At 44.0% G+C, this 144,179-nt stretch overlaps 1 protein-coding gene across 2 annotated transcripts; it reads left to right on the forward strand.

Annotated features, from left to right (window-relative positions):
• Nucleotides 1–8,654: 8,654 nt before the first annotated feature.
• On the forward strand, nt 8,655–96,235 carry LOC124615543 (UDP-glucosyltransferase 2-like). 2 transcript variants are annotated; one of them, XM_047143514.1, is made up of 7 exons: nt 8,655–8,789; nt 59,846–60,265; nt 60,656–60,915; nt 64,126–64,291; nt 79,383–79,626; nt 90,412–90,634; nt 95,763–96,235. In XM_047143514.1, the coding sequence occupies exons 2-7, from the start codon at nt 59,846–59,848 to the stop codon at nt 96,049–96,051; spliced, it is 1,602 nt and encodes a 533-aa protein (XP_046999470.1). In that variant the 5' UTR covers nt 8,655–8,789; the 3' UTR covers nt 96,052–96,235. The 2 variants fall into 2 exon arrangements, with proteins under 2 accessions (XP_046999470.1, XP_046999471.1); XM_047143515.1 differs by lacking the exon at nt 8,655–8,789 and adding an exon at nt 8,896–8,914.
• The last annotated feature ends 47,944 nt before the right edge of the window (nt 96,236–144,179 follow it).

A 144,179-nucleotide genomic window follows, 5' to 3' on the forward strand; every position in this document is an offset into this window, starting at 1 on the left:
ATTATTTTCAGTGCTATGTTAATGTGTTTTCTTATTTTGCTCTTCAAATTGTGCTTTTCTGTGTTATCGTGTGAAATATTCTGTCAATAATGGCGTGTGAAAAACGTAACACTAGGCTCCAAAGAAAACTGAGAAATAATAGTGCCGACGAGCGTAGCTTATCAGCACCACTGTGTAATGAATTAACAGACATTCAAAGTGGTAATTTGGTAATTGTGCATAGGGAAATGCAGCGGGCGGCAAATAATGGCGTAAACAGTGAAACAATTAGTGAACAGGGAAGCATTATCAATCTATAGGTCGGCAACCGCTCGCCTGAGGAATCCGAAATGACAGGAGACAATCTCGCAAATACTGTAGTTTCAGGTTTTGGGTCCTCACCATTTTATCAAATAAGTCAAGACACATTTTCTGCTTGTCAAAATGTGAATGTTGCCGGTTCAAATTCACTGCCGAAAAGCACTGAGGAACATGTTTCAGACACCAGTGCACTGTTATTACAATTAATACAACAAATGGGACAAATACAGCAAAAGCTTCAAAAGTTAGACACAATGGAACAAAATCTTCGAACGTTAGACACAATGGAACAAAATCTTCAAAAGTTAGACATAATGGAACAAAATCTTCAAAAGTTTGACACCACGCTTGAACAAACACGGGAAGATTTAACTACTGAGTTACATAAAATCTAATCGAAATGTCAAAAAGTCTGTAATGACGTAAAAACACAAATTTGTGAGCATTTCCAACCTATTTTTTCGCGGCATGAAAATACATTACAGAATCACGAAGCAGCCATAAAAGAACTGTAAACTATTGTTCATGAAAATTATGAGACCTTGCAAGCTAAGATTGACTCAGTTGCATCTACCGATTTGGTTACGCAACTTGCAAGAACTCAGGAAAACTTAAAGGACACAGTAGATACGATTTCAACACAAATGGACACTCTGGAGCTTGGTTGAGAAAAACACACTGAGGAAATAAGTTCACTATCGGAGAAAGTAGCCGAACTTTCGGATCAGTTCACTAATTTATCTACAAAGGTAGATGATGATCTGAATGACACAAGATCTGTATCCTTCACTGACACAGAAGAGTACGAACAAATTAGGAAATTCAAACAAAATCAGAATCAAATTAATACGCAACACCAAAGAGAAATCCGGGAAGTACAAGGTCAGTTGACACAGGTAATACAAGAATTGCATATTTCAGAGGACACTCGCGCTCCAGTACGGGAAGAGGGACATAGAAATACGGAACAGCCACAAAATAATAACGCAGGGCACTTCGGAAATTATGTAGGAAATTGGCAAGGTACGCCGAATTTTGAGATGGAACCGCCGAAACGACGTAACAATGACCGACATGCGACTCGCCGACATGATGATTTTGACTATAAGCTGTTTATTACTACACGTAAATTCAAAACATTTAAGAATTCCAGCAACAACATTCATCCACAAGCGTGGCTTCATCAATTCTCTCATTGTTTTCCTCCCAACTGGTCATTAGAGCACAGATTAGAATTTATGTGTGGCTATTTAGAGAATGAACCAGCTGTAAGAATGCGATCGATCATTCACGATTGTCACAGTGAAGGAGAATTTTTTCATGCCTTCCTCTCAGGATATTGGTCAAAAGCTACACAAGACCGAGTAAAACATAGCATCATAATGATGAAACATTTCGAACAATCGGAATTTTCTAGTCTTGTCAAATATTTCGATGACATGTTACATAAGAATCAGTATCTTTCAAGCCCATACAGCCCCTCAGAACTCATCTGCATTTGCTTAATCAAATTACCTGAACATTTACGACACATTATTTTGGCAGGACGTTGCAAGGACATTGAAGCTTTTCAGGGTCTGTTACATGAATTGGAAATTGACATTGACAATCGCGGGACGCGAAAACAGGAACACAACAATTACAGGTCACAACCGTCACAATTCCGCGATGAAAGAAATAATAACTGGACACGACAAGGCTATTCTCACAACACAAATCTTGACCAAAACAGACACCACCCATACGACAACCGTTGGCAGAATAATAGTTACAGAGAAAGATCGCATTTCTGTAGTAATGACTATCACAGAGACAATCAGAGAAACAGACAATACGAGAACCAAAATAATTATTATCAAGGGAGACAGAATAACTTCAGACGCAACGGTCCACCGCGCAGTTACGATTCAGGGACAAATTCTCCACCACATGACAGACAAACAAGAAACTATGGAATCTACAGACATGACGACAGACGATATAATCGTAGCGACAGACCTGAATTTCATCAGAACTGGCGGGATTCAAACAAGGCAGGGCCTTCTCGTCAAGGTGTATTTGTAGAAGTTAGATCTCCAAATCCTAATAACGACGCGCGCCAACAAAGAGACAGACAATGACTCGCACTGCAGGCAGCCACGTGCGCCGGCTGGCTCCGAGAAAGATAACATAGACGCTAACCTTGAGAAAAATTTTAGCATTCGTTACCGACTTACACAACATGATAATTGCTTTGAAGTTGAAACTCTGTGCACTAGGAGGGGTAAAAGGATTGCACGACATTTCACTTGTAAAACCATTTATTGAAAGATAATCTGTTTTTTTAACTTAGTCTTTGCTATAAAATTTTTCACTTTACAATACTAGTATGCTTTGTCAGACTTAGAATCTGTTAACATGCAAGAATGTTTGAAGTTAAATATCCAGTCAAAAACCAAAAGAACTTATTTAAACAGAATTTACGAATGCATTGTTATAGTGAACAGATGATACAGTGTTATTGTGTGTGTACATTCTTGCTTGTTAGTTGTATGATTACTTAACGACTATAAGGCTCACATACTTAGAGCATATACCAGTACTGCTGACGAGATATTAATGCAACATTTTGGTTTACTTGAAAATACATTCTGGACTTAAAGTACTTTCTGAGAGATACCAGATGACACAGTGGATAGTTTATTTGACAGCTACACGATTATATCACGACGCTGCTAATGAGTGACACAATTTATATTATTGCTTTTGCGCTGTATCTGTTTTATAACTGCACAGTTTTTCTGAATTCTTCTGGGAAGTAAAACATGTTTTAGTAGTAACTTTTGTGATATAGCTACAATGAGACAGTCTTTTCCGTAGCACAACAATACGTTACAGCACAGTACTTTCTTCATCACGGCAATAAGCGTAATAACTAGGATATCTATACGCAAAGCATTTCACTTTTGTTTATGATGAGGTGAGTACATTGACTTCAGCAGAACTTTTCTTACAGAGGACGATAACTACGACACATCCACAGAATTATCTTACAGCAAGACGCACATTTAGCACTACAGGACACGCATTTGAGTGATTAATTTTGTACTTAAAACATTTATAAGATTTTTGAATTACAAAGAAAGTTTTCTGTGATACATTTCATTCCATTGCTGTAATCTGTAACGCCTGAGGGTATAATTACATTAATCCTCAGGGGGGTACATGCTTACTTTGTGTACCATGTGTGTGGCAAGCACACGGAGCCTTAGCTAATATGGTATTTCCTTATACAACTTTACACATCGGTACCATATTTCTCCAACACAGAATTACACAGCTACCTGATTATTTAACAGAGAAACAAACATTTTTTTACTACGTCAGTGACAGATGTTTACGAAATTACACAGTTGGATAACTTCACACTTATGAAACTGTATTTTGTATGTACTTTATGAACTCTTCATATTTTTTCAGAACCATTGTGATACTATGAGAGCTTTGAATGATGTATTTGGTATGAGATCATGATTTTTAAAGTATGTTTGAGGTAGATGACACTATTGAAATGAGCAGAGAATTTTTTTAGGTTTTGAAATTATTGCAGAAAGCTACTACGTTTTTGAGATTTGGCTGAGTTTTTTTTGATGTTGTTATTATGATGACAATGTGTATTGTGCTGTTGAGGTATGTTTATGATCAATAAACTGATGCTATATGAGGAATTTGATTATGCTATGTATTTATTATGATGAAATATTGAAGTGTCGACGAATATGTATATAGATAATAAGGTAAGGAATAATGAGTAGTGGTTGGGCACTCTGATTTGAGAAAAAGGATGTTGCAAACCAAGAATCATACTTTAAGTGTTATGAAATGTGTGAATGTATCACAATGCCAGCGAAAATTTTTTGGACACTGTTATATTTATAAGATTTTGTTTCTACAGATTTGTAACGCAAATATTTTGACCTGTGAAATCGTATTTATATCAAACTGTCACTGTAGCGGAAACTGATGTAAATATTTCGGTAAGGAAGGTAGGTCACCTTGACATAATGCATTGTAAGCACCCAGCAGTACGACAGTCGCCTGGAAAAAAGCCATTAGTATGTGCCTTTCAGAGGCACAGGTAGAGAAAAAAAAGAGGCCATTATCCTCGCTATTGATATTCCTTTGTAGAAAGCATCACAAATACGACACACTCATTACTTGGAAACATATTGTACTTTGTACTACTTACTGAAATGCTTATGAACTGATGAGAAATATTCTTACATCTGCACACTTGATTATGACAAGTGTCTTTCTACGAGAGTTGAGAGAATTTCTACTAACTTATGAAATGCCACATGACTATTGTATGATATTTTTATGCTTCGCTTTAGATAGTTGCTTATTGCATTTGATATCTGGTTTCCAGCTGTGTTGCAGCATTGGTTATATAAAATAAAATTAAATGTATTTGATAATGTGAAAACTTTCTGTCAACAGATGTATTAAATAATAATTTTATGATCCACATTCTTCGAAAAAGGAGCACTTGGAAAGGAAAGAACAACAAGAAAGAACTAATAACAGTAACTGCATTTTTTGTAGAATAAGCTTTTGTGGTGCATCACTTTAATTACATAGACATTAAGATGTGAATATATATTTCCCTTATCTGCATTGTTGTCTTTAGTGTAATATTTTTTCAGCTTGAGCTTTGTCATGTTTAGGTATAAGTTATAGCATTTGCTGCTGCTGTTTGCCAGGCATAGTGTTACTGAATTTGACTTTGTATTACTCTGTTAAGCCAGTTTTACTATGGATTTATTTTTCTTGTTTGCTGCACATTGCCTTATATTACTTGTAATATTGCAATTGCTTTGCTAATTTATATATACTGCTGCTTGCTTTGCCAATTTCCATTTTTTTGTCATTGCTGTTTGTGCTGCTGCATTGCCTCGTCCCTTGGAATATATATCTGAGATTAGTAGATTTAAGTTAGCTTAAGATGGGGTAGGCTATATAAGAGAACAAATTGTGATGAATAGGAAGAAATGCATTGAGAAGTTATAAGAAAATGGTTTGGCCAAAAAAGTATTTTGAAAGAGGATATGAACAAAAATGTAGGGTTTATGGACAACAGGTTTAGGTAGGATTTTCTTGGAAATAAATGATGTGGTAAGATAATGGAAAATGGAAATAAATGATGAGGTAAGATAGTGGAAAATAAATAAGGAAGTAAGAAAAATGTGAACATATAAATACAGAAAGCATGCTTGGATAGGATTTTTTTGGTGGAAACAAATGTTGAAATAACAGGAAAGATCTATGGAATGAAGTTTTGGGTTGGACTGCAGTACCAAATGTTACACTGAAAATGAACCCTGTCTTTACTTTTGTATTATTCCGCTATGTGTCTATGTACCCTTGTGTATTTGTCTTTTTCCTGTCTTTATGTGTTTATCTGATAAGACTTATGTTGTAGAATTTTTCTAATACTCAGTTATATTCACTATGATGAGGAATACTGTTATCCTCAAATATAATTTGCATTAATAATATGTCATTTTCTTTGTAAAGATGTTTACACATTATTAATTCTGTTCTGTTTCAATTCTCATGTGTGAAATTAATGTTTCAAAAACTATTCTCATTATTTTATTTATTTACTTATGTCATAATTCCTGTAACACTGATGTATATGTCTATTTCTATTCTTTTGTAAAGCCTGTATTACTACAAATGTTATCTGTACTATTGTGTTCTTTAATGATGTATTTTGTACCTTTGTAATTGTATTCTTATGTTATAAATTTATAATTGTATAGACACCAGTTCTTCAAATTAAGTTACATTTCCCTGCACACGCTTCTGTTGGTCATAGTAATGCACTATATGTAAGACGTTGGGACTGATAGTGTTTGCACGTGTGTTAATAATTCAGCAAGGGACTGGTTAACAGCATTGCTGATTCTAAGGACATTAAAAAAAAAAAAAATTTGTGAGTGCACAAGTGGTGGTTTATGGACTTGCTATTGCTGGTTCTAAGGACAATTCCAAAAACTTTGTGAGTGGACAGGTGGTGGTTCATGGACTTGCTATATTGTCCACAAGACTCTTTGATGGTGATTGTGCACCTGCACAGTTGCAACGGATGGCTGCTAGCCATCTCTACAAGGACTACAGTGGGTCTACACCTTTGATGACTCATCAATAACATTATTTCTACAAGGACTACAGTGGGTCTGCACCTCTGGTGGCCCACCAATACCATACACTCTACCAGAACTACAGTGGGTCTGCTCTTTGATGACCTACCTACCAACATTCTTCAAAACTTCGATGACTCTGCGGTGGGTTTGCTCTTTTGTGGCCTATTACCTGTCTGCATGTCAAGAGTCAGCACTGTCTTTCCGTTGTAAGGACAACACTACTTCTTCAAGACTGCATGGAAATCCACTACTTCCGTGTGCATTCTCTTTTACTGCTCAGACTTTGAGAAAAAAAAAAACACTGCAATTTTACTGTGATGAATGATCAGGACTGTTTTTATGGACTGTGAGAAAATTTTAGCTTTTGACCAACATTGTTCAATAAGTGTGTGCATTTGATTTCTTTGTTATTGTAATTATGAAAATTTTTTTCAAATCTGTATTGGCCACTGCCCAAAACAGTTTGCAAAATTTTTTGTGGGGAGCATGGGGGCTATGTAAGTAGGCTATTTAGGTTTTTATATTGGTAACGCCATGTAGCGCTCTGTATGAAAACCACTGGCTGTGCTGTGTACAGTCTGTGGCTGGGTGGCATTGTTGTAATATTCGCTATTGTAGTGTTGGGCAGTTGGCTGTTAACAGCGCGTAGCGTTGTATAGTTGGAGGTGAGCCGCCAGCAGTGGTGGATGTGGAGAAGTGAGATGCCGGATTTTTGAGAGCGGATGATCTGGACGTGTGTCCATCAGAAACAGTACATTTGTAAGAATGGATGTCATGAACTGCTATATATATATTATGACTTTTGAACACTATTAAGGTAAACACATTGTTTGTTCTCTATCAAAATCTTTCATTTGCTAACTATGCCTATCAGTAGTTAGTGCCTTCAGTAGTTTGAATCTTTTATTTAGTTGGCAGTAGTGGCGCTGGCCGTATTGCAGCAGCTTGAGTAACGAAGATCTTTGTGAGGTATGTAATTTGAGAAAGGTATAGTTTAATGTTAGTCAGGGCCATTCTTTTTTAGGGGTTATTGAAAGTCAGATTGCGTTGCGCTAAAAATATTGTGTGTCATTTTAGTGTTGATCAAAATAGGTAAAGAGCGAAATGCAAAATGTCTGAATACATTCAGTTCTGCTCAGCTGTTTGAAAATCAAATAACATAAGATGTTTATCAGCACAGTAATTCATTAATTTTTCTAAGGTGACGTACATCTTTTCTTTGCCACGTAATCCAGTATGTTTTTTAAACTGCTTTTAGACTTCAGTTTAGGGTATCCTTTCAGAAGCTTGTCGTATGTGTCGAAACCTCTTAGGTAATAATCATCGTACATGTTCTCCCGTGTGTTGTCCTCAAACGCCGTGATGATACTTGCAACTTTAACCTTCTTCTTGGGAGATGGTTGGTATTCACTGCCACTGATTCCATCGCCTCTTCCCGCACTTACCGTGGCACTACCGTTTGCAATGAGTTGTTCGTCATTATCATCCCTATCATCATCATTATGTGTTAGTGTTACAACAGTATCTCTTTCTAACTTATGCTCATATTTCTGCACTATAATAGATACCAGAAAACATGCGAATGATTCGTCTTCTACACCAATACCATCTTCACAAAGAAGGGTTCTTCGTAACTTCGTCTCAACCAATCACAATACATTAGCAGGATTGATTACCAATCTCCGAGCCATCTGACGCTTCAATACACAAATAATGTCACAAAACGTAACTTCAGAGGCACACTGCACCGTTCCTACTGGTCCCGACTGGCGTACCGGCAGGTCAGTGTGCAATGTGGCATGGTATACGCAGAGGCCTCTAACGGACGACTGCAGAGTTTTGCAGATGCGGGAGTATCACTAGTGCAATAAGAGACCCTTACATTATTTCTCACACGATTTTGGTGTATTTGTGTTTGTTAGAGCTCAGGTACTTTCTGGTAAGAACTCTTCGACGTCTCCCACAGCACGAATCACTTTTCTTAATACCTGCACACGTGAGCGTGGTTACCGCCTAACACTACTCTCATGTTAGATTAAATACCAGCCCTGGTACAACTGAGCATCGCTCGCCCGTCCCTCGCCTGCTACCACGCCACGTTCCCTGACCCCAGATCTGCTCTGGCAAGACATCGCCCGTCGCCACACACGGGCAGTCGACGCGCTCCGCGGACGAGGGCACAGTAGCTGTGACGTAACGGATGACGCTTGGCGGCAGCGACCCACCAGACCAGAGGCGGCCGTGGGGCAGTGACTGAACAGTCGGCCTGCTGCAGCGCCTCCACGACGCAGCTGCCCAGAGGTGAGTGGCGTGCGCTCTTCTGCGACTCCATCTGGCTTCGGCTATTTGTGCTTCAGGCGATTTTGTACGACTGACGAAGGTTTTCGTGTACTATTAGGATCACAGTTTTCCTTTGTTTGTCTTGGGTAAGCAAGTGTGATCTTTGAAACCTTAATAGCATATAAGGTTCCGTGTTCTGAACCTAGATGGGCCGTTTAGATCTGACTGACCACCGTGTCATCCTTTGCCAGTGGTGTCATTACATGCGGAAAAAGAAGCATCGTGAATCTCTAACAGTGTCGGGGCCGCCCGAATTGCCACCCCCGCCGCTCCCGCCATTCAGCCCTCACACTATTCGTTTCTTTTGTCAGTCGACTGAATCGAGTTATCCAGTAGTTGTGCTATCCTATATAGCACACGCGACCTCGTCATCGTATTTTATACGTTTCTGTCTGGCACATAGATAGCTAGCACATACCTACGAGAAAAGTCGTGGCCATTCCAGTGATCTCGATACGTTATTCTGTCTCTCATTTGTTCGAGAAAAGACCCGAATATTCTACTGTTTCCTTCTACAGAGAACCTTCGATACGTAGCGTTATAAATACGGATTATTAGCCGAATAGGAAGCTAGTTTACATTCAGAAGCAGAAATATTAATACTGAAGAATGAATAAGTAAAAACTCCTATTTGTAGCAAGTGCAAGTTTGAAGATTAGTTAAGAGTGAGTGTGATTAGTTGATTGTGAAGTATTAATAACAAATGTTTAAATGTGTATCAGTTCCTAAGGGACCAAACTGCTCAGGTCCCTAGACTTACTCACAACTTATGCTAAGAACAACACACACACCCATGCCGAGGGAGGACTCGAACCTCCGGCGGGAGGAGCCGAGCAATCCGGTACGGGGCGCCTCAAACCACGTGACCATTCCCCGCGGCTTATTAATAATAGTAATTCATAGTAATTTCTCAGTAAAAATATTGTTACGAGACTCGTAACAATATTTTTGCTAGTAACGTAACAGTAGTTTTAAACGAGTTAGGTATGAGAAAGTATTGATGCGTATATCTCCGGTAACAGATTCGAGGAGATTCCTAAAAACTGCGATCATGATGATGATGCTATGACATAACGGAAAAGAACTGTTTTTATTCCAACCCTGGACCTTGTTACAACTGACATGAGAGAACGTTTTGATGAAGAAAATATTTATCATTTAAAATTCAAGATATTTTTGCCCTCACAACTACTGAAACATGACGGTAATGATCTGGCACATATATTGAATCAGTGCTTAACTCGACTACGATTCTTTGAAGAAGAATCACTTTTTGTGATTAAAAAGAGGGTAATGGGAAAGATTCTTCAATACAAGCAAAAGAGCATAAACGCCTTTAATGATCGTGATTCTGTTATGCAAGCGCCGTCTGTTTGTCCCAGATCTGACTATCCTACTTCGCACACGCTGTACAAAATATTGGCTTGTCTACCTGCGTCTATTGCTACATTAGAAAGAAGTTTTTCAATACTGCGGCGTACAAAGACATGGCTGACGTCGACAATGAAGGAAGATGGACATAATGGCGTAGTTCTGTTGAACACGCACCCTGACATTGATTGTCCTACTGACGATGTAATTAACCAATTTTCCAGGAAGTATAGGCCCACAGAATTCATCATTTACGGAATAGAATCACAACTGTAACAATTTTATATCATAAGGTGGCATTGTCTTGTACACGTGTATTATCAGTTTAAATAAAACTTTGCATGTGACTTATTTTTTTATTACGGTAAAAGTGAAGGTAGCTCAAGATATCCTTAGCGCCCCCTTCTTGAGGTTTTTCTGTATCCGCCACTGGTCCCAAGCGACTGGTAAAAAGCGTATATGAATCCCGTATATAAGAACGGCAAAAGAACAGACCCGCAAAACTGCAGACCAATATCCCTAACATCAGAATCCTTGAGTATATTCTCAGTCCGAACATAATAAATTTTCTAGAGGTCGATAAGCTTATGTCCATGAACAGCATGGTTTTCGAAAGCGTCGCTCACGTGAAACTCAGATAGCCATTTTCTCACGTAATATACTGCGAACTATGGATGAAGGGCAACAGGCAGATTACATATTTTTATATTTTCGAAAGGCTATCGTCAGGAATGCCTCAGCGAAGTGTGATAGAACCGCAATTATTCTTTTTATACGTAAATGATTTGACAGACAGGGTGGGCACCAATCTGCTGCTGTTTGCTGACGATGCTGTGGTGTACGGTAAGGTGTCGAAGTTGGGTGGCCGTAGTAGGATACGAGATGACTTAGACAAGATTTCTATTTGGTGTGATGAATGGCGGCTAGCTCTAATTATAGAAAAATTTAGCATAAACAAACGGGTAATGGTCGGAGATTATACCGGGTGAGGTATCGTTGTGGTTAGCACACTGGACTCCCATTCGTGAGGACGACGGTTCAAACCCGCGTTCCGACCATTCTGATTTAAGTTTTCCGTGATTTCTCTAAACGCTTAAGGCAAGTACCAGGATGGTTCCTTTCATAGGACACGGCCTATTTCCTCTCCATCTTCCCTAATCCGAGCTTATGCTCCGTCTCCAACGATCTCGCTGAAGACGGGACGTTAAATACTAACCTCCTCAGCATTATTAGTGTCCTGCTTGACACAGTCACGTGGTCTAAATAACTGGGCGTCACGTTGCAAAGCGATATGAGCATGCGAGTATTGTGGGGGAGGGTGGTGGGGTGGTTAAGGGGAAGTCGAATTGTCGACTTTAGTTTATTGGGATAATTCTAGAAAAGTGTGGTTCACCTGTAAGGGAGACCGCATGTAGGACACTGGTGCGATCTGTTCTTGAGTACTGCTCGAGTGTTTGGAATCCGTGCCAGGTCTGATAGAAGGAAGATATCGAAGCATTTCAGAGGCGAGCTGCTAGGTTTGTCACCGGTAGGTTCGATAAACACGAGAGTATTACGGAGATGCTTAAGGAACTTAAATGGGAATCCCTGGAGGGAAGACAACGTTCTTCTCTAGAAACAATTGAAAGAAAACAGCCCTCGGTCACCATTTTTAACGAATTAACCGGGTTTCAACACTGCTAGGAGTGTGCTGGCCGAAGTGGCCGAGCGGTTCTAGGCGCTTCAGTATGGAACCGCGCGACTGCAACGGTCGCAGGTTCGAATCATGCCTCGGGCATGGATGCGTGTGATGTCCTTAGGTTAGTTTTAAGCAGTTCTAAGTTCTAGGGGACTGATGACCTCAGATGTTAAGTCCTATAGTGCTCAGAGCCATTTGAACCATTTTTTGTTAGGAGTGTCTTCCTCAGAATTTAAATCAAAGAATGGTCTATAACATGGTCACAGAATTATGGCTAAAAACGTATGATGCAGAGTATATTACGGTAGTCTGTTTTACAACCTCCACCACGCAAGTAACGAGCAGCACTTAGTGGCTCGCAATCACAGTTTCCTTTATCTTAAATATCTTTGTGACTAATGCCCTTTCAGCATATTCATTATTTTATAAATGACATATAAGTACTGCCAGTCTTTCAAAAATGGTTCAAATGGCTCTGAGCACTATGGGACTCAACTGCTGAGGTCATTAGTCCCCTAGAACTTAGAACTACTTAAACCTAACTAACCTAAGGACATCACACACATCCATGCCCGAGGCAGGATTCGAACCTGTCACCGCAGCGGTCGCGCGCTTCCAGACTGTAGCGCCTTTAAACGCTTGGCCACCCCGGCCTGCCACGTGTTATGGGATAACACCACAGTGGTACGCGGGAACCAGCATAACTTCCACATTACTGGGTCTCTGACGAACATTCCATCGACACTGTGACCAGTATTGACACCATTCTTTTGATTTAGCTAATGACTCTTCCAGCCTAATGATGCGGTACAAGAAAGAGTTCCAACTGAGTGCGAGCAGCGTGCTTCCTCCAGATGATGTGGAACTCATGATGAAGAAGTTCTCTCGAGCCCAAACGTAACTTCAGAGTGTGAAACACAGTCCTGTGGGCTAGTCCTGCGTTTCTGGCCAGCTCAGAAGCCGTTTGTCGTCCATCACTGTCCAGCAACACGGGAGGAGCTGACACTTCCTCACTCATACGGTCACGGGCTGACAGACGACTATCTGTCACGTTTCGGGGTCCGTCGATGAAAACTTGTCACTGTTCTATAAGGCAGTGTAGATTCCTCGCAAGTCCCTTTAAGCTGTTAAGGACACTGTCGCGCTCTACAACCACTTGTGCATTCAATTTTTATCCAACTCCGTGGATCTCTTCTTTGTAAAACATCGTGACGGCACCGCTACACTAACCTTCACGTAACTGTGCATGTGCGTGATGTAGGAAGGAAGTGTCAGTTTGCGCTGAGGTAAGGAAAGTGCATATATCTAAGATAAGCCGCATTATTTTATTCCGTTCAGTTGCATCTCTACGGCACTGTTACCACTATGCTAAGTTCCAATCCTCGTATGTAATCCATCTGACAACATCATCTGCCTGAAAGAAGATGAGGTGTCAATAAATAGACTCTCACCAACGGGAAACTTTATATACATTTTAAATATGAAATTATGTAATTAACTATTTCCACTTCGATGCGTACTTTTCTAGTGAAATTTTAACGATCCCTCTCATTCCCAAGAGTATCCTGTTTCCTTCTCATACATCACAATATTTCCACCTATCAAACATTTTCTGTTCCCTTTCATTTATACGACCAATTCTTGAGTACTGCTCGAGCGTTTGGGATCCCTATCAGGTCGGATTGAGCGAGGACATAGAAGCAGTTCAGAGGCGGGCTGCTAGATTTGTTACTGGTAGGTTTGATCATCACGCGAGTGTTACGGAAATGCTTCTCTAGAGGGAATGAGGCGTTCTTTTCGTGAATCGCTACTGAGGAAATTTAGAGCACCAGCATTTCTGGCTGACTGCAGTACAGTTTTACTGCCGCCAACTTACATTTCGCGGAAAGACCACAAAGATAAGATAAGAGATATTAGGGATCGTACAGAGGCATATAGGCAGTCATTTTTCCCTCGCTCTCAAAATCCCGCCTGAGAAACAACACACAAACAGTTAAAAATACGAAAATAAAGTGAAATTTGTCAAAGAGAGACATGATTCGAGACCGCCACTGTTATGTTAGTTAATGGGGTTCATCGATCGAAAGAGACTGTGTATCAGTGCTGTTCAAAAAAATATTGTTTCTTGAACAATGAATACGGTTGGAAGTTCTCCATCGTGTTTACTATAACAGTTATTACACTTAGGTCTACAGTCTTCATTAGGTCTACATTCTTCATTTGATAAATCTGAATTTACAAGAAGTCAGTGAAACTTGAATGTCTAAACGACCAGTCGCGGTCTGCCGAATTCAACTCGAAAAAAAAAAATTCATTTTCAGGAATTGTCTCTGCCGTCGGTATTTGTACGGATCTGTGAAGTATCGTGTAGCCTGCGCTTCTCTGATAACTGCTGGCCCACTGGTTATTACTCGGCCGTTTGCTGTTTGTTTACGACCTGCAACACATTTCGCAGAAGTGCCGCCAGCGCTTTGATTTTCTGCTCCATAGCCCTTTTCTCTCTGCGATGAGTGTATTTCTAACCTTTTACTGACCACTCAGAAAAAAGATGGCCTTAATTTTACAGGGTTGCACTCACATGTAGAACGAGCACTAAAACGAAGGCTACTTCTTGGTTCGCAAAGTAAGTGCGGTTTCATATTCAATCCACAGGCTCTAGAAGGGGTCATAGGAAAGGTAAAAACGGCCTCATAAATGTGTTTTTCCATTGCGTTCATAGACAATAGAAATGCCGTGAACAGACGACGTACAGTTCCGTCTCGCTTAAAAACGGGATAAACTGCATTATTGCGGGTAAAATATACGAGTAGCTCAGGTGAATAACTTCCCTCTTCAGTCGCAAATAACGTTATTTTACATTATGCACGGCGTTTCGGTTGCTGTGAATCCATTGTCAGCATCACTTGTTATCAGCAGTGAACATTTCTTATCGGTTTATCCCAGCTGTGACCCTCGCGTCCAACATGGAACCATTATCTTTGTCACAGGGCCAACAGCTATCCTCATCCCAGCCAGCTTCTATTTGCTATTTTCCATTTTATCTGCTGTCTTTACCCTATTATTTCTCGCTGTTTCCAAGACCAGTAACCTTCTTCTCCAGATCTGATAACTTCACCGTTGCTTCACTTTACCGTGAGTGGTGAGAAAGGTACTTGACGAATGTTAACAAAACTACCATTACACTAATACCTATGTTCATTACCATACCAATTATTATCATTATTATTATTATTATTATTATTATTATTATTATTAGGAAACGATAAACAGGTGATTTTCAGTCTTTCATAGGCTTCCTCTTATTCTCCCAATGTTTCTTTATATTCTCCCCGAAGGCCTTCTTTCTTTCTTCGGCCCACTTTGGTCGGTATGGTTTTAGTTCTATCTCTGCAGTAAACTCTCACTTATAAATTTTATTTCTGAATGTATCTGTGTCTGATGTATTTGTTGCATCAATTTTTGCTTCTGTCAAATCCTTCTTAACTTCCGTTACCAAGGGTATCGATGCTATAAGGTCACAACGTCCAATAGACGCTTAGTTAGTCTGTTTCCAGGTAATCTGTCTATAAATTATTATTATTCTGTGTAACTCGTGAACTATGTACTCAACAATGTTAACAGCTAGCACGTTATCTGGTGATTCGTGCTTACGTGTAAGAGATGATATGGAGGTCGTAGTGCTGCCACGCAACGTAAACGAATAAGTAACCGAATAAAAGTACTGCATTATAAGAACATTTACCTTTATTCTCTTGCCTGTAAAAGCTAAATGTTTTGCTAAACTATATCTGATTCCAATGAAACCACTTAATTGATTAAAAATAATGGATGTAACGAGCAAATATATACAGCAACTTGTTACGCGACGAACATGGTAGCTAGAAACTTCTTAGATTATACAGATGCTCTTCTCTCTCTTGTTTCCCAAAGCCCTCATCGAACCTGTAAAATAACAGAGTACAGCTCTGAAATGCCTCACCTAATAACGGTACATCCCAATTAAACAAGAAAAATTTAACACTAAAAGAGGAGTTAAACAAGAGAAAGTATCTCATCAACTCTAATAATTTACAGAAGATTTATAATATGCCTTCAGCGGATTGGACTCGGGTGGTACGTGAATGACAATTGCGAGAAATAAATCCAACCGCCTGAGATTTGTCGACGACATTGTGATCTTGCCGGATAGGCCAGATGAAACAGAAGGGAAGCTAAAACAAATCAGTGAAGTGAGAAATCAAGTTGTCGTCCATATTACGAGTAACTAGCCGTCGAACCTCGTGGTTTAGCAATACAGCATGTGCTTGGAAACCGAGTGATCGCATCATCGAATCCCGACCAGTACACGGTGTCCGCCTCTGCTCTAACCTTTACCTCTGAACGATGTGACGAGTCGCCAGGAATGACACGTGGTTCAGACTCCACGTTAAACCGTAGCTCCTCTTCCCACGCTTGGGTAAATGGTATAGATTGGGGACACGGAAGTTGCTGAGCTTGCATCCAGTTGAAAGACGCACTCGTTCATGGAGCTACGCGGGACTGTTATTATTAGTATATTACAAGCGAAAACACACACAACACTGGTGTCATTATCTACAATATTTAGTACTTATTTCAGAAACTGGTTTTCAGCTCTTACGCCATTATCAGATACAAAAATAAGTATATAGTGCAGTGAAATTTTGTAGGATCAAAGGTTGTAAACTAGTGAATCTACAGACTATCTCAAATTCCAGAGTTGAAAAAGTTGATGTTAGATTTAGCAAAAAACGAGAGGAATTATGTCAGTGTAAATGCGATCTCAGATTATTTAACTACGATAAAATATGTGACGTAACTAATGAACTATATCCAAATTTCAACATTGTTCATAGCACAAAATAAATTGAACAATAAACTTTGATGACATGTTCCAACGGCGCGGCTGACCAACCTAATCTTGTCTTTCACACGTCGTAAATTACAAACAGATAAGATACATTAGTGAGATTAAGCAGTTAAGTAAAGCAGCTGTGATTATATAAAGCAAATTTTTTTAACATTGAAAGAGATGATTTAGTAACTGAAATAAAGGAAAAATTGGACATGTGAGTAAGAGGGGCAACTTACAACATGGCCCGGAGGGGATTATGAGTAGTATCTGCAGTTAGAAGTGACTGGTCATTCATTTCTATTATTCCCACGTAGTCTGTCTTCCTTCCTTTACAGATGCGATGGAATACTTCATGTGGCACCTTGTAACTATGGCATTCTTTAAGCATGTGGTCTGCAAAAGTAGATTCTTCTTTTCTAAGTTTCCAACTCCTGTGATGTTCCTTTCAGCTAGTGCATATTGCCCTGCCAGACAGACCTACATAGATTTTGCCATAATTAGAAGTAATTTTAGACACTGCACTCTTTTCCAAAGCTGGAGTGCTATCTTTACCATCGGGCAAAAAGTGTCCAACAGTCTTGCGCACACAAAATTATGTTTTTAATTTCCTGTCTACATACAGTAAGACCTTACCTAAATATGGAATGTGCACCGTTTATTTTTTCCTTGAGGCCGTAGTTCGAGGACAGCTTAAAGATGAGTACACCTGTCGTTTCTACTTTCTGTGAATTGTTGAGTCCATCCAGATAGGAGAGTAGCCATTGTTTGATGCTATTCGTTTGGTTGCATCCTACAAAATTTCACTGCATCACATATTTATCATTGTACCTGCTGATGGCGTAGCTACCGAAAACCGGTTTATGCATGTAGGACACTTTGTGTCATTTAGCATCAGTCAGCAACCAGCAATTGGTATCCATTCTAAGAATGGATGCAAACAGTATTGGAGCTAGAGATCTGTTACGAAGGGGGACATACCGGTATCAAAGACGAAAGATTTTCAGTTTGTGTACCTTAGCATATGGCTGTCACATCTGGTCTACATACATAAACATCAATACAAATCAGTATGAACCAGAGTGCATTGCAACACAGAGTGTTCAGCAGATTGCTCAAAAAACTGTATACTCGCGACCTTGCGTGGGCCTACATTCAAGGGGCACACAATAGTAACGTTTATGAAACTAAAACAATTACTTTACTTCGAAAGAGAGTCAGAGAAGAGCTGTCTGTTCGAAGGTGATTTGCACACCTGTGGAATGAAAACTGCTGCTGGATAACATAAAATACCATTTCATGGCATCCCGCGTCCTGTGACATGCTTCGACCTCCGTTGGTAAGATATTCACAAGACGATCGAGGAATTGCTGCTGAAGCCAATCCAACTCTTCGACTATGACCTTCGGGGTCATCCAGTGTGTAAGAAGGGTTCCTGCAAAGGCGACCTACAGATTTTAACTGGTACAGCAAAAGATACGGCAGGTCATTCTATTCGGTTTATCACTTGCTGCTGAAGGAATATTTTCACAAGGTGGGCAAGGTGTCCTCATGCATTATCGCCTTAAAAGATGAACTTAATTCCGCAATGTTGGCTGTAGGTCTGGGTAATAGGTTGAAGGATGCTGTAGCGATACCGCACAGGCCTGAAATGACCCAGGACAGAGCTGAGAGGCGTCGGGCATCCGGACGCTACACCAGCCCAAAAAGGCTACTGGTCAACTTTACCGTTGAACCCGTGTGACTGCAAGTGTGAGCGTACGCTGGATCCTAGCTGCTTCCACACCACTTTTCAGTGACGATCATCAGGTGTCAAGCAAATCCTGCACTCGTCAGTGAACAGAATCTTAAGTTGCTGATCCAGGTTCTATACTAGGTGTCCCTTTGTTCATTTTCTTCACGCGGCAGAATTGTACCGAGAGAGGTGGTGCAGTGGTTAGCAGACTGGGCTCGCATTCGGCAGGACGACGGTTCAAACCCGCGCCCGGCCATCCTGATTTAGTCTCAAAATGGCTCTGAGCACTATGGGACTTAACTTCCTTTTCGTTTTCCGGTAATACTTTCCCCTTCTAGAGTCAACCATTTTGTTGTCAATTTGGTCCTTCTGATATCAGATCTCCTCATACCAATTTCCGCTCATTACCACCTAAGGACTTAACAGAACTACTTAAACCTAACTAACCTAAGGACATCACACACATCCATGCCCGAGGCAGGATTCGAACCTGCGACCGTAGCGGTTGCGCGGTTCCAGACTGTAGCGCCTAGAACCGCTCGGCCACTCGGGCCGGCGCTGATTAAGGTTTTCAGACATTTCCGTAACTCATTTCAAAGAAATGCCAGGATGGTCGCTTAGAAAGGACACGGTCGATTTCCTTCCCCATCCTTCCCTAATCCGATAGGATCGACGACCTCGCTGTTGGTTCCCCTCCCCCAAATGAACGAACCAACCAGCAGCAGTATTGTACTTTTGTTCGAAACGGCAATGTAGTGGACGAACTGAACTGTTTTGTAGTGTTTGGGTCGTTACAGCCCTCCAAACTGGCAACATAAAGTCACTATAATTATTTATTACGTCCAATATCTCGAACGTAATGAATTACTATATAAGCATTTAACAGAGCGCAGACGAATGCTTTCATTTGGCAACATGTCAACTAGTAAACAGTTCGGACTCTTGCTGCATTCTAGTCGGGGTGTTGCAAACCATGATTTGTCATCAGCTGGTATTGTTGACGTCGGGCAACCAATTTGAGCAGATCTACAGTGTTGTGTGTCTCAAGCTATCGGCTGAATTTTCGGGTGACTTCCCTAGCTGACAACTCTTGTTGTCTTAACGTGACAATGTGCTAAAGGCCTAAGTTTCAAACCATGCTTCGAGGCGTGCACACGAGCTGCATTGTCGTGTTCACGTCTGGAGATCCAGCGCGCGTCACTGAACTGCACTCGAAATGGTTTACTTTTACTGCAGTTCAGCTGGATTTCCTTTAGTGAAAAAAGTATTGAGAAACAGGTTTCCGGTCACAAAACTAAAACAATACATGTCATAACGAAGCTGTAAAATGTTTTCGAGTAGTTTATAGCACGTAGGGGCAGGGTTGAAGAAATACGTTAAAAAACGAAACAAGAGGAAGCGATGAACTGGCCGAAACTCAATCACTGAGGTGGTAATGAGCGGAAATTGGTATGAGCAGATCTGATATCAGAAGGACCAAATTGAGAACAAAATGGTTGACTCTAGAAGGGGAAAGTATTATCGGAAAACGAAAAGGAAGTAGATGGTAAGTCAGTTTGTAGTCATGTGGAGCACTATCATGGCCAACAACAGCGTGGGACAGAGACCGAGAAGCTCGGAGAGGCCTTTTCCCAGCAGTGGAGCACTAATGGCTGACAACAGAAACCACTACAGCGTCTCTCATGAGACAGGAAAGGTCAGTTTCACGCTAAGTCTAGTCAAACCACATCGCCGTAGTCCGTGTCAAAGGGCTCAGTATCAGCGTGTCAGCGATTTCAGACGGGACAGACACGTGTCGCTCTATTATGGGTTTGTCATATTGTGATGTGCCGAATAAGGTGATAAAAATTACAGAAATTTGTACGCAAGCTATCGTAGACTACATATGCCAGCCCGTGGACTGAAAATGATAATGTGACCAGCATCAAACGAAAAAAAATTTTCTTTTGAATGGGTAAAAGAAAAAAAAACACTATGTTACTGACCACAGGTATTTCAACCAAAATTGATGTTTATTATTGAATGCTAGTTATCATGTCTGGGGCCATAGCAGTGAGATGTCGCGTAACTATACAGGGCGAAGAAAAATTCACGCACTTCGACTTCGCAGCGTGATTCCTCACATGCTAGCAATACAAAAATATATCTCGCAAAATTTCGCCCTGCGCATATTTCGGGCAGTAAATGGACGTTAAAGATTGGCAGTCTGACAACAGTGTAATCACAGGTGCGATAACACACTGTCAGCATCCAGCAGCTGTGCTCTGCAATTGGTGAACTGGACTGCCTTTTGGGCTATCTTGCACGAGATCGACGGTTCGATTCTGGGCCGACGCTTATTTGTTTCAATTACCTAAATGGCGTCTGCCTAGTGCGACATCAGGCGTCTTAATCGTCATGCAGCGATTACAGTGGGTCTTCTAGAAAACATTTACAGTTAGTTACTACGAACACGGAAACAGAAGTGCAATCGTTTTCAGTTGTCAGTTTTTAAAGAAGCCCTCTGCATGTCGTGGACGCGAATCGTTTCGCACCACTGCATCTACCAGATTCCAAACTTGTTTGGCGTGTCCCCTCCCACAATGGTCCCATCGGTTAATACCAGCTATAATTCCTGCCGTGTTCAAGTCCATTACATTTCGTTAGTGCCTTACGTCACTAGTGCTTTGCAATAATTTTGATGGGACCGTTGGGAGAGAGTCCACAGAAAACAGGTTTGGAATCTAGTAGATTCAGCGGCGCAAAACAATTCGCGTCCACGATGCGTGTTCATAGTACGCAATAGCAAATGTTTGTAGAAGAACCACTGTAATCGCTGTATGACGATTAAGACGCCAGTTACCGTACCATGCAGACTACATTTACCTAATAAAAAACAAATACGCCTCAGCTCAGACTCTAACCCTCGACCTCTTGCATGCTAAACCTAAAACGCTATCCCCTGCACCAGCTGCACAGCACTATCGTATATACTGACAGAGGTAGTTAGCGTACGTGTGATTACAGTGTTGCCAGACTGCCAGTCATTAATGTCCATTTACTGCCCGAAATACACACAGGACGAAATTCTGTGAGAGATATTTTTGTATTGCCAGTATGAGGAATCGCTCTGCTAAGTCTGAATGCGAGAATTTTTCTTCACCATGTGTTTTGTGATGATACGATTCGCAGGTAATATTCATTACCTTCAACAATTAAGTGGTGTCGCTGGAGTCACATATAGTTTAGCAAGGCATTTTGATTTTTATAGGCGCAAGAATAAATGTAAATGTCCATTCAGTGCGGTAATGATGATTCTATTTAGTTATGCATTTGTGTTACCAGGCAGAATTATGGTCTACAGATACTCTACTACTCCTTAGCAGTGCCGCAGGGGAGTGTCATAGGACCGTTGCTATTCACAATATACATAAATGACCCTATGGATGACATCGGAAGTTCACTGAGGCTTTTTGCAGATGATGCTGTGGTGTATCGAGAGGTTGTAACAATGGAAAATTGTACTGAAATGGAGGAGGATCTGCAGCGAATTGACGCATGGTGCAGGGAATGGCAATTGAATCTTAATGTAGACAAGTGTAATGTGCTGCGAATACAAAGAAAGATAGATCCCTTAGCATTTAGCTACAATATAGCAGGTCAGCAACTGGAAGCAGTTAATTCCATAAATTATCTGGGAGTACGCATTAGGAGTGATTTAAAATGGAATGATCGTATAAAGTTGATCGTCGGTAAAGCAGATGCCTGACTGAGATTCATTGGAAGAATCCTAAGGAAATGCAATCCGAAAACAAAGGAAGTAGGTTACAGTACGCTTGTTCGCCCACTGCTTGAATACTGCTCAGCAGTGTGGGATCCGTACCAGATAGGGTTGATAGAAGAGATAGAGAAGATCCAACGGAGAGCAGCGCGCTTCGTTACAGGATCATTTAGTAATCGCGAAAGCGTTACGGAGATGATAGATAAACTCCAGTGGAAGACTCTGCAGGAGAGACACTCAGTAGCTCGGTACGGGCTTTTGTTAAAGTTTCGAGAACATACCTTCACCGAAGAGTCAAGCAGTATATTGCTCCCTCCTACGTATATCTCGCGAAGAGACCATGATGATAAAATCAGAGAGATTAGAGTCCACACCGAAGCATACCGACAATCCTTCTTTCCACGAACAATACGAGACTGGCATAGAAGGGAGAACCGGTACCCTCCGCCACCCACCGTCAGGGGGCTTGCGGAGTATGGATGTAGATACAGATGTAGATTCTGAGAGTGTTTGCTTTCTGTTAACATTGTTAGGTGCATAATTTGTGAATTATACAGAATAATCATGATAATAATAACAATATATTCATTATACTTCTCTATTAAGTAATTCGTAATTTCAAAGTGATAATTACTTTTCCCTACATCTACATCTACATACATACTCCGCAATCCACCATACGGTGTGTGGCGGAGAGTACCTCGTACCACAACTAGCATCTTCTCTCCCCGTTCCACTCCCAAACAGAACGAGGGAAAAGTGACTGCCTACATGCCTCTGTACGAGCCCTAATCTCTCTTATCTTATCTTTGTGGTCTTTCCGCGAAATATAAGTTGGCGGCAGTAAAACTGTACTGCAGTCAGCCTCAAATGCTGGTTCTCTAAACTTCCTCAGTAGCGATTCACGAAAAGAATGCCTCCTTTCCTCTAGAGGCTCCCACCCGAGTTCCTGAAGCATTTCCGTAACACTCGCGTGATGATCAAACCTACCAGTAACAAATCTAGCAGCCCGCCTCTGAATGGCTTCTATGTCCTCCCTCAACCCGACCTGATAGGGATCCCTAACGCTCGAGCAGTAATCAAGAATAGGTTGTATTAGTGTTTTATAAGCAGTCTCCTTTGCAGATGAACCGCATCTTCCCAAAATTCTGCCAATGAACCGAAGACGACTATCTGCCTTCCCCACAACTGCCATTACATGCTTGTCCCACTTCATATCGCTCTGCAATGTTACGCCCAAATATTTAATCGACGTGACTGTGTCAAGCGCTACACTACTAATGGAGTATTCAAATAGTACGGGACTCTTTTTCCTATTCATCTGGATTAATTTACATTTATCTATATTTAGAGTTAGCTGCCATTCTTTACACCAATCACAAATCCTGTCCAAGTCATCTTGTATCCTCCTACAGTTATTCAACGACGACACCTTCCCGTACACCACAGCATCATCAGCAAACAGCCGCACATTACTATCCACTCTATCCAAAAGATCATTTACGTAGATAGAAAGCAACAGCGGACCTACCACTCTTCCCTGGGTCACTCCAGATGATACCCTCACCTCCGATGCGCCCTCACCATCGAGGACAACGTACTGGGTTCTATTACTTAAGAAGATTACTACTTAAGAAGGTGACATTCATAAATAGTTCTGATGATTTTGCTCTGTCAGATTGTTTTGATAAATAATTTGTAACTTAGCGAGTTCAGCCTGGCAGTCTGTATTATCAGATTATCAGATTTATTTCCTGTTTGTTTGGTTTTCTTAAGAGGCTTTGACGAGGCAAGAGTCAATGACAGGTAGTGTGCTAGTCGTAATAACCTTTTTACACAGGAATTTTACACCTATGAAAGTGTGAATCGCCAGCCGCGGTGGCCGTGCGGTTCTAGGCGCTTAAGTGCGGAACCGCGAGACTGCTACGGTCGCAGGTTCGAATCCTGCCTCGGGCATGGATGTGTGTGATGTCCATAGGTTAGTTAGGCTTAAGTAGTTCTAAGTTCTAGGGACTGATGACCTCAGATGTTAAGTCCCATAGTGCTCAGAGCCATTTTGAAAGTGTGAATCATTTACAGCTGGAACGTTTTTACAGATATCCTTTGAATTTGAACTCGTTGAGGTCATTCGTTGTAGGCGTGATAGTCTTCAGGAACATTCGTGTCATTAGTGCATGGAAATACCATCGGAAGGGCAAGCTGAAGTGTTGTATTCAAGATGCAGGGACTAGGTGTAGCTGTCTCCCCATTCGCTGGTTGTTGCCATATACTGTGTGTAAACTTTTAGATGGCAGACCTCTCCCTAGTCCTTAATCGGTAGAAGTCGGTAAACGTTGGAAGGCTTTGTTAGGCACGCAGTTTCTACTGCTGCCAACATTACGTAGCTGATTGTGTTTTACTAGGTAGCCATTGTCGTCCGTGTGCTAAACATTATCAAAATGAGTGAAGAGCAGTTGCTGGCCCATCTCGGGAGTCGGCAACAACCCCTACCGTAGGCCTACTGTTAGAAGGAAACCAGTATTACGTAGCGATGCTCGCCAAATTATATTGTGCATGATTGAATGCTGCGAAAGGGAAAGGGAGCAGAAAAAATTGCTTCACCCCATTTGCAAATCTTCAGTGAGAGCTGCTACATACACAGGACAAAGCACGCATAGCATTAGAAGGTTCAAACAGTTTTCCAAGAATCATCCTGGCGTATCACCACAAACGCCTGGCAAGAAAAGGTGAGCTTCCATTTCAGATATTTTGTTCGCGATCACTTTGAAGGAGCCTCCTATTTCGTCCGAATTACCTTATATTTCATTTTTCCTTGCTACCGTATTGCTTTGTATGGAAACACCACTGGTTACTATATTATTTCGAACCACATTCATATTACAGTACTTTGCAATCGGATGAATGGTTTGTGAGCGCATAGTAGACATATATATATATATATATATATATATATATATATATATATATATATATATATACTCCTGGAAATGGAAAAAAGAACACATTGACACCGGTGTGTCAGATCCGCCATACTTGCTCCGGACACTGCGAGAGGGCTGTACAAGCAATGATCACACGCACGGCACAGCGGACACACCAGGAACCGCGGTGTTGGCCGTCGAATGGCGCTAGCTGCGCAGCATTTGTGCACCGCCGCCGTCAGTGTCAGCCAGTTTGCCGTGGCATACGGAGCTCCATCGCAGTCTTTAACACTGGTAGCATGCCGCGACAGCGCGGACGTGAACCGTATGTGCAGTTGACGGACTTTGAGCGAGGGCGTATAGCGGGCATGCGGGAGGCCGGGTGGACGTACCGCCGAATTGCTCAACACGTGGGGCGTGAGGTCTCCACAGTACATCGATGTTGTTGCCAGTGGTCGGCGGAAGGTACACGTGCCCGTCGACCTGGGACCGGACCGCAGCGACGCACGGATGCACGCCAAGACCGTAGGATCCTACGCAGTGCCGTAGGGGACCGCACCGCCACTTCCCAGCAAATTAGGGACACTGTTGCTCCTGGGGTATCGGCGAGGACCATTCGCAACCGTCTCCATGAAGCTGGGCTACGGTCCCGCACACCGTTAGGCCGTCTTCCGCTCACGCCCCAACATCGTGCAGCCCGCCTCCAGTGGTGTCGCGACAGGCGTGAATGGAGGGACGAATGGAGACGTGTCGTCTTCAGTGATGAGAGTCGCTTCTGCCTTGGTGCCAATGATGGTCGTATGCGTGTTTGGCGCCGTGCAGGTGAGCGCCACAATCAGGACTGCATACGACCGAGGCACACAGGGCCAACACCCGGCATCATGGTGTGGGGAGCGATCTCCTACACTGGCCGTACACCACTGGTGATCGTCGAGGGGACACTGAATATTGCACGGTACATCCAAACCGTCATCGAACCCATCGTTCTACCATTCCTAGACCGGCAAGGGAACTTGCTGTTATAACAGGACAATGCACGTCCGCCTGTATCCCGCGCCACCCAACGTGCTCTAGAAGGTGTAAGTCAACTACCCTGGCCAGCAAGATCTCCGGATCTGTCCCCCATTGAGCATGTTTGGGACTGGATGAAGCGGCGTCTTACGCGGTCTGCACGTCCAGCACGAACGCTGGTCCAACTGGTGCGCCAGGTGGAAATGGCATGGCAAGCCGTTCCACAGGACTACATCCAGCATCTCTACGATCGTCTCCATGGGAGAATAGCAGCCTGCATTGCTGCGAAAGGTGGATATACACTGTACTAGTGCCGACATTGTGCATGCTCTGTTGCCTGTGTCTATGTGCCTGTGGTTCTGTCAGTGTGATCATGTGATGTATCTGACCCCAGGAATGTGTCAATAAAGTTTCCCCTTCCTGGGACAATGAATTCACGGTGTTCTTATTTCAATTTCCAGGAGTGTGTATATATATATATATATATATATATATATATATATATATATATATATATATATATTTCTTTTACGAACAACATTTAAATCGAGTTTTACTTGTTTTACTTCCAAGCCTTTCGTCTGCTTTCGTGTAAGCATGACGCGCAATTTGTAGTGCCAGCACTGCAACCAGTAGGCGTGCCTTGCTTGTCCCCCCCCACCCCCCCACCCCCCAGCAACGGCTCCACTCTCACAATTAACACACTGTACTGCTGTACTGCCGCCGTTGTTAATGAGGCAACAAACTCAAACCGTTTTATGTTAAAATGAAAGGAATATTTATGAACGCCGCCTCAATACAGAATGACCTTTTCGATCCCTAGGTTTACACCATCGTCTTATCTCGGCACTTTACAGCGTTGGATTTCCGCGTGTGCGTTTGCTGGCAACATTTCAGACTGCCGTTCGCGTGCAAAACATTCTGTTGAAAGCAGTTAGGAACTGACTTATTGCTGGTGTATGTGCCAAAGATGGACAGTAAGCATATACCTGTACGGTGCCATCCAAAAGCAGAAAGCTGTGACACATTTCCAGTTTTTTTACGAGAACACGCTGAAAAGCAATTCCTCGGAACTTTTTATGTGAAAATTCTTAAATTTTTTAAAATAAACACACGTTATTAACAGTCTACATCTTTATTCCTCACGTCTACATATCTGCAGCCCTCTGCCGCCAGAGGACTCCGATTTATATATGGCGGTGCGTGAACTACGTCGGCGCTGTAATCGAGTTTCGAATTCGACGAATTCGTCCACGCACGGAGCACCCCATCTTTCAGCACGACAACTCCAGGCCACAAACGAGCGCTGCGACATCTGCATCAGTCCGACGCCCTGCGCTCACTGTCGTCGATAATTCTGGCTCCAGCCGATTTTCATGGTGCAAGCAGAAGTGAGGCTGTATTTGCATCAACAAAGTCAAACATATTGCAGTGATGGTATCAAAAACTGGTCTTTCTTTGGGAGCAAAGTGACTATGTTGAGAAATAAATACGTAGACATGGAGAACAAAGGTGTAGAATGTTAACAACGGTTGGTTTATTTAAAAAGCTTTAAGAACTGTCACAAAAAATTCGGAGGCATTACTTTTTAGTACGTCCACGTACTTATTGAACTCCTGCTAGTTACTATGTGGTTGTTATGCATAACATTTTGATCTCTTAAGAACCAGATTTCCACTAGCTGCTATGCAATGCACACTCGAAGTGCGATACTCGACCAGAGTAATTTGCACATAATGTCTGTTAAGGAAACCCAAAACGTCGGTTATAAGATAGCGTGTAACATAACTTGCTGGTTCTTTGTGAGTAATCTTTTGCGGAATAATTTGCGTCCATCTTCAAAAGTCTGCCAATTCAGGTTTCTCAACATTTCCGTGGTGCCCGCCTTTCTGCAAAAAATAGTTCAAATGGCTCTGTGCACTATGGGACTTAACATATGAGGTCATCAGTCCCCTAGAACTTAGAACTACTTAAACCTAACTAACCTAAGGACATCACACGCATCCATGCCCGAAGCACGATTCGAACCTGCGACTGTAGCGGTCGCGCGTTTCCAGACTGAAGCGCCTAGAACCGCTCGGGCACTCCTGCCGTGAATAATTGTAACTGTAAATAATGATGTGGTCTTTAGGAAGTCTCCTTTGCAAGCACGAATAACAAGTTTACCAGCAAACATTCCTTGGGCACTTCTGGAAGTATCTGAGCTTCTGTGGACCGCTCTCGATCAAGATAACCCGTTACGTGATGCCTACCAAGAATTCCTCAACGGTGATAATGTTTGTTTGCTACTCCATTTAATCTTACTTTTGTTGACATACGTTATCGTAGTACCGAATAATCGCGCTTTACCGACCGACCACCGAGTCATCCGCAGCGCATGGCGTCATTCGGATACGGTTTTTCAGATACATGGGGTCAACAAACCGATTTCATGGCCATTGTTGGCTGCCCAGACCTTGGAGCTTCTGCTTCAAATTCAGATGGCTTTTCAGTTGGTATCACGATGTTAAATGAACTTCTTTGCAGTCGTAACACGACGTAAAAATCCCTGGCAGTACTGGGAATCGAATTCGGGTAGGCCCCATATCAGTCAGACGTGCCGACAACTTAAGCTCCGGAAGTGGACGATACCGGGCAAACGCTTCTTTGAAGTCAAGAAATACAGCGTCACGCCTGAGTTTCTTGATCAGTGGCTTTGGTGATGGCGTCTGAGAAAAACGAGGCTTCCGTTTCACGTGATCAGTGTTTTTGTTACCCATGCATGTAGGTCATTCTGTTCGAGTTACTTTTTTAGCTCAGAATTTGTAGTTAGATTTTACGACAGATGGACGTCAATCAGATTGGACGGTAGTTCCGTGGTTCATTTCTGCTACCCGTCTTCAAGACCAGTTGGACATGGGCTTTTCTCCAATCACAGGGCACAGTTTTTTGTTCAGGGGATCGGTAGTGTATTACGCTGATAATGAGATTCATATCGGCTACCGTCCAATCTGCTCGGTTTCAACAATCTTCGGAAATCCAGGAATATGGAATCTGTCAGCTGCCCTTCATCCACGGTCGCAGGATATCGTGCGAGATAAGGGAAAGTTGAGTTCACACGAGCGATGCTTCCTGAATCCGTATTGATTTGTGGGTAGAAGGAAATTTGTTATTTTCTGAATCAGAATACTTTCAAAAAATCCGCAGAAAATCGACATTGAGGATATTGGTCTGCGGTTTTTCGAATCAGTTCTTTTACCTTTCTTACGTAAGGGGGTCACTTGTGCTGATTTCCAGTCATTTGGGAGTTTCCGTTGGGCGTGAGATACGCGATAAATGCACGCTAAGCATGCAACCAATGCCGAGGTGCGCTCCTCTGATACCTGTATTATCGACGATCTGATATCCAGAGGAGGAAAATCGTATACGGATTTTTCCACTATCATCTCTGTCGCAACTATTAGGTGCACTTCATTTGGAAACAGTGTCTGTTTTTTTACTTCGTACTGAGCTCACTGTCGACAGACGTCTAACATCTTATACAATTACCACTATTACTTGCAGCATATATCTATACGACTGTATAAAGACAAGTCGTTGGTTCACGTTGTTACCAAAAATCTCGAAAAGTTCGTGAATGACTTACTTATCATCTTTACACGGTACTCTAGTAAACATTCGGAAGGGCACAGGCTACATGTTTTTAATATATACAAAGAGGAAACGTTCTTAGCAAAATCTCGAAAAGTTCTTGTGCATTTTACTTCAAATTTCTACACAATAACCCCGTAAACATTCAGACGGACTTAGGCTACATGTCTTTTTTTTTAACAAAAATGTACTGGTTTTTCCGTTAAAACCTGCTGCGAAAAAGAAAATGCTGTGTTGTGAAAATGTGCTCTTCGTTTTATTTCTCGTAGTTAGTTTTAACTACGATAGCACATATATTCTTTCTCCGTTGCTGGATTGAAATAAAAATGGATTGGTTAAGTTTTTTCCTTGCAGTCGGGATCAATAGAATACTGGGAAGACCTACTTACGACTTACCCGCTTATACTTATTACCTGAATCGTCTGAAACTTTGTAATGATACATGTTTGCAGATAAATAGTAAGCGAGATGATGTCATTTAGGTGCTAACCTCACAGAGAGGAGTGGGGAGAGGAAATGGACGTACAGGAGGAGGAGGAGAGGTACGGATGGACAGTGAGAGAGGGGGGGGGGGGCAGATAGAAGGAGATGAATAGAGAGAGGGGTAGAAGGCGATTAGGACGTGTATCCAATTCCCATACACATTTAGCAATTGCTAAGCATTGCGCGTTCGCTAGGGCACAACATTTTCATCCTGCGCCTACAAAGGAACACGACAGGCTAATTTGCATGTTCTTTGTGTACCAGTGTCTTAGCGCCACATTCAAGGGGGCAGTGAACTGTAGCACCATCGCATAGTGTCCACATTACCCTTCCTATACAAAAGACACGTCCCCCAGCAGGCGAGGGGAAGGATGACTGGTCCCACGACGAGGTCGCCAATAATTTCGGACCACATACTGAAGCTAAACCGGTACTGATGGTTCGCTGATTTCACACTTTAGGAATTTTGCGTAGCCCCTGGGCGGGCGTTGTGGAGATTGGCAATACCACCACTCGTGAAGGTAGCCTCATCTGTGAACAGGATGAATTATAGAAATTGCAACACTGTGGTGGCCTCTGCTACGAATTAGCGACAGAACCGTCGCCACGGTGGTTAAGTCCGCAGATAAGAAGGCCTGAACTGGGTGTAAGCGACATGTATAGTAGCAGCTGTCTTGGAGAATGTTCCTCACGATCGCCTCGTTTATCCCATGCTGGCGGGGCGTCTCACTGGTGCTGATACCAGGATCACTGTCAAAGGCCTTTTATTTCCACTTGCAAGTGGGACTACCTACGCTACGCTTGTCCGTCCTCTTTTGCAGTACTGCTGCGCGGCCTGGTGTCCTTGCCAGGTAGGATTAACGGAGCACGTCGACAAAGTTCAGAGAAGAGCAGCACGTTTTTTACTATCGAGGAATAAGGGAGAGAGAGTGCCACTGCCATGATAGAGGATTTGGGGTGCAAATCAGTAAAACAAGGGCGTATTTCGTTGCGGCGGAATCTTCTCACGAAGTTTAAATCACCAGATTCGTCCTCCGAATGCGAAAATATTTTGTTGATGACGACCTAGGGAGAAACGATCATAATAATAAAATAAGGGAAATCAGATCCCGCACGGAAAAGAACAGGTGTTCGTTACTTCCGCGCGCTGTTAGAGATTTGAGAAACATAGAATTATTTCGAAGTTCGTTCAATGAACCCTCTGCCAGGCACTTAAGTGTGATTTGAAGAGTATCCATGAAGATGCAGATGTAGATCTAGATATGTACCTGTGACCCTTCTTGCTACATATTCTCTGTAGGATCGTTTCCAGTAGTTTTTTTCTTATTTACCAAAATCACCATGTACACTTACATCAGCTCTCTCACGTAATGTTGCAGCTTTTGTACACACATAATCACAGTTTCTTAATGAATGGTTGTCATACCACCATGTCCTCTGCAGTAAGGAACTTCGATAGTAAAGTGAATAATGTGAAGTCAGCGGTGCGTTCCTGTGAGGTACGCTGTAGCCCAGATTCAGTAAATGGCCAAGAAAGCAGGATGTAAGGTGTTTCACAGTGGTTAGCACACTGGCCTCGCATTCGGCAGGTCGATGGTTCAAACCTTCGTCCGCCGACCCAGATTCAGGTTTTCCGTGATTTCCCTAAATCGCTTCAGGCAAATGCTGGGATAGTGCCTTTGAAGGGACACGGCCGATTTAGTTCCCCAAGCTTGACAAAATCCGCGTTTGTGCTCCGTCTCTAATGATCTCGATGTCGACGTGACGTTAAACCCAATCTTCCCTCTTTACAGTTTTATTAGCATGTTTCCGTCGCTGGGACGTCGAGCGCAATGTGGTGGCTGTTACCGTCTCTCTCTCCGCACTCACAATCGGTGAGTCCCCCCTCCCAGAAGTAGATACATATGTCTGTATGTTAGGCGCGCCACAGGTGCGTCAAATATTCTTGTTACGGTCCGTTTACTGCATATCAGCATAACAACGTCTTCTGGTAGCGCAATATCTTTTCCGTCCACAGCCCCATTGTGTACTTAATGCTTCCTCGAACTACGTTACGAAATATGACTACGCTATCTTATCGTACATTTCGCTGTCCACCTTAACAGCTTGCGTATTGTAGGCAACCATTTTCCGCCCAGTCTCAACTGTAAGACAAGAGAACTCCAGTTTTCTTTTGTACAGAAGAGGGGCAGTTATTTTGCTACTGGACAAGACGGTCCTCATACGTCGAACCGTGTGTGAATGAAGCTCCATACATGTTTCATTAGCCAACTGAGTCGTTTTCTTTGATTGACGTGCACGAGACGCAGTGTCAGCCTATCTCGTTTTGCTCTGTCATTAGTGGTCAGGGCTGCGCAGAGGTCAGAAACGGAAAGAGCGAAGTCTGGCGGCTTCATGGCTGGTTACGTCATTCGCTGTCACAAGGTCGCGAGCTGATCACAGGTCTGTGTGTCCAGGGCCGCTACCCGTCCCTCATGTCTCGGCTGTCACGCACATCCGCCGAACATTTACTGAGTGGACGAAGACTCCCCACTGTAGCACGGCACCGTCCAAAACCTGATAGCAATGCAGTACGTACACACACGACGCCGTGGTAGGATATTTGTGACCGATCGGAGCCGCGTTGTAGCAGCTCGACATCTTCTCTTCCGCCCATTTTTCTCGAAGTTCGAGGCTTCGTTGTGAAAAACTTCACGTTCGAAGTACTGCCATATCTGACCACTACTTTATCGCATCTTTCGGGCAGCCTATAGTTCCCTTGGCGGAAGAACTGGGCGTCTTTTGAGGACATCGATGAATCGATGAATTTTGCACTTGTCCCTATGACCAGAAGTGCTGGTCAGCCAGGCCGTGTACCACTGATCGAAAAAAGTGGTAGTCACAGGGAGCGAAGTCTATAGCAAACGGCGGGTGTGGCAGAACTTCCCATTTCAACTTTTCCAACTATGTTTTGACGGGTTTTGCGACATGGGGTCGAGCATAGTCATGATGAAAAATCACCTTTCAATGTCTGTCGCTGTAGTATGGCGGTTTGTCTTTCAGTCCTAGGCTCAGGCCCATCAAATGCTTTCGATAACGATCTACTGTGACTGTTTGCGTCAGTTTCAGTACCTTCGAATACCTTCTCTCTCCCACCGGCATGCCGATCTTAGACTTCAAAATCACCATTCCTGAAAGGTTGATACCATTGTCTGCACGCACTTTCACTAATAATTGCCTCACCGTAGGTCTTACCCAGCATTTTTTAGCCTCCTTCCGCTGATTTCTTCATGTTACACCAGAAAATTAAAACATCCCGCAAATGACGAGAAATGGGCTCCTAAGCTGACATATTCAGTCGACAATAACTTAATGATGAAACCAGAAATCGACTAATATTACGATGAAGTTATGTTTAAAAACGCCTAAGCTCATTGTATGGCACGGGCGACTTACTACCTGAACCACCACTTGCGGCTACTGCCGTCTACTGCAAATTTGTAGACCTAGCACACGAAGGTGAACTACAAATACTAGAAACACCGAAACTCCTCATACATTTGCCAAATTACAGCACTGGTAATTAAAATCACAAAAACAGGAAGGATAGCAAAACGAAAACTTATTTCACGCGTGCAACATAGTAGGAAGAATAAACAGTTAAATTTGTCAGTAGTTTGCGAAATTTCCCACACAGAGCTGCCAGCTTCGTCAGCAACAGTGTCTCTTAGCCACTATGAGTCCTCTTTCACCCCTGGGAACCAACATTTTTTGTTCAAAATGTTCAAATGCGTGTGAAATCTTATGGGACTTAACTGCTAAGGTCATCAGTCCCTAAGCTCACACACTACTTAACCTAAGCCGAGCGGTCTAAGGCGCTGCAGTCATGGACTGTGCGGCCGACCCCGGCGGAGGTTCGAGTCCTTCCTCGGGCATGGGTGTGTGTGTTTGTCCTTAGGATAATTTATGTTAAGTAGTGTGTAAGCTTAGGGACTGATGACCTTAGCAGTAAAGTCCCTTAAGATTTCACACACACTTGAACACTACTTAACCTAAATTGTCCTAAGGGCAAACGCACACACCCATGCCCGAGGGAGGACTCGAACCTCCGCCGGGACCAGCCGCACGGTACATGACTGCAGCGCCTTAGACCACTCGGCTAATCCAGCGCGGCCTACATTTTTTTTTTGGAAGACTTTAAGAAGAGAGCCTTGGAGTCAGCAGCCATCAAAACAGATCTAGTTTGGAGAATTGGAGAAATATGGACGACACTTCCACAGTGTGACTTCGCGGACAAAATATACTAATGGAATTTTTACACCACCGTTCATAAGAGCAAGTATGGAAATGTTGAAAGTTGGTTGCCTGAAAATCCTGGATGTTGTGGCTGGACGGAAGATTGAGTGCTCTTTGGGGTATTCATTCAATCGAAATCCCAATCACAGCAGTACGTATTTTCAGTCTCTCGAGTTGTCATCACTCGTCCCAGACAACGAGCGTGCTTAAAACTCTTGCACACAGAGCTCACACTGACTCGGATTCTGTTATTTTGTCTAAAGAGCTGCCCACCTAGGGAACAGTGTTCACGGAAAATGGATATTCTAGCCAGCAGATTAACAGGGCGCTACCAGTAAAATGCCAAAAACCAGGAAATGGATATGATGTAAAGCACGCCAGCAAAATTTCGTTCTTCTTCCATTTCTTTGGAAAACTTCATACAACACAGCCCAATCGTCTCCAAGATTAGTTCCAAACGAAGACAACACAGTACGCCAATTTTCACGGTGAGCGACAAGCCTGAAGACAGCTGACAGTGAAAGTGCGTTGGCTCTATCAGAACCGCACGCAAATACGCTTAAAATATAAACTCTCGTCCCAGAAACCATGGTATGAGCTATTCACAAGCAAAATTGCACTCATCACCACAAGAGCCATTTGAGTGATCACTCATTTATATGAACGTTTTTCGAACAACGATGTTAACAAAATGTTGCCAACCTCATGATATGTACCTCTTTAGGCGCAATGTAAGTTTATTTTTTTCATCATCTGACTTCTCGCTGTGCTATGTTTCCTGCTTCCTGCTTCCTGCACCGAAATTCAGGTCTGCTCGTATCTTCCAATATGCTTTGCAAAAGCCAGAAAATGTTCTTAGTGTGGCGTTTGACACTGCACCAGTTGAATGGTTTCATCTGTTCATATTGCTCTGTTCCACTTTGCTTTGCCCACTTCACTGAAATCTCACACCTGCACTTTTAATAGCTGTGCAGCAGTATCAGGTCAGTAGAGTCCATTCAGGGAGAGCTGTGACTGACCGCTACTTGTTCCAGTGAAAGCATTCAGCGTTCGCGTTACACGTAGGGATGTCGAAAATCCTTTGAGCACGCTGTGGAGTTGTCCGAGGGGCCGGCCGAAGTGGCCGTGCTGTTAAAGGCGCTGCAGTCTGGAACCGCAAGACTGCTACGGCCGCAGGTTCGAATCCTGCCTCGGGGATGGATGTTTGTGATGTCCTTAGGTTAGTTAGGTTTAACTAGTTCTAAGTTCTAGGGGACTAATGACCTCAGCAGTTGAGTCCCATAGTGCTCAGAGCCATTTCAACCATTTTTTTGTCAGAGGGGCTGACGTCACAGCAGTGCGTGCGTCGCCCGTGAGAAACCCTGTACTATGAACTTGGGCTGCAATGCAACCGACAGGTGACCTAGCAGATTCATACACAAGCTGTTTCAACAACAATAACGGTTTCAACAGTGTTGAAGGACGACGAAAAACATAGTCATCTCAGGACTGGACGTTACGTTCAGTAGTACACTATTACGAAGTTAGACGGACTTACCAAAGTACAGATTCCGACATAAAGTAAGAGTCACATCCAAAGTAAACGAGACGAAAATTGAACACAGGGTACACAGAAGAAGTAAAAATACTACTGGTAGCGCAATAAGAAATCATTAATCGCCGTTGATACAAATTTTGGGTATTCCCAGTTCAAGCCATAACAATGACTGTGTGTCTAAATCAACAATAAAATACTCTCTTTTATTTTCTGTAAGAACTGTTTGGAAAGCTGCACATAGAGAATTGAATATTTGAACAGGTCTCTAAGCACTGCCTACACAGAACAATGTACAATAACCACATTTGGGTATTACAACCATATCTGTTGCTACATCAGTATGTACATATAGGTGGTGCATAGTGATCTTGAATTATTTTCATTCAGATTTATAACAAAACGCTCTTCTCTCTCCTCTGTAATGAAGTCTGGTTCCCACATTCACCCTTAACTTTTTTCATCACATGGAGGCCACACTTTTTCCACTCCTCTTTAAGTTCTGTAGGTTTGATTCTGGCCCAAACTAATTTGTTAGCATTTAATTAGCAACGGTACGGAGTAACCCGAAGAACAACTTCCTCGGCATTCTTAGCAATTTCATCTACTGCTCATTCGTCGTGCCCTACTCTGTCTTTCTTAATGGTATCTGGTAGTTCTATCTTCAATGTACCGTCTTCAAAAGTGATATTTTTCGATTTTAGCAATTCTGATACATTTTGCTTATTGGAATTTGCATTCGGAAGTTTTTCTTTTCCAGGAGAATTGTACAGCGCATTATACCACATGAAACCGAAAAAGAACATCTTGAAACCACTTCTCTAACGTATCTTCCTAAGCTGTCACCATCACTCCGGCCGGCAAAGATGTAGCGTGAAGATCGATAGTAGGCACTGGATCAAATGCACCTATCACGAGAGAGGCCAGAGTTGCACCTCAAGCAAAAGGCCGCCAACGCCCTCTCGTCAGCAAGTATTTAAGCTGCCGCCCTGACCGGAGGGTCTCAATCACTCACTAGCTCAGTCTCTGACGGACTAATTCTCTGTCACCCACATTCTGGTTTGGCGTCTGTCATTCATTAGCATAGCGGGACTTGTACTTTACCCATAGCGATACTGAAGTTTGTAATAGGCAGAATATTGTCTTGCAACAGGACTCTATGGCAGTTAAGTAAAATCTACGGTTCATGTAAATAAAGAACCGTATTAATCCCAGTGTGAGTTTGTGTTGTAGAAAGAGGATACTGGCCACCCATAGCAACATCCTCTGCCTTGATTCCTGCGGTACAAGACTCTACAGAAAGTTCACAAGCAGCCACCGAAGAAACCAGCTTTGTTCCCAGTATGTGTGATAATGAGGCCTTTACCTATTTTCCGGTAGATAATCCGGACAGAAACGCAAGTTTTGAAGATTTTATGGCGTTATCTACCCAGACGTTAATTTCGGTGTGAGCTGATTCCATCCATGTCCCCTCCAAATACTAAATGCGGCTTGCTTCATCTCTCAACAATTTAATGGTTCGCAGAAAACGCCACCTCCATAAAATGATGCCAAGCCTGGCTATTAGCATGCTGTCGTGTCCACACCAAACAAAAATAAAATTCATTCTTTTATTTTAACAATTTATAAAATTTCGTTCCCAGAAAACTGCCCAAATCTGGACCTTCATTCACGGCAGCGAGCACTTTGTCAGCTGTTCATTCACGGCAGGGAGCGCTTTGTCAGTTCTTTACAGTTGGTTACAAAAAAGAATTTCATGTACTCTTCTTCTCTTCGCGTTCGTGTCGAACTCAACAACACCTTCTAAATGCTTCTGTCGTGTTTTTACTTTGTTTGGAAATTTCAGAGTGAGTGTTTGCTTGTACTCAATTATCACACGATACAATGAAAAACGGCCAAGACCTGTAGTTGCAACTGTTTTGAAAATAACGTCGGCTCAGATGGCTCTGAGAACTATGTGACTTAAAATCTGAGGTCATCAGTCCTCTAGAACTTAGAACTACTTAAACCTAACTAAGCTAAGGACATCACACACATCCATGCCCCAGTCAGGATTCTAACCTGCGACCGTAGCGGTTGCGCGGTTCCAGACGGAAGAGCCTAGAACCGCTCGGTCACAGCGGCCGGCCGATGTCGGCCATTGACTGCTTTGGATACAACATTTTTTACTCATTAAGAGCCGGGCGTCTCTCTGAACATCTTAATGGTTTCTTCTTTGATCGCTGGCATATCGACCCCGCTCGCTGTGTCCCTGAAGGCTGACTTGATGAGTCTACTCGTATGTGATACTAACGAAAAACAGGCGATGCTACTGGATGGCCACAGAAACAACGAATGCTGAATGTGATTTCAAAAACTGGTACTTACGCTAATCACCAACTGGTCTTTCAAGCAACTTGTGCAACAGATTCTAAAATCACCGCTGTATAACAACACACACTACCGAGCTTATACCTGCAACGTACGAGGCCACACTGAGCGAGCACAAACTGTCTTGTCCGCCCCTCGACGACAGTGCTACAGCCACGCTCCTTGGTTTGTTTTCAGGCTGTCTCTCGTTTCGGTGAACAAAGCACAGGAAAAGGTTGTGTTTCAGATGGGGTAACTCTTTCAAGCAGACGGAAATACAGCAGTAAGTCACGACAGTGAAGAATATGTTTTTGGTCCTAGTATATCGATTTCTTTTTCTTCGCATTACCGAAGTACTTTGAAAAGTTGATCATTCGAGCGGCTCTCGTGGTAAAATGCGCAGTTTTGTGTCCGAATGGCTGATACTACTGTTTTTTCTAGCTATTTATATTCGAAGCAAATTTTTGACTGTTGCTGGGCGTCTGAGTTCACGCACTTACCTCGTGGGTTCCTTAGTTCCAGCAGCGATAGTGCTGCCCTCCGATGAGTCTGACCAGTCTGTCAATAAAATCTGAACGCATGCTCGGAATACACACAGTGCGCTAATAAGTTGCGGTACGGTTGAAGTCTCTGCCCTGAGTATGACTCGCAGGTGCCCAGTCGAAATATCGTGAAAGACGACTGGCTGAGAGTCCGAAATCCTTTGCATTAATTAATATGCTGTTACGTTTGGAGACTTGAACAAGAGCTCCAGAGTGCAATTAACCCACATTCCACTTTACGAGGTGATCATACACTGAAGGGCCAAAGAAACTGGTACACCTGCCTAATCTCGTGTGAGGCCCCCGCGAGCGTGCAGAAGTGCCGCAACACGACGTGGCATAGACTCGACTAATGCCTGAAGTATTGCTGGAGGGAACTGAGACCATGAATCCCGCAGGGTTGTCCATAAATCCGTAACAGCACGAGGGGGTGGAGATCTCTTCTAAACATCACGTTGTACGGCGTCCCAGATATGCTCAATAACGGTCATGTCTGGGGGGTTTGGTGGCCATCGGAAGTGTTTAAACTCAGAAGCCACTCTGTAGCAATTCTGGACATGTGTGGTTTCGCATTGTCCTGCTGGAATTGCCCAAGTCCGTCGAAATGCACAACTGACATGAATGGATGCAGGTGATCACATAGGGTGCTTACGTACGTGTCACCTGTCGGAGTAAGGTCTAGACGTATCAAGGGTCCCATATCACTCCAACTGCACACGGCCCTCGCCATTACAGAGTCTCCACCAACTTGAAAAATCCCCTCCTGACATGCAGGGCCCATGGATTCATGAAGTTGTTTCCATACCCCTACACGTCCATCCGCGCGATACAATTTGAAACGAGACTCGTCCGACCAGACAACGTGTGTCATCGACAGTCCATTGTCGGTGTTGATGGGCCCAGGTGGAGCATAAAGCTACAGCTACGGTACACGAATGGGCCTTCGGCTCAGAAACCCCATATCGATTATGTTTCGTTGAATGGTTCGCACGCTGACACTTCTTGATGGCCCATAATTGAAATCTGCAGCAATTTGCGGAAGGGTTGGACTTCTGTCACGTTGAACGATTCTCTTCAGTCATCGTTAGTCCCGTTCTTGTAGGATCTTTTTCCGACCACACTGACGTCGGAGATCTGATGTTTTACCGGATTCCTAATATTCACGGTGCACTCGTGCGATGGTCGTACGGGAAAATCCCCACTTCATCGCTACCTCGGATATGCTATGTCCCATGGCTAGTGCGCCGACTATAACACCACATTCAGACTCACCTAAACCTTGATAACCCTCCATTGTAACAGCAGTAACCGATCTAACAACTGCACCAGACACTTGTCTTATAGAGCGCCGTATTCTGTCTATTTACATATCGCTGTATTTGAATACGCATGGTTATACCAGTTTCTGTGGCGCTTCACTGTAATATAGCACGGCACTCCGCTACCGTAATACGCATTGGTATATTAACTGCAAGTCAGCTACCAATTCATATTTTACAATCATCACTTTTCGCAGGCTGTTTTTGTTTTCCATCTCGTAGGCTCCAGAATGCCGAGTTTCCTCTCTAGTATCGCAGATGATCAAAAAACACGTGGCGTGAGCAAGATTAACTGAAAAGTGATGGTACATGCAAACTTTGCTTTATTACGTCATCCGTATTGGTCACAGGTACCACATACGAGTGCTAGCTGAGGGTCCCGTACGCTCTGAAAAGATGGTATCGTGACAAAACTGTAGCGATTATGTATATTATGCAACACGGAATGACGGCAGCGTCGGAATATCTGCAAACCAAACGCATTGCGCGTAGAGAGTTGGGAACTCCCAACAACAACGTCAACAGTGAAGTACATGAATTATTCCGTCAGACGTCTTCGAGAGATCATGCAAATTGCTGTTAGATGCACTGCATCCGTAAATTCAGCCTTGTGGAAGACGAATGGTAATGCAGTTCAGTGGAACAACTTCAACTCTGAGACAAGGGAGACAGTATCTATGATTACAGACTGTATATGATTACAGACTGCGTATCCTGTCTTCACACCATCAGAACTGCAGAGTAGAATATTAAGTTTCAGAGGCCGATTGAATGAAGCGTGACACATTCTGACTGGTCGTCCGGAGAATCCCGCGTGCCGGCCGGTGTGACCGTGCGGTTCTAGGCGCTTCAGTTTGGAATCGCGTGACCGCTACCGTCGCAGGTTCGAATCCTGCCTCGGGCATGGATGTGTGTGATGTCCTTAGGTTAGTTAGGTTTAAGTAATTCTAAGTTCTAGGGGACTGATGACCTCAGATGTTGAGTCCCATAGTGCTCAGAGCCATTTGAACCACGCCAATCCCGCGTCCGGCCATCCTGATTCAGGTTTTCCATGATTTCCCTAAATCATTTCAGCAAATTCCGGGATGGATCCTCTGAAAGGGTACGGCCGACTTCCTTTCCCATCCCTCCTTGATCCATTTGGACCGATGACCTCGCTTTTTGGTCCCTTCCCCCAAATCAACCAACCAACCAACCGTCCGGAGAATGATTCTGAAATTTGGAAATAATGAGTTGGAATTAAGTGTGGACATGCTTTATGAAAAACTAACAGGACATCCAGCTTTCCATTCGTGTGAAACATAGCACATCACTCTGCTTCGACGGAAAACTCTAATTTCAAGCACATCGAATCAAAAATGCACCATAAGGCATGAAAAACGCTGCAACACGAAGGAATTACCAAATTGGAAGATGCGATGTTCACGCACAGACAAGTAAATTATTAGAATTTCAGAAGAATTCGATAATTTATTCAAGAGAAAGAGTTACACAAATTGAGCAAGTCAGTAAAGCGTTAGTCCAACTCTGACCCTCCTCCAGGGCGTTATTCGGCTTGGCAGTGATTAATAAAGTTGTTGGACGTCTTCTCGAGGGATATCGTGCCACATTGTGTTCTACTGCTGCATTAGATAGTCAAACTCCCGAACTGGTTGGAGGGCCCTGTCCATAATAATCCGAATGTTCACAGTCGTGGACGGATTCGGCGACCGTGGTGGTCAAGGTAGCTTCTGGCAAGCACTAAGACAAGTAATAGAAATTGTCAGTATGTGCGGGAATTATCTTGCTGGAACGTAAGCCCAGGTGGTTTTCCCATGAAGGATACTAAAACGAGGCATACAGTATAGTGGACGAACCGCTGTGCCGTAAGTCTCCCGCGGATGACAACCAAATGGGTCCTGCTGCGAAACGGAATGATTCGTCAGACCATCACTCATGGCTGTCGGGGCCATACGCCGGGCGACAGTCACGTCACTATCCCACCTCTGCCGCCGGCCGGAGTGGCCGAGCGGTTCTAGGCGCTACAGTCTGGAACCGCGCTCCTCGGGCATGGATGTGTGTGATGTCCTTAGGTTAGTTAGGTTTAAGAAGTTCTAGGGGACTGATGCCCTCAGCAGTTAAGTCCCACAGTGCTCAGAGCCCACCTCTGCCCAGGGCGTCTCCAGAAGTGTCTTCGCTGGTCATCTGAGGTCAGTTCGATGGGGGACTAATCGCTGGAGACCATCTCCGATAAATGAGATTACATGCCGAATCCGAGTGATCCCGACACAACTGCAAACGGGTTTGTTGGTGTACAGTGATCAATATTAGTAGGCGTGAATTCAGACCCCTTTCCGTGAGCCGCCTATTAACGGTCCCTGTGGTCACTGAAGCACCAGCTGCACAGAGGATCGATGAAGAATCCGTGGCCTTAAGTGCAACTGCTGGGTCGCCACGTTCTGTCGCCTCTCGAGGTCGACCACTCCCTTCTTGACGCTGTGTTCGGCCATGGTTCACCCAGTCCAGCCAACATTGTCTGATTCTGGCATCACGTCTGTTCAAACGTGGAGTTATTCGGCGATTACTCCCACCGACTTTTTTGAGCCCAAAGACACATTCTCTCTCAGAAGCTGACATCTGCGCATATCGTTCACGAGCCTGTCTGAGAGGCGTAGTTACTGTCCAACAAAGTACGCGGATGAAATTCGCAAAGATTTCATCCTCTGGTATCGACATGTTCTCTGTTTAGTACCTGTTGTGTACATAGTTCCGCGTAGTCAGCGCGTACACAACTTTCCCACTAGAGCACGCTCCGCTAAGCACAACAGCGCAGGCGCAGCGCTCGTCCGTCTCCGCACTACGAGATGGCGGTGCCATAGAGATGGACCAAATTCTGCTTCCGCCGATCCACGTATTAATATGTAACGCAGCCAACGAGATTGCTGTTAACGTAGAACCTTTTCTCCTCGCGGATCACACTCTCGCAGTGATACATGAACGCGCAAGGTATTATAACGAGTGTACAGACCTCCGATAAGTTAGTCTGCATTTGTCTGCATCAGTCTGTACGAGTTCTACATTTGTCTATACCAGTCTATAGTGAAGTTTCAGTCTGCGCCTAATAAGATTACCATGTGCCTGTAAATAGTCATGAAGATAAATGTATAGAGACTTTTCAGGTAACAGAGATATATCTGAGAATAAGATTAACGTATCAATACCAAAGGAACTTCAGATTGTCAGTTGTAAATAGCATCGAGAATCAAGTTAAGTAAGGCTTATGCTGGTTATTATTTTAATAAATGTGTGTGAAAATTAATCAAGTTCTGTTTAAAGTTGGTCACCGTCAGTCTGCTACTCTATGCGTGCAAGTGGCATTTCTATTGTCTGACGTAACGGCAGAAGATAAACACGCCACGATAAGACCACGAGACATATTGCTGACACTCGCCTACTTCGTTAGAGCGACAAGTCAAATAATCTGATGGTGTGTGTACTAAAGGTCTTACAGTACGCACACCACACTACCACTGACAGCTGCGCGGTGCAACTGCGCTGCAGAGTCAAACGTTCATCCATCGGCCGCCAAAGTTTACAGTTTTGCATCTTACGTCAATGCCTGTATGTAAATCAATTTGCGACCATTCTGCATAACTGAAGTTCAATCTTTAGTAAGACTGTTTCGTTAACAATTATGACAGGAAAAATATTAGGTGTTAATAACTCACCACGTACAATAAATCAGGAGGGCGACAGAAAATGGGTATCTAGGAAGTGCAGAGATCAACTTTCTGTGAGATGTCTGTATTACACTTCACAAAAAGGACGTTTTCAAGGTTCAAGAAATGTTCAAAGCAATCTGTTAACCTACTCCATGAACAACGGATAAGAAATGGGGCGCCATAGTGATAACAAAGCTTCTCACCATCAAGTTCGAAGGCGAACTTCTTGGGAGTTACAAACCGTGTGGGACGTTCAGCTAGGCATCCACTCTTAAGGAATGCGTGTAGCAAAGTATTGGTGTAACGGGGTGGGATGTGATGGCGTACAACCGAATGCGAAACAGTCTGTCGTGGAGCTATCTTGAAAATGACTATCCTTTAAGGCGTAGCTGTATGTAGTGCAATAATATATATTATACGCACAGTGAAAGCGAACATCTAAAGGCTGAATTTCGCACGGTGAAAGCGAACATCCAAAGGCTGAATTTCAGGAGGGATAGCTGTCCTAAAGGAGTATGATTTTCATACGCAGGCCAGGAATCAAGCAAAAGTAAGTTATTTTGATCAGCCATTGGCCAAAAGCAGGGCTTATACCATAGTTGTAGTTATCTTACGCTCATTTTCCCACTCTCGCTTGCTGTGACGTAAATATTCCCTATTCCCCTTTCAGGATTACGCACACGAAAAAGAATCGTAGTGGGTTGAGTACCTCCAATGTCTATCGGCACAATAACTAACTTACCAGCCAGTTTACCATCCAGATTATCAATCGGCATAATTCCATACGAATGCGTTAAGGCACTGATGTTAGTTGATCTTGAAGGATCTCTCTTGGTACCTCTAATTTCCAGAGTTCCTTTCATTTGCATTTCCTCATGAAATCCCGATTGGTCGGCATTGTAAACAAATTCCTTACCGAAGGATAGGACAAATTTGTTTATCTGAACTACAAATTTTTGGACCGATTCCGCAGTTTGCTGTGCATCGTCGAGTTGACGCTATGTTTTTAGGAGAAAACTGCTTACGGCAGCCGAGGTATTTTGCAGTTCTGTTTCAACTGAGGTACAACAAATGCTTAAGATTTTTTTTAAAAAAAAGAAAGTCTCACTGTATAGTAAGATGAGCAGCGCTCTTGTATCATACTGGTGGTAGTAGCTCGAGCAAACTGTTCACCAAACAACCCTTTACGTCTACGTGAATATGAGATGGTTCTCGCTGTCAGTACATGCTGGTGATGTTAAGCATAATCTCTAAAGACGAACCCAAAGAAAAATCTTGAATCACACGATATGAGCCGACAGAGTAAAAAAAGAGAAAAGCCTGAAATGAAACGATTTTATTTTTCAGCCTAAAGCGTCTGTTATGTTACATTTGAACAAACTTGTACTACGCGAAAATTTAGGATACAACGAACAAATTCCTTTCCGTCGAAGCAGTCGTTTGCATACCGATCGAGTGCTTCTTTGTGATCCAAATCGTCTCGTAATCATCCCATGGGAACAGTCATATACTGCTCACACACCTATGTCTGCTCGGGTACCATTACACCTGTTACACCTGTCACTCACAAGAGTTGCTCTACACCTACACACTATAGGACACATTGCGATGTATAGCGGAGGGTACTTCTGGTACGACAGTCATTTTACCCATACCTGTTCCATCTGCGAGTGGCGGGTGGGAGGAACGCCTATCCTGGGCACATATAGAGTGAGTCACTTACTATTGCCACCAAGAATAACTCCGAAAGTATGACAGGAGCTGAAACGCTTGTGTGAAAAAAGTGGCATCGGACAACGGGGGCCATAATATGACGTTGGTGTTTTGTTGCTAGGTGGGGTCGTGTCAGAGATATGACGGTCAACTTAGTTTTCTTAAATCGGCTGCTATACTTTGGTACTTATTTTCGGACAGCGGCTATCGCTTATTTTCTGACAGAGGCTATCGAGACGAATCCAATGATGTAATAGTAAGGTCTCTGAAGATCAACGAACATCACAAACGTGGCATGAACGCCTGTTTACGGAACGTGTTCGACGAGTTGACCATTGGTACCAATGTAGTGCTGCAATTTTCTTATCATGGATGAGCGGTATTCCTTATCACATCGGCACTTGTCGGAGTACATGCTCTGACAGTTCTCTCTTGCATATTTTCTGGTGTAGTTGGAACGTCTTTATAAACAATGTCTTTTACGAATCCTCACAAGAAAAAATCCAGAGGCGTCAAGTCTGGCGAACGAGGCGGCCACGACTCATCTCCCCCGCGTCCGGTCCAACGATTTGGGAATATTCTCTGCAACGCATTTCTAGCCAGCAGCGTAAAATGTGCCGGCCATCCATCGTGTTGATAGCACATTCTGTTCCTTGTTCGTAAAGGTTTTTCTACTAATAGCAGACCTAATGTTTCTTGCAGGAATACGGTGTTCTTCCTACCATTAAGATACCCTTCGATGAAATAAGAGCCTATAATTCTGTCCTCCAGAATCCCACACCATACATTCACCGACCACAGTTTTTGGTGTGCAGCTTGCCGCAACCACCATGGATTTTCAGTTGACCAATAATGCATGTTATGAAAATTAACATTTCCATGGTCCGTGAATGTAGCCTCCTCAGTAAATAAAATCAAATTAATAAATGTGTCATCCCTATGAATCTGCAGTTTAGCCTATCGGCATAATTCAGCGCAACGCGTATAATCCGTACCAGTTAATTCTTGGTGGAGACTGATATGGTAATGATGGTATTACGGCGATGCAGAACACGAACAACGCTACTTTGGCTCATGCCAGATTCCCTTGCGATTTGACGCGAACTAACGCTAACACAAGGATCTCGAACCACAGTGGCAAGAGTAGCAACTTCCGTTTCCTCGTTAGTAGCTTTCCTTTGCCGAATATGTTTCTGATGCGTTAAAGATCCAGTTGTTCTCAATTTATCATACACATATTTAAATGTACGACGTGTAGGGTGAGTCATTGAGGATATCTTTCAGCGTATAAGCCTCTAGGTCTCACTTAATTTCGCTGGCATTCTAAGTAACTGACAAGCATATCGACTTGTTCTTCGAACGAATACATCATCCACATTCGCTTGATTCGACGATACTAGTCTTACGTTCCTATTAGTATTGTATTGCGAAACTGTCGAATAGTATTTACATGTCAATGGGATGTTACATGGAACGCCGTATTCGGCGAATATTTACAACCGGCATGTTATAACAGAGAGAATAGTGAGAGCACATACTTCGATAAGCGCAGAAGTCATAAGGAATACCACTCAATCCATGATTAGAATATTTTAGCGCTGCATTGATACCAATGGTATTCACTTCGAACACCTTCTGTAAATGGACGTTCATGCCATCTTTGTGACGTTTGTTGACCTTAAAAGACCTTACTGTTACACATCGTTGGATTCGTCCTGATAGCTGCTATGAGAAAAGAAGTACCAAAATATAGCATCCGATTTAAAAAAAAAAGTTGACCTTCATATCTCTGACGCGACCCACGTAGCAATAAAAAACCGAAGTTATATTATGGCCCCCGTTGTCCCATACAACTTTCGTCCCACAAACGTTTCAGCTACTATCTTACTTTCGGAGTTATTCTAGGTGGCAATAGTCAGTGACTCACCCAGTATATATATATATATATATATATATATATATATATATATATATATATATATATATATATATATGGTGCCACATATCTGCAGACCTGCTGAATCCATGGTAAGCAGGTGTCTTTCAGAGGTAAATCAACACGCTAGTAACCAGGAGGTCAAGACGTTTAGGGGATTTGCTAAACAGTGAGACTAGGCGCTCGCAGGCTCGACCGAACAATCGCTGTCGCGTAACTACAATATGGTATCAACACGGCGACGGGAAAATCGCAATTCCTCTCAGCACCTCCGTGGATTTCATCGAGATAGCTTGTTTGGTGGTGCTTCTACTACGAAGAAGAGCGAGAAAGCTGCTCAGATATCGTTAATAGGTGCGCTATGTAGACATACTGCAAGAGAAAGCTTACAATGAAACAGTTTGTTCTTAACCATAGACTTTCTCGTGCTCGTAGAACGGTCGAATGTTCTTTTGGGATTTTGGCTAAAAAACGGAGACTGCTTCATCAGCCTATCGATGTGGACGTCGGTTTCTCGGACTTAATAATAAAAGCCTGTTATATTCTACATAATATAGAAAGAAGAAATGATGGCGTATGAATTGAGGACGAGCCATGTGAATGCCTTCTGCAGCGCTGTGAGCCTATAGGAACAGTTGCTAATGCGCTCGATATGCAGATAAGGGATTATTTTGCAAATGACCATGTGACTCCATAAAGACCAGTACCTGGGCAATATTAGAAAATATAAATAGCAGTAACGGCAACGGCTACACGAATGAATAAAATTTGCGCTCTATGAATGTCATCTGTGCCGCAACTCTCGTTATGAGTCTGTTGCTGGCGCACAGAACATGTCCGTCTGCAGCACAGTACGAGAGAGACTGAGAAATAGCTTCTGAACGTCGCTAGTATACGTGGGCCAGTGTCAGTGGGTGTTATTCATTCAACATCTGCTACCGTCGCGACGCAAATCAACTAGGGCCTGTTGCGTCTTTTAATTCGCCGTCACTGTTTGAACGTAGATACGCCTGATCGTGTTACAGCCTCCGAGTTTCATTGTTGCGAAAAACAAGTAGCACGACCGAAAATTGCGAATGAGCGCCTAGCCTTGAGGGCCCACCGAAAGCGCCGTACGAAATGCGGTGCGAAGCTGACTGGACTTAGGGTGACACGCTGGTTCCATCAGGGGAGGAGTTCGACACATGAACCAACAAGAATTTCACAAAAAAATCGTATTTTGTTTATTTGTGAATTCAGACTGTTGTATTTCGTGATCTATCAAATATTCTTGGGCTTCTTACCGTTTGAGTTTAAAATCACTTCTGTGGTCGTTCTTCTACCTTCTGGAGATCAAATTTAAATTAGATTTCATCGTACTGTCTGGTTCTCGCTGCCTGCAGCTTTTTTTTCCACTCATAGCCTTATGGAAATTTGCAATCTTCGCTATCATCTCCGAGTAGAAAAAGTTTCGAGATTACTGTCCGCTGGAAACCCACAAGGGAAGCATCAACAAAACCCGTAACAGAAGTCAATATCACAAAGACTGGCTCTTGTCTATATGACTTTGAAACCAAGCAAACATCTGATTTCCCTCTCTATCCATTGATCTACTGTTGTTTAACCATCACTTTATCCATTTAAATGTAGCCACAACGGTCAGTTATAAGAGCGGTACACATTTTGTTCTGAAAGAAAAGCTGATCCATTACATTCCACTCTTTCCATTGCAGTATTTGTGTGTGTGTGTGTGTGTGTGTGAGGGGGAAGGGACTGGGTGAGTGTTTCGACTTCATGGGAACTCAACGGTGAGTTTATCAGCGCCCCTTGTGCATGTCTTTGTTGTACTTCCCAAGAAGGAATGAAAGGTGTGGTTTTCTCTGCACTGCAGTAATTTGATACCATATCAATATACTTACTGTAGTGAGTGTAGTTCAATAGATGTAAAATGCCTGTTCAGATGTATGGGAGGGCCTGATGCCCCTATTCTGGCCAGGATAAATAAATAAATATATAGTATCTAAGCTCAGATGAAGCTGCAAAAACCAATAATTTGCAGAATCTGTTTCTGTGTTACGAAGAAGTTGAGTTATTCATTTAACGAGTCATCGTGCACATTATTAAGAAGCTTGGCTAAGAGTGTCTATGAACTAATAACTCATCTTCTATAAAATTATGTATAGCCTACCGGCTATAGGACGCGTATGGATTCATTGCAGGTGGTAAGGACAGGGAGTGTTCTGAAGTAATTTTGACTACGTTTTGCGATGACTTGAGCAGCTAGCTCGGCAGCCCATACACAATGGGAATATTACAGAGGTTGTAGCTCCAAACTGGCCTGACCTTACCGAGTACGCCAGTATACAGACAGGGATTAGTGATCACGATGCCACACAGTCGATGGTTACTGAAGTTAATAAATCCGTCAACAAGACTAGGTGAGTATTTTTGCTAGAAAGACCAGATAATGAGTTATTAGCACCCCTCTTAGGAGACTGATCGACATCATTTAGTTCCGTTACGGTGGACGTAGAGGAATTACGGGAAAACTTTAAACGGACTGTAGATGGCATCCTGGGGAAGTATGTGCCGAGTAAAACGATCAAGGGCGGGAAAAAACCGGCGTAGTTTAATAAAAAATTCGGAAACTGCTGAGGAAGCAGAAGCTGCTGCATTCTCGGATCAAGAAAGAACGCGCAAATGACGACAGACAATTGTTAAAAAGATTGATGCGCGAAGCATGTAGCTACCACCGTCACATCTTAGCAAAAGATCTTGGCGAGAACCCGGAAAAATTCTGGTCCTGTTTAAAGTCAAAGTATTCTGTCCAGGCCGTCATTCAGAACTCTCATGTGGCAATAGAGTATAGCAAATGGAAAGCCGAAGTTTTAAATACCGCATTTAAAAAATCGTTCATGCAGAAGGATCGTACAAACGTAAGACGTTCGACCGTCGTACAGAGGTATGGAGGACGTACTAATAGGCATCCCAGGCGCAGAGAAGCAACTGAAAGAGCTGAAAACAAATAAGTCCCCATATTCGGATGGAATCCCAATTCGGTTTGACACAGAGTACCCTATGGCATTGGCTTCGTACTTAGTTTTCATTTATCGTCAATCTCTCCCAGCACATACTGCCAAGTGATTGGAAAGGGCGCTGTGGCTCCTGTACAAACGAAGGGCAAAAGAACGGACCCGCAGAATTACAGACTAAATATATCTAACATTGGTTTGCTGCAGATTTCTTGAACATATTTTCAGTTCCAATGCAGTAAACTTCTTTGAAACGGAAGAGCTTCTCACCATAAATCAGCGTGGATTTAGAAAGCACCGCCCGTGTGAAACGCAACATGCCACATACGATATGCTGAGAACCATGGATGAAGGGCAACAGGGAGATTCCATTTTCCCATATTTTCGCAAAGCGTTAGACACTGTGCTCCGCTGCAGACTATTAACGAAGGTACGAACGTACGGAACAGGTTGCCAGATACGTGAGTGGCTGGGGAACACTTCCTGGGCGGTAGAACCCAATGCATTGCCCTCGACAGCGAGTGCTAATCAGAGAAGAGTGTATTGTCAGGAGGGCCTCAGCTAAGAATGGTAGAATCGCTGTTTTTTTTTTGTTTTTTTTTTTTTTAAATTTATAAATGTCTGCCGAACAGGGTGGGTAGCAAACTGCAGCTGTTTGCTGATAACACTCTGGTATACAGGAAGATGTTGGTAATGACTAGGAGGATACGAGATGACTTAGACTGACTTTCTAATTGGTGTGATGGACGGTAACCTGCTCCCACCAGGTCGGATTAAAGGAAGACATCGAAGCAGTTCAGAGCCGGCCGTGGTGGCCAAGCGGTTAAAGGCGCTACAGTCTGGAACCGCGCGGCCGCTATGGTCGCAGGTTCGAATCCTGCCTCGGGCATGGATGTGTGTGATGTCCTCAGGTTAGTTAGGTTTAAGCAGTTCTAAGTTATAGGGGACTGATGACCTTAGAAGTTAAGTCCCATAGTGCTCAGAGCCATTTTTTGAAGCAGTTCAGAGGCGGGCCGCCAGATTTGTTACTGGAAGGTTCGACAAAAACGCGAGTATAACGATGTTTCGGGAACTCGAACGGGAATCCTTCACCTTACGACGACATTCTCTACGCGCAATACTGAGAAGATTTAGAGAATTAGCATCTGAATCTGACTGCAGAACTATTCTCCTGCGGCTAATGTACAGTTTGCTTAAGGACCACGAAAATAAGAAAATTACGGCTCCTACGGAGGCATATGGACAGTTATTTTTCCCTCGCTCTATTTTCGAGCGGTACAGGAAAGAAAATGACAAGTAAAGGTACAAGGTACCCCTCGCCACACATCGTACGTTGGCATGCGGAGTATATACGCAGATGCAATCATCCTTGCGCTATTTATATTACTGTAAAGCACACATTTATTCAAGATGAATACGAAATCTTGCCACAGGGCTGTAATAGTAGTTAAGGGAAACTGGTTCAGTGATTTGGTGTTATAGAACTTTGTTACAAGTTCCGCAATATGTACGGCAATGAATTGTGCACATTCATTGTCCCAACTGAATTTTTATGTATTACCTGGTAGAGATTGTAAAGAAAGACATTAGAAATTGTTGACTTAAATACGCAAATAGTGGTGATTGATGATTATTTGTCTGTAGATTTAATTTGTGTTAGTGTATGGTCTACTAGGACTAAAGTGGTATATAACTCCGACTTGTGTTACTACAGTTCCAAGGACTTGGGTCGATTCTAGCACATCAGATTAAAATTTCGTGTTACACGACCATGAACAGCACTAATTTCTGCCATCAATACTTTGTCGTCGGTCCTCAACGACTTATATAATTTGTAAGTGAGGATAGGTATTATTTTTTCTTTTGTTGGATAAATGAGCAGTATGTAACTTTGGAGGAGCAATAAAGCTGTTCTAATACGCGTCGTGCCTAACGTTCTGTTCTGCTGTTATTTCCCTCTTCTTTCACACACACCAATATTATATCGTTCTACGTGCGTTTGTAGGACAGTCAACAGCAATGTGCAGACGCTCATTGCATATAGTTAGTGATACAGTAGAAGATCCGTATAATTTATGGTAGGCGCTTCCCAGCTGCCCAAATGAAAAAAATAAAGAGCTAGCAAATTCAACGTTACCACCGCTTTCATAATCAGCCAGCGCACCCATACTCAAGTACGTAAACACGCTGTTAACTTTACTGCCTCATTCGAGTGTATGTTTTTCCAAGAACTAATCACTCAGAGTAAACAAAAATAAAAATGTCTGCGTGAATCTTCTTGTCTCGCGGTCGGCAGTAATTTATAGTGAACTGCCTATTCATATTCATACAGCGGTTTACATATACATGAGTACTCGTTTCTCGTGAATAATACATAACAGATATAGCGTGATTCCTACGGCAATCAATAAAAATTTTCATGCTGATCCAAATACATTGTTTCCGAGACTGTCACACCGTGCGGAATATAGCCGCGAGGTCGAACAGCGGGCTACTTTCGAGTGCGGCTTGGTCGCGTGGCTTGCTTACGTAGTTACTTGTACAATGGAATACGCACTTCGTTATTTGCTACACTAGTATTTCTCAGTAGAAGCCTTTCTTAATTAATTTACATGTTATGAATCATCAGTCTTTCTTTCTTTCTTTCACTGGTGCCACGTCCCGCGCTAACGCAGCGTCGGCATTGTTAGGAACGGATTTGGCAAGGTTAGTGGAAAGGGGTGGCCGGATGCCCTTCCTGCCGCCACCCCGTACCCCCCGGGACGGAATTAGTGTACCCCCAACTGTCTGCGTCTAGTGGAATTAATGGAATATTGCGAGCGTGTTCAGATGTCTGTGAGTCGTGTAACTGAGGCGGAACATCGGTACCAGCCCAGTATTCACCTAGCGGGATGTGGAAAACCGCCTAAAAACCGCATCCAGGCTGGCCGGCACACCGACCGGTAATTTGCCGGGCGGATTCGATCCGGGGCCGGTGCGCCTGCCCTAGTCCAGGAAGCAGCGCATTAGCACTCTCGGCTAACCTGGCGGAACATGTTATGAATTATCTGTATCCAGGGCATTTCATTATCGTATGATAACCCACAGTCAGCAGGTTCTTTGGGGCAAAGAAATATTGACGTGTATATAAGGTGTCACGAAAGAATTACCGAAGTCTATTCACTTGAAATCTGATGCTCAACAATAAATTAGAAAGTGCAGCAAATACATCTATACCTACATCCTCAGCAATTCTCAGCAAGCCACCTGACGTGTGGTGGAGGATATTTCTGGTACCACTAACTGATTCAGGAATAGCGCTTAAGAAGACTGATTGTCGGTAAGCGTCTATATTACCTCCAATTTCTCGAATTTTCTCGTCGTGGTCATTTCGCGAGATGCATGTGGGAGGGAGTGATAGGTGTCCGACTCTTCCACGAAAGCGCTCTCTCGAAATTTCGGCAGTAAATCTCTCCGTGATGCACAACGCCTCTGTTACAGCGTCTCCCACAGGAGGTTGGGGCATCTCCGTAACGCTCTCGCGCCAACCAAACGATCCCTTGACGAAAAACACCGCTCTTCTTGGGATCTTCTCTACCCCTTCTCTCAGACTTACGCGGTAACGGTCCAAGATTGACGAACAGCACTCAAGAATCGGTCGAACAAGCGCCTTGTAAGCCACTTCTTCAGTGGACGAATTAAATTTCCGTACGATTCTTGCTTTGAATGCCAGTCAGGCATCGTCACTTACTGGTATTTGCTTTATGTGGCCATTCCTCTTAATGTCCCTCAGGATAGATACGCCTACATATTTTACGGTGGTTACTGTTTCCAGCAGTTTGTCATGAATATGTTAGTTGTACAGTAGTGAATTTTCTGTTCCTAATTTTGGGTAACATGCTACATTTATTAACGTTCAACATATATTGCCAGATCCTGCGCCATTCAACAATCCTCTGTAGGTCCATCTGCAAATCGGTACTTTCTTCTGGCGTTGCTACCGTATTACTGACAACGACATCCGCGAAGAGACGTAAAGGGCTTATCGACGAATTCTGTGTTTTTTAAAACAGGAACCCCCATTTTATCACATATTCGTGTAATACGTAAAGAAATAGGAATGTTTTAGTTGGACCACTTTTTTCGCCTTGTGATAGATGGCGCTGTAATAGTCACAAACATATGGCCCACAATTTTAGACGAACAGTTGGTAACAGTTAGCTTAATAAATTAAAATACAGAACGTAGGTACGTTTGAACATTCGGTTGTTCCAATGTGATACATGCACCTTTGTGAACTTATCATTTCTGAGAACGCATGCTGTTACAGCGTGATTACCTGTAAATACCACATTAATGCAATAAATGTTCGAAATGATGTCCGTCAACCTCAATGCATTTGGCAATACGTGTAAAGACATTCCTCTCAACAGCTAATAGTTTGCCTTCCGTAATGTTCGCACATTCTTTGTCAATGAGCTGACGCATTTTGTCAGGCGTTGTCGGTGGATCACGATGGCAAATATCCTTCAACTTTCCCCACAGAAAGAAATCCGGGGACGTCAGATCCGGTGAACGTGGGGGCCATGGTATTGTGCTTCGACGACCAATTCACCTGTCATGAAATATGCTATTCAGTACCGCTTCAACCACACGCGACCTATGTACCAGACATCCCCCATGTTGGAAGTTCATCGCCATTCTGTCATGCAGTGAAACATCTTGCAGTTATATCGGTAGAACATTACGTAGGAAATCAGCATACATTGCACCATTTAGATTGCCATCGATAGAATGGGGGCCAATTATCCTTCCATAATGCCGCACCATAAATTAACCTGCCAAGGTCGCTAATGTTCCACTTGTCGCAGCCATCGTAGATTTTCCGTTGCCCAGTAGTGCATATTATGCCGGTTTACGTTACCGCTGTTGGTGAATGACGCTTCGTCGCTAAATAGAACGCGTGCAAAAAAGTCTGTCATCGTCCCGTAATTTCTCTTGTGCCTAGTGGCAGAACTGTACACGACGTTCAAAGTCGTCGCCATGCAATTCCTGGGGCATAGAAATATGGTACGGGTGGAATCGATGTTGATGTAGCATTCTCATCACCGACGTTTTTGAGATTCCCGATTCTCGCGCAATTTGTCTGCTACTGATGTGCGGATTAGCCGTGACAGCAGCTAAAACACCTACTTGGGCATCATCATTTGTTGCAGGTCGTGGTTTACGTTTCACATGGGGCTGAACACTTCCTGTTTTCTTAAATAACGTAACTATCCGGTGAAAGGTCCAGACACTTGGATGATGTCGTCCAGGATACCGAGCAGCATACATAGCACACGCCGGTTCCGCGTTTTGATCCCAATAGCCATACATCAACACGATATCGACCTTCTCCGCAATTGGTAAACGGTCCATTTTAACACGGCGGAATGTTACCTGACACCACGTACTTATGTTTGTGACTATTACAGCGCCATCTGTCACAAAGCGAAAAAAGTGGTCCAACTAAAACATTCGTATTTCTTTACGTACTACACGAATATGTGATAAAAAACGGTGATTCCTATTTTAAAAAACGCGGTTGATATCCGTTTGACCTATGGCAGTGGCATCTAGCGTGGCAACCATAGCGCCTTCTGGTTTCCCCCTTCAAGCTAGACGAGTTTCGTTCTTTGTAGTTTTTTCGTTTAACGCTTACTTTGTGAGATATTTGGCCCGGTCACTATCAATGGACCATCCTGTACACATTGTAAACAGTATCGGTCCTATCATACTTCCTTAGGATACTCTCGAAGTTACCTTTACATCTGTCGATTTCGTTCCATTAAGAACGACGTGTTTGGTTCTCTCTGGAAGAATGTTCCGATACTCGGTATGCTCGTATTTTTCGTTTCACTTATCGGCAGTGCGAGACAGTGCCAAATGCCTTCCTAATGTCGAGGAATATGGCATCAACTTGAGCGCCGATGAATATAGCCGTGTGGGATTCGTGGAGGGAAAGAGCGAGGTGAGTTTCGCAGTATCCCATGTTGATTTTTGTAGAGGAAGTTTTCGTTGCCCAAAAACTCCATAATATATGATCATAAGACATGTTCCATAGTTCTACAACAGATCCCTCCTGCGACCCTTTTGATCCAGTCGCTAGGTACCCCATGTTGTTGCAGTCACCTGCAATAAACTGCTGTTAGAAGGGAAACAAGTTCTTTCATATAATATCTATAGAACCTTACAGGTACCTCATCTGGTCCTGATGCTTTTCCACTCCAAAGCGATTGCAATTGTTTTTCTTTACCGCGATCACTTATCTCAATATCTGCAATTTAGTAATACTGGTATACATGCAAATGTCCGACGTGTTACTCGACAACACAGCATTACGTAGAATAAGTTTTTGTCAAAAGTGAAACAGTGGTTCGCATTCTAGCAGTGCTTAGGGGACAATACTCTTGGAAGCGAAGCGAATTTACGCGATGTGGCTGGAAGCGGTACGCAAAAAGCAATTAGTTTTCTCGTTCATATAGCGTAGGCTCTTCTCCTGGTAGACTGTACCATTCAAGGTTTTATATATTTTAGACTCGGAATGTGAGCGACCCATTAAACGATGTACAGGATATGCATTAAACATTACTTCACCATATGTCAGGTGAGGTGCATGTCTGTTGATTCCTAGTTCCTCCTCTCCATCCTTCCCTAGGGAAGAACGTTCTACTGTGTACCGTTTAGAAAAGTTCTGCTATCGCTGTGCCGTGAAGGGAGAAAAAGCAAATGCAGGTCCGATGAAGAGCGCATGACGTGGAAGGAACGATACAAAACGGAAGTCCTCTTGCAGAAGATACAGGCTATAGGTACTATGTGAAGTGGCGACCATAAGTAAATGGTACAATTCATAGTAATTGAAACTCCCATATTCCACACAAGCTTCATTCAGATCTTTCAGCATTTTATTCACTGTCCGCTCACTTTCTGCCACTAATACCATGTCTTAGAATGTATATTTGCTGATGACACGGTATTAGTGGCGGAAAGTGAGCGGACAGTGAATAACATGCTGAAAGATCCGAATGAAGCTTGTGTGGAATATGGGATGCAAATAAACACAGCAAAAACAAAGAGTATGGTCATCGGTGCAAGACGCAGACTGTCCAATATTAAAATAAGACAATCTACCATTAGCATTTAAATATCTTGGAAGCACACTAACTGAAGACTTGAGATGTCACCAGGAGGCGAAAACTCGATTTGCCATAGCGAAGGAGGCATTCAACAGAAAGAGGAGACTCTTATGTGGCAAATTAGATAAAGGTCTAAGGAAAAGGCTTGGCAAATGTTTTGTCTGGAGTGTGCCACTATATGGGGCAGAAACATGGACGCTGAGACGAGAGGATGAATAAAGGTTAGAAGCATTTGAGAGGTAGATGTGGAGGAGAATGGAGATAATAAGCTGGATGGAAAGAGTGAGTATTGAAATAGTATTGGAAAGGGTTGGTGAGAGAAGGTGTCTGCTGAAGGTTGTAAGAGAAAGGAAAAAGAACTGGTTGGGACACTCATTGAGAAGGGAGTGCTTGCTAGCAAATGCTTTTGAAGGATTGGTCTGCGGGAGAAGTCTGAGGGGAAGAAGGAGATACAAGGTGATAGACGACATCAAGGGAAGAGGAAATTATGCAGACCTGAAGAGGATGCAGAAGACCGGACAGCCTGGAGAACCACCGTGTGAAAACCTGCCTTTTGTCAGAACACTGACGATGATGAAATTTATGCAATGTAACCCGGCCCAGACGTTTTCCAAAGGAGTTCAACATGCCTACGAAAACAAGGACAGCGACATCGCGTCCACCGAATTCTTTTTAAACTACTACCACTCAAATCGCGAACAGTCTAGTCATCTGTTGTCCGACTCTTACAGTGTTATGCTGCAAGCGAACAAACACGTATGTGTAATCTGCTATGAGGCTAAAATATAGTTTGTCAATTTGTGAGGGTTTTCTTTCCATGTCGTGCAAAGATTCCAGAACGGGAATAACATCATCTGCACCAAAAGAGCGAGAGGTATGTTTCACCAGATATGCATCAGATGCTCCTCACTCCCTGTCAGCAAGTTGTACCGACGCGAAACAATTTACTCCCTTTATAACAGCAGTTTGACGAAGAGAACTGGGGCAATTAACGATATCAATCGATTGGAGAATAGCGCAGTTCATTCACGTTTCGAAGAAGGTTCATAGGACGGATGCAGACGATTAGAGGCCAGGCCATTATCACTATCAACATCTATTGCAGAATAGTGGAATATATGTTTTACACTCATGCATTATGACGTTTTTGGAGAACGAAAATCTCTTCAATAAAACCAGAATTGGTTGCTCAAACAGAGATGTTTCGAAACCAACCAAACTTGCTGTGTTGATCCGAGAGATCCAAAACGCCTTAGACAATGGCGTGCAGATTGATTCTGTATTATTTGATTCTAGGGCGGCATTCGATGTAGTTCTGAACGGCGCTTAATGAACAAAAGACGATCTTATCGAGTCTGCATTAATTGCATACTAGAAGACATAACTGAACATGTTCTTCTCAATGGGACGAGTTTGACGGACGGCAAGATAATTTTGGAAGTACGTTAAAGGAAGGTTATAGGGGTGTTATTGTTTACAAACGATCGTTTGCGGACGATACTGTATAGCAAGGTTTGAACGGCAGAGGTCTGCAGGAAAACCCGGAAAGGATCAATTATTGGTGCAGGGATCCCTGCTAAATGTTGCTGATAGCTCATAAGTAATAGTACTGTTCGGTTGTACCATTGTTGATAAATCCGTAGAAAGAGTAAATACCGTAAAATACCCAAGGATAACATCCAGTAGCTACAAAAAGTAGAATGATTACATAAAACTAAAGGAGATGCCCTGCTGAAATTCATTGGAAGAATCATAAGGAAATGTAATTTGTACACAAGAGACGTGGCTTACAAAACACTGGCTAGACCGATTCTTGAGTATGGTTGATCAGTCTGGGAGCCTTACTAGGCCGGATGAGTAGAAGAGATGGGGAAGAGTCAACGAAGAGCGGCGTGTTTCATCACAGGATGTTCTAGTAAGCGCGAAAGCGTTGCCGAAGCGCTCAACAAACTTCAATGGCAGGCGCTACAAAGAGAGGCGTTGTGCGTCACGGAGATATTGACTTTGCTTCGGCTCTGTTCCAGATGCGGCCCCGGGGCGCGGTGCCGTCGCTGTCGGCGTGGTGCTGGTGCCTGGCTGCGGTGCTGCAGCTGCAGGCGCCGCTGTGCGACGGTCTGCGGGCCCTGGCGCTGTTCCACTACCACGGCTACAGCCACTGGGTGATGTTCCGGTCACTGCTGCTGGAGCTGGCCCGCCGCGGCCACCACGTGACCGTGCTCTCCCACTTCCCCCAGGACAACGCACCGCCTACCTACGAGGACCGCAGCCTCAAGGGCGCCGTGCCTCCCATCGTCAATACCTTCTCTATCGACTTCGCCATGAGCTCCAGCATGATTAAATTCATCTGGTTCGAGATGCAGTCCTTCTGCAGGCCCAACTTCGAGCATCCGGTCACCAAAGAGCTGATCAAAAACAAGGAAAAGTTCGACGTCATCCTTCTCGAGGTAAAGAACATCTTCCGTCCTGGTTCGATGGAGCTCTCCCGTCGGTCTATCCAATGCGAGCTTCTCCATCTCTGTTTAGCTGTTTCAACCTTAACCATTTGAAAATGCTCGCTCTAGTCAAGCGTCTATAATTTTTACCCACGCCGTTCATTATCAGACCAATTATTCCTTGATGCTTCAGGATGTGTCCTATCAACCGATCCCTTCTTTGACTAAATTTTTAGTATAAATTCTTCGCTCTTCTATTCCGTTCAGTACTTCTTCATTACTTATTCCATCTACGAAATTAATATTCAGCATTCTTCTGCAGCACCACGTTTCAAACGCATCTGTCTCATCTCGCCCACGTGTCGCTGGTGTACAAGGCAACATACCTACAAACTGCTGCAGGTGTTCGGGCCGGACTGCTTCGCAGCCTTCCACCACCACCTGGGGGGAGTCCCAGTGGTGGGGATGACGAGCAGTGTGATGCTGCCCTGGGGAAACCCCCGCGTGGGCAACCCCGACAACCCGGCCTACATACCCAACTACTTCATGCCCTTCAGCTCGCGCATGACCTTCTGGGAGCGCCTCGCCAACACGGTGTCCACCTTTGCCACGAGCGTCGGCTTTGACCTCTTGGTTCCAGGACCAGTGGACGAACTGAACAGGTATGAAACGAACGCTTATGGCTCCTCTTGCTGACAATGCTCTCCAAACGTAAAGAATAGAACCACGACTTATTACAAAAGATGCAGCTCCATGCACTGTAAATGTAGTGCAGAAAACTCGCATGATATTGAAAACGATTGAAATTTTTTGAATCGATTTTTTATAGTTATCAATCTGCCAAGTGGATTTGTGGTTTCCTCTTTCTTTCCCTATAGTTTGCTTGCGTTTTCATAGCTGTGTAACGGTTACAAATGACTCCTACCTGCATTGAATATTCTAGTGGATAACTGCCTTTGTTAATATTCTCCTCTAGTGATCCTTCCAGTTAACTATTCCTCCAACCCATAGCAGATGTTGCACTGACCTGCCCCTTCTTCTAGTAGGGCTCTTCCATATTCTTTTCTGACCTATACTGTCTGGTATGTCTTCATTTCGTAATTCAGTTTTCCATTTAATTTTACATTCTTATGTATCACTTCATTTAAAATTCTTTCAGTGGAGGTATTTTACCAAAACCAATGGCCTTCCTGCAGTGTTAATACCGGTTCCCCATCAGGTCATCGAAGTTAAGCGCTGTTGGGCTTGGCTATCACAAGGACAGGTTACAGTCCGGTCTGCCGAGTGCTGTCTGGAAGCGGGGTGCACTCAGCCCTTGTGAGGCCAGCTGGGGAGCTACTGGACTAAGAAGTAGCGGCTCCGGTCACGAAAGCTGACAACGGCCGGGAGAGCGGTCTGCGGACCACGTGCCCATCAATATCCGCATCCAGTGGCGCCTAGCAGCCGAGGATGATACGGCGATCGGTCGGTGCCGTTGGTCCTTCCGAGGCCTCTTCGGACGGAATATTTTGTTTATGAAAGCACTGGTCGGCTGTGCCCTTCTATATCTGATATCTTTCTGGAGTCAATTTTTTCACTTCGTCTACCACGGTTTTGTTTCTACATTGGTGTTATGCAGGACATCATACTCTTCATCACATTGGCTTTTGTTCATCGTTAATCCGTTTACCGTGCTAGGTGTGTTGTCCGCTCCTTTAAACAGCTCCCCTGTGTCTCCTTTACGTTCGGCGCTGAGGAGTCCTGTGTATGCGAACTTTAGCACTGGTTCTGTTCAAAATGTGTGAATTCCTAAGGAACCAAACTGTTAAGGTCATCGGTCCCTAGACTTACACCCTACTTCAACTAACTTATGCTACGAGCAACACACACACCCATGGCCGAGGGAGGACTCGAACCTCCGGCAGCAGGGACCGCGCAGTCCGTGACATGACGCCTCAAACCACGCGGCCACTCGGCGCGGCCAGTGGTTCTGTTCCCCTGCCCTTTTACACCTGTTCCGAAATTTTCTTTAACTTAGTTTATCGCATGTTCAGTGTACAAGTTGTTAACCAGTTGTGATAACCTTCAACCTTGCCTTCCACATCTTTTAAGATGGTCTCGTCTTTCTTGATCTTCAGTTTCTATTATTAACGCACGTGCTCTGTATGTGTCTGTATAATTTAGTTTTCAAGGAAATGTCAACCTTTTATTCACCCTACATTGTGAAAGACGTTCTCTAGACCAAGAGCGCTGGAAGATATGTAGAATTTTATGGTCTCTCCTCCATCACCAACAGAAATGTCAGAATCGTCTCCCTGATATCCTCCCTGAAACCTAGCTAATCTTAGTCCAAAAAATCTTTGTAATTAAAGCGCTATAAATCTACGTGGTGGAACGCTCATTCTGTTCGTAACTAGCTTACATTATCACTAGTCAAATTTCTGTGAATGGGTGATTGTTTTAATATTGTTATTCAATCTGTTGACCATACAATCATCTTCTGTACATAGATATACATAAAATACGTACTGAGGATAACAAGATTAATGTTAAGCTACCGAGCAGGTCATGCAGTGATGTTCCTGGTAGTAAAATAACAGTTATAAGTAGCATGTATAATATTAAAAACATTTCAGTCACAATTTTTACAAAAAGTTCTCGTTAATTGTGTTTACCTTATTTGGTAGGTGGAAACGATGCACCTCTCTTTGTTCGACTCTTAATTAACTCTTCTTACTGAACTGTTATTTGACAGCACAGTATTAGTGGACTGCTTTACAATAACCTGAGTATATTTTAATACGAAAATAGCATACTTTACGTCATAGCGTGATCGCAATATAAAGTAGGTGCTGACAGGAGAAATCTGTCGAGTTTTAACTCTTTCGGAACGTTCCTTGAACCTGAAACGTAAATTACTAAAGTTAATCGAAAACTTTTAATGTTACTGTATAACGCGAGCACGAAAGCACATTTCGCCCATTAGCAATCGTTTGTTCTTTTAAAGACTTCATTAACTTTGGGCAAGTTATTCTCTAAGGTTGATATACCTCTACACGGTATTTATTGGTACGTGGCTTCTGCATTATATCTGTTTTCTCCGATACGATAGGGCTCCTATCCACTGCATCTAGTTGCCGTTACATTCCATCTAAATTTCGTACACCGACTGAATTTCTCACACAGAGTCTCTTAACGGACAAAGAAATTCATTTCTGAAACTTCCCAGCGGCACATGATGGGCTCGTTCACCGTAAACAATGATGCTAGACAAAGTAAATCGACTTTCCATTGGCTGTCCTGATGATTTACTAACAGCTACATCAAAATAAAATAGTAATGCAAGTAAATAACTTACTCTCTCAGTTAGCTGCCAAAATGAACGATCCACTCAAAAATCGTCTCAGTAATTCACAACAATACGGAACCGTGCTTCAGACGTTTTTTTTCTACACACATGAAGAAGTATTCTAATCTGTAATCTAATACACAGAAGAAAAACCAACCAACCAATTATAAAAGTACTGTGCAGTGCAGACTTAGCAAACTGCTTAATGTCTGCAGCATTCGTTAGTTCTGATAGTTGTATTAATAAATGGTCTACACTGAACTACAACTATTTCCTTCAGTGCTGCGTTGTATTATGCAACTTACACACACTGTATCATTAAAATATAAAACTTGTATAGAACTGCCCTACCTCCTGGACTATCCAAAACTGAAATACACAGGATAAATTTCTTCATTAATTTGATTAGATTTCTTGAAGCTTTGTAGTTCGCATTTTACAACAGGTAGCAAGTTGCACGTTTATGCAGTTAATTTTATTTGTTACTTTTGTTACCTGACTAGAACAGATTATCGCTTCACTGTAAAATTCATTTTCATTTCAGGGGGTATTTTGGGAACGAAGTACCAAAGACGCTAGACCTGGTGAAGAATCTCAGCCTTTTGCTGGTGAACAGCCACTTTAGCATCAACTTTCCTCGACCGCTGCTGCCGAACGTCGTAGAGGTCGGCGGCATACATGTTCCGACAGCTGCGAAACCACTTCCAAAAGTGAGTCTGTACCTCATAACGAAATTACAACCGAGACCCAGTGACGGCACTTATGATTGGATGGATGTATTACACTCCATATGACAGTGTTATGCTTCTGAATTTGTTGATTACAATGTTTTATATAGAAAAAATTCATACTTAAATTAACATAGAGGTCAATATGTCCTGAGCCTTACTTACTTTGCTTTTTGTCATTATTATTTCTTGTTTCTTCATCCAAGGGGACTTCTATTACTGACTGAACCAATCCACTGAAATGTTCTGAGGTCCACATAAGCACATTATATCAAACAGTCGGTTAGTTAAAGCTAGCCCTAAAGTCACCTTTGACTGTGTCTACAAAATTATACACTACTGGCCATTAAAATTGATACACCACGAAGATGACGTGCTACAGATGCAAAATTTAACCGACAGGAAGAAGATTCTGTGATATGCAAATGATTAGCTTTTCAGAGCATTCAAACAAGGTTAGCGCCGTTGGCGACACCTAAAACGTGCTGACATCGGAAAGTTTCCACCTGATTTCTCATACACAAACAGAGTTGACCGGCGTTGCCTGGTGAAACGCTGTTGTGATGCCTCGTGAAAGGAGGAGAAATGCGTACCATCACATTTCCGACTTTGATAAAGGTCGGATTGTAGCCTATCGCGACTTCGGTTTATCGTATCGCGACATTGCTCCTCACATTGGTCGAGATCCAATGACTGTTAGCGGAATATGAAATCGGTGGGTTCAGGAGCATAATACTGAACGCCGTGCTGGATCCCAACGGCCTCGTATCACTATCAGTCGAGATGACAGGCATCTTATCCGCATGGCTGTAACGGGTCGTGCAGCCACGTCTCGATCCCTGAGTCAACAGATGGGGACGTTTACAAAACAACAACCATCTGCACGAACAGTTCGACGACGATTGCAGCAACATGGACAATCAGCTCGGAGACCATGGCTGCGGTTACTCCTGACGCTGCATCACAGACAGGAGCTCCTCCGATGGTGTACTCAACGACGAACCTGGGTGCACGAATGACAAAACGTCATTTTTTTCGGATGAATCCAGGTTCTGTACAGCATCATGATAGTCGCATCCGTGTTTGGCGACATCGCGGTGAACGCACATTAGAAGCGTGTATTCGTCATCGCCATACTGGCGTATCACCCGGCGTAATGGTATGGGGTGCCATTGGTTACACGTCTCGGTCACCTCTTGCACACATTGACGGCACTTTGAACAGTGGACGTTACATTTCAGATATGTTACGACTCGTGGCTCTACCCTTCATTCGATCCCTGCGAAACCCTACATTCCAGCAGGATAATGAACGACCGCATGTTGCAGGTCCTGTACGGGTCTTTCTGGATACAGAAAATGTTCGACTGCTGCCCTGGCCAGCACATTCTCCAGATCTCTCAACAATTGAAAACGTCTGGTCAATGGTGGCCGAGCAACTGGATCGTCACAATACGCCAGTTACTACTCTTGATGAACTGTGGTATCGCGTTGAAGCTGCATGGGCAGCTGTACCAGTACATGCCATCCAAGCTCTGTTTCACTCAATGCCCAGGCGTATCAAGGCCGTTGTTACGGCCAGAGGTGGTTGTTCTGGGTACTGATTTCTCAAGATCTATGCACTCAAATTGCGTGAAAATGTAATAAAATGTCAGTTCTAGTATAATATAATTGTCCAATGAATACCCGTTTATCATCTGCATTTATTCTTGGTGTAGCAACTTTAATGGCCAGTAGTGTATCATTGTACGAACATAGGGCAGCAGATTTGACCTCATAATCGTTCAGAAGCCTGAGAAACTAGCTTTTCTTAAAACGGAACACAAATTTAAGAACTTATTGAACTTATTACTTGTTTGAACACGTAAAACCGAATACAGATACACCGACGGAAAAGATTCCTAACTCGAAGAATGAGCGAGATAAGCAACAGTTGGTAAGCGTGTTTCTACATCTGAAAGTTGACGTCTATTCAGATTTCGCGCCGGCTGTATAAGAGTGGCCCTAGTAGCGCCACTATGACGACGCAAATCAGGCTTGTCTTAAATACGCCCTGTAACGGTCGTCTCAGTTAGTTACTGTTGAGATTGGACGTAGCGACTTGATGTTAGTCAAGAATGCCTTTAAGACGACGAAGACACCATTATCAACAGGTCACCGAGTCTGAACAGGTTCGTGTATTAGGGCTACGAGAATACTGCAGAAAGATTTTGCAGGAATGCGGCCACTGTACATATTGCGGTCGCAAAAAGACCGGGCCCCAGTCGGTCACGTGACACTACCGAGAGGGAAGATCATCGTTTCGGACGTGTGGGGCCGGCGCATCGTACTGCACCTGCAGCAGCAATCTGAGCAGCAGTTGGCAGCACTGTGTTACAACGAACTGTTAATCGGCTACTTCAAGGACAGCTCCGAGCCCGACGCCCTGCAGCGTGCATTTCACTGACCCCAAACCACCGCCGTTTCCGACTTCAATGGTGTCAAGCGAGAGCTCATTGGAGGCCGGTGCAGAGGTCTCTTGTGTTCTCTGATGAAAACTGGCTATGCCTCGGTGTCTGTGATAAAGCTGAGTTAGGTAGAAGAAGGCGCCTGCAACCAAACTGTCTGTGGCCTGGACATACTGGACCTACACCTGGAGCTATGGTCTGGGGTGGGATTTCGCGTGACACCAAGAGCACTCTCGTGGTTATCCCACGAAACCTGACTGAAATTTGTACGACAGTCTGGTGATACGACCTGTTGTGCTGCCATTCATGAACAGCATCCCAAGAGGGGTTTTCCAAGAGGATAACACGCGACCACATACCGTTGTTGTAATCCCACATGTTCTACACAGCATCAACATACTGCCTTGGCCTGGTTCAAATGGCTCTGAGCACTATGGTACTTAACATCTCTGGTCATCAGTCCCCTAGAACTTACAACTACTTAAACTTAACTAACCTAAGGACATCACACAACACCCAGTCATCACGAGGCAGAGATAATCCCTGACCCCGCCGGGAATCGAACCCGGCAACCCGGGCGTGGGAAGCGGGAACGCTACCGCACGACCACGAGATGCGGACTGCTGCCTTGGCCTGCTCGGTCACCAGATGTGTCCCCAGTCGAGTACGTATGGGTCATCACTTGACGACATCTACAGTGGCATACACAACCAGCACTAACCGTCCTTGTACCGATAGACTAAGTGCAACAGTCATGGAGAACCAGCCCACCAGCAGACATCCGGAACTGTACGAACACAACCCTTTCGTGCTTGCGTTCAACATTCTGGGGGTTTCAACGGTTATTAATGTACCAGCATTTTACTTTTTAAGGAACTACACTCGCGCTTACAGTAACTTGTGAACACGAAACGTTAATCACTTATATGCATTACGTAGACATATGGATTACCGTAGTTTCACTACTATACATGAATTATTTCTTGTCGTTAGGATTTTATTTTCCGTCATAGTAATTTTAAAATAAGGAGAAATGTCTCTTATACGGTCCATCAAGATCATTCCTCTGTAGAGCTCTGCATCTGTTTACTGTCGATGTTCAAACGATAATGAATCTGAAGAGCAGACAAGCACAAACCGTTGAAGAAACAATATCGTGAAACGCACAATGATGAATTGAACGGCTTATCACGAAGATCTTGATGTTGTTGTCGCTGTGGCTTTTGATATGCGACTCCACTTTGCGGAAACCTCTAACACCAAGTAGCATGTTTCTGTCCTATTTCGCTGTGCCTATATCAAGTCACCGGGATTCCTTATTTGCATTTAGATGACGAATAAGGAAAGAAAACATAACATAGCAATTTCTATTTCGTGAAACATTTAACCCTCAGCCCCGATTCTTTAAAGAATCAGCTCCCCTGTGTAAAAAAGTTTCAGATGTCTGATTAGTTTACAAATGAGTTAAAGTGTTACATATTGGGCCTCCAGCATGAATATTGTTAGTTTCGGATTGTTCTCTCATAGACGAATAAAAAAATCAATAGTGTTTCTAGTTCGTTGGAAATTGCTATGTTCTCTCATTATGAAACACTGAATGACTATAGTTTGGGTAATTTGCGCTCCGTGTTAAGAAAAGCTGATGGTTTCTCAGACTTCTCAGTGGTTACGATGTCATCCCTCCTGAACCGTGTATCGCACCATGCTATAATTTCGTTGGTATGGTCAGTGGTGTATGTGGATAAAATGCGCAAAATGTGTTGCTAACAGAGTTAGTAGTAAAGATATAATAAGTTAAAATGTGATGCCTGATGCTGAAGTTTGATTGCATCAACAGAGAAGAGCTAGTAAGCTATATACTTCTATCCTTTCATTATTTCGTGGAAGGATAAGCGAGGAAAAGTTTGAAATTATGTTTAAAGTTCATTGAAAATTGTAACAAATATCATTCTCAATATTTAGATGAAAAAAGTGTGGGTATTTTGCCTCAACACATCGACACAGTTGGTCACTTTAATATTTAACTTATTGTATTAAATCTTTACCTTAATATTATACCTTTTAATGAGTAGATTATGACAGTATTTTAATATTTTAAAGGCAAACTACAAGTAGGATCGAGTGACACAACAGTTCTGTCAATATTAAAAAACCTGCAGAGCGTCTGTTTACTTCATTCACAACGACTGACCAATGGGTTATCATCGACTGCGTAATTAATGTTTACAAAAAAGTGAAAAGGCCGCTGCTCCAATAAACTCATTTGTACATTTAGTAATACAGCTATGATTATGTCACAACTGCATGTGTTATCCTACACTGATTCAGGCAATGTTTAGCTTCTCCTATATAATACCTCTTTTCTGAGTTATGTACCTGCTGGCCATGTCATTTGCTACATGTTACTGTTTCTTCATCGACATTTCGTCTTTAAATTATTTAACCTTCAAACATTGACTGTACATAAACTCTGAGTTAAACTCATATGTACAACACAGCCTGATTTTTGAATCTCTTTAATGGTTTGTGCCATTCTCGATGCGGCAAGCGAATGAATAGACTGTAGTTTCTACTTTGCAGTAAAAACTATAGTCCTCTAAGCACATAGACTTGATTGTGTGATAAGCAATTTCAGTGTAATTTTATGTCCAACAAACCACACCGTGCTTGCACAGGAATGTAGCTGCTCAAATAATATGCGTTTTAGATCAATTGAATTTTAGTTAGATAAAGAGTATGGAGCGTGTTTAAAATCCATATCTTTGATGTGACATCCCATTCAGCTGTTACGGAAGAAGTGACACAAAGAACTGTTGTGCGCATATCTCGATTTTGTTTGCCGATCGCTAGTAATCGCTCCTGTTTAGTAATGGTTTTCGCCACCATTTTAAAAAGATGTGAGCTTTCATTTACAATTACTTTATTCACGGTTTCAACATTTCAGTAGTCTCATACGCACGTTCGAAAATAACCCAAGTGACCGCCTGTACATGTATAATAATGGGACTTTGTACGAGCACAGGACGAAAACATTTATTTACGGGATGGAAGAGTAAACTACACCACTCGCAAAGGCGCTATACTTGCTGTGCTGTAATGACGTCGGCTCAGTTCATAATACGTGTGAATCAAAGAAACGTAGGACCTCTCGAGTTGAAGAGCAACGTACGTTTAGTCTGACTCTATTAAGCTTTGCATCTTTTAATTATGAAAGTTTTTTGATATATCTTTGAGACGACGGAATGTCTATGGATTGAGCATAATGTACTGTGTATTAAGCCACAACTGTTCCTTAAATAGGTCTGCAACACAATGTTCTTACAATCTTAGTTCAGACAGGTCGTTTAGTATTAAACCCACCTGTCGTGTTTTTACACGTGTATTAGTAATAGTGACGCCGAATAATTGTTATTACTATAAATACAAATCGATGAGAAAAAAGCAACATTTACATTCTACATGTAAAAGTTACATGACCTGGGAGGCAATTTATGTTGACGACAGAAATCCTTTTCTACGTGGCCAACTGGTGGTTTCTTAATTATTCCCTCTTTATGATTATCTCGTCGCAACTGCCCTGCCCAGACAAATTATTCTCGAATCAGAGTTAACAGCTTAGCTCATAGATAACCTATTATGAAGATGCCACCAATTTTTCTCACACACTATAACAATAACCAACATTTGCTCATGTGTAACGTGACAATTCATCCCTGTATCTGCAACTTTAAAAAAAATAATAATAAAATAAAAAAAAGGTAGCAAATGATTCACCTGTATTCGAGCCTGAAAATTCCCGAGTAACAGTAAAGGAATATTGCAGTTTTTACAGCGCCGATTACTGAAGCCTATTTATATTCGTTTTTTTCCACAATTTTTAAATTATCACTAATATTTTTTTCAACTGGACGAACTTCCTAAAATACCACTTAATACGTATTTATTTAACGTCTCTTTTTATTTTTTACTACAGTGTTGGCCGGCCTTGGTGGCCGAGCAGTTCTAGGCGCTTCAGTCCGGAACCGCGCGACTGCTACGGCCGCAGGTTCGAATCCTGCCTCGGGCATGGATGTGTGTGATGTCGTTAGGTTAGTTAGGTTTAAGTAGTTCTAAGTTCTAGGGGACTGATGACCTCCGATGTCCCATAGTGCTCAGAGTCATTTGAACCATTTGAACCACAGTGTTAGGTCCAATGAGCTGCATAATAAATTTTTTATTTGATTACAGGTTTTCAGCTCAGATTCGTAATCAGGTACCTCAGCAACTCTCATAGGCTTATACGAATTTCCTTGTAAATCAAACCATGAGTTTGAATAGTGGCCAGGTATTTTTTCTGTTTGTGGTTCCACTGCGCGCTTGTATTTGTTGATCCAAATATCTAGCTACCCTTGAGGAAGGTGGGATTTCAGACACGCTTAGTTTCTAAATGTTATTGACACTGGGAAAAAAACTCAGCATACATGTTTTAATGTAGTACATCGCAAGCACTAGTGCTCTATTCAGCAATTCCCCTTCTAACTGAACATAACAGCATAGGCGAAGCCTTTAGGGTCAACTAACACTGGTGATACATGAGCACAAAAGGAATACTGTACTGATAGATATATTACGCCCTCGTTGGAAAGTAAATTTACATACATTACACTTACTAATTGTGAAATACTTGCACTTGAGTAGAGTACACTCACGTGAAAAAAGTCATGGGATAACTCCTAATGCCGTGTAAGATCTCCTTTTGCAGCAGTTCGACCTGGCATGGACTCAGAAAGTAGTTGGAAGTTCGCTGCACAAACATTGAGCCCCGCTGCCTCTATAGCCGTCCGTAACTGCGAAGGTGTTGTCGGTGCAGGAGTTTGTGCACGGACTGACCTCTCGATTATGTCCCATAAATGTTCGATGAGATTCCTGCAGGGCGATCTGGATGGCCAAATCATTCGCTCTAAATCTCCAGAATGTTGTTCAAATCAATCACGAGCAACTGTGTTCCGGTGACATGGCGCATTGTCATCCATAAAAATCCTGTCGTTGTTTGGGGACATGAAAACCTTGAATGGCTTCAAATGGTCTCCAAGTAACCGAATATAACCGTTTTTCAATCAATGATCTGTTCAGAAGACCCAGTCCATTCCACGCAAACACATCCCACACCATCATGGAGCCACCAAATGCTTGCACAGCGCCTTGTTGACAACCTGGATCCATGGCTTCGTGGGGTCTGTGCCACACTCCCACACTCGAGCCCTACCACCAACTTTCAGCAACTGAAACCAGGACTCATCTGACCAGACCACGTTTTTCTGGCCGTCTAGGGTTTGACCGAATGGTCATGAGCACATGAGAGGCGATGCAGGCGCTGTTGACAAACGCACTCGCCTCCGTCTTCTGCTGCCATAGCCCATTGACGCTGAGTTTCGCAGCTCTGTCCTAGCGTCTACTTTCGTCGTACGTCCCACATTGATTTCTGTAGCTATTTCACGCAGTGTTGCTTGTATGTTAGCACTGAAAACTCTACGTAAACGCCGCTGCTCTCGGTCTTTAAGTGAAAGCCGTCGGCCGCTGCATTGTTTGCGCTGAGAGGAAATGCCTCAAATTTGGTATTATCGGCACACTCTTGACACTTGGGATCTCGGGATACTGAATTTCCTAACGATTTCAGAAATGGAATGTGCCATGCCCCTAGCTCCAACTACTATTTCACATTCAATGTGTGTTAATTCACGTCGTGTTGTGGTAATCACGTAGGAAACCTTTTCACACGATTCACCTGAGTCAGCTCCGCCAGTGCACCGCCCTTTAATAGTTGGTGTTCATATCGCTATTCCGTGATTTCTGTCTCCTCAATGTCGTATGTGGTGTCTGTGGTGTCACTGCCAGACACCACACTTGCTAGGTGGTAGCCTTTAAATCGGCCGCGGTCCGGTAGTATACGTCGGACCCGCGTGTCGCCACTGTCAGTGATTGCAGACCGAGCGCCGCCACACGGCAGGTCTAGAGAGACTTCCTAGGACTCGCCCCAGTTGTAGAGCCGACTTTGCTAGCGATGGTTCACTGACAAATTACGCTCTCTTTTGCCGGGACGATAGTTAGCATAGCTTTCAGCTACGTCATTTGCTACGACCTAGCAAGGCACCTTTGTCAATTGCTATTTATCTTGTGATGCATGTACCGTCAGGCCGATGTTCACCAATTATGGATTAAAGTTAAGTATTCCAGAAGCTACGTACTTTATTTGCTAGTCTCCATTACTTGACCTGTTCCAGACCTCACGCCAGTCTGCGTGAGCTTAAACGCGTGCCTTTCGGCTTCCTCCTAGTGGATTGGCCGTCTTGCCTGTCCACAAAAGTGTCATCTTTCTGTCGTGCGATGATGAGAAGAGGGACGGGGTGAACAACATTTAGCTTGTGATTCTTCAACTTCTCCCGGCGTATTTCTTGCTCGAACAGTCCACGGGTGTACTGCCGGTCCATAGTGTCCAACGGGCACAATATTTCGGCGATCAGACATGTCGCCATCGTCAGGTGCGCTGACGAACTCGGTCCGCGGTCCGCGCCCACGGGGGAAGGGGATTTAGGACGGCCGTCCGCCCTTACGAGCTCAGTTCGTCAGCGCACCTGACAATGGCGACATGACTGACCGCCTAAATATTGTGCCCCTTGGGCACTATGGACCGACAGTACACCTGCGGACGGTTCGAACACTTAGCTTGTCCTCTCGAATGGCACGGAGGGAGTCGCTGGACTTAACGTCCAAATCCGGCGGTCTGATTATCATTAACAGTGTTAGGAGGGTTACCTATCTCCAGTTGTGAACTTTTTCATGCCTCAGTACGGAATGGTGAATTACGGTATTCACCCAACAAAAAGCCCACTCCTTGAGACACTGCGGAGAGGTTTGGAACTTAGTCCAGGACAATGGCGAAAAGTCTGATTATCATATGTTTTACGCCACCGCCTCACAGGCTCTTGCTGACAAATACAGCCGGTGAAAGTTTCTTCCAACGCCAGAATTCAAGTCGGCTTACCTCTGAGTCTGGTGGCACCACAGCGACGTGATTTTGCGTCCTCGGCAACGAAGGTAGATGTTAGAGATAGCGTATCTGAATCTCGACGCCGTGGATATTTCTGCGGTATGAGGGTGCTCAACGATGTACACTTAGTTGAGAAGGTCTTGAGATAGCGTATGCAGATATGCAGATGACGGTAGTACCGTGTACACAAAATATGAAAGGGTACTGCATTGGCGGAGCTGCCATTTGTGCTGAGGTAATTACTGTGAAGAGGTGTCCGACGTGATGATGCAGACTTGGAACGCGAAACGGTAGTGGGAGTTGCACGCAAGGGACATTGTGTTTCGGAAATCGCAAGGGAATTCAACATTCCGAGATCCACAGTATCGAGGTTATACCGAGAAATTTCATGCATTAAGTGTCAGTACGGGCAATGCATTGGTCGACGGCCTTCACTTAACGACCGACAGCAGAGGCGTTATCGTATAGTAGTAGTAGTATGGTATTCTGCCTTACGGCAGGTCTTGTCATGGCGTAAGCCTCTTCCACTTTTGTCTGTCCATATCCAGTCTTTTCATTTCTGAATATGTGTCTCCTTTGATATGGTCCAGCATTTGATATCTTCTTTTTCCTCTTCCCCTTTTTCCCTCCGCCATTCCTTCTATTCCTTCCTTCAATAAACAGTCCCTCCTCAAACAGTGTCCAATCCAGTTCCGTTTTCTCTTTCTGATGACTTTCAGCATGTTTCTTCTCCGACTCTTCTTAATACTTCTTCATTCTTTACTCGGTCTTCCCATTTCACTTTTTCCATTCTTCTCCATATCCACATCTCTAGTGCCTCCAATCTTCTTTCATCTTCCTTCCTCAATGTCCAGGTCTCCGCACCATACAGTGCAACGCTCCAGATGTAACATTTGGCAAGTCTTTTCCTCAGATCTTTTTTTAGTGGTCCACAAAGTAATTTCTGTTTCCTCTTGAATCCATCTTTTACCATTGCAATTATTTTTCTAATTTCTGTTGTGCAATACAAATCATTATTATTACACTTCCCAAGTAATTGGAGTTACTCACTTGCTTTATTTCCTCTCCCCCTACTTTCATACGGCATTTCTTCCCCTTTCCTCCAATTACCATTCTTTTCTTATAGTTGTCAGTCCTAATAGACAAGCAACACTTTTTGAAATAACCGCTGAAATCCATGTGGGACGTACGACGAACACATTCGTCAGGACAGCGCGATCTAATGTGGCGTTAGTGGTTACTGCAGCAGAAAATCTGTGCGAGTGCCTTTGCTGACAGCACACTGCCTGGACCGCATATTCTAGGCTAGTGACCATATCGTTTGGACACTAGACGTCTGGCAAACCGTGGTCTAGTCAGGTGAATCCCGATGTCAGATTGGTGAAACCTGACGGGATTACGGAAGTGTCCAGTTCCACCCGTCTGCTTTGAGACCCATGACGTCATCAACATGGCGGAAATGGCTATTCTAAGCGTCTCCAATATGGCGCCTATGATGCCACTACATACACACGGCAACAAACACGAAGATACGTATAAAGAAGACAATAACATCTCCGTCCAAAAATACAATCGAAGTAACGGGGCTGCCGCGGGAAATTGGAGGTTTTAGGGAAGGGACAAACTAAATATAACAGTAAAAAAAGACACACCACGGTCCCAAAACACACAAAATGACGAAAAACAAAATTACAAAAATCTACAGGAATAGGACACTTCCCTTGACATATGTAGGTCAACCACAGCTGACAATACCAAAACACGAGTAAATCATAGCTATTGATACCAACACCTACAACTACGAAAACCAAAACCATAACTACAACATGTCAAACATTTAGAAGTCAAACATCCCTTCGTAAATTAAAACACATTCAATACACAATAAATACACAAAACGTTACAACTCGAGAAAAATAGACCCCAAAAACCAATTATTTACCACCAACAACTTTCGGCGCTGCAAAGTGTAGGTCGGCCATCCCAAACACACACACACACACACACACACACACACACACACACACACACACAGAGGGAGCCATAAAACCCAACAAGACGATATCTACAAACATAACCAACTCATAAACTCTGCGCAGTAATGACGTCACAACACCCTTACGTCATGGGTCAAAGCAGACGGGTGGAATCGGACGATTCCGTTGACCCGACCTGACTGTAGAGTTCGAATATGGCGCAGGTCTCATAAAATCATTAACTGAAGTTCAACAAGGCATTGTGCAATCTGGTGGTGACTCCATAATGGCGTGGGTTGTGTTTACATGGAATGGACTGGGTCTTCCGGTTCAAGTGAACCGATCACTGACGGGAGAAGGTTGTGTTCGGCTACCTATAGACCATTTACAGCCATTCATGGACTTCCTGTTTCAAACAACAATGGAATTGTTATGGTTGACAGTTCGCCATGTCACCAGCCACAGAACATTCTGAACAATTCGAGCGAATGACTTGGCTGCCCAGATCGCCCGACGTGAATCCCAGTCGAACATTTATGGAGCATGATCGAGAGGTCAGTTCGTGCACAAAATCCTGCACCGACAACACTTGTGAAATTATGGCCGGCTGTAGAGGCAACAGAGCTCAGTATTTCTGCAGGTTACTTCCAGTGCCCTATTGAGTCCATAACACGTCGTACTGCTGCCCTATGTCGGACATAAGGAGATCCGACAAGATATTACGAGGTGAGCCGGGCACGGCTCGCGTTTGTCCCATTTATTGTTTGTCATCTTCTCTTATGGTACTGCCACCTCGTTTTCTTATTCCATTTCCTGGCATCATTAACTTCCTGCCTTACTTGCGCGTGAGCGGCAGCAGCAGCGAGTGTCGATAAGTACACTGTCGTAACATCTCTGCAGCAACCGATAGTATTTCCGGGTCGTCGTGTGTCTGGCAGTCAGTTGGAGACGGACCACCAGTGCAGTTGGCACGCGGCAGCAGTGAAGTCGGGAACGGAGCGCCGGTGAGGCGCCGATAGCCAGTGCCCGCCGACCGCTGGCGACACACATGAACTGTCCGACGGAGGGAGGTTGGAGCGGGACGACCGTTGGTTGGTCGTTCGGTTGGTCGTCTCATCGGCCGACGTATATTTGGTTCTTTTACCATTTCCTGGCCTGGGCAGTTGGTCGGTTGGCGTGGAGCAGCGAGGAAATCTCCGTGGCGCGTAGTTTGACCGAGCTCACTGGCTGTCTCTATGCGGTATCGAAGTGTGTGGTGCTGCTCCCATTCCTACGAGGTTCGTGGCTCACCGATCCTGGGCATTAAAGTTGAGTTTTGACTACCAGTAGGCCACGGGTGTTCACGTTATGTCGTTTGCAGTTCGTTGTCGGCTGTTGGGATATTCCCGCAAGCAACAACATGTGTTTTCAAGTTCGCAAATTTCAGCCACCCACCGATGGAGTTTAACTGTACTTGGTTATTCGAAGTGCACTAGCGGAATCTTTTGCCTTGTGGCCGTTAACGTTCCGGTTACCTGCCCTGGCCGTTGACGTAAATTCAGGCAGTGTATTTTCCTCATCGTGTTGTCCCTGTCCAGCACGGTGTGTAGTTTGACAGCTCAATCTGTAACCGGTTGTGGGCGCCAATACCGTCTACGATGTTCCATTGAAATCCCTGTTGTGCGTTGGTCGGGTGAAGCGGAGGCTATCTTGGCGGTGGGTCCGTTTACTGTCTGTCGATTGGGTTATCGTCGGATCGACAATGGTTGGGCCAACTGCCTGTCTCACCTAAGCGAGCATTGGTGTTTGAATTCCAAGACCGACCGTCGGAACTTCTGAGCGCCTTTGGGTGTACTGCCTTTTCTTGTTTGTTCTTGTTGTTTGTACTTGTATGGCTTCTAGCCGATTTTTAGATTGAGGTTGTTCAAAAATGGCTCTAAGCACTATCTGAGGTCATCAGTCACCTAGAACTTAGAACTACTTAAACCTGACTAACCTGACACACATCCATGCCCGAGGCAGGATTTGAACCTGCGACTGTGGCGGTCGCGCGGTTCCAGACTGAAGCGCGTAGAACCGCTCGGCCACAACGACCGGCTAAAAGTTGTTTTTGCCCTTAAGGCGTCAGATGGTTTGGGCCTTCAGCCTAATTTAAGAACTGTTTTACGTAATGCCTTTGGCATTTTTAAAATTAATATTATTGAGTCTTAAGTGTTGGGACTTAAGCCGATTTTGAATTTGTTTGCTCTTAAAGTGTCAGATTCTTTGGCCCTTCAGCCTAATTAAGGAACTGTTTTAAGGTAAGACTTTGCCTTTTAAATTTCTGATTTCGATAGAGTTATAAGTTATTTGCTTTCAGCCCTTTTTAAATGAAAGTGGTCTTGCCCTTAAGGCATGAGATTGTACGGCGCATTCAAGCCGCTAATTAAGTTCCTAAACTAAAGCTGTGTTTTTTTTAAGAAAACTTTTTCTTGGCTCCTGTAATGTTTGATGAAATAAAAGATTGTATGTTGGAGTGTAACTGACAGCCGTTTATTTTGGCCCCTTTCCACGACTTAAACTACCTGTCCTATCCTGCAGGTTTAGCAGGGCGTTTCACGAGGTATCTCATGATTTTTATCGGCTCAGCACATTTGGCACTGCGCTTAGTGAGATAAATGCATGCGTACGATTACCATAAGTGTTAATATGAGAGGAGAGAAAAATGAGACAGACTCGTTTCAACTTACCCAAACAGCGTTTAGCCTGCTAAAGGATACTCTGTGAGAGATAGACTTTTGTTTCCTGTCATTAATAACTGCGACAAGTGGAGAAGCTTAAGCTTCTACATCTACATCTACATCCATACTCCGCAAGCCACCTGCCGGTGTGTGGTGGAGGGTACCTTGAGTACATCTATCGGTTCTCCCTTCTATTCCACTCTCGTATTGTTCGTGGAAAGAAGGATTGTCGGTATGCCTCTGTGTGGGCTCCAATGTCTCTGATTTTATTCTCATGCTCTTCTCGCTAGATATACGTAGGAGGGAGCAATATACTGCTTTATTCCTCGGTGAAGGTATGTTCTCGAAACATCAACAAAAGCTCTTACCGAGCTACTGAGTGTGTCTCTTGCAGAGTCTTCCACTGGAGTTTATCCATCATCTCCGTAGCGCTTTCGCGATTACTAAATGATCCTGTAACGAAGCGCGCTGCTCTCCGTTGGTTCTTCTCTATCTCTTCTACCAAACCTATCTGGTACGGATCCCACACCGGTGAGCAGTATTCAAGCAGTTGGCGAACAAGTGTACTGTAACCTACTTCCATTCCTTTCGGACTGCATTTTCTTAGGGTTCTTCCAATGAATCTCAGTCTGGCATCTGCTTTACCGACGGTCAACTTTATATGGTCATTCCATTTTAAATCACTCCTAATGCCTACTCCCAGATAATTTATGGAATTAATTGCTTCCAGTTGCTGACCTGATATATTGTAGCTAAGTGATGAGGGATCTGTCTTTCTATGTATTCACAACACATTACACTTGTCTAGATTGAGATTCAATTGCCATTCCCTGCACCATGCGTCAATTCGCTGCAGATCCTCATGCATTTCAGTACAATTTTCCATTGTTACAACCTCTAAGTGCTAAATGTGTGTGTGCGACAGGAGCTGCAGCAGTTCCTGGACGGGGCGCCCGGTGAGACTGGCGCGGTGCTGTTCACGTTCGGCTCGCTGGTGCGGGCGGACACTCTGCCCACCGACACGCTGCTGGCGTTCGCCGAGGCCTTCCGCCAGCTGCGGCCGCAGCGCTTCGTCTGGAAGCTGGACGCGGCGGCCGCCGCCTCCAGGGGCGTCGCCCTGCCGGACAACGTGCTCGCCGCCACCTGGCTGCCGCAGTTCGACGTCCTCAGTGAGTGGCTCTCCCCTCGACAAAGTGGAAAACGCGTGGAGGTGGCACCTCAGTCAGTTACGAGAGTAAACACTTCCAGGATCGGTCACAAGAAGACGGGGCACCATTTGAAAAGCAGCACCGTATTCTCGAGCTTACGGCCTTTTCTGCACCTTATAAACCAATGTGGCTTTTGTGATGAAAACTCCACGCGAACAGGCCATGTAGGCTCAACAGTGTCTACCGGCTGCTGTGTCATCCTCAGCCCACAGGCGTCACTGGATGCGGATATGGAGAGGCGTGTGGTCACACACCGCTCTCCCGGCCATATGTCAGTTTACGAGACAGGAGCCGCTACTTCTCAGTCTGCGAGGTGCCGGGGCTAGCAGTGTATTTAACACTAAATTCTTCTAGGATATTCATATGGAAATGATGCTCTAAGCCCCCCGTTTTCTAACTCCGAGTTTTGCTGTTTCACATGGATTAAGAAGAAACGCGACTGACCTGCAAGTGGAGTAGAAAAGAGTTTGACTCCTGGAATAATTTAATTTTATAGAAATTAATTTGATAAAGGAAAGTTTCATTAACGTAGTGAGAAATGAAAGGGTTGCTTTACCGATGCACAGAATGAAAGTTCTGTCCAAAATAACAATTTGATTTATTATGACTAAACTCAAAATAATAAACAAAACAAATGAAACATTTACAATACGTCAACTTGGATACTCAAATAAATGCTGTGAAGGTGAAGTTGTCCATAAACTAGATTGTGACACTTATGACCAAGTGGTATGTGCAGTCAATTCTTTCCAACTCAAATCTTAAGAGAAACACCCAGCCAACCCAACATTAATTGCTGCTACAGTAGTGAGAACTCAGACAATGAACACCCAAGACAGAACGAAGTTAGAAAAGACGATTATCACCTAGCGAAATTCCCTAATCTGCCGGTGCTGCGGACATACATTACCAAGCTGTCTTCTTAACTGCAAGAACACGATATGGCGTACCGGAGGCGATGGCTGGTTGCATCGACATCCCGTCGCGGTGATAATGTCGCGAGTATAGCCAAAAACAAATTAACCTGGTCTGGTTGTTCCAGACTAAAGACTTCCTAGCAATACAAATGCGTCTCTGAGGGAGACGAAGAAGGTCCGCCACACAGTGATTGATTTTAACAAGCGAAGTCAGACAGTAACTCCGATACAGCCAACTTTAGCCAAACTGCTCAATATGGACAACATAGACCGCTTGTACGCAGAACGCTCAATTGCCAATTGTACTCGGAAAGTTACGTTGAAGTAGAAACTTCAGCAACTTCGTCAAACAGTTACAATTAAATGAAAGTATATTAGACAGCCAACGGAAGGCAGGCTGTCCAGAGCAGCGCGAACTCAGTCTTGTAACCTACTCCGACTGAAAGGCGAGAGCCGACTCTCTCAAGAGCACCCGTACAAGCCGAACACAGAACATTCCCGCCCCTACGACAGTGGCCGTGCTTAGAACGTGCCAATCAACAACTCGAAACCCGGCGGAAAATTCCACTCTATTGCCGAAGCACTACAATTCCACCAATGGAGATACTTGGCGCCAATTTCTGCGCCGTCTTTGCTACGTCGCGAAGCTATGCCCTGAGCAAGCCAATCACAGTTACGATTTTGCAGAAAACGCTTTAATTTGCCCACCAAGACTGCCTGGGAACACAAGTCATTCCCACGAAACGCTGGTAGCCCGCCAGAAAGTGTTTTCACTACGTTTCTGCGAAGTAACGGAATCTCTAGCCCAGCCGCTCCTACAGGCCCCTGTGGGCGTGTCGCTCCCGCTCTTACGACAATGTCGGCGTCTGGAAAGCATCCACTCGACTCCCTCACACCCGTGGGCATGACCCTTTCAAGATCAGCAGATCCAGCCTGTCACCGGACCACCCGGGTGATGAGAGAGGCTGCGAGGGAAGTTCGCGTGTGAAGGAGTAGCAACTTTTCACCACATGCAATTAGAGAGGAAAATCGAATTACTCAGAGTAAGATAGAAATATGAGAGGGGGCTCATGCCACCTCTCAAGTCAAGTAGCTCCTCAGTTTGCCTCACAAGGACTGCGTGCATCCCGCTTGCCAACAGCGCTCGGCAGACCGGATGGTCACCCATCCAAGTGCTAGCCTAGCCCGACATCGCTTAACTTTGGTGATCTAACGAGAACCGGCGTTACCACTGCGGGAATGCCTTTAGCTTCGTGTGATGAAAGTTGCATAAAATAGCGTGACCAGTAGATTTGCAACCGACAGAGCACGCTCAGGAAGAGTGGTAATGGAAATGAGAGTTAGTGTCATTGCCCGGGAGGTCCCTGCGGGGCAGGTCCGCCCGCCTTGGTGCAGGTCTTATTACATTCGTCGACGCCACATTGGTGCGACCTGCGTCCCAGATGGGGATGAAATGGTAATGAAGACAACACAACACCCAGTCCCTGAGCGGAGATAAATCTCCGACGCATCCGGTATTCGAACCCGGGACCGTAGGACGGCAATCCGTCACGCTGACCACAAGGCTACCATGGCGGACAGGAGGAGTGGTAGTGCTGGTGGATGCGGGTCGGCGCTGTAGGGGAAATGCCGAGTACTGCAGGGGAACTGCTACACTCACATTTTTTTGTAAATGTTAAATGGAGCCCCTTCACGCCCACATTTCCTTTGTACCATTCAAAAAGATGTACTGTTACCTGTAATTTGGTTAGTATCTAAAAATAAATCTGCAGAAAATGCAACAAAAGCAGGGTTTCGTTTTCGCCTGGCTTGTTAACCACTTGTAACTTTCAGAGAAGCATCATGAATGGCGGATTTCGAGTAAAACCTGCACCTTTCTCTTGTTGCCATGTTAATATTTACTTCTTTTGCCAAAACACAGCTGAGTTTACACAGTCTCACCTCACTAACATTTTTTTGCAGACGCAATTGCGAGAGAAATATGAAACAGTGGTTTACTGAGTTTATGAACTAAGATCAATATCTTATGAAAAAGCACAACCTCGATACACAAATAAAAATGTCGCTTAAGTTGTTCCAAAACCCATAGACGGCCGATGGCCGTTAAAACTTACATTACGTCATCAGTAAAAGTCTGTAGTTAGTGGAATAACACGGTGGATAATCAAGTTTTGAAAAACCATAAGACAAAATATGATTTGTGGTATCATTTGCCAAAACGCCATTTCATTATCACAAACCGTTTGTGAAATATGAGGGATATTGTTCATATTTTCACTCTGACTTCATCACAGGTGCGCACGATAGCTAATGAGTGTGCTACTCATCTCAGTTTTCTCCAGATTGGTGGTAGTTGGAGACCTCCACCCAAGACTAAAGAAAAATTCAATAGTCTACTTTAGCTAAATTTCATGCGTAGTAACATATTATGTAATATGCACCAAACGCAAAATCATAGTGACCCCTATTTTTCAGTGTAAACTTTTTAGATTTCGCGCAGTTTCTTACTTCCACACAAGTATCACAGTAATTATTACTGCTAACCAAATGATGGGAACATTATCATGAAAATTCCGGGTCCGGCCATCTTGATTTAGGTTTTCCGTGATTTCCCTAAATCGCTCCAGGCGAATGCCTGGATGGTTCCTTTGAAAGGGCACGGTCGACTTCCTTCCCCGTCCTTCCCTAATCCAATGAGACCGATGACCTCGCTGTCTGGTCTGCTCCCTACGACAAACCAACCATTATCGTGAAAATGAAATTTTACCAAATAGTGACAGGGTCTGTGCCGACCGGCAGAAATGGGGCAAACACTGTCGCCCTCCCCTTCTGAACAAACGAATGAACTCACCCAGCGCTTAGGACGAAAACCAGCCACTGGGCATCGGCCACCGGATCCTGCACAGTCTCTACCACTGCGTTATTCACAATTACCTCTGGCGTTTCCTAAGGTGAGCGCGCACAAACTACTAGACATACAGGAAGTGGAGATGGGTCAGTGGACAGAGCGTCGCGTGTCTCCGAGTTTTCAACTCCTGTTACAGGTGGTCTGTATTGGCACCGTTTATGACACCGCAGATTTCAATGCGTGCACGCAAATCGTTCAGGCAGCTGCTAGTACGGGAAGAAGCGATAGGAGACCGGTTTGAAAATGTGTTAGGAGGGTTGCCTATCTCGAGTTGTGAACTAACTTCATGCCTCAGTACGGAATGGATAATTTACGGTATTCACCCGACAAAAAGCCGTCAACGGATATAAGCCGCACCCCCAACTGTCGAGGAAGAATAAAACTAAGCTGCACACTGATTGAGAGCAGAAAAATTACCAGAAATTTGCTTTTCCTTACATCTATGACGTAGGTACCATAAAGTTTTTGTTGTAACATGATGGCACCTAACTTACCGGTACCGTCTTCTTCACTATTATTATTATCAGTACGGATATTTGCTTCAGTACTGTCATTCTCATTCCCATCGTGATCTTCATTCTCTTCGCACAGTTCGCCATCCAGCGCATTCGATATGGCGCATTTCTTGAACCCCTTGATGACGTACGAGTGCTCCGGAGACATGGAGCACTATGAAGCAAGAAACCACTCCCACAGAAGAGTGACTGATGGCTTCTTGTTCTTACCAGACGGTGTATGGACATGACCTTCTTCCAGGAACCAATCTGAATACATTTTTTCGGGGGCTGTCCTTGAATGGCTTGTTTATGGCCACATCTAGCTCCTGCTATTTTCAAGGCATTCCTGTTGGTGTTATGAAAAAGTCTGTCCTTCGTGCAGCAAGTTTATCTTTTACTTTACCAGTTAGATGTCCTTAGCAGTTAGATCTCCACTAAAAACATCTAAACTAGCGTGTATCGCTTAGCAAGCAGTGACCCAGTTCAGTGATTCCATACAAACAGCGAATCAACACTCAATTGCGCTGTCATTCAGCCGGTTACCTGGCAGCGATCATTAAGCCCTTTCGAAAGTTTTCTTTGGACGTAGTTTTTCTCTTCAGAATGAGATAAGAGGGACAATTTTCGTCATCGCCTATAACAGCTAGCATCACAGTCATTCTGATTATTATTATTATTATTATTATTCCAGATTCCTCTTAATGCGGTATCTTTTGCCCCTTTAATGTCTGCTGTCGTACTGCTCGGCATGTCAGAAAATGCTGGTATTTCGTCAACATTGCCATCTGGTCAAAAAGGTATGAGTGACACTTTCGCATATGGATGACATACCGCTGGAAGTTAACCAGTTTCTCCTCGAAAACTACTGGCATTCTGTGTGGGCGTAGTACTTCTCCAGAGAGCATATTTCTCCATATCAACGGATGATAACTACCAATACTCGCACGGAATTTTCGCTAAGACTCTTGCGATTTCCGAGGACTTCAGTTGGATTATTTCTCGTGAGAGAGGTATCTCGTGAGAGAGATTTTATCGCTGAAATAGCCTTCTTCCATTTTCCTTCTGAAGCATCCTAACGTCGGCCAGTGCATACTTTCTTCCGAACTCTCTGTTGATTGTGGTATACCTCACAACTGAAAGTTTGAAGCTTGCATCGTAACTGCGCCGAATTCCTTGCCTTGATGACACTTTTCGCTCTAAACGGTCGTTCAAATCGACATTAATCAGGCTTTCTTACCGTTGTCCAACTGAAACGGAATAATACGCTAGTTAAATTAAGTTGGTGGACTGGCACAATATTGACGCCAATAAAATACCGGTAATAGTTTGCACTCTTACATAGTAAAATGCCTTGCCGCCAGTTTCGGTTGCTGACGCTAGTTGTATGGACCTCATTTGTTTACAGCGAGAGTATATAAAAGGACAAGGGGATGAGGTAGCGGATAAAAGCCGCACCCTAACTTATCGAGGATGAGATCAACGAAAAAACTGCGGCTTATTTTCGGGTCAATACGGCTCCTCCCTGTTTCTGACACGCGTGTCCCCTAGTGCTGCGCTGTTCCAGGATGCGTATTGAGAAACTAAACTTCGAGACGTGCTGTATCCATTGATATGAGTCTTTTTCTGTATGTCTCATAATATACGATCAGTAGTCTGCTGATATACCAGACGTACTCATGAATAACCCTGTACATCTGTACAGGCAAAGTTCGCAAAAACCAAGGCGCTTGAGACGAAGATGTGTGAAAGTATAACAGTTACATTAAGATTTTTATTATGCCCCGGTCGCCAGGCATTTAAGTAAGTTCATTAGATCTACATTCACAGTGACATTAGCAAAGACTTAGCACGGCACCACAAGATAATGTCAGCACGTCTAATACCCTGGTGGTTTTAATACGTGACTCACAGTAATTATAACCACAAAAAAAGTCACAGTGCGGAAGGAACACAAATCTGTCTGACGTTTCGCTCCACGAACGCGCTCCAACACCGCTACCAACTACCAAGACGGCATACCGCTCCAACTTCTCCACCAGTCCCACATGAAACGTGAAAGCCACCAAGTCTCCGATAGAAGCGAACTTTACCATCTATTTCTGCAAAGTGAGACCTAGAGAATCCCGGGCAAGTAGTACGCCCTGCTAAGCCAGCACTTCGTAACAAGCGCCAGCCAATCATTGAGTGGCCATCACCCCTTTCTGACAACTTCTGCTATTTCCTTTCAACATTTGCTTTTATAAAATTCTACTTTTCTTATTTAAGTCATAATCGTGTCGATCGTACGTAACTATTTCCCTGTTTTATACACTAAGTTTTAATTACCAATATATTACTCTAATTATGTCGGTTCTGTGATATGCTAAGACAGAATTTCGCGCCAAGTCTTTGCTAGCCCCCACCCAGAAGGACCGATAGGTGACCAACTGCACCAGTATTCCCTGATCGTGTGGTCGGATATTTCCAGGAAACCGCGGTGATCTGCAAATGGCACCGTTAGTTACCGCTCAAGGCATCTACCCTGTCCGAAACAGTAACAAAATGCACAGACCCCAAGAGTCTAGTTTCTTTAACGTATTCTAACAGCTGGAAGCCGCGATTGTATCGTTACAACCTGTGCGCATGAATGTATTTAATATATCCAACTTTTTTATTTTGTTTCACATCTCTATAGTATTTCAGCAATGGCAGCATGTTGCGGTTGCTCTGTTACTTGAATTGTGCCTTACCTTAACAGTAAAGAGTAAATATTGGCAAACTTGAAGCTATCGCCTCGAAAAGGCGTGCATTCCACAGTTTCAATTGGGTTGTAACTAATAGTCCTTCTGGTATATGTAAAGTGAAAATGGAAAACGTTCTAAGTGCCATATACACTGAAGAGACAAAGAAACTGGTACACCTGGCTAATACCGTGTAGAGCCTCCGAAAGCACGCAGAAGTGGCGCACCGCGACGTTGGCATGGATTCGACTAATGTCTGAAGTAATGCTGTAGGGAACTGACACCATGAATCCTGCAGGGCTGTCCATAAATCGGTAAGAGTACGCGGGGTGGAGATCTCTTCTGAACAGCACGATGCAAGGGGTTCCAGTTTTTTTTTTTTGGTCATCAGTCTACTGACTGGTTTGATGCAGCCCGCCACGAATTCCTTTCCTGTGCTAACCTCTTCATCTCAGAGTAGCACTTGCAACCTACGTCCTCAATTATTTGCTTGACGTATTCCAACCTCTGTCTTCCTCTACAGTTTTTGCCCTCTACAGCTCCCTCTAGTACCATGGAAGTCATTCCCTCATGTCTTAGCAGATGTCCTATCATCCTGTCCCTTCTCTTTATCAGTGTTTTCCACGTATTCCTTTCCTCTCCGATTCTGCGTAGAACCTCCTCATTCCTTTCCTTATCAGTCCACCTAATTTTCAACATTCGTCTATAGCACCACATCTCAAATGCTTCGATTCTCTTCTGTTCCGGTTTTCCCACAGTCCATGTTTCACTACCACACAATGCTGTACTCCAAACGTACATCTTCAGAAATTTCTTCCTCAAATTAAGGCCGGTATTTGATATCAGTAGACTTCTCTCGGCCAGAAATGCCTTTTTTGCCATAGCGAGTCTGCTTTTGATGTCCTGCTTGCTCCGTCCGTCATTGGTTATTTTACTGCCTAGGTAGCAGAATTCCTTAACTTCATTGACTTCGTGACCATCAGTCCTGATGTTAAGTTCCTCGCTGTTCTCATTTCTACTACTTCTCATTACCTTCGTCTTTCTCCGATTTACTCTCAAACCACACTGTGTACTCATTAGACTGTTCATTCCGTTCAGCAGATCATTTAATTCTTCTTCACTTTCACCCAGGATAGCAATGTCATCAGCGAACCGTACCATTGATATCCTTTCACCTTGTATTTTAATTCCACTCCTGAACCTTTCTTTTATTTCCATCATTACTTCCTCGATGTACAGATTGAAGAGTAGGGGCGAAAGGCTACAGCCTTGTCTTACACCCTTCTTAATACGAGCACTTCGTTCTTGATCGTCCACTCTTATTATTCCCTCTTGGTTGTTGTACATATTGTATATGATCCGTCTCTCCCTGTAGCTTACCCCTACTTTTTTCAGAATCTCGAACAGCTTGCACCATTTTATATTGTCGAACGCTTCTTCCAGGTCGACAAATCCTATGAAAGTGTCTTGATTTTTCTTTAGCCTTGCTTCCATTATTAGCCGTAACGTCAGAATTGCCTCTGTCGTCCCTTTACTTTTCCTAAAGCCAAACTGATCGTCACCTAGCGCATTCTCAATTTTCTTTTCCATTCTTCTGTATATTATTCTTGTAAGCAGCTTCGATGCATGAGCTGTTAAGCTGGTTGTGTGATAATTCTCGCACTTGTCAGCTCTTGCCGTCTTCGGAATTGTGTGGATGATGCTTTTCCGAAAGTCAGATGGTATATCGCCAGACTCATATATTCTACACACCAACGTGAATAGTCGTTTTGTTGCCACTTCCCCCAATGATTTTAGAAATTCTGATGGAATGTTATCTATTCTTTCTGCCTTATTTGACCGTAAGTCCTCCAAAGCTCTTTTAAATTCCAATTCTAATACTGGATCCCCTATCTCTTCTAAATCGACTCCTATTTCTTCTTCTATCACATCAGACAAATCTTCACCCTCATAGAGGCTATCAATGTATTCTTTCCACCTATCTGCTCTCTCCTCTGCATTTAACAGTGGAATTCCCGTTGCACTCTTAATGTTACCACCGTTGCTTTTAGTGTCACCAAAGGTTGTTTTGACTTTCCTGTATGCTGAGTCTGTCCTTCCGACAATCATATCTTTTTCGATGTCTTCACATTTTCCTGCAGCCATTTCGTCTTAGCTTCCCTCCACTTCCTATTTATTTCATTCCTCAGCGACTTGTATTTCTGTATTCCTGATTTTCCCGGAACATGTTTGTACTTCCTCCTTTCATCAATCAGCTGTTACCCATGGTTTCTTCGCAGCTACCTTCTTTGTATCTATGTTTTCCTTCCCAACTTCTGTGATGGCCCTTTTTAGAGATGTCCATTCCTCTTCAACTGTACTGCCTACTGCGCTATTCCTTAGTTCTGTATCTATAGCATTAGAGAACTTCAAACGTATCTCGTCATTCCTTAGTACTTCCGTTTCCCACTTCTTTGCGTATTGATTCTTCCTGACTAATGTTTTGAACTTCAGTCTACTCTTCATCACTACTATACTGTGATCTGAGTCTATATCTGCTCCTGGGTACGCCTTACAATCCAGTATCTGATTTCGGAATCTCTGTCTGACCATGATGTTCATGTCTTGGGAGTTTGGTGGCCAGCGGAAGTGTTTAAAGTCATAAGAGCGTTCCTGGAGCCACTCTGTAACAATTGTGGACGTCTGAGATGTCGCATTGTCCTGCTGGAATTGCGCAAGTCCGTCGGAATGCACAATGGAGATGAATGGATGCAGGTGATCAGACAGGATGCTTAAGTGCGCGTCACCTTTCAGAGTCGTACCTAGACGTATCAGGGGTCCCATATAACCCCGCATGTACACGCCCCACACAATTACAGAGCCTCCACCAGCTTGAACAGTGCCCCGCTGACGCGCACCGTCCATGGATTCATGAGGCTGTCTCCTCACCCGTACACGTCCATCCGCTCCGAAAGCTCATATCGATGAAGTTTAGTTGAATGGTTCGCACGCTGACACTTGTTGATACCCCAGCATTGAAATCTGCGGCAATCTGCGGAAGGGTTGCACCTCTGTCACGATGAATGATTTTCTTCAGTCGTCATTGGTCCCTTTCTTGCAGGATCTTTTTTCCTGGCGCAGCGACGTCGGAGATACCATGCTTTAGCAGATTCCTGATATTCACGGTACACTCGTGAAATGATTGTACGGGAAAATGCCCATTTCATCGCTACCTGTGTGATCTGTGTCCCATTGCTCGTGCGTTGACTATAACACCACGTTAAAATTCACTTAAATGTTGATAACCTGCCATTGTAGCAGCAGTAACCAGTCTACAACTGCACCAGACACGTGTTGTCTTATAAAGGCGTTGCCAACCGCAGCGCCGTATTCTACCTGTTTACATATCTCTGTATTTGAATACGCATGCGTGTACCACTTTCTTTGGCGCTTCAGTGTATTAAATTTGTCAGGAAAATGAATCTCTGTTTGTTCATAACTTGTTTGTATAAAAAAATTCAGAAGGTGTTCTGATACCACAGAATCACCGAAAAAATAACCAGGGAAACTAGAAAACAAACAATTAAGAATGTTGGAAGTGCCACACGAGGAAACTGGTTTCAAGTGTGAATGAGAAAGTTTTTACAACCTGATTCTTGCAAGGGGGCAAACAGCAGCTAGACGTGTTCTGCGTGACTGAAGTGGACGCTGTTCTGCCCTCTCAGGCCACCCCAAGGTTCGGGCGTTCATCTCCCACGGCGGCCTCATGGGGACGCTGGAGGCGGTGCACTGCGGCGTGCCGGTGCTGGGAATCCCGCTGTTCGCCGACCAGAAGCTCAATGTGCCCAACATGGTGCGCCACGGCGTCGCCGTCCAGCTCGACATCAACCACATCACCACTGACCAGGTCGTCGACGCCCTGCGGAAGCTCACCGCCCCAGGATCTGAGTGAGTCACCACAGTCACCACAGTAGTTTTGCATCTATATGTTGACGCCTATGAGAAACCAGATCCTACCATGTTACTTGCTTATTCCACATTACAGATTTTTCAGTGTTGCGAAGGTATTTTCTCAGAAACAAATCTAATTAAGGCCATGATATATATAAATGATAATTATATTATTATAGGTAACGAGCTGCTTGACTTTTTTTCTTTTCGGGGTTCTCTGCATTGCAATGTGTGAGTAATACCATGGGCTCTAAAATGCATATCTTAAGAGCTATGAGGCCTTCTTTAGCTTCGGTGTTGGGAAGTAAATTTGTTCTACTGCATGCTCTTTGCTTTCCATATTTTGAGAGGTGATGGGGTAGACCAAAACAAGGAAAAAAGTCCAGTAAACATGGATTTTAAAGTGCATACCTGAAGAGCTGTGAGCACTTGTTCATCTACATATACATCAATACTCCGCAAGCCACCCGACAGTGTATGGCGGAGGGTACTTCTGGTACCATTGACTGCCACCCTTTTTTCCTGTTCTGTTCGTGAATGGCACATGGGAAGAATTATTGTCGGTAAACTTTTATATTTGCTCTAATTTCTCAAATTTTTTCATTGTGGTTATTTCATTAGATGTATGTGGCAGGAAGTGATATACTGTCAGACTCTTCCCATAAGGTAGTCTCTCAAAATTTCATTAGTAAACTTCTTCATTGTGCGCAACACCTCTCTTGTAGTGTCTGCCACAAGAGATTGTGCAGCAGCTCTGCAGTGCTCTCACAACAACTAAATGAGCCCTTCATGGAATCTTGTCTCTCTCTCTCTCTCTCTCTCTCTCTCTCTCTCTCTCTCTCTCTATGATGTGTTTGGCATTGCTGAAGGCACAGCACAGAATACCATCATCTCTTCCATTGGATTCAGTGACCCCATACACAAAGTATATATTGGCCACCACAGACCACAGTTCCCTTATAACAAAAGGCTCAAAAAATATCCCTCAACAGTCTCAAATTTTTCTTCGTGGAGTTCGGGTTAACTCTACAGGGACTGATGGCAGCATTCCAGAGACAGAAAAGTGTAAGTATGTTATTTCCTGTTGGACAAAGCATTCAACACTGTAAGTGAGTACAACTGATATATAAATATCTGTCTGTTTACAGCGTGTTCAATATGTGTCTGACCACTGCCTTCTGGGGTTTGCAGCTAAAGAGAATAATGGACCATATCAATACTAAGTTCACAGAGCACTGACAGACCTAAATGTAAACAAGATCCCCTGGAGTAGATGACATTTCCTCAGTATTACTAAGAGAGAAAGCCATGACAAAATTATTCCACCTGATATGCAAGATAAATGAGACACGCAAAGTATGCTCAGACTTCAAGAAGAATGTAATAACTCCAGTTTCACAGAAGGAAGATGCTGACAGGTGTGAACACTGCCAGATCATCAGTTTAATAAGTCAGGGTTGCAAAACACTGACACGAATTATTTACAGAAGAATGGAAAAACTGGTGGAAGCAACCATAGTGTAAGATCAGTTTGGGGAGAAATATAGGAAAATGTGAGGCAATACTGACTCTATGACTTCGTAACTGCTCTTTCGTCCAACAACGTGCGTTTCTTATGGCCGTTTCATTTCGACTGACAATTGAACTAAGGTTTATTTCAAATATAGCCATAAGGTCGTGTCTTATTCTTAGCGCATATAACTGAGATAGTCTTTTACAAAATACAACCATACACAATGACTTGCCGATGCGTGCGGATACGTTGTGTTGACAAAGTACAGACAAATTTCAGAGAAAAACTTCTTTCCCAGTTTTCATTTGCTTGTCCAACAGTTTAGTCAATAATTATCTCCAAAGATTTTGTCTGTAAGAATGATGTTTGCAAAGACGCACGTGTATGTCCAAGCTCACGTGCAAAGGAATGTATAGCGCTTCCTGCCAAGGCCCGAGATAGTACACAGTGTTCCCATAGCTAGTACCCTAGTTTCCTTGGTTCGCAGCTGAAAATTTTCGGGTATTTTGTACCAGATGTGCTTCATTCAGACGAAAAGGCCCCATGAAAACTGTATAATGCTTTCAATTTACGTGCGAATTATTTAATTTTATGCGCCCACCACTTGTCGTTTATGAATTACATACATAAAAGTACATGTAGCTGCATAAATATGTTTTGCGTTAAATATGGTTTAGCACTTTTGGATTCCCTTCAGCGCTATGTGTACTGTGTCCGATTTTCCGAAAACATCGAAACGTCAAGATGAACGTTTGCCTTTACGCAGTAGTAACCCAGTGAAGGTAGGAGCTGCACGGAGACCAAACTGGAAGGGAATAACAACCAGTAACTGCGAACAACTATGAGGAAAACGTAAGTCACCGTCGCCACAGTTGCACAAGATAATAAGCAGCCAACACATAACGCTTGATGGTTTTTCACAATAAGCTGAAAATGAGCAAACGACTGACACCCACAGATCGCCAAAAATAGACCAGGTGCAATAAAACGAATGCGTAAAGACAAACCTAAGACGTGTTCTTACAGAACGCGATCTTGTAAATCACATTCCATGCAGCTCCGAAGATAGAACTTACAAATCCACAACAGTCCTTCCTTCAGTGATTGTGTACGTCTCGCTTGGATTTTGTGAGGATCGATGTTAGCACGTTATTACATAGACATAACAACAACATTAACGTAAAACAAACTAAATACGTACAATTTTTTTGCTGCTTTTGCGCAAAGCTTACTGATGGAGATCAGCACTATGTACTTCAAAAACAGGCTGACGTCCTCGAATGTCCCGTTTCTGCCTTACATTAATGATTCACAATTAATGTGTTGTCAGCGACAAGTGTAGTCTTTTACTTGTAAAAACCATGGTTGTAGTTGCTTGCACCGGAAATTTTCAGATGTTCATAAAATATTTCATTCATTTCTCAATAGCCATCTGCAGGCCATTTGAATTCCTTTAAATCAGTGTAAGGCCGTCAGCTTAAAAATGTCTTTTTAATACCAAGAAATGACTGAGCTGTATGTGTTTACCTCAAAAATTCAGCTACAAATACCATCGTCAATGTTGATATTAAATACGTTGGGTGATCAGTTACGTAATTGTCTTTCTCCTTTATTCATTGACACTGAGTCTGTACGTTTTGCGGCTAGGTCTAACACAAATAAAGTGTTTTCGAATATGCTCTGAATCATTAATGTTAGATGTAAGGGGTATTTTCTACACGACATTATATTCAATATTTATCAACGCTTGACGTAAAGGAAAAATACAATCATTAATCGAACGACCGACTATATGTTAAATACTTACGCAACATTGTAACAGCAGATGAAACCTAGCTTTATTCGTATGTGCCATGAATGAATCTGTATTCAATTGTTTGAATGTTCCAAGACGAAACGAAACCAACAAAAGTGGTTCATTTGCGAGGTCCTTGCAACAAAATGATCGCTTCTTTTTTTTAAAAAAAATCATCGATAAGATCATAAAAAAAATCTAAAACGTCTCATCATTCTTCATTATAGCAATGTCTGCTGTCACACAGCAAATAAAACAATTGACCATTTGGCAGAGAAAAACGTTGAGTTAATGACTTATTGTTCGTGCTGGCCTTATTTACTACGTAACGGTTTCTTTCTCTCCCATACATCAAACAATAAATGCTAGGCAGCGAATTTCATTACGTCAAGTAGCTGCTTCGTCAGTCCAAACATTAGAGAGGAAAACAAAAGTGTTTCTAGAATCTCCTCTCCTCTTCGCTCCTCTATTCTCTCCTCCTCTATCGTCCTCTCCTAGTTTATCCTCTCTTCTCCTGCCCTCTTCCTCCTCTCCTCTTCTCCTTTACCGGTCTCTCATCTACTCTATTCTCCTCTCCTCTACTGTTCGTTTGTCTCCTCAGTCCTTTATTTGTACTATAATCTGCTCTACTCTCTCCTCCTCAGCTCTCCTCTACCCTCCTCTCTCCTCTCCTCTTCTCCATCCTCCTTTCCTCTGTTCTGCTCTGTTCTAGTTTCAACACCTTACCTCTAGACTCATCTACTATCTTCTCCTCCTCCTCTCCTTTACTGTATCTTCCTCCCCTCTGTATTCCTGTTCCCTTGGCTAGCATTGCTGCCTCTGCATCGTGGGATCCTGGGTTTGATTCCCGGTCGGGTTGGGGTTTTTTTTTTTTACCTGGGGACTGGGTATTTGTGTTGCCATCATCATCATCATCATCATCATCATTCGTGACAATGGCAAGACTGGATAGCGTAAAAATTGGGCTATGTAAAAATTGAGACCTTTTATGGGCACTGATGAACACGCAGTTGAGTACCTCACAACCAAACATCATCATCTCCTTTGCCCTCCCCTATTTTCCTCTCCTTTTGTTTCTTCTCCTCTCTCCTAGTCTCCTTTTCTTTCTTCTTCACTCCATCCTTCTCTCCTTCGTTATGTCCTTTTGCAGTCTCCTGTCTTCTCCTCTCATTTCCTTTCCTCTGCTCCATCCTCCTCTCCTCTATGCTCTTTTGCTCTAGTTTCAACTCCTCTAGTCTCCTTTACCCCTTCTCCTCTCCTCTACCTTACTCTTCTCTCTTCTACACTATCCTCCTCTCTTCTACTGCATACAGAACTCCTTTCCCCTGTGTGCTCTACCCTTCTGTCCTCTACTCTTCTTTTATCCTCCTCTCCTATCCTCTAGTTTCCACTCCTCTCCTCCAGTTCCTTCTAATCTTCTCCCCTCTAATGTATCTTCCTCTCTTCTATTCAGTCCTCATCTCCTCTGCTCCATACTCTTCTCCTCTACCCATTCGTACTCACCACTGTTCTCCTTTTCTAAACTCATCTCGTCTCATCTCCTGTCCTCTCCACTACTTTAGTCTGTCTTTCTCTCCTGTATCCTCGTCTTCTCAACTCTATACTCCTCTCCTTTATTCTGAGTTCCTCCTCTACTCTCCTTTGCTCTCGTCTTCTCTCCTGAACGGTCCTGTTCTCCCACTTCTTCTCTTCTTGTACTCTGAGAAACAAAACCTTCGAAAAGATTCCTTTCCTGGTTTTCGTATTAACTTAGCAGGCGCCTCTCGTATGAACTTATCACGGGAGTAAGCTGGAGTTGTTGTCGTTGGGTGTCTCAGGTACTGGACGCGGGCCAAGCAGCTGTCTGCACTGTTCCGGGACCGCCCCCGGCCGCCGCTGGAGGAGGCGGCGTACTGGGTGGAGTACGTGGCCCGGCACCAGGGGGCGCCGCACATGCGGTCTGCCGCGCTGGACCTGTCCTGGTACCAGTACCTGCTGCTGGACGTCGTCGCCTTCGTCGCCCTGGCCGCCGCCACTGCGCTGGCCGTGCTCTGGGTCCTCTGCAGAAAGCTGATCTCTCTGGCGCTGCCGCCCACGAGGGGCCCGCGCAAGGCGAAAGCGTCGTGAGGAACTGCACAGCTGGCTCCAAGACGTCACGTACCGTGAGGAGCAGAAGACTAGTTCACCGGTGTGCGGACATTTGCCACGATTTTACCTGCTCCGAAGGGTTGGGTCCCTTGCCTCCTCCTCCTCCTCCTCCTCCTCATGGCTTACTGAGCCTTTCCGCTGTTTCACTTTACTTAGAACCAGAACCTCTTTGGATTTTCTGCCACATTTATAGAGAGTGTTTCGTTGTGGAAACTATTAAATGCATCTCGTATTGAAATCCGCACCAAATTTCGAGCCTCAGTAAAACTTCGCCAATCTTGGAGATTTCGCGTTCGTCTAAATTATACTTGCCTTTTTCGGTGCTCTTGCATCAGCTTTCTGTCGTGTTTTGTGTACAATGGGGGTCAGTTCCGTCTCTTATTAATTTATTTGGTATGAATCTCTCGAGTGCTGTTTATACATTTCTTTGAACTTAAGCCACATATGGTCTTCACTTACATAGTTTGGAAGGATTGGAGACTGTCTCTTAGAAAGACGTCAACCGAATTTTTAGTTGCTTTTATAAATAGACATAGTTCGCGTTTAGTTTTGGTGAACTTCTTTGTTACGGAAATGAGCCTCGCTACGACTGTGTGTTCACTAATCCCTGTATCCGTCGTGATGCTCAGGATTATTTGTGGCTAAGAGGTCAAGTGTGTTTTCGTAACCATTTACAATTTGAATGGCCTCGTGAACTAATTGTTCAAAATAATTTTTTAAAAAAGCATTTAGAACAATTACGGAAGTTTTTTTTCTATATACAATAGGATCTGAAAATTTTTGTCAACATATGGAAGGTAGATTGAAGTCACTGCCAGCTATAATTGCATGAGTGGGGTACCTATTTGTGATGAGACTCAAGTGTTCTTTGAACTGTTCAGCAACTGTTTCATCTGAGACCGGGGGTCGGTAGAAGGAGCCAGTTATTAATTTATTCTGGTTATCGAATATAACCTCTGCCCATACTAAGTCACAGGAACTGTCTGCTTCAATGTCGCTTGTGAGCTGGAACACACATTACATTATTTTTCTTTAATTTGTGATTTTTGTTTCTGTTGTAGTGCGGGTCATTACAATTACGGCTTTTCCCTCCAAAACCTAGGATGCTTTTTCTGTGACCCTGTAAACATCAGAGCTAAACAATGTAGAACAACATTCTGTATTACTTCATTTCCTTATCTCTAACATTTTAAAACTGTATGTCGACTTTAGATGACATGTCAATCATAGATGATCTTATCTCTATTTAGTGAACGTATTTTCAGTCATGTTTTGAACATTGTCCAGCTACACTTTACAAACTAATGTTTCGCCGCAAGGGATATCGCATTTTAGAGAGTAAATTAATCTGGAGTATGTCGTTCTTCTTTTCAAACATTCACATACCTATTTCTACTTTCCTTATTGTCTTTTGGGCATACAGTTGTAGTAATTAAAGTAAGCACAAATGCAGTGATCAAAAAGAAATGATTAGTGTACATTCGCATTCTCATTACATCGTTCCTTTCTTGTTGCTCTCATGGCGATGGACTGTTTTTATCCAAATCAGTAAGCGTGAAAGAAAGCTACCGTACAGACGGAGGGGTCTATATTTATACTTGGCAGAATTAATTAAATACTGACATAATGGTCGGTATTGCTTTCGTTTCCCAAAAGTTATAAATATTTCTATTTCGGAAAATAAGCTCTGAATGTGGCCAAGATGTTGAAGAAGAAGGTCCCTTACGTACTGGTTGTATCGAGTAAGATGTGGAGACGTCGGTTTGAAAGCGGACAGAAGTAGTACGAGGAAGGGCGTCCCTTACCTGAGGGATCGCTACCTGGCGAAGGGGCAAGTGTGGCAAATGTCCGGCGTGGCAAATGTCCGGCATTTAGTTCATCAGCTGCCGTGCTATATTTTTTTCTATTTATTTTCAATCCACGACCGCACACAAATAACCGCATCTTTGTTTAGGTTGTTCAGAACAGTATTTTTGTCGTCAACATACATTACCTCACACATCACTCGCCTTCAGCACGGGGTTAAGTTTACCCATAAGAGCTATGCATTTTTGGAGTGTCATTACAAAGCTAATGCAGACAGGTCCATTCAGATGTACCTTGGAATCTGTATACGCATTTCAAGGGCAACTTCACAATTTGTATCCGATATGTGGAATGGACATGACACTGCAGTGCACACTGCAAGGGCCTTTCGCTGGTTTGTGGCAAGTGTCACAGCTAAGAGGTCGCTATTCCTTTGTTATATGAATAGAAGGAACAACGACCACAATTTTTTTTTTTTTTTTTAGATTTTGTGCTGCACTTTATTGTAGTGCCGAAACGGCTTCGTAGTACCCCGATAAGTTTCCCAAAACCACGAAATTAGGAGCTACAACATGCAGAAAATTAAGTATTTACATCATAAGCATGTTCATTACTATTTTCTTGATCTTTTTTAGTCGCTTTCTCTTGTAGGCAATCACAAAGTAGTATTCAACATTTTAACGGGTTTATTTGTCGCATTTTACTACATTAAAAATAAATATCAAGTAAAAGGAAGAGTTGAATAAGTATACAAAATCCATCTAACATTGAAAAAGAAAAATACACTTCATTTTCTTGTACAGACACTCTCACATAGAAGTGAATTTTGCACTATTTTCTTGCAGTAACTTGGTGGCTTGCAAAGTTCGTTGTTTATAAGCATATCACGTTGAGCGGCAGGCGAGTCGTCTTCTGCCAGTGGCGTTATCCAGATGCGGTGTCGTGCGGCGCGGGGTCGTATGTACGGACTTTTTACATTTATTCCAAGTACTGACCATATTATTTTACACGAGGTAATAAATTTCGGTTTATGATGATTAACTTGAAGGCCTAGAAAATAATAAGACAGAGGCGTTCAATCTCTTCGAGCCAGCGACGTCAACTGGCGCTTGTCTGCACGCATATCTGTCGTCGCTGCACCTTCGTCTGTTAAAGTGTTGTACAAAGTCAACATGACAGTTCGAATAGTTTGTATTTCATACTCACATTCTTACATAAAACGACGAGCCTTTTTGGCTTGTTACTTTCTGACCGTATCACATTTATATGTCGCTGAAAGATTGTTTGGATTGTGATATTTCTTACTACTTTGTAGAACTTCAAAATGGTCGTCATACATTGTAATTGACTACATGGCGATTGGAATAAAAATAAAAGAGCTTTCTTAGGATAACTGCAAATTTTGTTGCGTTTCGTGTTTTCTACAAATGTATAATTGCGAATGTGGACTGAAAGTAAATGGAAATATTTTCAGATCTCTTGGACATCACAACGATCTCATCGCTCGTAAAAATGTTGGACTAGGTGAGAAAGAGATGGACGTTGATGGAACGGGAAACGTAGCTGCGAATCAATGCAGATACTCAGGGTTGACGAAACAAACGTGTAAAACCGGGGTTTGTTGTACTGGTCTTCAGTCCTGAGACTGGTTTGATGCAGCTCGCCGTGCTACTCTATCCTGTGCAAGTTTCTTCATCTCCCAGTACTTACTGCAACCTACATCCTTCTGAATCTGCTTAGTGTATTCATCTCTTGGTCTCCCTCTACAATTTTTACCCTCCACGCTGCCCTCCAATGCTAAATTTGTGATCCCTTGATGCCTCAGAACCTTCTTCTTGTCAAGTTGTGCCACAAACTCCTCTTCTCCCCAATTCTATTCAATACCTCCTCATTAGTTATGTGATCTACCCATATAATCTTCAGCATTCTTCTGTAGTACCACGTTTCGAAAGCTTCTATTCTCTTTTTAACAACTTTATCATTCACTCGTTCACATATTTCTCTTCTTCTCAAAATATTATGGAACCTTTTCATTTGTGCAGACTTCCACATATTTTGTGTAATCCTTAGAAATGTTGCACAAATTGCTCCATAAATAATGTAAATCTCATTTTGGAAATATTTATTAAAATGATATTAATTCCAGGCGATTGTCTCCACAAAGGGAGGCCCTAAGCCACCGGGGGGACATTCAGGCACTGTACGAACCAGAATTTTCTTCTTAGTAACAGTTCACACCATCTCCATCTAACGGAACCGACACATCGAGGTATTCTTGATGCAAAGACATTAAGTTCTTGAGGGTCTGTGTGGATCAACAGTCTGCCCCGAACACTAAAGATGTGACCAGATGTGACGATTGATTAAATTACCATTTTTGATGTTAGCGTTAACAAATTATTTGTATTCAGACATTTGAATAAACTTGATTTCCGTATACCAACACCTCAGTTTTCGTAAAAATGTGGGTCTTCCACTCACTTGTCTCGAAAATAAAGGCCGTAAATAAGTATTCTGATACGTTAGAAAACACCTACATATTTAAATACATATACCCGGGTCTAACTTTCAAATAGCTAAAGTCGTTAACTCCTTCGTCCATTTTCTTCAGTGCATTTGTCTAATTTGTCTAAATAAGGCCCGAGAGACAATTTGCGTAGCAGTCCATTGCTGAAGAATTTGCAGTTTGCGTAATATTCAGTGCCTGTGTAAACGTACGTGCAATCTTTCGGATGGCGAATCGGACTTCTGACTACGTGTTCTAGTAAGCCCGCCCGGCTAGCCGCGCGGTCGAACACGCTGCTTCCCCAGCGGGAAGGCGTGCCGGTCACCGAACCACACAATAACCATGGGTTCGGTGTGGGGCGGCGGTGGGGTGAGTGGACTGCTGTGGCCTGTTGTGGGGTTGTGAACCGCTGAGGGCTACGGTGGGGACGGAGCCTCTCCGTCGTTTCTATGTCGCTGGTTTAATACACACATACACACGTGTTCTTGTCACACAAACTGTTGTGCCAAAAACTCTTAAGAGAACAAATCACGTAACTTGAACACGAAAATAACTCCATTTCCAGTAAAAATGACATATGATGGACACGAGATGATGACAACAGGCCATGGCTGAGTATTTTTGGAAAGTAAGTAGTACTGTGTAACGGAAGTGGTGAGTGGTACACACTTTTATTTTTAGAAAGCAAATAAATGGTTCAAATGGCTCTGAGCACTATGGGACTTAACATCTGAGAACATCAGTCCCCTAGAACTTAGAACTACTTAAACCAAACTAACCTAAGGACATCACACACATCCAAGCCCGAAGTAGGATTAGACCCTGCGACCGTAGCGGTCACGCCGTTCCAGACCAAAGCGCCTAGAACCGCACGGCCACACATGCCTGGTTTAGAATGCAGTTCGATACATTGAATAAAGTCACCATCCGATCCAATAACATTTTATCACACAACAAAAAGTCTGATATTCATTTAGATTAATATAGATGGTATGAAGTATAATTTGGTCGAATTCAAATGTAAAAACGTTTAATGGTAAGCTGTTTCATACCAAAGCTTGCAATTCTAAAAATGTGTCATACAAATTTTATGATTTTGATAAACATCCATAGTCATTTTCGTTAGGTAGTATTATTCAGTTACCTAGGATCACCTACAACGTTTATATTGTCAGTTATGGAGAGTACTAATTACACATAAAAAGTATTTGCTTTTATGAATCGAGTTTAAACAGCATCTTTGTATAGCAGAGAAAATTGCTAGTCTCTTTATCTTTGGGACACTTCTTACGTAGTTCTTGTGAGAAGGGAAATGTACTTCAAGCTATACTGTGCCAATGGAAAACATCAAGAAAACTACGAAGAGGAGAAAGAAGGTAAGTAACAGCAATCTTACAAGTCTTGTGCGCTATTCGGCTATACAACGATAGTTCACCACTCTTTTTTATCTTCTCAATGTGTTCAGAATTACTCACGCAGACCGCGCCAGTGTTCACCATTGAGGCTCTTCGAACAATTTGAAATGTTACATTAGTCCCGTTGCAGGAGAACAGGATAGACTGCATTGTCATTCACATACTAATGTTCCCTTGCTGAAAACTGTCACTGGCCCTCGATGCAGAAGTTGTTTACCCTATTCACATATTCTGTCGTGGTTGGGGATATCGTGTATCTCTCTTTTGTCCCAGTATTAGAAAATTAATTCTGTATTCAGTGGTATTCAAATCAAACTGATGAGCCGCTTGGTCAGGGAGATCAGCCACAAGCTCAACGGACGAACTGTGAGTCACCCACAGTAAACAGCAGTCAGTTCGCTGTGGAGCGCTGCAGCTGGTGTTGAACCGGTACCAGGCGGTCGTGCGACCCTCCACCGACAACTGATGTTGCAGGGGAGTGCTGTGAACGCATCAGTCGGCTGTGTGTAAGTACACTACTGGCCATTAAAATTGCTACACCACGAAGATTTGCTACAGACGCGAAATTTAACCGACAAGAAGAAGATGCTGTGATATGCAAATAGTTAGCTTTTCAGAGCATTCACACAAAGTTGGCGCCGGTGGAGACACCTACAACGTGCTCACATGAGGAAAGTTTCCAACCGATTTCTCATACACAAACAGCAGTTGACCGGCGTTGCCTGGTGAAACGTTGTTGTGATGCCCAGTGTAAGGATGAGAAATGCGTACCATCACGTTTCTGACTTTGATAAAGGTCGGATTGTAGCCTATCGCGATTGCGGTTAATCGAATCGCGACATTGCTGCTCACATTGGTCGAGATCCAATTACTGTTAGCAGAATATGGAATCGGTGGGTTCAGGAGGGTAATTCGGAACGCCGTGCTGGATCCCAATGGCCTCGTATCACTAGCAGTCGAAATGACAGACATCTTATCCGCATGGCTGTAACGGATCGTGCAGTCACGTCTCGATTCCTGAGTCAACAGATGCGGACGTTTGCAAGACAACAACCATCTGCACGAACATTTTTGACGACTTTTGCAGCAGTATGGTCTATCAGCTCGGAGACCATGGCTGCGGTTACCCTCGACGCTGCATCACAGACAGGAGCGCCTGCGATGGTGTACTCAACAACGAACCTGGGTGCACGAATGGCAAAACGTCATTTTTCGGGTGAATCCGGGTTCTGTTTACAGCATCATGATGGTCGCATCCGTGTTTGGCGACATCGCGGTGAACGCACATTGGAAGCGTGTATTCGTCATCGCCATATTGGTGTATCGTCCGGCGTGATGGTATGGGGTGCCATTTGTTACACGTCTCGGTCACCTCTTGTTCGCATTGACGGCACTTTGAACATTGCGCGCTACATTTCAGACGGGTTATGACCCGTGGCTCCATCCTTCATTCGATCTCTGCGAAACCCTACATTTCAGCAGGATAATTCACGACCGCATGTTGCAGGTCCTGTAAGCGCCTTTGTGGATACAGAAAATGTTCGAATGCTGCCCTGGCCAGCACATTCCCCAGATTTCTCACCACTTGAAAACGTCTGGAAATGGTGGCCGAGCAACTGGCTCGTCACAATACGCCAGTCACCACTCTTGATGAACTGTGGTATCGTGTTGAAGCTGCATGGGCAGCTGTACCTTTACACGCCATCCGAGCTCTGTTGGACTCAATGCTCAGGCGTATTAAGGCCATTATTACGGCCAGATGTGGTTGTTCTGGGTACTGATTTCTCAGGATGTATGCACCCAAATTGCGTGAAAATGTAATCACATGTCAGTTCTAGTATAATATATACGTCCAATGAATACCCGTTTATCATCTGCATTTCTTCTTGGAGTAGCAATTTTAATGGCCAGTAGTGTAATAAGAGTGAGATGGATGTGCTTGCAGACTTGACAGAATGGCAGGAAACAGCTCTCATGTTTGGACGTGACCTGGGATACACCGTGAAAACAGTTCCCCTATTTTTGATGTATCAACGTGAACCGTCCAAACTGTCTACAGCGAACGGTGTGCCACTCGTAGCCGCGACACGCCGTCGTTGAGGCACTCACTCAGACAGACAGGGGCTGTAGACCGAACTGTCACGTCTTGTCAGTGACAAACGGATTGAAACGAAAATCACCTCTATAGATATCAACATCGGTTTTGGAAACAGAGATCGTACTGCTCGCTCTGTTCCTCCGTGACGTCTATAGCGCTGTGGACAACGGGGCTCAGGTTGATACCGTGATCCTTGACTTGAGGAAAGCAGTCGACGCCGCCCCGCACTGTTGTTTTGTGAAAAAAATACGAGCTTACCGAGTATCGGACCAAATTTGCGACTGGTTTCAAGCCTTACTTGCAGACAGAACTGAGCACGTCGCTCTTAACGGAACAAAACCGACAGATGTAAAGAGAAATCCAAAGCACCCAAGAAAGCGTCATAGAACAGTTTCTGTTTTCAACGTAAAAGTTGACCTAATAAAGGTTTCAGTTCCAAAACGCTGTAGAAAGACAACATTTGCACAGAATGACGCCAAATTTGAAAAGCACTTTACTAATGCAAGGGGAAACGTCACGAAAAAATAATTACCAGTAAATGAAAAGATGGCGCTGTAAGCGTGTTAACGTAGTTGCGATCGGCTGGGGTCATCTATATATCGCAGATGAATCACAACACGACACGTATGGTTTCAGTTGGCCATTCCACCATCCGTACTGTTCAATGTACAGTATCATGGAACCAAAAAAAAAAAAAAAGAAAAAGAAAGGCAAACCGTCATGATGGAACACAAAAAACAAACCAAAAATTTTACCAACAGATGGCGCTGTGAGCGCCTTAACGAAGATGGGATCTGCTACAAATGACAACTGACGGCTATGGCTAGAGTTAAACATCAGACCGTCCGCACTGTTCAGTGTGCGTGACTGCAGAAGTTCGGCGGCCAACAGCTGTGGCACTTTAGGCACGCCCATTCACCGCGGCAAAATCGTACCACATCGGATGCGAAAAATCTGTTTTTATTTTTGCTTAGGCTGAAAACCGCACGAAAATGAAAGCAACATTGGTTTTTAACTCCCCCCGAGCTAGAAACCGCATAATTAGCAAACTAACGTCGGTGTCTAATTGTCAGAGAGTGGTGCAAGACATGTTCCATATGCTGTCCAACGTTTTCTGCCAGAAGGTGAAATCGAGAAACGGCATGTTTTCAGATACACCGTAGCCAGAAGTCACAGGGATCAAGATAATCTGCACGGCCAGGCTATAGGGAAATGACGGCTGATAATTCTAGCATTTCCGAAATGCTTCTGGAGAGGGTTGATAAATGGCGCAGCAACCGGCGGTTGGTCCTGAAAGTGAATAAAGGTAAGCCATTGGGCATACAGAGGAAAAGAAAGCGACTGTTGTACAATTGTACTAGTGATGAGAAACTTCGGAAACAGTATCTCTCCTAAACTATCTAAGAATAACTATACGGAGCGACCCTAAAAGGAATGACCACAGAGCAAACCGTCTGAAAAGCAGATACCGGGTAGAAGGCACTTGTTCGACCGATTCTTGAGTATTGTTCAAAAATCTGGTACCGTTACCAGATAGGACTGATAGAAGAGCTAGTGAAGATACAATGAAGAGCGCCGTGTTTCGACACGGGTTCGTTTATTCGGTGTGAGAGCTTTACAGGCATGCTCAACGAACTCCGTTGACAGACGTTACAAGATAGGCGTTGTGCATCACGGAGAGATCTACTGCTGAAATTTCTAGAGAAGGAAAGAGTCGGACAACGTATTACTTCCTCCCACATACATCTCACGCAATGATCACGACGAGAAAATGTTAGAAATAAGAGCTGATACAGAGGCTTACCGACGATTATTTTTCGCAAGCGCCATTCTCGAGTCTAACAAGGAAAGAAGCATCAGTTAGTAGTACCAGAAGTACCCCCCGCCACACACCGTTAGGTGGCCTGTCGAGTATGATGTAGATATAGACGAAGAAGTTGAACAGTAACTGCCAGTAATTACAGGTCCGTCTAAACTATTTTCCGAACAAACATTGCAATGAACATTTGGAATCGGGTACCTCACAATGGCTGCTTGCGGATGATGCAAAGGGTATAGTTGACGTCGGAGGTGGTTCTGAAAAGTTCTGTGGGTGTATTTCGCACCATTAACTGGTCCATCACATTCAGGTTATAGGGTACGTAAAGCAGAATGTTAACTTCAGTATTAGGGGTGAACAAAGTTTTGCCCTCTGTTCTACATGTTCATGGTAACTACTGTGCCGACACTCCCATCTTCCAACATGAAAACAGCTGTATCACAGGGCTGTACGCGTTCGTTCCGTTTTGACGAAGTGAGGCACCCGATTTCATATCGAATGGCCTGCTAAATTGTTCCATTTCAATCGCACAGAAAATATTTGGGACTGTCTGAAACGGTAGGTGAAAAGCAGGGATCAACATCCCTACAGTCTGGCACCGCTACGGGATCTCGTCATCAGTTATTTTCTTCAGCTGGATATGGCTTACCTAATGTGACATGTGGACGCTACACCTCAGTACACTTCTACAGGATGTCCAGGCTAAAAATACAATCAAATGCATATAACTAGGGTACTGGACATGCCATGCTTCTGGGTAAATATGCAGTAGATAGAGACACACTCTCCAAGATATCATCCTAACCGTCTCATGGCCAGCGCTGAATCGTACGATGTATGCGCACAAATGTTTACTGTGCAATATGCAGACGTACTTCTTACAGTCGCCACAGTAGCACACTTCGTTTTGAACTGTTGCAAATTTTACATGTACTCCTACATACTATAAACAAATATTGTTTTCTTTATGCTAGGACCTACACCCATCGAGCTTGGCTTGATCATACACAAATTTCTGTAGAGTTCACGTCCGTAATATCTTACATGAGTGTGAAACGGCGTCAGTCGTCATAAAGTATAGAGCCGCATGAAGGAGATGATGGAGAGAACAGTGATGAAAGTTATTAAATGTCTACCCATGGTTCGTCCAGCACAGTACAGTCGACCAGGTATGAGACCTCTTTCAGACCTATGTACTTACAAATGTGGAGTGGATTGTGTCTACTCATTTCAGTTGTGTATAGAAAAAACTATATGGAAGTATCTGGAAAAAAATGTGAACTTCAGATTGATAGTACTTAAGACATTCTGATATACAGGATGTGTGGTTAGAGGTATATAAAAACGTTTCTTTATATTTCAGTACCTATTGAGGTTTATAACTTCTTTTGACCAACACTGTACACAGGAGTTCAAAGATTTCTGGGCATGGTGGTATAGTTCAATGTGGGCACCTTTTTTTGCATGTTAATAAGCATGACAGGTATTACGGCCCCTGCTGCGGCGCAAATGCGTTGTCTCAAATCTACCAGATCGCGAAAATTCTTTCTGTAAGCAATGTACTTGATAAATGCCTAAGCACTCAAATCCAGCGGAGAAAGATCGGAGGTCGCGCGGTAGCGTTCTCGCTTCCCATGCCCGGGTTCCAGGGCTCGATTCCCGGCTGGGTCAGGGATTTTCTCTGCCTCGTGATGACTGGGTGTTGTGTGATGTCCTTATGTTAGTTAGGTTTAAGTAGTTCTAAGTTCTAGGGGACTGATAACCATAGATGTTAAGTCCCATAGTGCTCGGAGCCATTTGAACCATTTTTGAAGAAAGATCGGAAGACCGATGGGGCATGCAATGGGACCCCCAGGCTCCTTTCGAGTCAACGCTCAGTATACGTCTCACGCGGACGTGCGGTAGCACTCCGTCGACAGTCGAGTGGGGCATCATCCTGCTCGAAAATGATGTCGGGAGGCTGCTGTTGAACTGCATAGTTAGCTGACATCTCGATACAAATGTACCCCGTCACTGTACACTCCATTAAAAAATGGAACAATCACAGCATGTTGATGTAATCCCAACGACACATCAACTTTTGGTGTGTCCTTTTCGTACTCAGTCACTTTTGGTGGAGACTCGCTTCCCCATTTTCGATAGTTCTATCGGCTAACTTTGCCACAGACGTGGAAGCCAGATTCATCAATGAAGAACACTGCATTGAAGAAGTCGCTGTGTTCGTCTGTAAAATGCAACATTTCAACAGCAAAATCACATAACGTGCGGTGATTCTCAGGCATAATGTGGTGCAAAAGTTGAGGGCGTTTGTGTACAATACGCACCTTCGAACGGGGACCGACTACTTCCCTACTGGCTTTCTTTGATTGGTTTACTTGTGCTTCTAGCGAATGCTTCCCGCACAGGTTCCACGGTGCGATTTAGAAATTTTCTAGCATTTGAAATGAAACATCCCGTTTCTCGAAGAGTTTTGTCTCCCTGTTAACTGGATTCACACGTGGGAGGATCGACGTTCCATTCCTTTCTCGCACGCGCTGAACACGTGTCACAGATTTTAACTCTGCCAACCGTAGCGTATATGTACTTTCCTTCCAACCAACACACGGGATTTCACTTCGCGAGAGGAAATTTTACACCACTGCAGGAGAGGGTGCCTTCCATTTTAGGGCACCTCAGATAACAGGTACGCATTGTGCCGAAAGATTTATGGCATCTATAATAAGGGCGTGTCATGAGCTGCTGGTGATAATTGAAAATGGAAACCTCAGCAGCTGCTAAGCACGTAGATCTCGTAAAGTCGGCAGCACCTCATCGCGTACGGTTACGAATGAAAACGCGGCACGGCTGTCTCCCATTTCAGTACTTGTGCACGGCAGTAAACCCCAGATACGTGAGTTTTATGGAACCGTTCTTTATTGGAGGACCTTCCGTCCAAGTAGCTGCCGGAAATTACAAAAATTCTCATTTACCAGCGCCAGACTGGCGGTGTTCATCCGTGACGTCATCACGGCCGTCAGCTATCACGCGCCATTCTGGCCATTCACCCTCACACTGCAGTGCAGGTTCACTGGCGAGTACCGATCTCAGGCCAGTGATGCTTCTGATACATGAAACCATTTTGATTACGAACTTTACAGAAATGATTTGGATCACAAACTGCATGATATGCAGATAATGAGGCTGTCAGGTAGAAGATGACACAAATGTCTTCCGGGCTATTTCGGGAGACGAAAAATGCTGATCACCATACGGCCTATTTCTGAATAACTTCTGCGTCTACATATTCAGGGTGTAAACTAGAGTTTTTTGCAACATACCACAGCGGAAGTCGAGAGGAACAGTTTGATATGGGGTTCTTGTCATCCATCAAGTCGGGAAACTACCGGAAATTGGCCTACAAAGACCACCTGAGCTACAGCGCATGCGCAGTGTCCTAGGTTCCAAACATTGTCTTACTCTCTGCGCCCACGCTATTGGTCCAAGAGAATAACTGAATTATTTCAATTTTGTACCGGGGAACATTTCGCTAGAGGCGCTAGTTTTAGAGCTGTTCAAGAAAAACAAATTTCACGCGTACCTCCACCACCACGCTGTTTCTCATGGCACTCCTGCATACTGCCTTTCAAAACCTAGCGACTGCACAAATTGTTTCTCACGTTCGACCTTTTTTGGCCTTCATTCGCTGGACTACAAAGCTACGGGTTTGATCGCCTACTTCATTCACGTTATTAATTTAAACTTTCCCACGAGGCAACAAACTTGGCTTTGATGGCCACTTTTACACGTTTTTCTGGAATAACTCGCATCGTCTAGCGAAAATATGTCCCAATGCAAAATTAAACTACGTTACATTTCCTACTAAAAACGTCCTATTCAATTTTTCTCTTGGACTAGTAGTTTGCGCAAGTCCTGTAGCGTAGATGATTTTCGTAAGCCAATTTGTGACAGTTCTCCGACTTGATGGACCACAAGTGTTTGATATCAAAACGTTCGCCTCGACTTCCTCTACATCTTCAGTTGTCACTTTTCACATCATACAGATATCTTATCTAAATCATTTTGTAGTTCGTTTTGGCCGTCTGATGACTTTGCAAGAGGGTAAATAACAGCATCGTTTGCAAACAATCTAAGAGGGCTACTTAGATTTTCTCCTATGTCGTTAATATAGTTCAGGAAAAATAGAGGCCTATAATAGTTGGGGAACGCCGGATATTAGACCCTACTTCTGTTTTACTCGATGACTTTCCGTCTATTACTACGAACTATGGCCTGTCTGACAGAAAATCACCAATCCAGTCGCAAAACCGAGGCGATATTCCATAGGCATTGGTTAGAAGACCCTCGTGAGGAACGACGTCGACAGCCTTCTGGAAATCTAAAAATATGGAATCAATTTATCCCCTTTCTATAGCACTCATTGCTTCATGAGTATAAAGCGCTAGTTGTCTTTCACAAGATCGATATTTTCTGGATCCGCGCTGACTGTGTGTCAATAAATCGTTTCCTTCGAGGTACTTCATAATGTTCGAACACAGTATATGTTCCAAAACTGTACTGCACATCGACGTAGTCTGCAACACTGTGGTACGCTTTAAACAATTATCGTGTACAGTACGTAATATCTCTAAGTTCTTGGTTTATCTGTTGTGGTTCCTTCGCGTTTTCACTTTACAATCGCGTCTCCGCCATTCCATCTGTGCGGTTTCACAGGGGCTGAAACGTCCCTGACGGATCTGTTACTCAGATGACATCCAATGATTAGGCTCCTGAGCTACCCATTGTGCTGTTACAAAAAATGGTTCAAATGGCTCTGAGCACTATGGGACTCAACTGCTGAGCTCATTAGTCCCCTAGAACTTAGAACTAGTTAAACCTAACTAACCTAAGGACATCACAAACATCCATGCCCGAGGCAGGATTCGAACCTGCGACCGTGGCGGTCTTGCGGTTCCAGACTGCAGCGCCTTTAACCGCACGGCCACTTCGGCCGGCGTGTGCTGTTACAGCTTCAGTATTTTCAACCCAGTACTCCACTCTCGCTCCTCATTTTGTACTGACGGTTCCTCTTCTTGAGACATCCAGCGTTCAATTCTGTCTTACACAGGGGTGTCCGGACGTTTCTGATTAGTTAGTGTATGCTGTAGAATCGTATAACAAACGGACGCCAGCGGTCTACGTCTGTTATTCTATGGATCCGGTTTTTCACGTTTTGTATGAACACAAGTGACATTCGCTCTTTCACTGTCACAAGTGTCCAAGAGACTCTTTATACACTGAAGCACCAAAAGAAACTGGTATAGGCATGTGTATTCAAATACACAGATACGTAAACGGGCAGAACACGGAGCTGCGGTCGGAAACGCCTAAGCAAGACAAGTGTCTGCTGCAGTTGTTAGATCGGTTACATTGCTACAGTGGGGGGCTATTAAGATTTAAGTGAGTTTAAACGTTATGTTATAGTCTGCGCACGAGCGATGGGGCACAGCATCTCCGAGATAGCAATGACGTGGAGATTTTCGCTTACGATCCTTTCACGAGTCTACCGTGAATATCTGGAATCCGGTAAAACATCAAATCTCCGCCATCGCTGCTGCCGGAAAAAGATCCTTCAACATGACAAAAGTGCAACCCTTCTGCAAATTGCTGTTTTTTTCAGTGCTGGGCTATCAAAAACTCTCAGCGTGCGAATCGTTTAACGAAACATCAGCTCGTAATCCTAACACTATCATCCCATAGCAACTGACTGCGACACATCATCATAGACGTTTAGTTTTTCAGGCGGTAGTGTTGGTCGGCTTCTGTTTGCTACTCATAAACGACGTCGAATCCGCTGTGATCACAAACTCCTTGTGTCACAAAATACAAGTAATATCACGTTATTTATAGGAAAATATCAAAATAATATAAAAAATAACTGTTCATAATAAACTACAAAGGCTTCACTGTCAATTGCAACCATGACAACTATAATCAGACGAAACTAAAACATATTCCAAACAACATGCGGAACAGTTAAATACGATGTGAAAGGAGAAACAAGAAAAGAAATACGTCTTAGATTTTACACAGTTATGGGTCTCCCAGTATTTCTGTATCTTAGATCAATTAGAGGTCATGCACTACTACAATGTAGTCAGACAATAGCTTAACAGTTCAAAAACCAATGAGAAAATAATTTACACAACAAGGAAGTAGAAGGAGCATTTAATTAACATGGGAGATATAACACAGAAAAAGGAAATAGATTACAAGCCAATGTGTTGAAGGAGTACAGGAAAACTATAAAGAAACCAATTTTGAGAAATGGAACGAAACATATGGCCTAAAATGCCTTGAAAGGGTAGAAGTAGAAGATGAACACCGCCCCTCCTCATGAACGTCCTTAACAGAAATCTTATTAATAGTATGATCTCATTCAGAAGGAAAAATCATAAGATCACCACACATAAAACCGAGTTGTACATAGATAAGAACAGTTTTGCTGGTCTCGTTATAATTGGCTTTTGTTCAGAACTGAAATATTGGAATGATGAATCCCCATATTTTCAAATATAAATTGAAAGGCTGCCTTCATTCTAAAACACTTTTTTTTATTCTATACTAATGAGTCCTGCAGTAGTTTAGAGCCTTGCACGCAAATGTCTTGTTTGTTAATCTGCTACTGCAACTCTTTTTCTGCGTCATTTAATTTTGTAATGTTCGTTTTTGAGTTTTAAAGTGTTCATAAGCTTTCGGGAATTAAATAGACGCTTTTACGAAGACCAAGTAGCTTCTGACACATGGTCCCACGCTACCTCATTAAGTAAAAACTAAATCGAAGCCGTCTTTCACTTTTTTCATTCATCTGACTTTTGCGAATGCGGTTCAAGAAATAACGCATGAGGATCGATTCTCACTCAATGTATGGGTATGCGTCCTTGGCGATAGATTGCTAGGACCTTACGTGCTACCAAAAAATGTTCAAATGTGTGTGAAATCTTATGGGAGTTAACTGCTAAGGTAATCAGTCCCTAAGCTTACACACTACTTAACCTAAATTATCCTAAGGACAAACACAAACACCCATGCCCGAGGGAGGACTCGAACCTCCGCCTGGACCAGCCGCACAGTCCATGACTGCAGCGCCTGAGACCGCTCGGCTAATCGCGCGTGCCTCTCACGAGCTACCACAGAGGCTGACTGGGGCTCGTTATCAGCACTTCCTGAGGGACGTACTGCCTATATTGCTGGGGGATTCGCCATGTCGGGACAGATTACAGAATGTGGTTCATTCATAATGTGGACACCAGCACATTTTCTCTTCATTGTGCATCGACACTTGACGAGGGCATCTTAAAACCGTATACCATGGCCTGTTCGTTTCCTGGATCTAAATCCACTAGACACATGAGGTAATTAGTCTATTTCACTCGAATAAACGTGATGCAGACACTACACAATCTTCCATGCTGCCCAGCACATTCAGAACCAACCAGGGTGATTTCAAAGAGTGCATGAGTCCTTACATCTAAGGACAGTGTAAGGTGCCTCTTACGTAAGGAAGACATTTTTACCAGTTTTAATAAATTATTGACTCTTATTGATGTATTCACGGTAGTTAGGAAGTGCTGTAGTTCGTAGCCGGCCATGGATCGGAGAGCATTTCCCACGCCGGCTGGCTAGGTGACGAAGCGACCATATGTCGCGCGTAGTGGGGTGGGGCTCGGCTCTGGACGTAGCAACAAGCGTCAGCCTGGGAAATACACATGACGGAAAGTACCGCCATCTTGGCGCCAAAGTCACCGATTTTGTTTATTTATATTTAATAATTAAAGTCATGTATGACAACATGAATGGTAGGAGGATCTCTGGATGTTTAAAACTATTTATCATAATTTTGCCTCGTTAAAACTCACACCCGTTCATTAACAAATGCATATCTTAGTAAGTACGAACTTGATCGGAAATCCACGAACTGTGACGAAACTAGTAAGAGATACGGACTGCGCGCCAAAGTCGGCAGTCGGCGTTAAGAGCTCTTCCTGTCTTGTTCGATGGTAGCCATGCTCTCGGTTACGAGTAGTTTGTGACATGAGTGTTTCATTATTGATCTAATAGGAATGAAAGTGATATTACGGCATTCTGAAAGTTAATTTCGAGTAAATAGATACCCCAAAGTTGATCGACAGCAATTTCAGATAATTAGCTTCCACCGACAGAGACATCCAATGCACCAATGAAGAATCTGCATGGGACGACATTTACGAGAGCTGCACCGCGCACAGGTAGGAGGAAATCCGACGACACGACCCACCAAGACGGGTCAAAGAAGATCCGACTTACACTCGCAAATTCCGGGTGGAAATGCTGACCAGTCATACTGTACGTCACATATACCACCCTCTACGGACTCGCGGCTAGGGTGAGTAATTACAGTATCAGTTTAGAAGCGAGGGGATCTTGCAACAGGCTGCTACGGTCGCAGGTTCGAATCCTGCCTCGGGCATGGATATGTGTGATGACCTTAGGTTAGTTAGGTTTAAGTAGTTCTAAGTTCTGGGGGACTGATGACCTCAGATGTTAAGTCCCATAGAGCTTAGAGCCATTTGAACCATCTAAGGACAGAGGTGGGGATTGAAATGAACAGACATCATGTTAAGCACCTCCTCTGAACAAGTGGTCATGTGTCATAATGTATGTTTTGTAGGACCCATGGTTATAAAATTTTTATGTTTCCATGTTTACAATCATCCCCAGAAATACTTTACACTTTTTTTTAACACCCTATATGCATCTCACAGAATGACCAACTAGGAGAAAGTGGGAGAAATTGCTCAGTCTGAGGCGTACCAATTGTAGTTCTTCCCACATAGAATATAGATCAGGAAAAGGGGGGAATGACAATGACACTGGAAGCACCCTCTGCTTGCGGAATGTAGACGTATTTGTAGATCTGCTAGGACATTCCTGTTGTTCACTGCAATATAAACCAAGCACATGGCTGCGGTATAGAAGAGAGACGGCAATGTATGCATTACACGAGCGACTACTTCGCCTTTTCACAGTTCCCTGCCACCCCAGTACCTTTTAGACTTGGCGTTAGCGCCACAGACCTCGCTCACTACGGTAGACGCCAGCCGCTCTGGCCCCGCTAGCGGTGTCACACGTGTAGCCGTGAATAATGTGTGGGCCGCTTCGACAACGACCTCTCGATCCCCGCCTGCTTGCGGCGGCATAGGAAATCTAATGGATGATAATTCATCACTACTGCTACCACGAAAAGAAACAGTCATAGAATGACAACACGTCAACGCATTAAAAACATCACGATATAATCTCCGAAGGCTACGTAAGCTGTATTCCTTCACTCGTAATCACACTCTGCAGTTAGTTATTTTTCAATTTCACGGATCGTTAGCGAGTATTTGAGTATTTTTTCTTTTATACCACGAGGACTTATCGATCGCAGACCTGCTCCTCAAACCTCAAACCTTTTCATTCTGTCTAATGAGTTGCTTGCCCACTCGATATTGTTTTGATATCGCCTATGTTCCCCCCCCCCCCCCCCCCCAACATCTGCATCTATGTCTTCTTCATCCATACATGCCATCCGTTTTTCAGGACAAAAACCACATGTTATCAAAAATAATGCCTCCTACTCGCTAAGTTCGTCTTTATTTATGTAGACAAAAAAATGTTCAAATGTGTGTGAAGTCTTATGTGACTTAATTGCTAAGGTCATCAGTCCCTAAGCTTACACACAACTTAACCTAAATTATCCTAAGGACAAACACACGCACCCAGGCCCGAGGGAGGACTCGAACCTCCGCCGGGATCAGCCGCACAGTCCGTGACTGCACCGCCGTGGACCGTGCGGCTAATCCCGCGCGGCTCTAGACAAAACCTCAACGAAAAGTATGAGCTGACCTACGTACCTGAGGATGGCATAATGTCTGGCAGCGCCGTTGCTGATTAGTGACAATTCACAGTGGGCTGTCTCCCTATGAGATTCCTTTCGTTTAGAATCCATCCCCCTCTAGGTGCTACATGCTGATGGCGACTGCAGAGTGGTCAGCAGTGACAGTCAGATGGGATTTCATGCCAACTTCCAGCTTAACCACCACACTGTTCTTAACTGGCCGAGCCGGCCGGTGTGGCCAAGCGGTTCTAGGCGCTTCAGTCCGGAACCACGCGACTGCTACGGTCGCAGGTTCGAATCCTGCCTCGGGCATGGATGTGTGTGATGTCCTTAGGTTAGCTAGGTTCAAAATGGCTCTGAGCACTATGGGACTTAACATCTGAGGTCGTCAGTCCCCCAGAACTTATAGCTACTTAAACCTAACTAACCTAAGGACATCACACACATCCATGCCCGAGGCAGGATTCGAACCTGCGAACGTAGCAGTCGCGCGGTTCCAGATTGTAGCGTCTATAGCCGCTCCGCCACCCTGGCCGGCCATAGACGTTGACTGTGGATATTGTATCACAGAGGCAGCCCCTTTGACTGATCAGAGAAGTCACTAAACCCGACCAAAAACGTAAACAACCAAGCATGGGAAGCGCCTATTAGATGGAGGGGGCCCGACAGTCGATCAGTGCCAGGCATTCCACCAGGAAGGAGGTACACGCCTTTGTTGTCTGTAGTTCAACCGTACCTAGACGGTCAATACCGCGGTTCCACCGCGTCCGCATTGTTACTTTGTGCCAGGAAGTTCTCTCAACAGGGGAAGTGTCCAGGCGTCTCGGAGTGAACCAAACCGACGTTGTTCGGACATGGAGGAGCTACAGAGAGACAGCAACTGTCGATGACGTGCCTCTCTGAGGTCACCCACGACCTATGGATTATGGCTCGGAGGAAACCTGACAGCAAGGCCACCACGTTCAATAATGTTTTTCGTGCAGCCACAGGACGTCGTGTTACGACTCAAACTGTGCCCAATAGGCTGCATGATTCGCAAACGACGCCATGAAGCGCGGTACAGATGGGCCCAAGAACATGCGTAATGGACGGCTCAGGATTGGCATCACGTTCTCTTCACCGACCAGTGTCGCATATGCCATCAACCACAAAGTCATCGGAGACGTGATTGGACGCAGCCCGGTCAGGCTGAACGCCATAGACACACTGTCCAGTAAGGGCAGTTTTGCGGTGGCATTATGTGGGGTGGCATTATGTGGGGCCGACGTACGCCGCTGGAGGTCACGGAAGGCGATGTAACGGCTGTACGATACGTGAATCCCGCACTCCCGCCGATAGTGCAACCATATCGGTAGGGTATTGGCGAGGCAGTCTTCTTCATGAACGGCAACTCGCGCCCCCATCGTGCACATCTTGTGGATGACTTCCTTCAGGATGACGACATCGCTCGATTACAGTGGCCAGCTTGTTCTCCTGACCCTGTCGAACATGCCTGGGATAGATTGAAAAGGGCTGTTTATGTCCGACGTGACCCACCAACCACTCTGAGGGATCTATACCGAATCGCCATTGAGGAGTGGGACAAGCTGGACCGACAGAGCCTTGATAAACTTGTGGATAGTATGCCACGACGAATACAGGGATGCATCAATGCAAGAGGACGTGCTACTGGGTGTTAGAGGTACCGGTGTGTACAGCAACCTGGATCACCGCCTCTGAAGGTCTCGCTGTATGGTGGTACGACATGCAATATGTGGTTTTAATGAGCAATAAAAAAGGCGGAAATGATGTTTCTATTGATCTCCACTCCAATTTTCTGTACAGTTTCCGGAACTCTCGGAACCGAGGTGATGCAAAACTTTTTTTGATGTGTGTGAAAACACGTGTATTTGTATGAAATTATAGGGAGTTTTATGTTATTTGACTACTTACCATTTTTAAATACATGTAAGTATTAGAACAAACATATTTATAACAATCGAAAAGTCAACGAAGAAACGCATAGAGTTTTGCTTAAAATGTATGTCCGTCGTGCTTTGCGGAATCCGTTATACATGCAATCTGCTAAGGTAAAGCACCTCGACGCTTCGAAATGCAGACACAAGGGCATGCCCCATTTGGCAGTTAACCTGCCTGGCGGTGAGACGTTGCTAACGTAGCAAGAACGTATAGCGTAGGTACAAATGTTTTGAATATCGCAGAATTTTTGTACTACATTAACGAAGGTGACTCCCTGTCCTTCGACTATTGCAAATAATGAATATCATGACAATCCAGTACATAATGCAGCTGCAGAACGTCAGTTAAAAGACGCGCTCGAGTACTGTGACACCCTTCAAGAAGCGGACCTTATTTATGCGGAGCAATCACCAACAATTTCTGCAGGTGCAATGGCTATTTGAGAAGTACTTCATCATTCTATTGTCGAAATTTGAGGAGAAAAAATATAGATTTAGAAATAAGTGTTTGCGGGATTCGGACCGTCGCTTCAGCCATGACACTCTTGCATAGCGTGAACGCTAAGAACTTGACCACAGCGACGTCTTGCGGAAAGCATCTTCGCACAGGTAAATCAGTTACATAATAGGCGGTAAAACTTCTCTTATGATTTTCGCGGAACTGCCAGTGTAGTGCACCTTACCACTTGCACATTATGCTGTTTTAATGGCCCACTAAAGGTGTACAAAGTTTGTGGTAAATCAGTGATACCAACGTCGTGACGTCCCCTTGTGATTGCAGTAAAGGAACAGTACTGAGACGATGGTCGATTGTAGCACAATGACAATGCACACTATCATATAACAGCAATGACGTGTGGAGAATACAATTCCTGAAATGACGTGTCTAACTAGACACCAGGCCTGAACCCTGTGGAACACCTCTGGACTCATTTAGTCGATTGCGCTCGAAATCCCAGCGTCCAACATCACTGCCTCGTCTGATTTCGGCTCTTGAGCAAGAATGTGCCGTCATTCCACCACAGCCATTCAGGGACCTCATTGACACAGTCCCCAGCAGTGTTCAGTTTGTCATAAAGGTGAACAGTGGACACACAGGGTATTAATATCCACTAACAGGTGTCCTCAAACTTCTGATCAGGAGGTGTATAGTCAAGATACGCAATTTGTTCAAAATAACTCTAAGCAGTATGGGACAGGTCATCAGTCCCCTAGACTTGGAACTATTTAAACCTAACTAACCTTAGGACATCACACACATCCATGCCCGAGGCAGGATTCGAACCTGCGACCGTAGCAGCAGCGCGGTTCCTGACTGAAGCGCCTATAACCGCTCGGTCACAGCGGCCGGTCGGAAATTTGTATTCTTGTACTTTTAGACAAATGAGGGTCCTTACTTTGAAACAGCATATTTTGGGCTTAAGCGACTATAACGCTCACGTAATTCATGGTGCAGTTTTGAACAAATCATTGTGCAAGGCACTGATGGTACCAACATGTGGAATTCAGAGAACTTTTGTTAATTTGATCCATTACCGAAAAACATCCATACAAATAACTACAGGTCTGCCTTTATACTTTCGTGCCAGCCACACATAAAACTGCAGGTAAAATTTCTATACTTCACTTTCAGATATCACACTTGCGTATACACTGGTACAAGACTGCAGTGAAGAATTCACAACACACCTGGAGCTGTAAGTGAGTCAGGACCTCCGCACTGGAAGGTTCAGAATGATTCAAACGTCTCTGAGCACTATGGGACTTAACATCTGAGGTCATCAGTCCCCTAGAACTTAGAACTACTTAAACCTAACTAACCTAAGGACATCACACACATCCATGCCCGAGGCAGGATTCGAACCTGCGACCGTAGCGCTCACGCGGTGCCGGACTGAAGCGCCTAAACCGGTCGGCCACCGCGGCCGGCACGCACTGGAAGGGATGCGCAATCCGGGCTCTGTTTACCGGACTTACACAAGGAACGAATACTTTCCATCCACGGGTAACATCCACCCCTATTAATGAGAAATGAATACATTGCAGGCTTCCAAATAACATCCAGACTACATGGAACCACATGCGTGTAACAGTTGGCGAGGTGAAATTCTGAGCTGTCCGTTACAGTGACAATGCAAGAATGGTATTGTTAATGAAATTTTAACAAGATTAAAATCATTTTACTAAAAACTGAATAGTTTTTATATGCTACTAAAAGCCGGCGGTGAATAGTAAAAAGCGGTTTTTCTGTTCGTGAATGCTACCCTCTTAAAACGACTCGGAGTCATTTTGGAAGTTACGTTAAATATCGCCCTTCGCTACTAGCTACTCTGGTGCTTGGTGGATTTCGGGTAGGGGCGGGGGGGCTGAGGATGGAGAATACAGGTTGTTTTAGAAAAAGTATTTACTAAACTATAAGAATACTACTATGAAACATGAGACACGTATTTACAAATGTCTCAAGTTTAGATTACAGATGTTCAATATATCGTGCACCAGCCATAAGAACAATATCATGTTGATATTCGAATTCCTGCCATGCTCGGATCGATAGTCACTGATGTTATGGCAGTACGGATACAGTTGTTCAGCTTTTCTGAGTCCTGTGTTAGTAATGGTGCCGAACCGTTATTCTTAGCCTAACCCCACAGGAAGAAGTCACAGGGCTTCTCACCCTGTAACCGTGGAGGCAAGCTGAGAAGCGCTAAATCGGCGGCTGTTTGACGACGAGTCCAAGGCCTCGGTAGAGATTCACTGACATATTCACACACTTGGCGACTCCAGTAAGGGGGTTCCCGACCTTGTAGAAGTGAAGTTGTTCTCGTTCCGTCTCGGAAACAGCAAGTCTTGTAACATAGCGATATACTGCTGACGGTCAACAGGGTTTCCACCAAAGGAGACCGGGCCACAAACAGATAAGCCGGATATCGGATTGCCGGCCGGAGTGGCTGAGCGGTTCTAGGCGGCACAGTCTGGAACCGCGTGACCGCTACCGTCGCAGGTTCGAATCGTGCCTCGGGCATGGATGTGTGTGATGTCCTTAGGTTAGTTAGGTTGAATTAGTTCCAAGTCTAGCGGACTGATGGCCTCAGAAGTTAAGTCCCATATTGCTCAGAGCCATTTGAACCATTTGATATCGCATTGACGTTGGGTGAATCTCGTACATGTTCATCGTGTGCATTTGGCTCCCGTAGGCTCCAAATTCGTTGTGTCGGATTACTTCCTCAATAAGGTGGAAAGTCTGTTCTTTAGTGAGCACGATGCGTTGTGCGGAAGTGTTATAACTATCAATAGCACTCGCAAGCTCGACAGAAAAGCCGGCCGAAGTGGCCGTGCGGTTAAAGGCGCTTCAGTCTGGAACCGCAAGACCGCTACGGTCGCAGGTTCGAATCCTGCCTCGGGCATGGATGTTTGTGATGTCCTTAGGTTAGTTAGGTTTAACTAGTTCTAAGTTCTAGGGGACTAATGACCTCAGCAGTTGAGACCCATAGTGCTCAGAGCCATTTTTTTCGACAGAAAATGCCAAACGATTGCGTCTGTCATCATGACGTAAAACCTTTACCAGCCGCAATTTGTACGGATTCATTACCAACGCAAGTCTCACAACACGCCAGGTTACTTTGTAGGCTATTGTTACTCCCGACTGCCGCGACGAATTGATTTTGTAGGACTACATTGGAAAGCGGTTTGAATCCGTATTAAATGTTCGTCGGAAACACGACGGCGGCCAGAACCCTTTCCTTTACGTACACAACCGGTGTCTAAGAACTGTCGATAGCAATTTCGAATATTCCGTCCAATCAGAGGAAGAATTTACTACCTGACCCTGAAACGTATTTGCACCATAATTACGGAATTACTCTTTCCAAACTCGAAAACACAAATGATTTCTGCTGCAGAGAAGCCATTTTGCAGTGTGTACGGTAATGAAGGAAACACTAGGCAACCGACATCACAATTGCTAGGTGGAAGCGTTTAAATCGGCCGCGGTCCGTTAGTATACGTCGGACCCAGTGTCGCCACTATCAGTGATTGCAGACCGAGCACCGCCACACGGCAGGTCTAGTCTAGAGAGACTCCCTAGCACTCGCCCCAGATGTACAGCCGACTTTGGTAGCGATGGTTCGCTGTCTACATACGCTCTCATTTGCAGAGACGACAGTTTAGCATAGCCTTCAGCTACGTCATTTGCTACGACCTAGCAAGGCGCCATATTCAGTTACTAGAAGTCATATCTTGAAGAATGTATTCTGAACTGATAATATTGTGAATCATGTACCGTCAAGAGCGATGTTCATCATTAATGGATTAAAGTTAACTATCAAACTAATTACGCCCGCTTTCTGAATTCTCATTACTTGTCACGTTCCAGACCTCACGTTAGTATAGTCCTTCCCTCCTCACTCCAGCCTGCGTGAGCTAAAACGCGTGCATTTCGGCCTCCACTAGTAACACGGTGTTGACTCTTCCGCCAACACAACACCCTTTATGTTGAATAATTATGTATGGGCGGCCACTGTGGCAGAGCGGTTCTAGGCACTTCAGTCCGGAACCGCGCTGCTTCTACGCTCGCAGGTTCGATTCCTGCCTCGGGCATAGATGTGTGTGATGCCCTTAGGTTAGTTAGGTTTAATTAGTTGTAAGTCTAGGGGTACTGATGGCCTCAGATGTTAAGTCCCACAGTGCTTAGAGCCGTTTGAACCATTATGTACGATCTAAATTCTGACACTATCGTCTCGGTGTAAAGTCAGGAACATTTCACACCCACCCCCCTACCGACGTATATTCTTAACCATGAAAATCTTGTTTGTTAACTTGGGCAGGTACAAGCTTTTACTGCCCGTGACAGCATTAAGATAGTAACTTGTGGTGGGCTCGGCACCCGCCGGCAGCTATCTGCGCTGTGGGAGGCACGCAGTGCACACACACACACACACACACACACACACACACACACACACACGCACACACACACGCACGCACAGTGGCGAGGCGGACACGGGAAGCGCGCCCGTGATGGACGGCGGCTCCATCCGCCCCCGCCGGAAAGCGGCGCCGCTGTGGCCGCGCCGGGGCGCGGGGGGCCGCCGCCCGCCGCCCGCTGCTGCCGCGCGCGGCGCCACCGTCGCGGCTGCTCTGCTCCTCGTCACCGCCCCTGATCTGATGCAAGTCAATGCGGCCGCTCCCAAAATAATAACACCTGCAATGGATAGCCGCGGGCCAGCCGTCGATGAGCGCGGTACAGCACGTTTGCGAAGAAAACTCGTTTGCTCGACGGCAGCAGATCTTGCAGAGGATCAATGCACATACATTACACAGGGTGTAACTCGGGTAAGCGCAGGTATTTTTATATGTTGTACACACATCAGTCTGTTGTTCTTTCTCTGCGTCGAACAGTTTTCCCACAAACACATCATAATATTTACTGCCTGATCTTTTCTGCACGGTCGTAACTGCACCAGTAATTGGAAGACGCCCGCATCTCGTGGTCGTGCGGTAGCGTTCTCGCTTCCCACGCCCGGGTTCCCGGGTTCGATTCCCGGCGGGGTGAGGGATTTTCTCTGCCTCGTGATGGCTGGGTGTTGTGTGCTGTCCTTAGGTTAGTTAGGTTATAGTAGTTCTAAGTTCTAGGGGACTGATGACCATAGATGTTAAGTCCCATAGTGCTCAGAGCCATTTGAACCATTTTTTGAATTGGAAGACGACTACGCCTGTCAGTATAGACTACCCGTTTTACGTCCACGCATCCACACTTCCACATCTGACATTTTGCCCGGGGCAAAATAACATAAATACATATGACTTGTAAGAGCTACAATTATTAGTCTGAATATGACGTAACTACTGATGTACTTTTGTTCGGTACCGTCTTCGGTTACCAACAGTAATATCTGCTCTTGCGCCTGTTACACCCTCCATATATTATGTACGTTGTGATCACTGACCACTCAGAGACCAAAAGCTGCCTGAGGGCGTTGCTGCCGTTGATGCAGTAAGGGAAGTATGCCCGCCCGGTTGGCAGTGCGGTCTCACGCAGCCGGCACGGTAACTCAGCGTGTTCACTCAGAGGGTTAGCTGCGCTCTGTAATAAAAAAGCTGACTTAATGGATCAAACAACAAACTGAAACGGGCGTCTTGCGACGTCCGCACCGAGCAGATAAAACGAATGAAAACGAACAAAATGAGATTAAAATAAAAAAATTAAAAGAAACGCACGGCTTTCCGGGCGGGAAGGAGCGCCTGGTCCCCGGCACGAAGCCGCCCGGTGGATTTGCGTCGAGGTCCGGTGAACCGGCCAGTCTGTGGATGGTTTTTAGGCGGTTTCCTATCTGCCTCGGCGAATGCGGGCTGCTTCCCCTTATTCCGCCTCAGTTACACTATGTCGGCGATTGCTGCGCAAACAAGTTCTCCACGAACGCGTACACCACCATTACTCTACCACGCAAACGTAGGGGTTACACTCGTCTGGTGTGAGACGTTCCCTGGGGGGTCCACCGGGGGCCGAAACGCACAATAATCCTGGGTTCGGTGTGGGGCGGCGGAGGGGTGAAGTGGACTGCGGTAGTCCTCGTGGGGTTGTGGACCCCTGCGGCTGTGGCGGGGACGGAGCCTCTCCGTCGTTTCTAGGTCCCCGGTTAACATACAATACCATACATACAAGGGAAGTGTACGAGGTACACTGGAACTCCAACGACGAACTTCCACAGATGGAAGTAGACACCAAAACAAGAAAAAAGGTTCTAGTAAGTATGGGCTTTAAATGAATGTTTTAAGACCTGGGAACACTTGTTCATCATCGCTGCTGTGAAACACATCTCTTCTATTGGACAAATGCTTATAGCTCTTATGGTACGAGTTTTAGAACCCACGTTTATTGTATATATTTTTTCTCGTTTTGGTCCATACCTCCTTTTCCCAACATAAGGTACGCAAAGAGCTTCCACCACGAGAGACATGTTTCACAGTAGGTAAGATAAACAAGTACTGGTAGCTGATAAGGTATACATTTAGAGCTGATTTTTACTATAAAAACAGAACATTTGAAACTTGTTCTGCTGCCTGCTACACCTCCGAAAGTTTATCGGTGGGGTCATCGTTCGCTCTGTACAACCGGAGCAGAGACGAATAGAAAATCGTTCTAATTACAAATGGCGCAAATGGCTCTGAGAACATCGGAGGTCATCAGTCCCCTAGAACTTAGAACTACTTAAACCTAACTAAGCACATCACACACATCCATGACCGAGGCAGGGTTCGAACCTGCGACAGTAGCGGTCGCGCGGTTCCAGACTGAAGCGCCTAGAACCGCTCGGCCACTCCGGCTGGCGTTCTAACTAGAATACGACCAGTAAATGGAGGGGTACAGGGACTTAGAACTACTTAGACAAAGGGCAGAGTGTTGTAGCTCAACACCTGGGAACGAACATCTCGAAAACGGCGAAGCCGTTGACGCACGCACGTGCAGCTTTCGTGAGCAGCTGTGGAAATGGGTTGGAGGACGGTGAAACCACGAGCGGGCGACGACGTCTCGTCACTGAACGCGCAAGTCAGAATCTCGTCCTTTCTCGAATGTAGAACAGGCAACGATCTGTGGCAGATCTGACGACAGGGTACAAGGCGGCACAGGTACAAGTGTTTCGACAACAGCGAGCAGTGTACGTTGTTCAAACATGGGGCTTTGCAATAGACGACCCCATCCGCGTGCACATGTAGACAGAATGATATCGACAGTTACGATTATAGTGGGCACAGGTTGTAGGAACTGGACATGTGTGTTTCATTTTGAAAGGTTTTGTAGCTCCTTTAACGTCTTTACTCTTAATTGTTGCGCGACTGCTACGGTCGCAGGTTCGAATCCTGCCTCGGGCATGGATGTGTGTGATGTCCTTAGGTTAGTTAGGTACAAGTAGTTCTAAGTTCTAGGGGACTGATGACCTCAGAAATTAAGTCCCATAGTGCTCAGAGCCTCGTCTTAATTGTTGGTGTACAGTGTGTTTGTGCTCTCATGACTTTGTTTTTCAGTTTGAAGATAGCTACGCCCGAAACGCGTCAAATACAATTCGTTGAACAGCAAGAGATCTGTACGTCTCGAGCGATGCATTCAGCAGTGACTAACAATTGATGTCTGTTGGCTTACTGGTCGCAGGCCTTCTACGCGACTTCGTGTCGTGACTCAATTCCAGTCGGACCTGAGTTTCTCCCGGCGTATACAATGTCCATACAACTTATGGGAATTCAGCTGGGTGACGTCCTCAACAACCGCCGATATTTCGACAGGTGGACCCCCTGTCATTTTCGAGGCAAAACTGTAGCAAGGAAGCGCTGTGAAAGAGAATTTAAAGCGTCTGTTTGCAAAGCATTTCCGGAAAGGTAACATGCACACACGTACTGAAAACACTAGAGCTATTACGGAAACAAAGATGACTGGAGTCAGAAGTATAAACAGTGAAAATTAATAACCATACGGAGGTAGCATAAACTCTGTCCCCCTGTTTTCCAGCAACGAAGAGAGCAGGATTCCACGTTGAACTTAAACAAAAAACACATCTCTATTTGCTGCTCGCGTCGGTCGAGATCCAACGACTGTTAGCAGAATATGGAATAGGTGGGTTCCGGAGGGAAATACGGAACACCGTGCCGGATCTCAACGGCGTCGTATCACTAGCAGTCGAGATGACAGCCATCTTAACCTCAACGCTGTAACAGATCGTGCAGCCACGTCTCGATCACTGAGTCGACAGATGGGGACGTTTGCAAGACAACAACCATCTGTACCAACAGTTCGACGTCATTTGCAGCAGCATGGACTATCGGCTCGCAGAGCATAGCTGCGCTTACCTTCGACGCTGCATCACAGACAGGAGCGCCTGCGATGGTATACTCAACGACATTCCTGGGTGCACGAATGGCAAAACGTCTTTTTTTCGGGTGAATCCAGGTTCTGTTTACAGCATCATGATGGTCGCATCCGTGTTTGGCGACATCGCGGTGAACTCATATGGGAAGCGTGTATTCGCATCGGCATACTGGCGTATCAGCCGGCGTGATGCTATGGGGTGCCATTGGTTACACGTCTCGGTCACCTGTTGTTCGCATTGACGGCACTTTGAACAGTGGACGTTACATTTCAGATATGTTACGACCCGTGGCTCTACCCTTCATTCTGTCCCTGTCAAACCCTACATTTCAGCAGGATAATGCACGACCACGTGTTGCAGGTCCTGTACGGGCCTTTCTGGATACAGAAAATGTTCGACTGCTACCCTGGCCAGCACGTTCTCCAAATCTCGCACCAATTGAAAACGTCTGGTCAATGGTGGCCGAGCAACTGGCTCGTCACAATACGCCAGTCACTTCTCTTGATGAACTGTGGTATCGTGTTGAAGCTGCATGGGCAGCTGTACCTGTACAAGCTCTGTTTGACTCAATGCCCAGGCGTATCAAGGCCAGAGGTGGTTGTTCTGGGTACTGATTTCTTAGGATCTATAGACCCAAATTGCGTGAAAATGTAATCACTTGTCAGTTCTAGTGTAATAGATTTGTGCAATGAATACCCGTTTATCATATGCATTTCTTCTTGGTGTAGCAATTTTAATGGCCAGTAGTGTATTCACGAACTCAGCGCAGTAGCGACCGCAAAGAGCCCGTGCCTAACAGGGATGGAGAGCAGCAGATGCGCAGAAGCGGACACAGTGGACAGTGGCTGAGTGCGTCAGATAAGCGCTGTCGCCACAAGACGACCTGCGGCAGGAGTCCATCCGCGCATGCGCGAGGCAAGAAGCGGTCCTCGCTCGTCGTGCCGTCGCTGGCGGGGCGCTGATAATAATGGACCCGGCCGCCGGCCGCTTCTTGTCCTGCCGCGGGCGAGACAAGCCGCCGAGGCTGACGCCTGTCGGCAAAACCGCACTTACTGCGCGCCGCGGAACATGGAGCAAGCACATTCTGATGCCAGGTTTTATGTACGTCTCGCGAGCGACCCTTCCCTTCGCTCTGCTAATAACGGCCGTCAAGAACTGTACGCGGCGTGCGGTCGCCGGACGGGCAGTTCTGACTGTGAAGCAGGGGATCTGCTGCGACACGAAAAGGCGGAGCAAATCTGTGTCGCTTTAGAAGACACTAGAATAATGGCTACTTGTCACTTGTGCCCTTGGCGTCCTTCACAGTTCTACGGCTGAGTGTAATCTTTTGCGATTTTTAATCCGCGTCAGTTCGAGTTATGTCGGCTTTACAAATTCGACATTACGATGATACTACTTGCTTTTTCTGTTTGTTTCCTCTAGCGAGCCTCCAAGGTCGCCTGTTTACAGATATGACAGTTGGAAAGGAGGGGGGTTGGGGATACAGTGTGCTCAGTAACTGCACCCTATGGTTCATGTGGTGGTTGGACAAAGAGAACGAAGACCGTTCCGAGTGAAAAATTTCACCAGCAGGCCGAGCAGTTCTAGGCGCTACAGTCCGGAACCGCGCGACCGCTACGGTCGCAGGTTGGAATCCTGCCTCGGGCAGGATGTCCCTAGGTTAGTTAGGTTTAAGTAGTTCTAAGATCTAGGGGACTGGTGACCTCAGAAGTCCCATAGTACTCAGAGCCATTTGAACCATTTTGAAAAGTTTCTTCAATATTGCTGTCACGGACGTTGTGCAAAAGGACACCAGCCTTTAAGAAAACTCGAGCATCACAAAGGTACACGTAAATGAAGCAAACTAGATGCCGTTGATAGGATGTATCACAATAGACGGATTACAGTTAGGGTTAAGCCTCATAAATTGTACAATTTTCTTCATTTTTCTGATTCTCCAGAAGTATGGTATACATTACCTAAATTTAATACCAATAATGTGTAGCCCATTTTTTCAGGAACACAGGCCGAATGTTTCGAAATTGAATTTTCAACAAACATTAGTTAGAGCACTGCAAAGTGGAACAGTTTAAAAGTAGGTCTTCTAAGTTGTAGGAGTGGTATCGTAAACTTTACCGTAAAAAATTTGATGAACTTAGCAACAAATATACGTATTTTGTTAGTATGATCAACATTTATTTTAATTTATGAGAGATTAGCAAACAAATGTAATCTTACACTGAACAGTATCAGCATTGGCTACTCATTCAGCTTTGCAGCTGTCACATTAAAATATTTTTTCTGTGCACTTTTGCACACCAATTATGGAAGAAAACACATTTTAGGAACTTCATCATTTTTTCCGCCTGATCAACGTGTCAGATATTGCACATTCAGCCTGAAGACGTGTTGCCACTTTTGGTTTTGCCAGTTTAAGTTCCGTTAGGACTACTACTGTTTTCCTCAGATTTTTTCGTCAAGGAGGAGCCTCTTGTAGGGGCTACCTGTGATCCCAACAGGGGATGATGTTGCTCCTTATTCTTTTTCGTAGAGTTGGGTCTAATGACACTCTCCTATCACTGGAAGGTGAACGAGTGAGGACTGAGGAATTTCCGGGGGTTTGCCTTGATTTTCAAAAAATGTTCAGATGTGTGTGAAATCCTGTGGGACTTAATTGCTAAGGTCATCAGTCCCTAAGCTTACACACTACTTAAGTTAAATGATCCTAAGGACAAACACATACACCCATGCCCGAATGAGGACTCTAACCTCCGCCGGGACCAGCCGCACAGTCCATGACAGCACCACAGACCGCTCGGCTAATCCCGCGCAGCGCCTTGATTTTCCTGGGAGTTCTTATCAATTCACTCATTCCTTCTTCCTCATTTCTGGCTTCTGCTTATGTGTTAAATTTACTCTGAATCCAGAATAATGTATGGACCTAATGGTGAGATTCCAGTTTTGGAAAAGTCACTTATAGCATTTTTGGGTGGTCCCAACCACATCTGAGCAATCGTTGTCTGACTAATATTGCTGTCTGGCTTTGTGCGGTGTTATTTGTAGCCTGTGAGTGGTGTGTGGAAGCAGGTTAAGCATGATTATTGCATTATTTCTAGCAAAGGTTATAGCACTTAGCACACATGACAGCACAATTTGAACATTTTCAGCACGTCGCATTTTGAGGCTCTCAGATAATGAAGAAAAGACATTTTTAGATGTCTAATACCAAAGATTTGGTGTTAAACATTTAAAAATGTCATTTTTTCAAGAAGTACAACTGTTAGCAATTAATTATTAGACCCAATCAATTTTTTGACATGTGTAGTGAATATTATCATAAAATGCACCGGTACAATACATAAGAAAAGTGATGGTATAATTTATAAGACGACGCCGTACTTTCTAAACTTGCTTTTTGTTGACAGCTACTATGGTTGTATTAAAGTTTTCTATGACGTATTATTACAGAATAAGAATAGCCAGACGCTACACAAATTATAAATAGACTTTACATAACTTTAGGAGTACCGATACATACCTTCACAAACAAATATTCACTTTCTTAGATCACAAAATAAAATTGAACTACTCCACGCCACAATCAAGGATCTATGGACCTGGTCATGTACAACAATTAGATACAAACTAATACACATTGTGTCGAAAAGGCAGTATCACCATGCAGATGCTTTGTTACAATGTAAATACGGCACAATTTATAAGAATTTACCCCACATAATGTCTTTCATCTTATAATCCGTTATTATTCGTGGTGCAATGTACTGACTATCAGTACAGCTAGATCCGTTTGAAGTAAGTTTGGAAACAACTTTTGTAGTCAATCAGTTACACTCGGGAAGTAGCACGTTCGTTACACTTGCGTTACAGGATTTTCATGAAGTCGCGACCCATTTCTAAGAAATAATCGAGCTATTTACACACTACGCATGTACGTTATTTATAGGTCTGTGCACACATTTTCATCGCACTTCAACATGGCTTCTATCGGTTTCGAAACACTGCTCCCACCGTTGAAGCGTTCCTTATACATGCATTACACGGTTTTCATGAAGTTGCGGTCCATTTCTAAGAATAATCGAGCCATTTACACACTGCGCATGTATGTTTATCATAGGTCTATGCCTACATTTTCATCACACTTCAATATGGCTTCCATCCATTCCGAAACACTGCCACCACCGTTGAATCGCATACTTGACAGAGTGGGGGCATTAGCCGACCAGACGAGTCTGCAGTGGAACATGTAGTTATTTAAGAAAAGTTTGTAAGAGCTACAGAAGATATGAAAACCTAGTGTAAGATCTGTGGGAAGCATATGGAGATGAGACCACAGGGTTTTAAATGCATTGTGCTGTAATAAACATTTAGTGACTGATGACGGACAGCTGCTGTAAATCGTACAGTGATTCATTCAGGAAACAGGGTATTGAATATAAAGAGATTTTCATATCACCTAGCATCAAAATTACCGTCAAACTCAAATTGAAAATTGTAGAAATATAAAATTAAATGTAACTGGTAACTCCCCACCTAATAATGCTATATTTTATTGCCATAACCGCTCGTCTCTCAAAACAGCAATAATATAGTCCTATTACTATGTCAAATACAAATGTACGTACATTGTAACATGTCGAGGCCTTCAAACGCAGCATATAATTCAGGCTTCTGTGCGAATTTACGCAGCTCGTTTGGTGACTGGGAGCATCCTGTCATAAGGTTGTGTTGTACAGAGATAAAATCGAGAGCTCCGGACTTATCGCACTCCGCTTCTGAAACTGATGCCATTTTGGCGGCGACTTGCACATCCAGAGTCCTGTGCGTAGCGGTCTCATCTACATGAGAGAGAGAGAGAGAGAGAGAGAGAGAGAGAGAGAGAGAAAGAGAAAGAGAGATAGAGCATGCAGAGTGTGGTGTCACGTACAGTGCTGAACGACTGTGTGAGAATGGAGAGGGTGAAACCGGACGACGGCTGCCGAGTTTACCGTAAAGCAATGGACCGATCGCCATCGACAGTACCGCATTCCATCACTCTGCGAGACGCTGCGGAGGGATTTGGGTTTCAAGTCCAGGACACTGGCACAACATCTGGCGTTCAGGAATCCTACGACACCACTTTCACTTCCCTGGATGGTCAGATACCGTCGGTGAAGATCTGTTCTGTCACCAGGACTCGAACTGGCTATTTTGGAGACAACTGTGCGTCAGCGCCCTCAGCTGGAAGGTGTAGGCATATATTTCTTAACTGATGCAATACATTGTTTGCTATTACAACGTCTCACTTTTTTTGCTGAGGAAATCAAAACAAAAGCACATTTGCTGCTAATACGTTGACTTTTTTACTACAGTCCAAAGGCTATAAATGGTACGCCAACTTTTCACAGTTACCAGCACAGTACTCGATGCTATTTCCATCTGCACATCGAAGACTGAGAAAACTTATTCTGGTACCAGACTGTAGATTCACAGGGTAAGACAAGACCAGCGGTGCACCTCTAGTGGCTGCTGGGGAGACAGGGACACTTTGTTGGAAATTGGGGGACGAGAAAGAGTAGGCATATGCCGCTGAGTTCAAACTGTTGTTGAAGTACGCAACATGTCTTATGGTCAAGCTTTATGACATTCTTGGAGAACTAAAAGCTCTGCAAATATCAAGATATATTCCGCAAACGTACAGGGTGAATCACCGAATACTTGCACCAAAAATATTTCTGAAACGGAAAGTGCTGTTGATGTGCGGTTTTCACAGAATGTATTGATAGTCAGGGGATATTGTTAGCCAATAAACATATCGTAATAACATTTAGAAATTGAATTTTTGCGCAAATATACACGTTTCTTAAATGGAACTATGCTTATTGACATTAAACAACTAAAAGTGGGGTAAATTAGAATGTCAGCGGTGTTTGTTACAAGATTCTAGCGTGAATCTTTTACGGGACATCGTATTTTGAAAAGTTTCCTCACAGTCACTTGTTTGTGGCCTTCAAGCTGCGCAGTTGCTCAGTACGATGTTGCTATGTTTGTTTACAGTGTGCTTATGTGGTCCTTGGGTGCACTGGGACTTGCTAGTGAGTTAGCGTTTGATAGTCTAAGCAGTAGGTCATGAGTGAACAATGGAATTTATCAATCAAGAAAAAAGCCGACATGCTCATAGTGTATGGAGAGTGTAGGAAGAACGCAGTACGTTCTTCTGCGGTGTATGCTGCAAGACATCCGAACAGACGTCAACCATCTCGGCAATTATGTACCAACCTCTTAAATCAGTTACGAGAAAATGGTAGTGTAGTACGTAGGCAACATAACAGAAGGAAGGAAGTGGAAATCGATGTTTCTGCTGCTATTGCAATTTATCCGCACGTTAGCTCCCACGCAATCGCACGAGAAAGTGGCATGAGTGAGGCAATTGTCCTGCCCATTCTCTATCGACATATTTCCCATCCCTATCACACCTCCCTCGACAAAGAGCTGCTAGGAAACGATTATCAGAATCATGTTAACTTCTGAACATGGGTATTAAGACCGGAAACTCCAGACGTAACATGTATCTTGTTTAGTGATGAAGCCATATTTGCCAGTCATGGTCAGGTAAACAGCTGAAACATGCACTGTTGATCTCTCGACAATCCCCATTGGCTTAGTGAAGTGGAACGTCAGCCTCCATGGAGTGCAAATGTGTGGTGTGGGATAGTGAACCGTCAGCTCATAGGCCCGTTTTCCATAGATGGATCCTGCTAACAAACCCGTTTCGTCGGATGCTGGAAGACGTTCTTCTGCAGGTTAGGAGGAGCCTGTCGCACCAACATGAAGGCTGTCTAGTCCATAGTGCGCGAAGTACTACAGCATGTCTTCATGAATTGTTTCCAAATCGTTGGATTGGACGCAGATGACCCGTACCTTGGTCAGTCCGTTCCCCGTATTTGTCGCCTGTAGACTCTTTTCTGTGGGTTATGTTCAAAGACGCTGTCTACAAGGACGCACCAGCTACACCCGACGATATGCGACGACGCAATACTGCAACCTGCTCGGACATCCCCTCTGAAATGGTGGAATGTGTGCAGCAGTCGTACCATTCCAGACTGGAAGCGTGTGTTGCCGTTGCCGGTGGTGATTTTGAACGTCTCGTTACTGGTTGGAAAGCAAATAACCACTGTATGCACTAGCGTTGTGCTACCACTGGTATTTCACAAGTGTCAGTGTGGGAACTTTTCAAAATAAGATATCTCGTAAACGAGTCGCACTAGAATCCTGCGACAAGTACCACTGACATTCTAATTCACCCTACTTTTAGTTTGTTAATGTCAATAGGCATTGTACCATTTTAAAAGTGCATTTATGCACAAAAATACACGTTTCAAGCATTATTACAGTCTGTTCATTGCCTAACAATACGAGCCACTGCCTACCAATCCATTCTGTGAAAACCGCACATTAATAGCACTTTCCACTTACGCTCCATGTGCTACGCAAGTTCCAGGTGATTCACCCTGTTTGTCTTCCGAAACTCCTCTGTCTGTTTGAGAGATCCATGAGACCAGTAGACGAAGCCGCCAAATTCCATTAGGTGGTGTGATTCTTGAGCTTCCCCCTCCGCATTTCATTACGAAATGGTGCGCGTGTGAACAGCCGGATGTCAGTGTCCAATGAGCACAATATTTCGGCAAGGGATCACTTGTCATCCTCAGGCGCGCTGATGAACTCTGCGCGCAGGGCTAGCGCGGCGCTTTCATCTCTTCCCCCTTTGCCTAGGATCTGCCCAGCGCGCTCCTCTCGCCGCCCCGTTGCTCTGTTCTAGGTTCGTGTCCAGGTGCGCATGCTGGGAGCACCTCTACTGTTCCTACGCCTGCCGCCGAGCTCAGTTCGTTGTGGGGTATCTTGCTCCCCTTCTTAATCATGCTAACTGCGGGAAGTCAGGGGCTACTAAAAATGTAGCCACTATGACAACTGATCAGTGGTTCCCTTACCCGAGTATCGATGGATTCTTAAAAGATACAGTCAGAACCTTAGTGTGGTCGTAATCCATTTAGTGTAACTCCGAAAGCCAGTGTTCCGCAACTTGCGACTTGTTGGGCTGAGCAGTCTGATGTGCCGCGCCAGACCTTCAGCGGCCAGCTCATCAGCGCACCTGATGATGGAAACGTGTTCGGTTACCAGAATACTGTGCCGGTTGAACACTGACATTCGGCCGTTCACTGTGGACTATTTTATCCATAAGGGTAGACCGGGGCTAAAGGTCCGCACTGAACACTTTTCTGCTTTTCCCGTCTGTCTCTCTGGTTTCATGACAGTGAAAATTGTACACACTACACCTAGGTTGACACTTTACATTATACCATAAGTTCAGCATTGCTTACATCATATATTAAAGTTACATTTAACAAAATATTACAAATGAAGGTGGATCATTGCTCAAGGCCTGAGGTAAACATCCTGTTGTTGTGGGGCAGAATTCCACACAAACAGAAATTATTATACTCGTAACAGCATGACGGAGAATTGCAGTATTTTTCAGGTAATGCCATATATTGTTTAACTATATCAAAATCATCATTATTGTCTCAATGATCGTGATCGTACTAAACATAAAAAAGACACTAACATATCGCTAATTTAAATGCAAAACATTATCACAAGCAAACACGTTGTAATACCATTATTATTTGGTATTTTGTCACCAAAATTTCTTGTAGTTTTCCCGGTACAGTCTGCATTCCCGTTTCGTCTTCGTTATAGACTCGATGGGGCCGAAAACTATATTTTGATTGCAAACTTCCCAAGTCGCTGAAAAACAGCTCACTTTGTCCTTTATTGAATCCCATTATCCTCCCCATACCGATTTTCTCCGGTTGCCTCCATCTCAAATTATGACGAGCAATGAATGAACGAACCCACTGCTCCCATGCACTTGGTTTCGTTATTAAACGGTTAGTTTATGCCATTACTTTCGGCAGACTGGTGTGGTAAATGTCGGAATTGCTCAAACGTAAGGCCATAGAACATATAATCCAGATGGTGCAGTGCTCCGCAAATTCAATTTCCTCTGTCTCAGAAAATACTCTCTTGGAACACCGCAACGATGCCACTCTTTTACGTAATGTGGATTCATTACGGCCAAGCCTTTTAGCTAAATTTCTAATGCAAGATCTATTTTCTATTAGCTTCTTAGCCACCTGTAACGTTTCGGAAGACATCGGCATGGAGAACGTTTTGCTCTCGTAGTTTTTGTAAGATTGCGTTGAACTAGTCTTATTAATATAGAATTAGTCGATGTGAAACAGTGAGATAAACGTAAGTCTCCGTGAAATGTGTTAAAGCAATCTATGCGTTCAGTATTAAAACCGAAGAAAAAAAAGATAAACGTTTTCGAGCAAAGGTAGGCACGCGGACATTTGCACCTGCTAATTCGCATAATCTTTGCTTTAGGTGTTCATTGCTGAACTTCTGGTACCAGCTTCCGTATATGGCAAACTGTTAAACTAACAACTAAGCTTGGAGCTTGAGTTAGGTTACGTACTTACGCATGTGGTGTTGGTAATTCTTTGAGATGTTGTTATAGAAGACAGATAGCAATGAATTACACGGTAATATTTATACCGAACGTTCCAAAAAATTGTCTCACCTCATATCCGGAAAGCTTCAAAGAGCAAACTAACACAACACATCTGACGCTTCCACTATAAAGGCTCTCAACTGAAGATGCAGGGCTGCCACACTACACTCAGAAGTAGGAAAAACACCAGGTTCCGATCCTTGCCCCGTGCGCACCTTTGCTCCCGCTTACCCTACATGTTCTTGACCTAAGGGAAGGATTACGTACAGTTCAACATTGACGCTAGGAAACAAAATAACGATCTTAGCGAACATCGCACCGGATTTGTGACTTGTATCAGGACTTCCTAAGAGGTAGGTCTCAACACGTCGTGCGTAACAGGACGACAATGACAGGTGTCAAAAAAATTTTGTGTCGACAGGTGTCAAAAAAATTTTGTGTCGGCAGGTGTCAAAGAAATTGTGTGAGCACACAAGAGAGTGCTGCGATTTACATTACATGTCAATGAACAAGTGAATAGCGATGGAAGCTCCGTGACGCTGTTAGAAGCGCTGTGTCTGTAGGAATGTTTCAGTACGAGGAAGGTCGACTGAATCTATCGACACTGGAAGTGATCTTTGACTCGCCTCGTAATGATGTTGCGGCGTCTAACGCCATACACGTACACACAGATACATAACTGATCATTGCCAATATTTTCCTGCTTCTGTGTTGTTATAATTACAGCACGTAGGTTAAACTAATCTGAAGGATAACCCAAGATGTAGGTCAGGTTGGGATATGGCAAGTCGTGAGTTGACGGAGGCAAAGAATGGGATTTCGTGAGACTGACTACAATTCTTGTTGCGTCGTGTGTTTTACTTATATTAGAGGTCGACGAGTGGTTTACGTCCGCGATTCTGATGACGTCAAGGGTCAAAGAAGGTGGGTGGTTTCAGCAGGCTAATATATCCACCACCTGTTATCACTAATCGTCGTTTGGTGTTGGAAATTTAGAGCGTATCAGATGTCACTCCCTATCCGACACCAGCTGAAATGGCCACGGGAACTGACGACCTTCCTGTAGGGAGCGCAGGGTTAGCGCCAGAATTGTATGCAGGGGAAACAACTTCACCTACATACATACTCCGCAATCCACCATACGGTGCGTGACGGGGGGTACCTCGTACTACAACTAGCATCTTCTCTCCCTGTTCCACTCCCAAACAGAACGAGGGAAAAATGACTGCCTATATGCCTCTGTACGAGCCCTAATCTCTCTTATCTTTGTGGTCGTTCCGCGAAATATAAGTTGGCGGCAGTAAAATTGTACTGCAGTCAGCCTCAAATGCTGGTTCTCTAAATTTCCTCAGTAGCGATTCACGAAAAGAACGCCTACTTTCCTCTAGAGCCTCTCACCCGAGTTCCTGAAGCATTTCCGTAACACTCGGGTGATGATCAAACCTACCAGTAACAAATCTAGCAGCCCGCCTCTGAATTGCTTTTATTTCCTCCCTCAATCCGACCCGATAGGGATCCCAAACGCTCTACCAGTACTCAAGAATAGATCGTATTAGTGTCTTATAAGCGGTCTCCTTTACAGATGAACCACATCTTCCCAAACTTCTACCAATGAACCGAAGACGACTATCCGCATTCCCCACAACTGCCATTACATGCTTGTCCCACTTCATATCTCTCTGCAATGTTACGCCCAAATATTTAATCGACGTGACTATGTCAAGCGCTACACTACTAATGGAATATTGATACATTACGGGATTCTTTTTCCTATTCATCTGCATTAATTTACATTAATCTATATAAAAAGAGTTAGCTGCCACTCTTTACACCAATTCCAAACCTGTCCAAGTCATCTTGTATCCTCCTACAGTCACTCAACGATGACACCTTCCCGTGCACCACAGCATCATCAACAAACAGTCGCACATTGCTATCCATCGTATCCAAAAGATCATTCATGTAGATAGAAAACAACAGCGGACCTACCACACTTCCCTGGGGCACTCCAGATGATACCCTCACCTTCGATGAACACTCACCATCGAGGACAACGTACTGGGTTCTATCACTTAAGAAGTCTTCGAGCCACTCACATATTTGGGAACCAATCCCATATGCTCGTACCTTAGTTAGGAGTCTGCAGTGGGGCTCCGAGTCAAGCGCTTTCCGGAAGTCAAGGAATACGGCATCCGTTTTATACCCGTCATCCATGGTTCGCAAGATATCATGTGAAAAAAGGGCGAGTTGCGTTTCGCAGGAGCGATGCTTTCTAAAGCCGTGCTGATGCATGGACAGCAACTTCTCTGTCTCAAGGAAATTCATTTTATTCAAACTGAGAATATGTTCGAGAATCCTACAAAAAAACCATGTTAAGGATATTGGTCTGTAATTCTGAGGATCCGTCCTTCTACCCTTCTTATATACAAGCGTCACCAGCGCTTTTTTCCAGTCACGCAGGACTTTACGTTGGGCAAGAGATTCGCGATAAATGCAAGCTAAGTAAGGAGCCAATGCAGTAGAGTGCTCTATGTAAAATCGAATTGGAATCCCATCAGGACCTGGCGCTTTATTTATTTTAAACCCATTCAGCTGCTTCACAACCCCAGGGATGTCTATGTCCTCCATACCGGAATCTGTACGAGACTCAAACGGCGGTATGTTTGTACGATCCTCCTGCGTGGAAGATTTGTCAAATGCTAAATTTAAAATTTCAGCTTTCGTTTTGCTGTCTTCCGTTGCCAGGCCAGACTAATCAGTGAGTGACTGGATGGAAGCCTCCGACCCGCTTACCGATTTTACGTAAGACCAGAATTTTCTTGGGTTTTCAGCAAGATCTATTGCTAAGGTATGAGGGTGGCAGTGGTTGTTTGCTTCGCGCATCGCTCTTTTTACAGCAGCACGAATCTCTACTAACTTTTGCCTGTCCTCATTCTCCCGATCTTTCATGTACCGCGAGTGCAACTGTCTTTGCTTCCTGAGCGTTCTCCGGATTGCTCTGTTAAACCACGATGGGTCTTTTCCGTCCGTAACCCACTTTTTCGGCAAATACTTGTCCAATGCTTGATTTACAATGTGTTTAAAATTTGCCCATAATTCTTCCACGTCCATCGTACCGGAAGTAAATGAAGTCGATTCATTTACTAAGTGGGATGCTAACAACTGCTTATCTGCTCTTTCTAGTAAGAATACTCTCCTAGCCTTATTGACAGACTTTTTAACTTTCGTAACCATAGTCGTAACGGTCAACACTGACACCGTCGATGAGGTCTGGTCTGTTCATGGCTACCAGATCTAAAATATTTCCATTATGCGTTGGCTGTCGATTTAGCTGCTCAAGACAGTTTTCGGATAATGTGTTCAAAAGAAATTCACACGACGGCTTGTCTTTACCACCTGTAATGAATCCATAGACATCCCAGTGTATACTGGGTAGGGTGAAGCCGCCTCCGACTAATATAGCATGATCCGGGTACTTCTGCGATACAGAGTGTAGACTCCCTTTGAATGATTTTAGGACTGTCACGGTGGAACCTGGTGGCCGGTAGTAACACCCAACAATTTTTATTTCTCCTAGCCCTGTTAAACGTGTCCAGATAACTTCACAATCACACTCTACTTCGACCTCAGTAGACACAATATTTTTGTCAACTGCAATGAAGATACCACCTCCTACGGTGTCTAATCTGTCTTTCCGATACGCGTTCCAACCCTCGCTAAATATTTCAGAACTTCCTATCTCAGGGTTCGTCCAGGTCTCAGTCCCGAGAATAATTTGCGCGCCACACGCTTCCCGGAGGGCAGTAAATTCAGGAGCTTTATTCCGAACACTCTGAAAATTTACTGCTAATATCTCCATAGCTGAAGTGTCTTTACACTGAACGCGTCCTGATTTCCCTGCCTGCACGTCGACTGGTGAGTGTTCATCAGGACACCTCGCACTACTGCCTAGCCTAATAAACCCCCATGTGCACGCCACAAGTACTCTGCTACCCGAGTAGCCGCTTCCTTTGTGTAGTGCACCCCTGACCTATCTAGGGGCGTCCTACAATTCCCCAACCAATAGCGCAAGTCTAGAAATCTGCAGCCAAGACCGTCACAGAGTCGACGAAGCCTTTGGTTAAGACCCTCACTTCCAACAGACAGGGGTGAATCACGTTCTGGGTGCGTGTGGTACTGGCCACTGTTACTCAACCAGCACAGCACCAGAGACTAACACTGGCCCCCGCATCCACAAGCTTGAGGTTTGTCCTGTATGTTGCTGTATGAAACATATCGATAGTTATCGATCTCACCATCATAATCGTTACCGCTCGTTGAACCGGCCATTACCAGCGACAACCCTGGAGATCCTTCCTCTCGCTATTGAATACAGTTTTCCGTAGGGAGCGGTGTTCTTCTACATCTGCATCTGCAGTCTGCTAGTCACCTTACGATGTCCAGCGGAGGTGACACGTTGCAGCCTGCCAGTCTCGTTTCCATCCCGTTCCATTCGCTAATGGCACATGGCAATTCTCGACTTGAGCTCCAGTTTCCCTGACTTTCTACTTTTTGGTCACGTCGAGACGTACACGGGGAGAAATAATATGCTGCCAGAGACTGGACGCTCTCGGAACTGACGGCATACCTCTCAGAGACGCACAGCGCCTTGCATCTAGCGTCTGCCACTGTAGTGCGTCAAGCGCATCTTTATCTCTCCCGTGACTACTTGACGTACGTGAGGCGGAGCTGGCCGTTTTTCGTTCGGTCTTCTCTGCTCCTTCCGTTACCGTATTTTACGGACTGTAATACGCACTTTTTCTTCGAAAAATTGCCTCCAAACTTCAGATACGTCTTGTACTCGATATTAATATAAAAATGTCCAGTGTTTGGGTTAAAATCCCCACCAGTCATAAAAATGGACATATATTCGACGCCTTTCCGGCAACACTGGATTCAACTGGCAGCAGCAGTGCACCGATGCGACGAACACGAGTTGCGGAAATTGACAAGCTTGCTAACACTGTCCCCCTCCCGGCCCGCCATCACAAACCAAGAACACTGTCTAGCTTATGATGCATCATTGCAGTCTACGGTGCCAGTGAACTTCAGTTGAAAGTATTTGCGCTGTCGGTAAGAGTACAATGTTTTTGTTAGTAGCTAGTTTCGTAATGGGAAAAAACAAAAGGTTTTCATAGGATGCGGGCTATAAATTGAAAGAAATAGCAGATGCAGAAGAACATGGAAACAGCACAGTTGAGCGGCATTTCGGACCTGCGGCAATATAAAAAACCATTCGCTATTGGCGGGCTAGTAAAGAAGAACTGAAAAAAATGACAAAGACAACAATATAGGGCTGAATGCAAAATGCCCTAAACTAGAATATGGCGTATTGACATGGATCCAAGGGCAACGTCAAAATGACATTGGAATTAATACAAAAATGATTCAAATACCCGCTCGTAAGATAGCGCTACGGTGGGACTTAACAGACTTTGAGAAAGGAAATGGTTGGTGCTACAGGTTTGTGAAGTAGCATGGACTAAGCATGCGAACTAAAACCAAAATATTTCAGACAATGCCACAAGAATTTGAAGAGAAAATATTAACTTTCCATCACTTTATTATTCAAAATTGAAGCAAACCAGCGTGGAACTAAGCCAAATAGCGAATGTGGACGAAACTCCTCTGACATTTGATGTGCCGAGTAAGGTGCTAAGACTATAACTGTAAAAACAAGTTGATATGAAAAAATGCACTACACCGTTGTCCTTTCATATTGTGCTGACGGTACTAAATCTAACGCAATGATCATTTTCAGGTGCAAAACAATGCCAAAACCTTCTGAAACACCGCGAGGTGGTGTTGTTCACGTACATGACAAGGGCTGGATGAACGCGGCTGGTATGAAATTATGGGAGAGAACTCAAAAAAAGTATGTGAAATCTTATGGGACTTAACTGCTAAGGTCATCAGTCCCTAAGCTTACACACTACTTAACCCAAATTATCCTAAGGACAAACACACACACTCATGCCCGAGGAAGGACTCGAACCTCCGCCGGGACCAGCCGCACAGCCCATGACTGCAGCGCCCTAGACCGCTCGGCCAATCCCGCGCGACTATGGGAGAGAGCGAAAGGTGCTTTCTTGAAGAAGAGTTCTCTTTTAGTAGTCATTAGAAAAATTCCGTGAAAGAGAAACTGACACAGGGAAATACAGAGCTTTCTATTATTCCCGGAGGACTGACTTCACATTTGAAACCTCTTGATGTCTCGATAAATAAACCATTTAAAATGTACATGCGAGAGGAATGGAACAAATGGATGATGGATGAAACCAAACGTCAATTCACGACGAAGGGAGCCTTAAAACGACCTACCATCCAACAAGTGTGTCAGTGGATAAAGTAGTTGTGGTCTAGAGTAATAGAAGATAATCGTGTTATTGTCAAATCTCTCAAGAAGTGCGGCATAAGCAGCGCTATTGATGCCAGTGAAGACCATCATATATATGAAGAGAACAACGACGACGACTACGACGAAGAGATGCAGAAGAAGAAACTTCAGGGATTTTAAAGGTCAGTTCTTTTTTATAAACTAAGAAATGCCGTGGCTTTGCAATCAAATAATAAATCTAATAATGAAAATGGTAATAATGTTATTTGTTTAAAAAAATTGCTTAAAAATTAACGTAAGGATCTCACAGTGAAGAGCAATTCTCATCAGTCGACCGAACATTTATTTTGTAAGCCACTTCTTTGGTGGATGACTTATATTTCCTTAACGTTTCCCAACGTATATCAGCCTGGCATCTGATATTTCTAGAACTAGTTTCATGTCGTCGTTCCAACTTGGGTGCTTCGAACGGTTACTCCTAGATATTACATAATTGCTACTATTTCCAGTGATTGAGCGCTAATGGTGTAGTAGTGAATAGTTGACCTCTTCGCCTATTTATGCGTAACTCGTCCCATTTATCTACGTTCAGGGCCAGTTGGCAGCCTCTGTACTGACTGTCGACACTCTCTGTACGTCGTCCAGCATTTCGCATTATTGCAGAAAATACCGATACCGCGTATGTGGTGAACGATATCCTGATGTCCACATAAATAGTTGCCATTAAACCGACACGTTGATTACCTTTTCTCCGCTTACCACAAAAGCGTTTCCGATTTTCCCTACTTACCACCAAAACCACTTCGGATATCAACAACATGTACAGAAAACCGCCTAATTTAGAACTGATGGGATATGATTTTCCGTTCAGCGTGAAATATAAATGCTGTTTTCCACTTTAACTGTTCTACTGTTCATGTCTACACTATGTTAACACTAATTTCGTCCGAAATATGCAACGGCGGAAAAAATTTGCAATACTAAAGAATAATTAATCTACAGTAATGAAATTTCGGGAATTCATTTGGCTGGGTGACATATCTAAGTGATTAACATTGCAAGATCATAGGTTAATGTAAGTATGAGATAAGTCATTGCAAATGTGAGATGCTGGTACATGAATAATTAGTGCAACCGTCAGGATGTTGAATGCATCCATGCAAACGTGCATGCGTTGTACTGTACAGGTGCCGGATGTGAGTTTTTGTGATGGAGTTCAATGCCTGTTCCACGTGGTCGGTCAATACAAGGATGGTTAATGGTGGTTGTGAATGACACTGCAGTTATCGTCCGATGATCTCCCATATATGCTCGATTGGACACAAATTTGGTAATCGAGTAGGCCAAGGCAACATGTCGACATTCTGAAGAGTATATGTGGTTGCATCAGTTGTTATGTGGGCGATCGTTATCCTGTTGGAAAACTGTCCCTGGAATGCTCTTACTGAATGGTAGGACAACAGGTCGAATCACCAGACTGACGTACAGATTAGCAGTCGGGGCGCGTGGGATAACCATTAGAGTGCTCTCGCTGTCATACAAAATTTCACCCCGGACCATAACTGCAGGTGTAGGTCCTGTGAGTCTCGCACACAGACAGGCTGGTTGCAGACTGGCCTCCTTGTTAACAACACATGGCCACCACTGGCACCGATGCAGAACCATCGTTCATCAGAAAACACAACAGCACTCCCCCTGACCTCCAATGAGCTTTCGCTTTACACCGCTGAAGTCGCAGTTAGCCGTGGTTTGGGGTCAGTAAAACGCACGCTGTAGGGCATCTGTCTCGGAGTTGTCCTCAAAGTAACAGATTTCTCACAGTT

The sequence above is a fragment of the Schistocerca americana genome, chromosome 5 (assembly GCF_021461395.2).
Source record: "Schistocerca americana isolate TAMUIC-IGC-003095 chromosome 5, iqSchAmer2.1, whole genome shotgun sequence".
Taxonomy (NCBI): domain Eukaryota; kingdom Metazoa; phylum Arthropoda; class Insecta; order Orthoptera; family Acrididae; genus Schistocerca; species Schistocerca americana.

Bases quoted from the DNA above. Each gene is read 5' to 3' on its own strand.
- LOC124615543 (XM_047143514.1), top strand. From the start codon at position 59,846: ATGCGGCCCCGGGGCGCGGTGCCGTCGCTGTCGGCGTGGTGCTGGTGC. The intron at 60,266-60,655 runs GTAAAGAACATC...AAACTGCTGCAG, and splicing joins TCGACGTCATCCTTCTCGAG to GTGTTCGGGCCGGACTGCTT. The intron at 60,916-64,125 runs GTATGAAACGAA...TTTTCATTTCAG, and splicing joins CCAGTGGACGAACTGAACAG to GGGGTATTTTGGGAACGAAG.